A 144,179-nucleotide genomic window follows, 5' to 3' on the forward strand; every position below is an offset into this window, starting at 1 on the left:
CCCGTGTCACTAGGCAAGTAAAAATGACACCCCATCTCTTGACGGTACTCCGTGCTCTCTTTATTTCTATGGGGCCGAAATAATCAATACCCACATGAGTAAAAGGTGGGAGGTCCGGTGTTATCCGATCCTCGGGTAGGTCTGACATTTTCTGTACTCCAGGTTTGGCTAGTACACGTCTACAGACCACACACTCCCTAATGACCTTCCAGGTCATGGAATTAGCGCAGGGTAGCCAGTACCGCTCCCTTAGCCTGGAAAGGGTGTGTCCTCTCCCAGAGTGTCACAGTTGTTCATGGATCTGCCTCACAATCAAGCTTGATATGCGAGTGTGTTTGGGCAGGATCAGTGGGTGTTTCTCTTCCACTGGCATGGCCATTTTGTTCAGCCAACCTCCCACTCTCAGCAATCCATTATCCAGGAGTGGATCCAGTTTTAAAATGGAGCTGGAGGGGAGCTCCAGTAGCTCACCGCGTATCTCTGCGCTATTTCGGCGTCGGGGACAACCGTGCGCGTCACGGATCTGGGGTACACGAGTTCGACTCCCGGACTCGCCGTATTTTCTCAGAGTGTCTTCCCCCGATCTATACCCCATTCAACCTGTTTCTGTCGGTCATGCTTGACCAGAAAAAGCGATAAACGCTAAAAGAACCAGCTGTCTGGTCAAAGTTTTAAAATGGAGCTGGATAGTTTCACCGATTTTCCCATCCTGAGAGATGTTATCTCATCCTTGAAGTGCTGCTCTTGAGAGTAGCGTATGAGTGCATGCCTGGCCTCAGTCAATTCCTCTACTGACAGGCTAGGTTGCACTATGGAGTCGGTGGAGGCTTGATCCATGCTAGGACCTGGCTCCTTCTTTTGGAGCCTGGCTCGAAGTAGTCGTTTTAGTTTTAGGAACCACGCAGCTGCTCTTGTCAACCGATTCCAGGTGCCCAATCAGCTGACTTGTCGGGTTCGTTTCTTCTACCGTAACACTACTTACAAAGACCTCTTTCTTGACTTCTTGGTGCACCGAACCATATAACTCCTCTGGTCTCTTCGGCCAGTGCTCTTCTCCCTTCCGTAGGAATCCTGGGCCACTGAACCATTGCTTTGACTTGAGCATCCTGTCAGCATCCAAACCTCTTGATGCCTCATCTGCAGGGTTCTCCTTCTAGCTCACGTACCTCCATTGAGATGTCGTGGTGAGGTCCTGAATAATGGCGAGGCGATTGGCCACAAATGTCAGAAATCGTCTTTTCTCATTGTAGACATATTTTAGGACTGTCTGGCTGTCTGTCCATAGTACCGACTCTTTCAGTGTCAGGTATAGCTCTTTTCTGAGCATTCTGTCCATACGGGAAGCCAGAGTAGCAGCGGCAAGTTCCATCCGAGGGATTGTTACTTGTTTCAAAGGGGCTACCCTTGCTTTTCCCATCACAAATGCAGTGTAGATCTCGCCCTGGTCATTTGTGTACCTTGCGTAACTCACTGTGCCGTATCCTGATTCGCTTGCATCACAGAAGTGGTGTAGTTGAACAGCTTCCAATTTCCCAAAACCGGCGGGTTTCATGCACCTGTTTATCCTGAGCGCTGAAAGCTTGTCCAGGTCTGAAAACCACTCTTGCCACCGTTTTGCCAGTGGCTCCGGGATGTCTGTATCCCATCCGCACTTGTTCCTGCAGAGCTCTTGAAGAATCATTTTTGCCGTGAGCACATAAGGAGCTAGGAAACCAAGTGGGTCATACATGGAACATACGATGGAAAGAATGCCTCTCCTGGTTAGAGGTCGATTCCTGATGGTAACTCGGAAATTGAATGTGTCACTTTCAAGGTTCCATTGGATGCCTAGAGCTCGTTCAGTGAGTGGTTTCTCCCACTCAACGTTCTGCTTGGCCTTGTCCTCTTCAGGGAGATTAGCCAGCACCTCTTTACTGTTGCTCACCCATTTGGTGAGTCTGAATCCACCTCTTGCACATGCTTCTCTGAGTCCTTCTGTCAACTTGACGGCTTGGCTTACTGTCTCCACCGACTTCAGGCAGTCATCAACGTAAAAGTTAGACCTGATGGTATCGGTGACTTCTTGGCCGTAATGATCACTGTTATCCTCCGCTGTCTGTCTCAGAGCAAAGTTGGAACAACTAGGTGAAGATATGGCACTGGAGAATTATCCGACGTTTTTCCCAATATATTTATCATTATTATCCTTCATTATTATCATGAGTAACATTTATTGTATACATTTATTGCATGAGTTAGTTATTATCTGGTGCCGCCTAGTGGACGCACTTTGGAGCACGTATTGCGACTCTGAGCAGGTAAGCTGTCTCTGCGCCGGCGCGTCGCGCTATTTAAGTGACACTCTGAGCCTAGACTGTAAGGTGAAAAGCCCTGTGGGCGAACTCTTGACTGGCCAACGGTACGTTGCATTGTATGCGCCGTTAATATCCGCATTTATCTTTAATTCATATATCTAGTTACTAACATTATCCACTAATGCTTGGATGTAAGCTGCTACTAACTATCAGCTACAAGCTAACCACTTGTTTAATTGACCACCTGGTGATTATTACAACAAGGAGGAATTGGATGCTGGACATCAAAGTCCAAATAAACGAACATTCTTATAAAGTCCGAATTGTTTCAATGGTTTGAGTATAAGTAATTTCGCCCACACCCTTCCAAGGGGGACATCTAGTTGACTCATTGACTGAGACTGCTAGATAATTGGACAGGCACCGAACAGATGTACCTTCATCCTGTACTCCTCCAGCGGCCGGGTGATATCGCCATCTGGCCACCATAAGAATCGCAGAAAGTCAATGTGATCTGGATGGACTCTGACCTGATGGAACATTCCTTGTATGTCTGCCATGAAGGCTACTTGGTCTTGACAGAATCTTAACAACACTCCTATTAGTGTCAGGTCTGGACCCTGAAGCAGTTCATCATTGAGTGATGTGCCTTGGAATGATGATGTGCAATCAAACACCACTCGTAATTTGTTCTTTCTTTTGTGATACACCCCGTGATGGGGTATGTACCAGACATGGCCATCTTTTTTGCTTAGCTCTTGAAGAGGTACCTTCTCTGCGTAGTCCATTTTGATGACCTCTCCCATGAAGCCTTTGTACTCTGCATGGTACTCTTCATTCTTCCTGAGCTTCTTTTGCAGGCCCATGGCTCGTTGTGTCGCCACCTATCTGTTGTTGGGCATCATCACATCTCCTTTTCGAAAGGGGAGTGGCAAGTGATAATGACCATCTTTTAAAGTTATCGAACTGGTGGCGATCTTCATGAACTTTCTGTCTTCTACCGATAGTTCACTCTGCTCATCATGGTGCTTTTCAGAAAAGTCATGATTGTATTGTTCCACAAGCAGGTCCTCCAGTTTTGCTATTGATATTCTGTTTGCTGTGGCTTTGGGTCTTCCCATCTCATCCACCGCGTTGATGTTAAGTGGACCACAAACCGCCCATCCCAAGAGTGTCCTCACAGCATATGGCCCGTCATCCTGACTGTTTATGACCTACCAAGGTTCCATGGCTCTTGGAGTATTGACTCCAATCAGAAGTTCCACCTCTGCATCAATCTGAGTGGTGTGAACATCCTTCAGGTAGGGCCATCTTTTCAATTCCTCTTGAGTAAGGATGTTTTCTTTTGACACTGGGATTGCTGGTTGAGTGTAAATTGTAGGCAGTGCAAGAAATGTGTCGTCATCGATGTTGCCTACCTCCAGGCCTGATATCTCATATGCCGGGACTGGTTTCTCGTGTGCCATTGTTGTAAGGAGAATTGAGGTTTTCCGGCCCTTAGCATTCAGCTTCCTCATGAGGCTCTCTGTGCAAAAGGATGCCGAGCTGCCATGGTCCAAGAAGGCATATGTAGTTACATACCTACTTCCGTCAGCCTGCTTCACCTTAACTGGCACGATGGCTAAGGCACAGTCCTTACCGGCCCCATTATCTTCACCAAGCCTCACCAGAGCACTACCCACAGTCTTCTTGGTCAGGGGTGGTGTCCTCACCTGTTGAAGTGTTTTCACCTTCCATGTTGTAGACCTGACTGTTCCTTTTTGCTTGTCTGGTCCTTCTTGGTCATTTGTTCCTATGTGTAGCAGAGTCAGGTGTTCCTTCTGGCAATGCTGACACCTCATCCGCTGGCTACAGTTCCTACTGAGATGTCCCTTGGTGAGACAACCAAAACAAAGTCCTTTCACCTTTAAGAACTCTATTTTGTTCAGATGTTTCTGAGCTCTTATCCCCCTGCAGGCTTCAAGTGAATGATCGCCTGCACAGTACAAGCAAGGAGTTCTAAAAGCTACAGAGCCATCTGCCTTGGATCCTACATTACTGACGGTTGACGGTATGTTTGTGGCCGGTGTCACTGTCGTGACAAAGCTGCTTCTCTCCTTTCTCTCTTTAACCGGTGCGGCTGATGCTCCTGCTCGTGTTTGCCATCCAGAGGCTGCCGTCTTGAGGTACCTTGGGGCAGCTCTGTCAGTACCATAGTCCTGAATACTACCGAACAATGGGTCGGAGGCGATTTTGACTATCCTCCGGTTTGATGCTGGACCAGTCCAAGGCCTTCTTTATATAAGCATTTGTTATTCTTATTTCATCACCGAAATTCTCTTTGAGCAGTCTTTTGGCTTCCACATATCCATCCTGTGGATGCATGTGTAGGCAGCTCCGCACAAGATCTTTAGGTTGATCTGTGGTGTATTGTTCCAAAAAGTAGAGTCTATCTTGATCGCTGGTGGTTCTATTTTCTATGCCGTACTCGAAGGCTCGCATGAATGATCTAAAGTTCATAGGATCTCCGTCAAACATGGGAATCTCCCTGGTTGGGAGTAGCGCCAGATTCTGCTGTGTGACAAGTATATCTGTAATGTCATTCTGTCTTGCCATGACATTTGATAGAACCTGGCCTGTTTGAGTTTGACCCTGTTGTCCTGCTGTAGCTCCAGATGGTTGTAGCTAAAGCTGCACAGGGTGCTGATGCTGATATGGTGCATGTGGTTGTTGCCAAGGTTGTGGCTGAGGTAGCACATATGGTGGTGGTCGATACTGTACAGGTGGTTGTGGCTGTATATATGGCTGTTTGGGTCTCACTGCTTGTGGAGGCCTCTGTTGTTGTTGTTGTTGTTGTTGTTGTTGCTGTTGTTGTTGCTGTTGTCGTTGCTGTTGCGGTTGTTGCTGTTGTTGCTGTTGTTGTTGTTGTTGTTGTTGTGGTTGTTGCTGTTGTAGTTGTGGTTGTGGTTGTTGCTGTTGTTGCTGTTGTTGTTGTTGTTGTTGTTGTTGTTGCTGTTGCTGTTGTGGTTGTTGTTGCTGTTGCTGTTGCTGTTGTTGTTGTTGAGGTGTGTGCGCCCATGCATACTGGTCCAAGAGCTGTCACAGGGGTTTTTGGAACAGTATTTATGGATGCATACTCTACCGGTGATTGCAATATCGGTAGTCCTTCTGAGGTATCTAGAGCATGTGCTCAGTCAACATATTCATTCATACCATCCCCTCTAGGTTGCATCTTGTACACATACCCGTCCTCTTGGGAGGGTGGCTGGTAAGTTTGAGATGGATACCTCATAGTTCTAGATACTGAGTTGGTTTGCGATGATGTTTCATAATCATCCAGTACCTTGAGTTTGGCCGTTGATACAGCCATGTCTGTGTCAAAGTCAAGTTTATCCTTCCCAGCCTTTAATTCAGCCCTGGCTTTAGCCTCCTACAGACTTAATTCAGCTTGTAATTTAGCCTCTGTTAGCTTGGCTTTAGCCTTGTTTAGATTAAATTCAGCCTCTAATTCAGCTTCCTTTAGGCTTAGAGATTGTCTGGCTGAAAGTGCAGTGGCACATGCCTGAATGATGGCCCGCTCAGTTTCAGCCCTTCGACGGGAGGCAGATAACCTGGATGAATGGCTTCCACATGATCTTGATGATTTTGATGATTTTGATGATGATTTTGATGGGGCCCTGGAAATGCTTTCCTCTGGGCCTACTGTAGCCTGAAGGTCTGTTTCCAGCTTATCTTGAGTCTCAACTGGAGACTTTTGGACCACAGACTCAATTAGACTTGGGGCTGGAGTTTGCTTTTTCTTATACTCCTCCATCAACCAATCTTCAATCTCGTTAACCCATGTATTGAATCCATCTATTTTTGGTTTATACCATTGTGTTTCATCATCTCCACCATCATCATCCTGTAAATACAACTGTACAGACTCATTTGCGATCTTAAAATCACTGAGTGCCTTATTGAACAATGCCATGTACGTTTTTACTCCTTCTTCATCCTTTGATATCACCATCTGTTTAATCTCATTTTGTTTGCGGGTGCATGCTGCAAGCCTCCCTTTACGTGATGCTCTTAATTGTCTCAGTTCAATTTCCATGACCGTCAAATCCATGTTATCCGTTTCAGAAACTGACATCTTGCTTATATTTATCCGCCAATTCCTAAGACAACTTTATAATTATTTTATATTCCACAGCGATGTGTGTACGTAGTAGTCTGTATTTCATTCATAAATTCTACTCACGAACGTTCCATTGATGTCCTCGGGAATCAGGATGATTCACTGGCTGTGATGCCGTGGTTGATTGATTCCTTCCTTCCTTCCTGGTATCCTTTTGTCATTTGTTGAAGCGCGCCTCTAGCCTGGGTGGCTTCCACAACCTGACGAGTCCTCTTGTCACTTTATTGAAGCGCGCCTCTCCATGGGTGGCTTCAATAACAGCAAATTTTCTGACTTAATGTAGCGGCCTCTGCCTGGGTCCGCTTCTAGTGGTAGTCGGGGACGTGATTCCGTACGCGCTCCATCCAAATAATAATCTCCACACCTTGAGTTCCATTATCAGATACCACAGATATCCGATTTATTTAGAATATGTATGGGTTACATGGGAGAGGTGATCAAAGCGATCCTATTTTCCTATAATGGTTCAAAGACTATCAAACATTTTCTAAAGCGATCAGAAGCGTCCTAAAGCGGTCAGAAAATTATATGCTTTCCCCGTGGCTACACCCCTCAGCTGATTCCTATCACCCATTTATGATCTCCGCGCGCTGTGGCTGATCCGCCTGACAGGTGATCCACCCACAGTACAACAGAGTCCATTCAATTGGTTACACAGATAATCATAACATTCCCATAAATCATATCCTTCTATTGGAAATAATAATAATAATAATGATAATAATAATACTAATAATAATCATAATAATAATCTATAACAAAAACACTCATCTGGCCTTTACATATACTGTACTTCTACTGTAAACAGATACTATACTGTACTTCTACTGTAAACATATACTATACTGTACTTCTACTGTAAACAGATACTATACTGTAAAAAGATACTATACTGTACTTCTACTGTAAACAGATACCATACTGTACTTCTACTGTAAAAAGATACTATACTGTACTTTTACTGTAAACAGATACTATACTGTACTTCTACTGTAAACAGATACTATACTGCACTTCTACTGTAAAAAGATACTATACTTCTACTGTGAAAATATATGACTACAGAGGACAGAATGTTGCTTACTGTTTACTCATCAGATATCTCTATACTCTGCATCCCACAGAGCCCTCTTCACTCGCTGGAGCGACTCAGAGAAAGCAGTCTACACTATCCCTGGGGTGTCCCCGGGTATGATGCAGCTCATCATAGAGTACGCCTACACCCGCTTTGTGCTGGTGACAGCAGAGAACGTGGAAGAGCTTCTGGTGGCTGCAGACCAGCTTCGCGTCACTGGCATAGTAGGAGCGTGCTCTGACTTCCTAGAAGGCCAGCTGTCTCTGGAAAACTGTGTCGGCATCTGGAGGTTCACGGACATCTACTGCTGCCCTGACCTGAGGCGCAAGGCCCATCTCTTCATTGTGTGCCACTTTGAGGAGATGTTGCACGTCTCACAGGAGTTTGTGGAGCTGTCCGTGCAGCAACTGGTGGACATCATCGAGAGGGATGATCTGAACGTGAAGAGCGAGGAGACAGTGTTTGAGGCCGTCCTCCGTTGGATCGACCACTCCCGTGAGGAGCGTAAAACACACATCCCTTTGCTGCTGCCCAAGGTAACTAATTGTATTAGTGTGCATTACATTAAAACAACACTAGGTTCCCTAGTACGGTGGTTCTCAAACATTTGGGTCCAAACTGTTCCCTAGCAACACAAACCGTCTACAACCGATGTCTAAGTTGTACCCGCTGTCTCTTCCCAGGTTCGCATGGGCTTGATGAGGCCTGACTACTTGCTGAACAACGTCCAGAACAACCCTGTGGTGAGGGACAGCCACGACTGCAGGGCCCTCATCCTCAGCGTCCTGAACCCCCCTGGCTCCGACAGGCTCCCAAACCCCCTGATGCGTCCACGCCTGCCCCAGGAGGTCCTATTGGCCATCGGAGGCCTGGGTGGCAGCATCCTGACCATGAAGGCTTACGATATCCGAGCCGGTGCATGGATGGACGTGAGCGTTGAGGGGGAGAATCCCCGGGCCTGCCACGGCACCGCTTATCTCCACGGTCTGGTCTACTGCGTCGGCGGCTGGAACGGCAGAAAGGCTATCAGCAGTGTGTGCAGGTTCAACCCCGTCACTCATAGCTGGCTGCAGGCGGCTCCCATGCACTCACGCCGCAGTGACGTCAGCGTGGTGGTGTTGGATGGCTGTATCTATGCCATGGGAGGGTGGGAAGACGGATACATGCGACTGAACACCGCCGAGCGCTACGAGCCTGAAACCAACCAGTGGACAGTGATCTCACCCATGCTGGAGCAAAGGAGCGAAGCCAGCGCAGCAGCCCTCCAGGGCAAGGTGGGTGGAACTGAGGGACACAGGGTGTTAGATGAACACAAGGAACGTTAGATCAGAAATCATAAATGTCTTTATTGCCAAGTAAGCTTGCACATACAAAAGATGTGTCTGGGTCCTTTGGTGCATCAACATTAACAGACAATTAAAGTAGAATGAAATCAAATGGAATATATAAACTAAATTAGAATATTCTTTCTTATTACAGGTTTACATCTGTGGTGGCGTCAACTGGACGGAGTGTCTGTCCACAGCTGAGTGCTACAGCCCAGACACCGACCAGTGGACTCTGATCGCCCCCATGAGCAGCAGGCGTGCCGGAGTGGGAGTCGCTGCGTACGGAGGACAAGTCTATGCGGTAGGTGCACACGGAGACAAATGCTTTATACTAGATATTTGTAGATATGTATCATTTGACTTTCAATGCCTCTGTGATGCCCTAATTTCCCTAAATGGATTAATACAGTGTCTGCCTGCCTTAACCACACACTAAAACATTCCTCTCATGTGTCCTGTCCTCAGGTGGGAGGGTGTGACCATGGAAACTACCTGCATAGCGTGGAGGCCTACAGCCCCTTGACTGACTCCTGGAGCGCCCTGCCCGCCATGCTCACCCCCCGCAGCCACTTTGGCATCGGGGTGCTGGATGACCTGCTCTTCGTGGTCGGAGGCTTTAATGGCTTCACCTCCATCTCCAACAAGGTGGAGCGCTACGACCAGAGCAGCGACAAGTGGACTGTAGCCGAGGACATAAGGGCCAGGTGCTCGGGCCTAAGCTGCTGCATAATGCATGGCCTGCCTAACATGAGCCAGTACGCTGCTCCCCGTGGAGGAGGAGGAGAGGAGGAAGAGGAGGAAGATGAGGAAGAGGAGGAGGAGAATTAGGAGAAGGAGGAGGAAGAGGAGGAGGAGGAAGAGGAGGAGGCAGCAGGGGATCCATCTAAGAACCTTAAACATTTATTAGACCAAAAGAAATCCTAGGAAATTAATTAATTACTATCAGCCAAAGGTGGTGCATTTCTTTCTTCTAGTAATTCAGACAATATCGGTTTTTAGTTTGTGTAATGTAATGTAATATCTGTTTTTAGTTTGTGTAATTGTTGAGAGTCACAGCCATCGTGACCCCGCAATTGCCATCTCGTCCCCCCGTACAGACGCTATTAAGACAGTGGAAAGTGACCGACCAGGATGACAGAGGCGGTGTTGAAGTGCCACAAACAACTAGTGACACTTTGTATTATGACATCCTGTTCTCCCTGTCAATTGTAGGATATAAAGGATTAAGCATATGTTTATTGTATATATCTGTTTTAAATCTAAGCATATGTTAAGAGATGACTTAAGCGTCAGTGATTATGAAGAATGTCTGTGTATTCTTCCTCCCACTTAAAACTGTAAGAACTATAAACTATAGACACTTGTGCAAACTACAATATCTTGTGTAGTCCTGGAGAATGGAATGGGCCTCTTCTCTTACTGCTAGTAAAGCCAGGAATGTGGTCACAGAGCGCTGACCTTGACAGAAGCAGAGGGAGAAGCAGAGGGAGAATGATGTAAAACATATCCACCAATGTATATGAGTACTGTATTGTACATGTATATATATATATATATATATCCGTATATATCTGTATATATATATATAAGCGTATTAGGCTATTCATGCTAGAAGGACTATGTACTGTATATTACAGCAGGGCAATTGTTTCATTCAATAATGCTGGATGCTTTAGGAATGTGTCTATGACCTTGTGGGCCCCTGCTAGCTTACTAGATAACAGATGAAGACATAGGGTTTTTCCCAGCATGAAGAAATCTATTACTCTCTCAGTTACAGTAACGGCTGGAAAGGGGAAGAGTGTGTTATGTGTTGATTGGCTGGTAGAATGACATCACTATGACATCACTGTAGATGACCAATAGTAAGAGGTCTTGATATGATGCCGGACCTGTATATAAGTTACTGCTCCAGTCTTGACGAGTCAGATTTTTAGATCTCTCCACGATTTTCAGCTTTTATAGCGCCAGGCAATGTCGAGCGTTGTATTGGGGCATGGCCTGGCAATTTTTCAGAGTGGCGTCCCTATGACAAAAGTGGGTCGCGGGGCCATTTTGTGTGGGTCGCGGATGTGTGTAAAAAAAAAGTTAAAAAGTTAAAAAGTTAAAAAGAAAAAAAAAATTATATAAAATGTTTTTGTTGCACTAGCTATCTTTGTGAAAGTGGCTTCTCAGCTCTGGTCTAGCTGAAGACAAAGCAGAGGAACAGATTGGACATTGAGCACAACCTCAGAGTTGCTTTGTCTACCATCACCCCAAACTTTGAGACTCTTGTCAGGAGCAAACAACATCCCCAGTTATCCCATTAGTTCCTTGGGATGTTAAGCTAAAAAGTCTGCTAAGAAGGGTATATTATTTATTATTATTATTATTATTATTATTATTATTATTATTATTATTATTATTATTATTATTATTATTATTATTATTATTATTATTATTATTATTATTATTATTATTATTATTATTATTATTATTATTATTGTATTTCATTGTGTTTTTAGCCCTAGTTGCACTTTTGTTGCAACCCCAGTTATCCAATTAGTTCTCCCAAACTTAGGTCTGTTATGTTAAGCTAAGAAATCTGCTAAGAAGCATAATTATTTATTATTATTATTTTATTTCATTGGGTTTTTAGCTCTAGTTGCACTTTTGTTGCAACCCCAGTTATCCCATTAGTTCCCCCAAACTTAGGTCTGTTATGTTAAGCTAAGAAATCTGCTAAGAAGCATAATTATTTATTATTATTATTTTATTTCATTGGGTTTTTAGCCCTAGTTGCACTTTTGTTGCAACCCCAGTTATCCCATTAGTTCCCCCAAACTTAGGTCTGTTATGTTAAGCTAAGAAATCTGCTAAGAAGCATATATTATTTATTATTATTTTATTTCATTGGGTTTTTAGCCCTAGTTGCACTTTTGTTGAATTTTGTGTTTATGTCATGTTTTTAACTGCATGAAAGATTGTGTATTACTGCAAAAACAAAATTTGAAATAAATCATAGTCGTTAAAAAATTTGGGTCGCGACTTAATGACTAAGGAAAATGTTGGGTCCCGAGGCTAGACCAGTTGAGAACCACTGCTCTAAACCTTTTAAATGACAAAGAGAGTTTTTGCTATGCTAAGAGAGAGATGCTTTGTTTTATACTTACTTTTACTGAATTGGACATTTCCAATGCAGTCTCTTTGTAACTTGCTTTTTCTAATTAAAACAACTTTGTTATAATACCTATTGAATTCGTGGACTGCTTCCTATCGCAATGTGTCACGACGCTGGCCTCGCCCTGCTCTCATCTGAGGTAAAACGGTATAGCTATATTCTGGAAGCCATGCAGATTGAATCAATTGCTGGTTACTGCTTTTCAGCTAAAGTTATATAAAGGATATTATATATATGTATACTATTGACAGTAGTAATGCTTAGTTTCACTGTTTGTTGTTTGCAAGCGCCGGTAGCCACTGTGTTCGACGGGCTCCATTGGTTTTGTGGGAAACTGAGAGTCTCGCCACTGCAGGGCCGGACGATCGGTGGCCACGGATTGATGGACCTGTCAAACTGATAAGGGGTTATGGGGCTTGCAAATGATTGTTAGTGTTAGTACGCTAATATTACACTATTAGCAGTAATAATACTTATTAAAAGAGTAGTAATATCATCAGGCTTACAAATTATTAGCATTACCGGCCTTTCGTAAAATGATGATAATAATGATGATAATGATAATGATAATAATATTATTATTATTATTATAGGCAAAAGAGTTCTCCCAGACATACATTCGGTTTATTACAAACAAAGAAGAGGTTAACAACTCTTCTATGCTTATATTTCATATCAACTGGATATAACTAACTAGTGACTATGAAGTAAGCGTGATAGAAATAGTAATTGACCCGAGAACTTAGCGAGTTTAGCACCTCGCTGGGGGATATCGGGCGGCCACAGGGTTATATCTCGAGTAAGTGACCTGAGATAGATAGAGACAACCCATCGGCATTCAACATGGCGTCCCTGAGTTCGGGCTGAGATCGGTATGAGATAACAGCCAAATAAAATAAACTAGAGTATTGATAACGGAGAACCCTGAAATGAACAGACTACAAAAGTGAGTTTAAACCTTACTTGAATGTGCTCTTATCAGCACATAGGGAGCTAAAACCTTCCGCTTTAGAATACGCCAGACAAAGGATATTGATCTGTATGGCCCTGAGTGGAAAGCAGTGGCAAATTAAAAGGCATCTGCGTAGTGTGGGCATTGCTGGTGGAGCGGTTGAGGCCGCAAAATTGGATTAAAGAAAAAGAAAGTAAAGAAAACCCCCCCTCTAAATGTCTGGCAGTTTAGAGAGACATCAGCGCAGCCATACAGGCTGGCATTGTCGGCTAACGAGCCAGTGCTAACTGGAAGCTAACTAGCCGGAGTCCACAGGAGGCTACATAGCCCAAGTCTACAGGAGGCTACCTAGCCGGAGTATACAGGAGGCTACATAGCCCAAGACTACAGGAGGCTACCTAGCCGGAGACTACAGGAGGCTACATAGCCGGAGTCTACAGGAGGCTACCTAGCCGGAGTCTACAGGAGGCTACATAGCCTGAGACTACAGGAGGCTACCTAGCCGGAGACTACAGGAGGCTACATAGCCGGAGACTACAGGAGGCTACATAGCCCGAGACTACAGGAGGCTACCAAGCCAGAGCTAACAAAAGCTCACAACCGGCTAACAAGCCAGAGCTAACAGGATGTGAACTGGCCCTAGCCAGACACGAGCTAACAGCTGGCTACCAAGCCAGAGCTAACAGAAGCTAACAGCTGGCTACCAAGCCAGAGCTAACAGAAGCTAACAGCTGGCTACCAAGCCAGAGCTAACAGAAGCTAACAGCTGGCTACCAAGCCAGAGCTAACAGAAGCTAACAGCTGGCTACCAAGCCAGAGCTAACAAAAGCTCACAACCAGTGAACAAGCCAGAGCTAACAGGATGTGAACTGGCCCTAGCCAGACACGAGCTAACAGCTGGCTACCAAGCCAGAGCTAACAGAAGCTAACAGCTGGCTACCAAGCCAGAGCTAACAGAAGCTAACAGCTGGCTACCAAGCCAGAGCTAACAGAAGCTAACAGCTGGCTACCAAGCCAGAGCTAACAAAAGCTCACAACCGGCTAACAAGCCAGTGCTAACGGATGATAACGGCAGGCTAACTAGCCAGTGCTAACAGATGATAACAGCAGGCTAATGCGCCAGTGCTAACAGATCTGCTAACAGTGTCTGCAGTCTGCCCAGCGCTATTCCCAAAACAGGAGGTAATGTTACCAGCAGGGACGTCCACAGGACTTTAGAGGGGCAGGTGCTCCAAGGCTGAAAAGGGCACTATAGGCCCTACCTGTGTGTTTTAACCGAGCACGCATAGTGTGAAAGCCCGATTTTTAAGGGCCCTTTTCGGGCGGGGGGGCCCCTTTTTATGTTTTTTGGGGGGTTTTGGTGATCAAATATTGAATATTGAACTATAATAATCAGTGCAGGAGCTCACTTATCCTTGAAAGACACTTTTATCACTGACTTAAAAGGCCCATACATCTCCATAAATGTTCAGGGGGGAGGAAATAAGTTCTTACCCTACAGACTCCAAGAAGTACCCTATATTCTGTATTGTTTAATATAAATGCATTTTTTATTCCAATCCCGATTTGTATTTGAGATTCCCAAATCCCATCGGACTTGACTTCTTCGTGTCCCTCAATGAGTGTAATACCAGCATTCAACTGTATGCGCCACAGCGGTTTCTATTAGGGATGTCCCGATCACGTTTTTTTGCTCCCGATCCGATCCCGATCATGTGATTTTGAGTATCTACCGATACCGATATTTCCCGATCCGATCAAATATATATATATATATATATATATATATATATATTTTTTTTTTTATTCAACAAACATGACCATGTTCACGTCTTAAACTCATACTGAGGCCTTTGTTTTGGTTTTAAATTGCATATCATCATTCATTTATTTATTGTCACACAGAGCAGAAGAATTTTGCCAAAACAAACCAATAGTATCCAGCTGCAGAACGGCAGACCAGCCACACTCTCAGACCCAAACGCATTTCCTTTGAATTAATTATACATCAAATGATTTATGTCAAGGATTGCAATGCCTCGCTTGAATGAAGTTAACTTTTCACCTGGATAACGTCAACATTCAGGGAGAATGTAATGTGAGAAATTGGGATTAAAAAAAAATTTAAATAAAAATTATTTGGGTCTGAGAGTGTGGCTGGTCTGCCGTTCTGCAGCTGGGTACTATTGGTTTGTTTTGGCAAAATTCTTCTGCTCTGTGTGACAATAAATAAATGAATGATGATATGCAATTTAAAACCAAAACTAAGGCCTCAGGAGTTTAAGACGTGATCATGGTCATGTTTGTTGAATAAAAAAAAGAAAGTAAAAAAAAAAAGAAGAAAAATCCAGATTTTTTTATTAATTTTTTGCCGATCCTGATCTTCGGAAAAACACGTGATCAGCCCCGATCCCGATCACGTGATCGGATCAGGACATCCCTAGTTTCTATCATCATCATCATCATCACCACCCACGCTATGCATAAAATATATAGGTGGGGGGACCCTGATGTAAACAAGACGAAAGTCTTTCTCTGGTCTGCATCCCCTTAACAATTGTATGTATTGAGCTGTACTGTACTGTACCCATTCTGCAATCTGTTAATAAAGTTTTCATTCATTCATTCATTCATTCATAGGTCCGCGGAGAGGCATGCTGAGGAGGCCGTGCAAACTGCAATGGAATATGGGGCATCTCTCTCTCTTTACCTAATATTTTTATTCTATCCTGAAATTTTTCAGTTGGAAGGGCAGTCTATATGCGTAACGGTAAAAATTTAAATAAAAAATAATATATAAAAAATATATTTATTTTTCAAAAAGGGCACTTTTTTTATGAGGCTCAAAAAGGCAGGTGCTCAAGCACCCCTTGAGCTCTATGTGTGCACGTGCCTGCCCTCGTCCAATCTGGCTCTCACCACCGATGATAAAACAAAAACATGATCAATACAAGCTCTCTTAGTCGCGGCACGGCCGACCCGGGTTCGATTCCCGGACCCGTCGTTATTTGCCGAATGTCTTCCCCCCACTCTGTCTCCCGTTCCTCCTCTCTCTCTCTCTCTCTACTGGACTGCCCAGTAGTAAAAAGCGCTAAACGCTAAAAAATTTAATCTTTAAAAAAAAGAACACTTGAGTATAATTTATAAACTGTACTGATCAAACTAATACCTCTGTAATTTAGTGGAACTCTAGGGTCAGCTTTTGCAGATTTGGGGATGGGCTTAATAATGGACTTGTTCCATATCGAGGGGATGGTGCCTGTGTGAAAACAAGTTTGATATAAACAGTGTAATACATTCAGCAGATAGGGAGTTTTAAGGACCTTGTTAGACAACTCCTCAATACCCATGGCTTTCTTCAGTTTCGCTCTGTCCACTACACTCTGTACCTCGTCTAACGTAATGTCACTATTTAATAATTCACAACCTGTAGGGCTATTGCTCATCCCAAGTTCGGCCTCACATTTTAACTTACATATTTCTAGCAGGAAACCATCATCAAATAAAGGGTGACTACTACAAGCATATAGGCTACTATAATCGGTTTCCCACTTTTTCAGAATCTGCTCAGTTTCAAAACCTGATTCACCGTTGTCCAATACAATCTCCATTGGGACTGTCTGGTTCTTTTTGGGGCCTAGTTTATTTATTTATTTCCAAAATTGCTGGGGATTACTGACCTGTAGTTGTTCTATATGGAGAGCTTGTCCTCTCTTGAAACGTCGTTTGAAAAATCTGAGTTTCTTATCAAATTTGGTTTGACAAGCTTTAAATTCATTCAGTAAGTCTCTTCTCAGTTCTCACACTCTGTTCCTTGCTTTTTAGAAAATATTTTTCGGCTGCGCTTAAATTACTACTACTAATTGCTACATTAAATTAATCAGATACCTGGTTGAAAGTGAAATGCTGTGTACATCCCTGCATTAAATGAATGGAAGTGTCAGTGTTTCTGTAGAGGAGATGGAACGCCTGCTCTTGTCGGCACTGCGCAGCCGTGGAATCACAAGGCCATAGATTTAGAATAGATAGAAAGGGCACATTGTGGTTTATCATAATTAATTTGTTGATGAATACAATAGGATTTTTATAACGTTGACACAAATTAAGGAATATTTACACTAAGTTCTCTTTTACCTCTTATTTAATTCATTCATTAATTTAATTGTAGGTACTGTTTATATTGTACATAGTCGTGTGTTGTATATTGTGTCCTGTTACTTTTGTGTTTATTGTCTCTTTCTATATACACCGTGGGAAGGGGGGCACGTAATTGAATTTTTCTGTGTCTTGCACAAATTGGAAAATGACAAAGTTGACTTTGACTTTTAACATGTGTCTATGGGCGGCTAAGTGGCGCAGTGGGCAAGGCGCTCGCCCCTAACGCAGGAGATGCTGGGTTCGAGCCCAGCTCTCTGCGTTGCTTCCGGCTTGGCTGGTCGTTCATACTAATACAATTGGCAGACTGTATTAGAGGGTGGGAAAGCCGGTGGGTGGGGATCGGGCGTTGTGGACAGCGACTCCTACAGGTCGGTTGGTGCGCCTGTACAGCAGAATCAGGAAGCATCGGGGGCAGCGTGAGCCTCCCACGCGTTACTCCTCGCCACTGAGAGATCGCGCTGTGCAGGTGAAAAGATGCGACGGCTGCCTCCTCGTGTACCGGAGGGGACGCGTGATGCAAGGCTTCGTCCACATTGCAGCCGACCAGTCTAACATGGTCTAACAACGTTCGAGACAGGGGAGGGTAGAATTGGATAATATGAAATTGGGATGGGAGAAAAATAGAAAATGGGGAGAAAAAGTAGACCCAAAAAAAAACATGTGTCTATAGTGTCAGACACTAATTGTAATGTTAAAAACGGATACTGCTGTAATATAAAGTATAAAGCATGAAATACTACCATGCCTCAATGTATCAACTTTAAACATACACTAAATGTTAATGTTAGAAATGTTAATTTCCATTATTTCCACCATGTGCAACATTTCCTAAGAACAGCAATGTCCATTCTATCAACTCCAAATCTGTGCTATGAGCTCAATTCTCCCGGTGCATGCAGAAGTAGAATTGCTGTCTTGTTTTGGATGAATGAGTAGAAATGAAAAACGGAAATCTTGTTTTATTAAAGTAGTTTTAATAAAGTACATTTTAGTAAATGCAACGTTAAAGCAGTGCCAATGTAAGACTGACTTTACATTAAATGAATGACAATAATATAGTATAAAGTAGGGTATTATTTGGACTAAAGAATGGTGTTGTCTCACCCTACTCACATGTTCGGGCGGCTTTGGCTCAGGGGTAGAGCGGGTCGTCCAATGATCGAAGGGTTGGTGGTTCGAATCCCACTCAAGCTCATGTCCATCCCATCGCCGTTGTGTCCTTGGGCAAGACACTTAACCTACTTGCCTCGTATGAATGTGTATGCATGTGAATGAATGTTGGTGGTGGTCGGAGGGGCCGTAGGCGATGATTATTCGCCACGCTTCCGTGAGTCTGCCTCAGGGCAGCTCTGGCTGCAATTGTAGCTTACCACCACAGGTATGACTGTGTATGAACGAATAATGGACTCTGTAAGCGCTCTGGGGTCACTGGGGTGTCATGAAAGCGCTATATAAATCCAATCCATTATTATTATTATTATTATTTAATAATAATAATAATAATTATTATTATTATTATTATTATTATTATTATTATTATTATTATTATTATTATTATTATTATTATTATTATTATTATTATTATTATTATTATTATTATTATTATTATTATTATTATTATTATTATTATTATTATTATTATTATTATTATTATTATTATTATTATTATTATTATTATTATTATTATTATTATTATTATTATTATTATTATTATTATTATTATTATTATTATTATTATGTTGAGGGAGAGCACCATACATTATACACTGAGAAACCACGGCCGAGAGTGAGCTCTCCGGGAACAACCCCACTTTGCCCGACAGTTTTTCGGCAACTGTCTTCCGGTCTGACTTCCTGTGCTAATGTTCTAATCTACACTGCTGCCACCTGTCGTAATACAAGAAAAGTTGGACAAAGACAACAGACTTAAACCACTGCGAGTCCTCTAGTTTAGTGAGGGTAAGTGTGGAGTTAGTGGGTGCCTTCCTCTTCTCTTCTCTTCTTCCACACCGAGGAGGGAGGCGACATGGTGTCCTGGATCATCTCCAGATCCGTGGTGTGAGTTAACATGACACTTTATAAAGCGTTTACATTCAGTTAAAGTGATGTTTGTTTTGATGTTAAAGGACAAGTTGACGCGTATCTGTGTTGTGTTAGCAGCTCGTTAGCTCCCTCGGGCTAATAACAGTAAAGGTTAGCAGTTAGCAGTTAGCTAACGTTACCTGTTGGAGTGTTTATTAAAACTACCTTGCTGTGTGAATCAACTAACCCAAGCTATCCAGATACCATTGAAGTATAATTACTGTAGTTTGATAGTCACCTTGTTGTGATTATCTTGGCTGCTGGCTGTGTTATTGTTGGTTTAGCAGGATAACTAATAGCGGGTAACTAACTAACTAACTAACTAACTAATGTTAGCTTATTGTTGTGTTATAGTTGGTTTAGCTGCTAACTAACTAAAGTTAGCTTATTTTTCTACTGTTGTTTGTTTAGCAGGATAAAAAAAACGGGAAAAATACAGGAAAATATTTTAACGGGAGGGCGGCGGGAGATAAGGTTGAAATACGGGAGAATCCCGGAAAAACGGGAGGGTTGACAGGTATAGGCTTTTACACAGTGAGCTGTGGTGTTCCACAAGGAATCATACTAGGACCGCTACTGTTCCTAATTTATGCAAATGACATGTTGTCAGCTTGTGACTGCAACTTGTTCTTGTTCGCGGACGACTCAGCCCTGCTGGTCTCTGACAAGAACAAGTTACAGGGTGAAAAAACCCTCAGCTCAGAACTCTGCAGAATCTGCACATGGCTCGCTGATAACAAACTATCATTACACCTAGGTAAAACAGAGTCCATTCACTTCGGATCAAATAACAAACTCAGCAAGACCGACGGCTTCTCAGTTACAGTGGGTGAATATTGTCACAAGGAAAGATGAAATTACATACCTAGGTTCCATCCTAGAGGTAAATCTTTCCTGTGACAAAATGGCATCCATGGTTATAAAAAAAGTCAACCAACGAACTAGATTCTTGTACCGGATCTCCTCTCTGGTAAACAAGAATACTCTGAAGACTCTGGCAGGAGCACTCATTCAAGGGTACTACGACTATGCTTGCACCTCATGGTACCAAAGCATCTCAAAGGCGCTAAAAACAAGATTACAAACATCACAAAACAAACTGGTCAGACTACTACTTGACCTTACTCCTAGAACCCACCTCACCCCTGCCCACTTTGACTACCTAGGATGGCTTAGAGTAGACGACAGAGTACAGCAATGGGCCTGGTCTACAATATACACTACACGACTAAGGTACCCATGTACATGTCAAAATACTTCCCAAAGGTCAGTGACTACCACGACCACAACACCAGAGGAAGCTCAACAAATCATGTTAAACCCAGATTTGCCTCAAACAAGAGACTAAACACGTTTCGCAATTATACAATGTGGAACGCCCTACCCAAAGCTGTAAAGGAATGTGAATCCCTACCCACATTCAAAACCGCTCTTAACACATTCAGGGCCATTGGGATGCGTCTAATAAATCTCTAGAGGACCGGCAAATGTAAACAGACGTGGGCCTGTTTGTAGAGCTAAATCTATACTTTATAGTATTGCTATCTGTCCATTCTCATTGTCAATTTAGACCATAAACCGTCCCTTCAAAATGGCTTAAAGAAAAAAGAATTCATCAATACGTTCTCATTTTATAGCGCCGTGAATATAAGCGTTGTACGGGATTTCGGCTAGGATATTTCCTGGAAGGAGAGATAAAGGGCTAATAGCTACTACCGTTATATCCAATGGCATTTCCGTTATACATATGCTACAGAAATAACTCAAACTGCATATGATCAGCACGATCCTCAAGCATGTATGCATGAAAGGGGGGGGGGGGGGGGGGGGCGGGGGACGTCGTTTCTGATTATTGATTACCAATAACCGCGTTAGCCTCATTAGCCTCATTCATTGATCGGATGGATGGCTATCAAAACAAGGCCCGGTCGGGATGTACTTTATGTGAAAAAGATGAAAAAAGAGTCCACCGTTCAGCCACAGGGCACACTCCATTATCGCGACAACGCCCCTAAGAGGATCTGGCCGGTAATGCACGTTGGCAAATTCAAAGAGTAGGGTAAATCTGCAGTGCCGCTCGGCGACCTTGAATAGGTTATTAAAATGGAAAGCCAAAACAACCTTGACATGTCCGTGCTTCTGTCCACAACGGGTGGAATCGAATCACGGAGATATCCGCGCTCGGGCGGGATTGTGTTAAAGAACACCTACGGGAGGCTGCAATTCTAAACTGGCCACCGTAAAGGTCCAAACCCCCCCACCCCCACCAAATAGACAGTCCCCTCCCCACCGGATCATATATTCTCTCCCCACCGTATGTATATTTCTCTCCCACCCACCCACCCCCTCCTAATGTACAGTCTCCTCCCCACCGTATGTATATATTCTCTCCCCACCGTGTGTATATTTCTCTCCCAACCACCCACCCCCTCCTAATGTACAGTCTCATCCCCATCATATGTATATACTCTCTGTCAGGATCTATGGGTAACAGTACCATTTGCATATCATATATGTCACAAATGTAACAGTACAATATACCAGTATGTCATGTATGTCCCTATGCCATAAATGTCATGATGTCATATATGTTGTGTATGTCATAAATGTCACTATGAATTGAAAATGGGGGACCCTGATGTAAACAAGACAAACGTCTTTCTCAGGTCTGCATGCCCTTAACAATGTGTGTATTGAGCCGTACTGTATTGTACCCATTCTGCAATCTGTTAAATAAAGTTTTCATTCATTCATTCATTCATTCATTCATTCATTCATTCATTCATTCATTCATTCATTCATTCATTCATTCATTCATTCATTTGTATGATTCCTATGTATCTTGGTGTGTAGAATACATTATATAACATAGTGTAGGAGCGACCTGGGGATTTGGGTCGGTTGGTCAGTTGAGCTGTCACTCAACACTCCGCCATCCCGGCGCTGGCGGCGTCCCTATTGGACGCGCCAGCCGCGGGTTGACAGAGTCGAGAGTGCACGGGCTGACCTGGGGGGGTATAAGTGGGTGGGGCACCCAGCGTGCACTCTCTCGGGGCATGGGAAATGGTAGCAATGAGTCTGATACTGCAACCCGTAATGGAGAACTGTGAATAAAGACTTGCACTGAGAACTACCAACCTGCCTCGAGAGTCGTCGATAACGTTGGAAACCACGAACGTTACATTGGTGTCTGAAGTGGGATTTGAGGCGAAGTATAGACATTAAAAGTGTCGGTGGAGAATGAGCTAACGTGGGCTAGTGAGGGCTAACGGGAGCTAACGGGAGCTAACGTGGCTAGCGCTAGCTAGTGGGAAGCAAGACTGTTTGTTGGGGGAGAGCATCTCTGTCGGTCTGGGAACAGGAGGACGCGAGCAATCTGGAACCAAAGGATTTGTATAAGTATTTGGTGGCTGTCGTCTCCTGGGGCCTGACAGAGAGGGTTGCAGCCGGTAACCAACAGAGCACGTCGGCAGCTAATGAGCCTAGCTTAGCTTACAGTTAGCATCAGGTTTTTTTTTTTAAACTTTGACCAGTCAGCTGGTTCTTTTAGCGTTTATCGCTTTTTCATCGCATTCATACTTGGTCAAGTTCGACCGACAGAAGCAGGCTGAAAGGGTTCAGATGGGGGGGAAGACACACTGGGAAAGGCACGGCTGCCGTCCGGGATTCGAACGCGCTCAGCCCCAGATCCGTGACGAGCACGGTTGTCCACGGCGCTGAAATAGCACTCGCGGTACGTGGTGAGCTACTGGAGCTCCCCAGTTAGCATCAGGTTTAGCGTGGCAGAAATGGAAGCCGGCGCCGTTAGCATTAAGAAGAGAAAAGAGGAAGACTGTGAGGAGTGGTCGGGTGACACGGACATGTAGTGTAAAAAAGCAAGTTTGCAGAATTATACGCCGGCCGAGGCGGGCCATTGCCGGTTCACGGGGGTCCGGTTCCCGCCGGATGGAGGTCAGAGGTGACCCAGGATGTCAACAAACATGGCGGCGCCCATGGCACGAGGGCAGGCCCGGCAGAGAAGACGCGACGCCGAAGGACCCCGGCGAGCCACCACGGTGGGGTTGGCCAATGACCTGGAAGGCCGGACCCGGGAGACATTGCCGCATGGTGCAGAACCATGGGGACATGGAACTCTCTGCCGGATGCAGAGCCACGGTTACTTGGAACTCTCTGGCGCGTACAGCAGAGTGCTTTCCCCGGAACAAGACCCAGCGGTGAGGCAGGGAGTGCTCCCTCTTCACCAGGACACAGCGGCGTGTCCTCACCCTTCGCTGGGGTGCGGCAGAGACTATGACGGATGAATGGGTTATACTGAATGAAAAAAAAAAGAAAAGAGAAAAATCTTGTAATGGTGATTTCATTGAGGTGTGGGGTATTGTGTTGGGTACTGCGGGGATTTGAGTACTGGTTTAGCGGGTATTGGAGTGGAGCTAGCAGTTAGCGTAGCGTCGCGCGCCGTGTAGCTAGCTGCGCCTAGCATCGTAACCGGTGGATAGGCGACTGTCTCTGTTGTGGGAGGGCGTCTCTCTGCCGGCCTGGAACAGGAGGACGCGGACAACCTGGAACCAAAGTATTTGTATAAGTAATTGGTGGTTGTCGTCTCCTGTGGCCTGACTGAGAGGGTTGCAGCCCGTAACCAATAAGAGCACGTCCGGGCTAGCAGGAGCGTGGCGTCGTAACCGGTGGTTAGGCTATAGCCACCGGAAGCGTCGCATGGCTAGCTGCTGCCCTAGCTTTGCTGGGGGGGGGGTAAATCTTGTTGACTGTGGGTGAATTTGGTTCGTCTCTCGGGGCGAGAGACTTAGTAGGGAGGGGGTAGTGTAGCGACCTGGGGATTTGGGTCGGTTGGTCAGTTGAGCTGTCACTCAACACTCCGCCATCCCGGCGCTGGCGGCGTCGAGAGTGCACGGGCTGACCTGGGGGCTTGAAGCCTTTTTACAACACATCCACGTTTCCGGGTTCCCGTTTTGCGCTCCGATTGGCCAGGTCATGTGACATGAGCGCCAATCGTGGGACGGCAAATTTCTACACTGGTTAAGGTTAGAGTTTGTCTTAGAGCATGGCGATAGAACGCCAGGTAGTTTGCAGGCTGTTCGACGCGAAAATGGGCAAACACGCTATTGGGCGCACATGTCACATGACCTGGCCAATCAGAGCGCCGGAAACGTGGATGCGTTGTAAAAAGGCTACACGCGACCTGGGGAGGTATAAGTGGGTGGGGCACCCAGCGTGCACTCTCTTGGGGCATGGGAAATGGTAGCAATGAGTCTGATACCATAGATATATATAGAACACTAGATAGCTTAAGGCGGAGTCACCAGCGTCGCTGAACCGCCGCCATCTTGCCCCAGTCAGCCTTGAGTGAGGGTGAGTGATCTGCACAGACAAAAATACTCATAACTCGCTGAAATATTGACGGATTTACAAACGGTTTGGTTTATTACAAGCATTATTAACGTGGCTATGATTCAAGCGGTTTGTAAAAAAAACATCTTTAAGAAAAAACATTTTTATAAGTATGCAGTATCATAACTACATATTTGATGTTTATAGCAAACCAACCCGTTTGAAAATCGGTAAAGAATTGAGCAATCTATGCTTATTTAAATAGTACATGCACCATAGACGTCAATGTTATCAGTAGCTGAGCTGCCTGGGGCAAGATGGCCGCCCTACGACGACGTCGCTCTCCATTGGCCGGCAGCGTGGGTAAGCTATCTAGTGGAATACGTTGGAAACCACGAACGTTACAATTGTTAACAGAATTCGGCTATAGGGCGACAATAATGTGGTCAAGAGGCATGGTTTCTATCTTGAGCCTGAACTGGCGTGGTTTCTTTTTATTCACATGGAAAGAGCAGCAGTAACATACATGTTCTTCTCTCACTGAGAGACATTGGGGGAGAGAACGAAATGGGAGTATACCTTTTCTTTTATACTCGCCACAAGGTGGAGTACCTGGGTGGCTCCGCCTAGAGCGCCCTCTAGTGGGAACAGATATATATGCAACTAGACAGTCACTGGTGGAGACAATTATATATGCAGGTAAACAGTTACTAGTGTAAACAGCCATATGTACAGTTAGACCGTTACTAACAATCCTACACAGAGCTTCTGATCGCAACAACAATACATTTGTTTTTAAAGGGGCAAATGTAATTCTGCTTAGCAGCAAGCTGGGACGCTTTCTCTCTGTTGTGCTCTTCAAAGAACCCGTTATAATTAGTTTATTTTTAAACTCATTCCGGTCAACCAATAAGGGGACTTTCATTTTTACTGTACTTCCTTTCTGAAGCAACAGCGTTTAGTAAAACAACAGCACCTTCTCATCGTCGTAGGCATCGATTGGCCTCAAGTTGCCACGAATCTGGAAAACCCCCAATAGGGGCCCAGTGCGCTGAGTGTGACGTCACGCCGCGGCTGTCAGACTGAAAACTCACATGGATCATATCTCGCTTGACCAATGAGTGTCCGTGTTTATTGTAAACAGTCTACATCGGCCAATCAGAGCGCTTGGGAGGCTGTCCCTTCCTTTGACGTCGATCTCGGTTGGAGCGTGCCAGGAGGAGCAGAGTGAAGGAGAAGCATGCAGCTGCAGAGCCGCAGAGCCAGCGGCGCTCTCAGGGCCGCGCTCTGACGGCCGCTCAGCAGCGCCACCCACCCAATGGCTGAATTGGAGTATTGCACTGTGCGGGCACAGCTGTGAGATCCGCCGAGGCGGATCCGCCGACAGTTGTATGAGTAAATTAACTATACTTTTGCTCACACAATATCTTGAATGAATGCGTTTATTTATTTCGAACAAGTAATAAACATTAAAAAACAAACAAGCAGGAGTAGGAGAATGAAACCCCCTTGATTTTTTTTATCTACTTTTTCTCCCCATTTTCAATTTTTCTCCCATCCCAATTTTGTATTATCCAATTCTACCCTCCCCTGTCTCGAACGTTGTTAGACCATGCCTCCCACTGGTCGGCTGCAATGTGGATGAAGCCTCGCATCACGTGTCCCCTCCGGTACATCTTTTCCTCTCAGTGGCGAGGAGTAACGCGTGGGAGGCTCACGCTGCCCCCGATACTTCCTGATTCTGCTGTACAGGCGCAACAACCGACCTGTGGGAGTCGCTGTCCACAACGTCCAATCCCCACCCACCGGCTTTCCCACCCCCTAATACTGCCAATTGTATTAGTACGAACGATCAGCCAAGCTGGAAGCAACGCAGAGGGCTGGGCTCGAACCCAGCATCTCCTGCGTTGGTGGCGAGCGCCTTGCCCACTGTGCCACTTAGCCGCCCCTACCTCCTTGATTGATTGATTGATTGATTGATTGAAAACTATTAACAGATTGCAGAATTGGTACAATACAGTACGGCTCAATGCACAATTGTTAAGGGGATGCAGACCAGAGAAAGACTTTCGTCTTGTTTACATCAGGGTCCCCCATTTTCAATTCATCATAACATATAATGACATACATGACATACAGATTCACTCCACAAACTGAAATATACATACATTGTTGAATGAACAGCCTGTTTCTTGAAGTTAGACTCCTCTAAATTGAACCGTTTGTCGTAGAGACTTGCGGGTTGTACCATTGTACTCAGTAGGGATATCCTCTTTCATTGGTCTATATTGACCACATCCTTAGGCCGTGCCCCCTTTTTGTATCTTTTGAACCGTTTGTCAAAGAGACAATACAGACCCTCTCCCGTTGGCCGGTGGTGCACAGGCATCACCCACACTTTCACAATTTCCCCGCACGGAATTGTCTATTTTTTTAATTACATTTTTTTAATTAAAAACGAAGGTTCGAACGTCCGAAGTTTGAATCCCAAAAACAGGCTTCGGGGACAGCCTTACCAGAAATTATTTATATTGGTGTTTAAATTTCTTTGAATATTGTTTTTATTATGTACTGTACAATCGTCGTTTCTGTAAATGAGGGAAACCTCAGATGCTTACTATTTTAAATAAAGGTTGAAATTAAATGAAAAATATTATTCAAATGGCACTCAATCATGTTCCGTTGTGATGTCACAGTATGATGTCATAATAGGACATTCTAGAACATTTGTGATGTCACAGTATGATGTCATAATAGGACATTCTAGAACATTTGTGTTCTATATATATTCAACAATTCTCGCCGGAAATTCTAAAGAAGAAGAAGAAGATCTCATTGTGCATCTTGAAACAGTACTGAACAGATAGACTAAACAACATAGATTGAAGCCTGCATTTCTCAACCAAGGTGCCTTGCCTACCGTTTTGCTGTGGAAAGAGACAATACAGAGACAATACAGACCCTCCCGTTGGCCGGTGGTGCACAGGCATCACCCACACTTTCACAATTTCCCCGCGCGGAATTGTCTAGATTTCTATTATTATTTATTTTCAATTTATGTTCGAAATAAATAAACGCATTCATTCAAGATATCTGGCGGCCATAGCTGTCAACCATCCCGTTTTTCCCAGGATTGTATGGTATTTCAACCTTCCTTCCCGCCGCCATCCCGTTCCCGTATTTTTCCCGTTTAAATTATTATTATTTTTTTTTACAAAATGGCTGCAATTCCCCTCCGTGACGACAGGTGGCAGCAGTGTAGATTAGAACGTTAGCACAGGAAGTCAGACCGGAAGACGGTTGCGACCCGAAGAAGAAGAAGAACAGCGACCGGATCGAAATTTATTACATTCTACAATGGACTTAAGAGAGGATTGTGCGGTTCCGCCAGCTAAGAAAGCCAAGAAGAGCTGCAAATATCTTGCCAATTGGGAGGAGACGTTCCCGTACCTCACGAAAAGCAACGTTTCAACACTCTATGCTTTTTGTAAATTATGCCATTCTGATTTCAATGTCGCACACGGAGGAAAAAGCGACGTCAGTCATCATGACCAATCGGCGAGGCATAGAGGCTATGAAAATTTTTCACAAATACACTCCTTCTCAGAAGGTGTTGAGAAATGCGAGGTCTGCAACCTATACCTACAACAGGTCCCTGGCCGATGCAAGAGACCCCCACAGTGGTATCTCCCATCCATTCCAGAGTGATAAAAGAGTCTAATTAGATTAGATTACAATTTATTGTCATTATACAGTACAACGAAGACATTTGGCATCCAACCAGAGTGCAAATTTAACAGTAAAGTGCAATAGTAATATACAATACTAATCAGATGTATGTACAGTACAGATCACTTTAAACAAAATGTCACATTAAAGGAAGGAGGTATTGTATAGTTTAGATACATTAAGAGTTACAATTGTATTGGTAGTGTATATAGGAACCAGTTTTCAGGAACTTGGCATGTCTTTTTTTATCATGCATATCTTGTGTATACCTATTCTTTTTTCTATGCCTATTTTTATTGTATTTTGCACAATCAATTCGCATTTCACTGTATGTATGTGACAAATAAACCTCTTGATTCTTCTTGAGTTGTAGTATTAATATGTACAGTGATGAAGGTATAAAGACACTATGGTAATACATTGATTGATTGCTAACTTTAACAGATTGCAGAATGGGTACAATACAGTATGGCGCAATACACAATTGTTAAGGGAATGCAGACCAGAGAAGGACTTCTTCCCCCATTTTCAATTCATCATAACATTTATGTACGCATTGTAAGATTTCAATAAATATGAACATGTTAATGCTATACTACTACATAAAGTGAATTTATACTGAATTTGTCTTACACTTCCATTCATTTAATGCAGGGATGTTCACAGCATTTCACTTTCAACCAGGTATCTGATTAATTTAATTTAACGAGGGGGAGGAGACTACATTGGGAGGGGCCGGGGGGGGGGGGGCCTCGCGCGGATCTCACAGCTGTGCCCTCAGCTGTGCCCACAGCTGTGCCCTCCCGCTGTGCAATACTCCAAATCAGCCATTGGGTGGTCTGGCTCTGCGGCTCTGCAGCTGCATACTATTGGGAGGAGCAGAGTGAAGAGAGGAGACAGGAGAGAAGGAGAGGGGGAGAGAGAGAGAGAAGGAGAGAGAGACAGACATATACAGTGCTGTGAGGAAGGACCGATGAAAAAGGAACATAATACAAGAAAAGTTGGACAAAGACAACAGACTTAAACCACTGCAAGTTCTCTAGTTTAGTAAGGTTAAGTGTGGAGTTAGTGGGTGCCTTCCTCTTCTCTTCTCTGCTTCCACACCGAGGAGGGAGGCGACATGGTGTCCTGGATCATCTCCAGATCCGTGGTGTGAGTTAACATGACACTTTATAAAGCGTTTACATCATTCAGTTAAAGTGATGTTTGTTTGGATGTTCAAGGACAAGTTGACGCGTATCTGTGTTGTTGTGTTAGCAGCTCGTTAGCTCCCTCGGGCTAATAACTGTAAAGGTTAGCAGTTAGCAGTTAGCTAACGTTACCTGTTGGAGTGTTTATTAAAACTACCTTGCTGTGTGAATCAACTAACCCAAGCTATCCAGATACAATTGAAGTATAATTACTGTTGTTTGATAGTCGCCTTGTTGTGATTATCTTGGCTGCTGGCTGTGTTATTGTTGGTTTAGCAGGGTAACTAACTAACTAACTAATGTTAGCTTATTGTTGTGTTATAGTTGGTTTAGCTGCTAATTAACTAAAATTAGCTTATTTTTCTATTGTTGTTGGTTTAGCAGGATAATGAATGTCAGCTAACTAACTAAATTGTTAGCTTATTGTTGTGTTATTGTTGCTTTAGCAGCATACCTAATAGTAACTAACTAACTAATGTTATCTTATTGTTGTGTTATTGTTGCTTTAGCAGCATACCTAATAGTAGCTAACTAACTAATGTTAGCTTATTGTTGTGTTATTGTTGCTTTAGCAGCATACCTAATAGTAGCTAACTAACTAATGTTAGCTTATTGTTGTGTTATTGTTGCTTTAGCAGCATACCTAATAGTAGCTAACTAACTAATGTTAGCTTATTGTTTGTGTTATTGTTGTCTTAGCAGCATACCTAATAGTAGCTAACTAACTAATGTTAGCTTATTGTTTGTGTTATTGTTGCTTTAGCAGCTAACTAACTAAAGTTAGCTTATTGACTTGGTGACTCAACACTAACCAATGACACACAAGGTGGATTGATCAGGTCCCAACACGTCCTCTGATCAAGGTGTGTTCAGTCAAGAAGGTATTTTATTTATTTGGTAGGCAGGGACTACATATGAAAACGAGCTCATTAGCTAATTCTGGCACATTTACATTGATGTGGAAACTCAAGATGTTGATTAATGTGCACTGTCCCTGGGTACAAAATAAATAACTTAACCGGCAACCTGATAGCCACACAATTAGAGAGAGAGAGAGGGAGGTGGTCAAATAAGAGAGAGAGAGAGGGGGGGGGGGGTTGTCCAGTAACAGTAATGTTACAACGTTGTCAGTAAAGCTGAATGAGAGGAACATATTGAGGCAGAGTTGTTCTTTCTTCTTTGAAAACCCTCTTATCTAGTTCTCTCTTTCGGATTCTTCTTTCTCTACCCTTCCCTCTGTTTCCTTTCTTCATCTCTCTACTTTCCTCTGCATTATTTCTCTATCTCTCTCACAGCCTTTTTGTCCCTCTGTGACTCGTTCTCTCTTCGTCTCAGTCTCGTGTTCTTTCTCTCTCCTGTAGTCCGAGTTACATAACCCTCCTCCCCAAGAGGTTGGTAATGTGTTTGACTGTTTGTGGACCGTCGTCCAGGTGGGAGGAGCAGCAGTACAGTACAGACATATCTATCATCTACCCCTCCTTTCCTCTCTTATCCAGCAAGGCTTTCCTGCCTAGCAGACTGTTAGAACACAGTCCGGTGTTTCTTTCTGAGTGGCTGACTGGAAAACATTAACGTACTTCTTGCATATTGAGGAGGAGACAAAGCATGTTGTTTGTGATCCAGAGGTGTCACTGTACGTGGTGTTTTATAAGCCTGTGTGTGTATAAGCCTCTGAGGTTTGAGTACATGACACCAAAATACAAAATAAATAAGTAAAATCAAAGAAATCAAAGTGTATTAGGAAACATATTTTAGGAATTTAAATAACTAGTCACATAAGAAATAATAACTGGGGGGTGGCGTAGCGGAGATTGCGCTCGTCACCAATGCAAGAGACTCCGGTCTCGACTCCCCGAGTCAGCGTTGCCTCCGGCTTGGGCCAGTCGTCACACTATCTCAATTGGCAGAGGTAGCGGGTGGAAAGTCGATGGGTGAAAAAAATCTAAGGAAATTAATAAAGGGAAGATGATTAAACAGAAGGTTCTGTAGATACAGTACTGAATTCTCCCATCCGGACCAATGCAATTTGAAATATTATTATACAATATAGAATAGGTAGGGCGGCTAAGTGGCGCAGTGGGCAAGGCGCTCGCCACTAACGCAGGATATGCTGGGTTCGAGCCGTTGCTTCCGGCTTGGCTGGTCGTTCATACTAACACAATTGGCAGTATTAGGGGGTGGGAAAGCCGGTGGGTGGGCATCAGACGTTGTGGACAGCGACTCCTACAGGTCGGTTGGGTGACGCCTGTGTACAGCAGAGACAGGAAGTATCGGGGGCAGCGTGAGCCTCCCACGCGTTACTCCTCGCCACTGAGAGTCCTCGCTGTCTGGTGAAAAGATGCGACAGGCTGCCTCCTCGTGTACCGGACGGGACACGTGATGCAAGGCTTCTATCCTGCATTTCATTGTATCCCGCATTTCATTGTATACTTGTATGCCGTGATAAATAAAACTATTGACTCTTGACTTGACTATCCTCACTACGAGCGACCAGTGGGAGGCATAGTCTAGCAACGTTAAAAAAACAGGGGAGGGGAGAATTGGCTATATGAAATTGGGACGGGAGAAAAATAAGGAGAAAGTGGATACAAAAAAAAATAATAATAACAATGGACCTCATTCTTGAACATTTCCGTAAGTGTCTTCTTAAATATCTTCTTACAAACTTCGTAAGAACAAAAAGAAAGATCCCCACTGGATTCATGAACCTGAGAAAATGTCTCAGCTGCCCTCCCCAGAATGAAGAATGCCACTGATTCTTAAATGGTTCTTAAATGTCCCACCAGCTCCTTATAAGAGCATGCAACCTCAGGACTGTGTGCACACAGAATCCACAGGCAACGTGAAAGCAATTTGCGACTGATCAAAATTAGATTAACATTTTACATTTAGTCATCCAGCTGACACTTTTATCCAAAGTGACTTACACATGTACAACGGGTCAGCAGGAAGGGTACAAATGGTCCAGAATTCAGCCACAAGGCTGCTGACTAGGTCCAGAAAGTACTGCCACATCACTCCCATCTTAGTTTCCCTTCACTGGCTCCCCATCAAATTTAGAATTCACTTTAAGGTTCTGGTCATCATCACCCACAGAGCACCTACATCAGCGACCTACTGCGTCCTTACTCCACGAGTAGATGGCTCAGGTCGTCTGACCAGGGCTTGCTGGCTGGCCCCCGGTCTAGATTAAAGCCTTGGAAACCGTGGCCCCCAGGCTATGGAATGCTCTGCCTCTGGACCTAAGATCGGTGGTCTCGGTAAACGCCTTTAAAAAGCAGCTAAAGACGTTTGGCTAACTGTCTTTTATGTCTTTTTATCTGTTTTGTTTTTCCTGTTCTTTCAAGTTTTTAATTACTTTTCTTTACCATGCTGCTATCTTTGCACTTTACTGATGTAGTGAAGCACTTTGTGACCCTGGTCTGTGAAAGGTGCTATATAAATAAACATTACTTACTTACATTACTTAACTCTTTCAGCTAAGTAACAATGTTCGCCAAACGGTGTTGAACGTTGGTGCTACTGTCTTGAGTGCATAGTACATATAGACATAATTACATTTAGTCATTTAGCTGACACTTTTATCCAAAGTGACTTACAAGTTCTGTACGACAAGTCATCAGGAAGGATACAACTCTATCAGCTGAGTAACAATGTTCATCAAAGTGTTGAGTGCTACAGTGTAGGTTAGTTTATTAGGACAAGTGCATGACAGTAAGGTTAGTTAGGGTTAGATATTTAAAAAAAATATTAATTTCAGATAATGGTTGAATAAGTGCGTCTTTAGTCGACAGCAAAAGATTGGATGGCTTTCGGCTGTCCTAACTGGGGTGGGTAGTTCATTCCACCATTGTGGGGCAAGGACTGAGAATAGGCGGCTTCTCCTTGATGACCCTCCCGGAGCTCGGATAGGAGTAGGTCTCTCTTTTTTTGTAGAAGGCTCTGGCCCTTCCCAAGACGGAGCAGGAGGTGGCCAACAACGAGAGCCACACGTGCACTCACTCCACCGCCGAGCGCAGCGTCAGACTGCTGAACAAACACCGACACACCTCAGACAACCCTGAGCTGACTGTTCTTCCTCCAGTGACAACTGACTAGTATCTCAGCCATATGAAATCCGCGATCACGGAATCGCGGACGGAATCGCGGAATTGAGCAATAAAAATGGAATTACCTGTAAAACGTGGAATATTGCAGAATTTGCCATAATTTGGACTGTAATTCCGTTTTCGGGATAACGGTGGAACGTTTGGTGCAAAGCAAACATGACCGGGACGCTAAAGCGTGTTACACCGCGCGCGTCACTTCCACACTGCTTCACAACAACACAGCAATGTCCAAGCGTGTAGCTGCTCCGGTATTAACAGCATCCAAAAAGCTACGAAATACCACACTAAACCCTAAATTCAGAGCAGAGCAGTATCCTAATGACTTTTATGCCTCCGGTGATAAGGTGTTTTGCTAATTCTGTCAACGTTCCGTGGACTGGACCCGCAAAAAAATAAATAGCTATAACGTTAGGTCATGATAGCTTCTAGCTAAATCTAGTGCACCCATCCATTTGTTTAATGCAAACGATTGTCATTATACACTGCCCTTTATAAACTAAATACACTTAAATAGCTATGTAACGTTATAGGACTATAGATGGAAATGATAGCTTCTAGAAGTTCTAGCTAAATCTGGTGCACCCATCAATTTGTTTAATGCAAACGATTGTCATTATACACTGCCCTTTATAATCTAAATAAACTTAAATAGCTATGAAACGTTACAGTACATAGGACTATAGATGGAAATGATAGCTTCTTGCTAAATCTAGTGCACCCATCCATTTGTTTAATGCAAACGATTGTCATTATACACTGTCCTTTATAAACGAAATAAACTAAACTAAAGGTGCCTAAATTATGCATTACTATATTTCATCACAATATAATAGATATAGCTAGGTTACTGACATTGTCATTGTGATAATGTCAGTAGTAGCTAGCTGTATCTATTGTTTACACTTGAAATATGTATTTTTATTTTGTCACAATATTAATTGAAAAATATTGTGTAAAATTGAACTGTATTTCTGAGTTGCAGCACTTAAAAACATTAAATGGACTGTTATATCTTATTCAATTGTGGACATTTATTCATTCCCACTTATTAGACACTATTTCTGATGGTAAAATGAGCATAAAAAGCAAAATACAGAATTCTGAAATATTAAAACGGAAAAAATGGAATTTGGGAAAAAATTAAATGGAATTTGGAAAATAATAAAACGGATTTCATATGGCTCTAACTCTCTCCCATTTTTGCGATTGTTTTATTTTTTATAGAATAGAATAGAAGTACTTTATTGACCCAGAGGGATCAATAAACTCTCTCTTAGACTGATTTCTTTTTCACTTCAGCCGCCGTGCACTCCTCTCCTGACACCACGTTAAACTCACCTGTTATCTTGTCCCACGTTGCTTTTTTGGGACGGCCCTTGTACCGTATTGACACTTTCCTAAGGGACATCTGTTTCACCGTTGCCTCTACGGCAACAAAGGGCTTTGTGTGATTATTGCGCGTGTGTTGCAAGAGAGGGGGTTGTAGTATTCAGCGAGTCTGCCACTCACTGACGCATGTTCGACTGACATTCACCAACATTTTCTAATTCAATGTAATAATACAAAAAAAGAATCACCTCCCAAGATGGCCGTCAAGATTTATATTTACCGGCCAATTGAAATTCAAGTGGGCCAACGGATCTCCATCATCTTTCTTTAAACATAGATCTATGCCAGTACCGCTTATTTACATAGATGGGCTGCTAGTGCTAACATGAAATCAGAGAGCACTCAATGTTGGATCTATTCCCGAGCTATGCCTCTAGATTTAGGCCTATGTGTTCCTGTATGCCAGCCAGACCCAGACTGTAAATTATAAAATAGTTTAGCTTGTCTAGATTGACCCCCTATATATTATAAGTACATTTAACTAACATTAACTTAAAACACCATGACACAAGAAAACATCCATGTAATAATTAACGTAGAAGTACATCAGACAGAACGAGGGCAGACGAGCTGCTGTGCTTCCTCTACAGAGACACCTTCACACTGACGCTGTTTTAATGTCTCAGGACAAACTCACAGAATACCTGACTATCCTGACGCACCCTAGACAGACCCTCCACAGACTGACACAGTAACATCTTAACAACATCTAGACAGACCCTCCACAGACTGACACAGTAACATCTTAACAACATCTAGACAGACCCTCCACAGACTGACACAGTAACATCTTAACAACATCTAGACAGACCCTCCACAGACTGACACAGTAACATCTTAACATCTAGACCAGGGGTCCCCAAACTTTTTCCTGTGAGGGCCACATAACTTGTCCCTTCTCTGGTGGGGGCCGGGGTCAGTTTGTAACAGAAAAAGTGTGACGATCGCAGGGGTGCCTAAACATAAACATTTATTGTTTTTCAGGAAGCCACACATAACCAAATATTAATAACCCTTTCCGGGATCTTCACAGAAAAAAAGTCAGGAAATAAATAATAACACTATTAATGAAATAAATAACACTTTATGAAATAAATAATAACCAAATAGATTCAGATTCTAGATAGAATAGATTCTAGATTCTAAATAGATTCTAGACAGACCCTCACAGACTGACACAGTAACATCTTAACAACATCTAGACCAGGGGTTCTCAAACTTTTTTATACCGCGACCCCATTTTATTTTGGATTTTTTTTATATTTAAATAAGGAATATCAAAATAAAAGTACACGTTGTTTAGAAAATGAAATTACAGCACTATGTTATCAATAAAATGAATGAATATTATCAACAAAAGCAATGGAATTTTTTCTGTATACACATTTATAAAACGAGGCATATTTAGCCAAAATATGTTGCCAGAACATGAAAAGAAAATGCGCTCACGTGCGCTTTGGCAGAGATCCGCTCCTACTCTGAAAATCCGCCCTCACAGAGGTTGATGCAAAGGGGACAAGCTTTATCAGCGCAGCATTACACAACACTGGGTACTCGTTCCGGACTGATGTCCAGAACTTTGCGAGGAGCTGTCCAGTGAACTTGACTTTCAGTAGCTCGTCACACGAAAGATCATTGAGCGCCTCCTGCATTCTGGTAGATACAAAAAGCCATCAAGCTGAGTAAATACCCCCAAATCTCTGCTGATTATCCTGGAGTGCCACTAACGGAGTTTCCAGCTCATTATCAGCACATTTCTCTGCTAATGGAAAATCCATGTTTCTTCTCAGAGTTAACAAAGGCGAATACTCCTCGAGATAGCCACCTCACTTCAGTGTGGTATAGCAGCTGGTTATGCGCAGAGGCAGAGCCCATTTCATCGCGGCCAACCAGCAAAGCTTCTGACAACAAACCTATCCATTGCGACTCCAGGTTACACACAAAAGACCAGACCCCCCTCCCGCGATTATAAATGCGCAGGGTGTAGTGAGATGTGTATTGGAATACGGTGTCAGCCTCCATTGAAGAAGGGGCGAGACATGGCAAATACACACAGCTGCTGGGTGGAAAACTATCTATAGTTTTCTTTTTGCCACGCGACCACACTCACTGTCATAATAATAACCTACGACCCCACTTTGGGTCGCGACCCGTAGTTTGAGAACCGCTGATCTAGACAGACTACCACAGACTGACTCAGTAACATCTTAACATCTAGACAGACCCTCCACAGACTGACACAGTAACATCTTAACAACATCTAGAGTAGACAAGCTAGTCAGACTACTACTTGACCTGACTCCCAGAACCCACCTCACCCCTGCCCACTTTGACAACCTAGGATGGCTTAGAGTAGACGACAGAGTACAGCAACTTGCAATGGGCCTGGTCTACAAGATACACTACGCGACCAAGGTACCCATGTACATGTCAAAATACTTCCCAAAGGTCAGTGAATACCACGATCACAACACCAGAGGGAGCTCCACAAATCATGTAAAACCCAGATTCGGCTCAAACAAGGGACTAAACACGTTTCGCAATTATGCCACATCAATGTGGAACGCCCTACCTAAAGCTGTAAAGGAATGTGAATCACTACCCACTTTCAAAAACACTCTCAAAAAACACCTACGTGAGACTGCAATTCGAAACTGGCCCCTACAAATGTCCTAACCTAGTTGTACAGTAAATGACCAAGTAAGGCTTTGTCAGTATTCCAATGTACAGTGTAAAATGTGTGTGTGTCCCCTACCCAACCCCCCCCCCCCCCCCCCCACCTCCAATGTACAGCCCTCACCCAACCCACCCAACCCCACCCCACCCATCCAACCTCCTCCAATGTACAGTTTCTACGCCAAATGTATATACACTCCTTTTCTGGACACTTTTGTATCACAAACAGTACTGTATTTGCAAATCTGATATGTCATAAATGTATAGATGTAGCTACTGTCTATCTGTATGTCATGTATGTCATATATGTTATGATGAATTGAAAATGGGGGACCCTGATGTAAACAAGACGAAAGTCTTTCTCTGGTCTGCATCCCCTTAACAATTGTATGTATTGAGCTGTACTGTACTGTACCCATTCTGCAATCTGTTAATAAACTTTTCAATCAATCAATCAAAACAGACCCTCCACAGACTGACACAGTAACATCTTAACATGTCATGTAACATGTGGTGGGTCTGTCCGTCTGATATTGTGGTGGGTCTGTCTGTCTGATATTGTGGTGGGTCTGTCTGTCTGATATTGTGGTGGGTCTGTCTGTCTGATATTGTGGTGGGTCTGTCTGTCTGTCTGATATTGTGGTGGGTCTGTCTGATATTGTGGTGGGTCTGTCTGATATTGTGGTGGGTCTGTGATATTGTGGTGAGTCTGTCTGTCTGATATTGTGGTGGGTCTGTCTGTCTGATATTGTGGTGGGCACTGGGCAGGCACTGTGTGTGTATTGGAAACAGGAATGTTCTGCAGCCTAATCCTTATGGCAGAGTAGCTTGTCTGCCTGGTCGTCACAAGACATGCGAGAAGAATCCGTGGAGGACACTAGCGTTCTCTGTTTCCCAGCAGAACTCATTAGAGCCCGACCAATACTGGATTATTGTGGCCAATGCACATATTAGGGAGTAAAATATATATGAGAGTATTGTAAACAGTGACGGAGTATCATAACTAAATACTAATTATGATTAAATCAGCTGACTGATTAATCGGTCATGCTCTAGATCAGGGCTGGCTTCATTCTTCCAGTTTTCACTCAGTTTATCTGAGAACCTGGAATTCATTAACAATGAACTCGACTGAGAGTGAGTGAAGAACACCTATCAGGACATATAAATCATATTTAACCCTTTATTTAACTATAGTCTATTAAGACCATAACTCTTTCACAGCCATACCCGAGTAGTCGGGCCAATGGTTGAGCGCCAGAAACCTGTGTATACTCGGGTTTTGATCCTTTGATAGTTTCCTTTGATCCGCGTTCTATACGGTCACCCGGAGCCCTCTGTTTGATTGATTGATTGATTGAAAAGTTTATTAACAGATTGCAGAATGGGTACAGTACAGTACAGCTCAATACATACAATTGTTAAGGGGATGCAGACCAGAGAAAGACTTTCGTCTTGTTTACATCAGGGTCCCCCATGTCTATGATTCATCTACCTACGTTGGAATTGCAATGACGATCGAATATCACCAGGTGGCAGTTCACTTCTGTTGTTGTTCTGGGTGTTTCTTTTACCTATATGTGAAAATATATATAGTTCATATTTGGACCAATATCTCCCTGCAATATACACACACACACACACACCACACCACCACACACAAAAGGCCCCTCCATCATATAGGCCCCCCTTTTCTGTTGTGGGCTCCTATCAATGTCCCTCTCTGGCTGCATCTTATGCATAATAGCATTAGTTACACACAATCATGAATCATCAACGGCGATACAACAGTAGCAGTAGGCTACTTCAAACCATAGTTCCAAACATCAAACATGGGGGGGGGGGGGGGGGGGTTGGGTAGGAGTGGGGGGGGGGTTGGGTTGGAGGGGTGGGTGGGGGACACTGTACAACTGTACAAACAACACTGTACATTGGATTATTGACAAGACCATACTTGGTAATTTACTGTACATTGGAGGGGGTTGTGTTCGGACATTTACAGGGGCCAGTTTCGAGTTGCAGTCTCCCGTAGGTGTTTTTTGAGAGTGTTTTTGAAAGTGGGTAGAGATTCACATTCCTTTACAGCTTTGGGTAGGGCGTTCCACATTGATGTGGCATAATTGCTAAACGTGTTTAGTCCCTTGTTTGAGCCGAATCTGGGTTTAACATGATTTGTGGAGCTCCCTCTGGTGTTGTGATCGTGGTATTCACTGACCTTTGGGAAGTATTTAGTCATGTACATGGGTACCTTGGTCGTGTAGTGTATCTTGTAGACCAGGCCCATTGCAAGTTGCTGTACTCTGTCGTCTACTCTAAGCCATCCTAGGTTGTCAAAGTGGGCAGGGGTGAGGTGGGTTCTAGGAGTAAGGTCAAGCAGTAGTCTGACCAGTTTGTTTTGAGATGTTTGTAATTTTGTTTTTAGCGCCTTTGAGGTGCTTTGGTACCATGAGGTGCAAGCATAGTCGTAGTACCCTTGAATGAGTGCTCCTGCTAGAGTCTTCAGGGTATTCTTGTTTACCAGTGAGGAGATCCGGTACAAGAAACGAGTTCGTTGGTTGACTTTTTTTATTACATTGGATGCCATTTTGTCACAGGAAAGATTTGCCTCTAGGATGGAACCCAGGTAGGTATATATATATATATAGATATAGTTAGATACAGATAGATATAGATATATAGATATTTCAATATTGTAGGTAGTACTTTTGTGCACTTCTGAGCGAGTCTTTCTTTATCATAAACGGTTCCAAAGATATGTAATGTTTTGCAAAACATGTCTATTTGGCTTTAGAGGGTTAAACTATAGTCCACCAAGGCCTGCTGGATACAAGATGCCATTCCTCATCAGTGAATAAAGAACAAGTCTGTCAGGATGGTTAGGGTGACCCTTTAACGTCTATACATTCCAATCTGAAGACATCACCATAAAGCCTTTCACCCTGCCCAAGAAAGGAGGGAGGGAGGGAGGGAGAGATGTGCATTTCACTCGCATTTGATGATAACTTCTGTGTTTCACACCAGCTAGAAGGGAGGGGCTGAGCCCGTTGCCCCCCCACCTTCAATTTTAGAAGCTATGACATCTAGCTCTTCAGCCCTGTGTTCTACAGCCTGTGACAACTCCTCTGGTGAGTCACGCTGTTTCTATGAAAACTCCACGAGCAACAGGTCCAATAAATGCGTCTAACATCCTCGCCATTCCTGTATGCCCACGTTGCGGTAAAAAGCACCTTAACTAACGTTAGCTGCTAACTAAGCTACGCTAAATAGCACAGACTCAGGACAAATCGGTTTTGTGGAGTTTCAATAGTGAGGAACGGGGGGTCTGCATTTTATCCATTGATCTGCCAATGTTGTGCTCATTTTATGCCTGTCTTTTTCTGCTGCTGTGAAGCACTTTGAGCTTGCAATTCTTGTATGAAAGGTGCTATACAAATAAAGTTATTTTTATATGGTCTGGTAAGAAACACCAAGAGGAAACTTTTATAGCTGCAACTGTGATCAAAATGTTTACTTCGCGTTCTTCTGGTTGTTCTAATTTTATTTGATAAGGCCATGCAAAATAAATGGTTTGGTTCCGGTTGCCGACCGACCCTGCCGATTTAGGTGCAACCCAAATGTATTTTATGAGTAAAAAAAAAAAATATATATATATATATTTCTTTTATTAAATTTTTTTTAACAAAGTTTAGTTAAATCTTAGTCAAAGTGCAGTCCATGTCAATAATGAGAATATATAAAAAGCAAGTATTTCACAATATTTACACAACTCTCTGACGTCAGGATATTTAGTGAGTAGTTTTAGGGGTGGCATTTTTAACTCTGGCTGTCCCGGAGTGATGACCGGAGTGTCGGATGTCCCGTGATGAAGACTGGGAGGATGCGACCCTCTCTGCGTGCCCCCCTGTCTCCCTGTCTCCGGCAGTCTCGTAGTGATGACCGGAGTGTTGGACGTCCCGTGATTAACACTTTCAGTGCCGGCCTCCGTTTCCTATTTACCCCCTTGAATGCCACCACCCACTTCAATGATAGAACTCTCATATTTGCGAACGCATAAACTATATCTTAAATTATGGCTATGTGTCTAATGTGGCCGTCGCTTTTCAATGACTTGATTGCAGTCAACATTGTCGAAACGGATTGTTTTTTAATCAGTTAATTTCTGTTTTATACCATTTTGAAAAACGCTTGTTTTTTGAAGATTTCAGAAGATTCTGTGATAAACACCCTTTACTGGAATACACTGGAATACACAAAACACGTTGTAATTTTTCGGCCTATTTATGAATCGTTTTCAAATAAACGCTAGATTATCGATAGTATATGTGTACTTATGCACGCTATAGAAGTGGGCTGAAAAATCAATTCTCTTTCCTGATCGCACACACACACACAGACACACACATACACACATATGGCACACACTGATATATAGGTGAAAATAGCTCTGATTATCCCAATACTGGTAAAATAGATTCCTTACCTCAGATCAAATGTTCTCCAAAAAGATTATTCCATTTCCTGATCGCCATTCCAAATATCGATCGCGTTTATTGATCCAACGCTGGGTACTGGAAATATATATTCCATGCTGTTCTGACTGTCCACAATGAGTCCAATCGGCTCGGGTTACTTGCCTGAGAAGTAAAATGTGGATTCCGGATTTTTCTTTTCTCAACCATTTTCATTTAGTCCATTCCAATGCAAGCATTACCATCCGGGAGACGATAGGGGGCGGTATTTTCCCTATTCGAGTTCAGACAGATCCCCACTGGTAACGTGAGGCTAGATTGATGAAATATGAATGGAAATCGCTAATAAAAAATATAACTATTAAAAACGAGATATCTCGTCGGCTGGCACTCAAAGTGTTAAGACGGGGAGGACGCAACCCTCTTTGCGCCGCCCCTGTGCCTCAAATAGATCCGCTATCAGCTCTATCTTTAATCTTTCAAAATGTTCAGTTGCTATCCTATCGCTATCAGCTCTTATCATAAATTTTTCTAAATGTTCAGTTGCTATTGCATGCACTCATCTGTGTTCCACTACATACATGAGTGCATGCTTACCAACTGTCCGTCTGCAACACTACTATCACCGACATCTAAGAAGGGAGATCCCCCCTTGAATGGCCCTTCTAAGGTTTCTCTCCTCCACATTGCCTGTGGTGCATTTTTTCCTATTGCTAGGTTTTAGTGAGTTTTGCATGGGGTATGTCTGGGAGTGTTGCATTTATTTATTTTGCCTTTATTTTAAATTTGTTGGACCTTATGGTGTTCTTGTTTTGTTCTTGACTTATTGTGATGTTTCTTCTTGACTTGTTTAAAGAAGACGTGTCCGGCCCATGGGGACATTAACGTGTGTTGTCGGGCCTTACAAATACATTTGATTTGATTTGATTAATACTACTACCTTTGTACATTGTACTGTTGTAGTACAGTGTCTTTGTATTTTAACCTTTAGTATTATGGATATTAAACAGAGTACAGAGTACATTAGGGGTGTAAAGGTACGTGTATCCGTACCGTACCGAACAAGTTTCAGTGTGTACCGTACCGTACCGAACGGCTGTGTAGTGTACCAAATGAATACAACGGTATGTTATTGTTAACCACTAACTACCGTCCACCGGGGGCTGTTTTTTTCACAATCTAATATTATTATTATTATTATTTTTTTTTTTAACAAGTCGATTATTAATTTCAATATAGAATATTCGTTGACAGCCCTACAAGTACAATTAGTTACTGCACACTACATCACCCCTGAGTGGAACATGGAAAGCCAAACTTTCCCCCGCTGTACCGAAAACCGTACCGAACCTTGACTTCAAAACCGAGGTACGTACCGTGGTTTTTGTGTACCGTTAGAGTACATGCATCCATGTTGTCGTGCAAATTTTAATTAAATAAAGAAATTCCCTATCCATAGTCGCTGTAAAAAAAATAAAAAAATTCCCTACCTACCCATGGCCTTAACTGACAACCAACAGGAACCAAACAATTTATTTTGTTGGGCCTAAAGCTGCCACAGAGAAGTAGACAGGCATTTGATAGAAATTGATAGAAATTCATCAGAAGAAGTTGATCGTGGGAGTAATTACAGAGATGGTGCTATGAAAGTGGATTTTTGTTGGGTTGGGTTGGGCTTTCGTACTAGAAACACTGAAGTAGCTGTCCTTGGTGTGTGAGTGCATGCTGTGAGATTTGAGTAAATATGAGCTTGTAATTGTGTAGGGAAATCTGTGGCCCAGATATGTGCTGCAAGCTGGGACACTGTTGTGGCCTAGAGCACAGATTAGGGATGGGTACCTTTCACATTTGAACCGATACCGGTACCGGTACCTGTGAATCGATACCGGTACCCAACGGTACCTTTTTTCGGTACTTTAATCTCAAGAAATTTAATTTACCTACCTCAGTTGTAAAAAAATAAATCCAAACTTCAAATAACTACAATTTCGACAGTTTTCGGCTTGTCATTGCTCCGACTGCTTTGTTGTTGAATCAAGTCAAATCCTAGGTAAGCATATATTGTGCGTGTAAACGTTGACATGAAAAGAAAAAAGTAAAAAAAAAAAGTAAAAAAAATAAAAAAAAAAACAATAAAAAATATTTTTTTTAATTTTTTTTTAATTTTCTTTTCGGTTTCTCACTTGATTCGATACTCGGTAGTACCGACGTGTTTCGGTTCGGTACCTCAAAAGTACCTAATTCGGTACCCATTAGGGATGTCCCGATCCGATCACGTGATCGGAATCGGCGTCGATCACGTGCTTTTCAGAGTATCGGGGATCGGGAAAAAATTATAATAAAAATCGGCAGTCAAAAAAAGAAAATTTTTATTCAACAAACATGACCATGTCCACGTCTTAAACTCATACGGAGGCCTTAGTTTTGGTTTTAAATTACATATAATATATCATCATTAATGTATTTATTGTCACACAGAGCAGAATAATTATCCACAACAAACACATTCCCCTTTAATTTTCACCGTTGCAACAAACATTCCCTTTAATTTAGACGCTACACGCTACACGCGACCACAACAACAACACGTCGCTCCCGAAACACAGTTAATATCCACTGACTTGAGCAGCTAGACTTAATGTCAGAGGTTTGGAACTAAGCATTTTAAAATATAAAGTCAAGCCAGTTGCAATGTTTGCAAGGAGGAGATTCCGCGTGGAGGAAAAATTCATGAAGCAGCAGGCTGGAGGCGAAGTTTTCAGACTAAATTTTCACCTGGAGGATAACGTTACGTGACTGAGGTTTATCGTCGCCGTTTCAGACCAGAATGGACCATTACGTAAGTCGAACACTGAATGTATCCTAATGTGCAAACATATATTGAAACTTTTAATATTTCTCATATGAAGCAGAAGCACATTTCTCAGGGTGAATGTAATAATAAAAGCCTCCGCTCTCGCGCCCCGGACTATTATAGGCAACAGATGGGCTTGTCTCGCTCTAGTTTCTGACAAAAATGCGTCAAAATTGATTACTAATGTGAAAGATCGGATCGGAAACGATCGGATCGATAGATATTTAAAATCACATGCTCGGGATCGGATCGGAAGCAAAAAAAGGCGATCGGGACATCCCTAGTACCCATCCCTAGCACAGATGCCCTGATTCTGATAGTACTAGATTTGTCTGATATTGTGACGGTCTCCTCTCTTCTCTGCTCCGCTCTCCTCCTCTCCTCTCCTTTGCTCTATGATCTATGATATGAAATATGATCATGCCTTCTGCAATCTTTCTGTCACATTCACTTCTCAACTCACTGAGAGAGAGAGAGAGAGGGTGTGTGTGTTCGCCACACTATGAGGCTATGCTAAATTACAGGTAATCTCAGTGTTGTGTGTGTGGGTTGAGCGAACGAACGACATCTTATTGAGTTGGTTTTCTGAGGCAGAGAAGTGGTAAAACTGGTAAAGTGTACCGTACGCAAGATAACCCCTCTCTCCGGAGCTCAAGTTGCGCTGATCTGTTGTTGCGCTGATCTGTTCTTGGTCTGTAGTTGTGTGAGAAGTGGGTGAGAAGGGGTGGTGTATGTGACGAGAGAGCGGAGGGGGAGAGGGGACTGAGGTAGTGTTTGTTGACTCCTCTCACTAATTCACTAAGAAAAACGGCTAAACATACCATTACATAAAGATGTGTAAAACACAAACATTTTTGTGATATTGTTATCGAGTTTAGACATGTTCTAGGTAAGACTTCAGGCTATGGCCCCAGCAGTGTTTTCAGCTAATAACTATACAGTAGATAGATCTGCAGGCATCTGTTTGCAAAATAATTCAGACGAAAATGAATACTTTTTTTCCCCAGTGTGTTCAAACCTCTCTAACTCCATGACAATAGTACTTAAAGTCTGCTATCTTTAAAGCCAGAGTGCAGAAAGATTTTCCTTTCAAAAGAGGCCAGACTTGTGCATCTGCTACAAATGGTTCCAGAATAGTGTCCAATTTAAATTAAAATTTTGGTATGCAATCGACAGGCGTTTTATGTTCACCATTATGAACAGAATGGCCACTATTTAACACAGCTGGATAAAACCAACACAACCATAGATCCAGGTCTTAGAAGTAATGCTTCTAAATAGTAAATACTAGGGGTATGGAAATCTCTCGATTCTAAGATGCATTGCGATGCGATCATGCGGACATGGACGATTCTGCATCGATGTAGTGACGGAACATAATCGATTATTATAGCCTACTAACGTTGATGTGTGACTTTAGGCAGAGCTCTACTAAATACTATCGAAATACGAGTTTATATACTATGTGTGTATAGGCCTGCCGCGATAAGCAATAAATCGATTAATTGCCGCGATAATTAAAATTAATGCAATGATTTTGACGGGCGCGATTAATTGCTATTTGCGCGTTTGTTTTAATGAGGCGGAACCAGTGCCCCTTGTCAGTCACTGTCCGTGTTGGGAGGCGGGCCGCTGGCTTTACTACAGAGCAGAGAGCACAGCACAGGAGCTCCGTGGGGCAACACCACATAGCTTAACTACATTTCTCAATAGTGTTGCTCCTTTTAACCAAGTAGCGTTATTTGTAGTGTAACGTTAGCGTTTTAACGTTAGTAGCTAACGTTAAAACTAACTTAAAGTTAGTTGTTCACCAACAATCTCAACATTTGTTTTATCATTAGCTCATGTCGATCTACTAGTAGCATCAGCAAGCTAACTTTAGCTGGCCCCAGCCCATTAGCAGCATGTCGAAGTAGTAGTAGCATCAGCAAGCTAACGTTAGCTGGCCCCAGTCCACTAGCAGCATGTCGATCTACCAGCAGCATCAGCAAGCTAACGTTAGCTGGCCCCAGCCCATTAGCAGCATGTCGAAGTAGTAGTAGCATCAGCAAGCTAACGTTAGCTGGCCCCAGTCCACCAGCAGCATCAGCAAGCTAGGATAATAACAACAATACTTCCGGTCCGGTCGGTGGGCTTCAAAATAAAAGTCTAAAACACCGGAAAAGACGGAGCGGTGGGCTTCAAAATAAAAGTTTTGGGAAATAAATTTCTCAAAAAAAAATTCTCTAACCGGTCGCAATAATATCGCTTATCGCGATATTTTCGGGGGCAATTAATCGCCCAGCAAAATTTGTTATCGTGGCAGGCCTATGTGTGTATATATATATTTATAATATATATACACACACGCAGTTTATAACATGACCCCTTGTCATCACCACTGCTACTGAACTATCATATATAATCTAAACTATTATATAATATATATAATCTAAGCTATTATATCGTATATCTAAGCATTACGGCCCCCGCTGCACGATATGAGGGACATATTGAATGCGATATGCTCAATGTCAATGTTTGGGACAAATTAACAAGGTATGCAAGCTTTTTATTGCCATTCTGAGTAGTGTTGATGATCAATAAGAAGGATGATTGATGACACATCACTGTAAGCCCCACAGCTGGTGTGTGTTTGTGCCTTGTGTTGAAATTGTATGTTGGGCATACCGCATACAGCATGTTTACTTATCGTCAGACGATGCAACAGTAATGTAGGTGCACTGCACATGACAGTGTTTAATTTATTATGTCATTCTTGTTTACTGTCGGCACAGCAGCAGCTAGGTGTTGTCTTACATACACTGTGGTTCAGTAGCAGCAGCTAGGTGTTGTCTCTATACACTGTGGTTCAGTAGCAGCAGCTAGGTGTTGTCTTAGATACACTGTGGTTCAGTAGCAGCAGCTGGGTGTTGTCTTAGATACACTGTGGTTCAGTAGCAGCAGCTAGGTGTTGTCTTAGATACTCTGTGGTTCAGTAGCAGCAGCTGGGTGTTGTCTTAGATACTCTGTGGTTCAGTAGCAGCAGCTAGGTGTTGTCTTAGATATACTGTGGTTCAGTAGCAGCAGCTGGGTGTTGTCTTAGATACACTGTGGTTCAGTAGCAGCAGCTAGGTGTTGTCTTAGATACACTGTGGTTCAGTAGCAGCAGCTAGGTGTTGTCTTAGATACTCTGTGGTTCAGTAGCAGCAGCTGGGTGTTGTCTTAGATACACTGTGGTTCAGTAGCAGCAGCTAGGTGTTGTCTTAGATACACTGTGGTTCAGTAGCAGCAGCTAGGTGTTGTCTTAGATACTCTGTGGTTCAGTAGCAGCAGCTGGGTGTTGTCTTAGATACACTGTGGTTCAGTAGCAGCAGCTAGGTGTTGTCTTAGATACACTGTGGTTCAGTAGCAGCAGCTAGGTGTTGTCTTAGATACACTGTGGTTCAGTAGCAGCAGCAGCTAGGTGTTGTCTTAGATACACTGTGGTTCAGTAGCAGCAGCTGGGTGTTGTCTTAGATACACTGTGGTTCAGTAGCAGCAGCTGGGTGTTGTCTTAGATACACTGTGGTTCAGTAGCAGCAGCTAGGTGTTGTCTTAGATACTCTGTGGTTCAGTAGCAGCAGCTGGGTGTTGTCTTAGATACACTGTGGTTCAGTAGCAGCAGCTAGGTGTTGTCTTAGATACACTGTGGTTCAGTAGCAGCAGCTAGGTGTTGTCTTAGATACTCTGTGGTTCAGTAGCAGCAGCTGGGTGTTGTCTTAGATACACTGTGGTTCAGTAGCAGCAGCTAGGTGTTGTCTTAGATACACTGTGGTTCAGTAGCAGCAGCTAGGTGTTGTCTATATATACTGTGGTTCAGTAGCAGCAGCTGGGTGTTGTCTTAGATACACTGTGGTTCAGTAGCAGCAGCTGGGTGTTGTCTTAGATACTCTGTGGTTCAGTAGCAGCAGCTGGGTGTTGTCTTAGATACACTGTGGTTCAGTAGCAGCAGCTAGGTGTTGTCTTAGATACACTGTGGTTCAGTAGCAGCAGCTAGGTGTTGTCTTAGATACACTGTGGTTCAGTAGCAGCAGCTAGGTGTTGTCTTAGATACACTGTGGTTCAGTAGCAGCAGCTGGGTGTTGTCTTAGATACACTGTGGTTCAGTAGCAGCAGCTGGGTGTTGTCTTAGATACACTGTGGTTCAGTAGCAGCAGCTAGGTGTTGTCTTAGATATACTGTAGCAGCAGCTAGGTGTTGTCTATATATACTGTGGTTCAGTAGCAGCAGCTAGGTGTTGTCTTAGATATACTGTAGCAGCAGCTAGGTGTTGTCTATATATACTGTGGTTCAGTAGCAGCAGCTAGGTGTTGTCTATATATACTGTGGTTCAGTAGCAGCAGCTAGGTGTTGTCTTAGATATACTGTGGACACAGTATTCCAATACACATCTCACTACATCCTGCGCATGTATAATCGTGGAGACCACGTCTCGTCGTTTGTGTACTGTGTAACCTTGACACTCGCAATGGATAATGTTTGTTGTCAGAAGTAGGGATGCACCGATCCGACTTTTTCAGTCCCGATACCGATACCTGGGTTTGGGTATCGGACAATACCGATACCGATCCGATACCCATTGTCCAATTCCCCCCCCCAAAAAAGTACAAAAAATAAAAATGTTATCCACGTATTAAAATATCTTTTGTTTTTAAGAATTGTAAAGGATCACAAGTGTGTTTTTGATTTGTTGTAAACAAAGACAGAAAATAAACTTCATTCATTCAATTAATAAACTGTATGCCTCACTGTCACTGTGTGGAAGAGACTGGGATCATTCTTTTGTGCAAGGCAACATCAGGCTTGACTTAAAACATTACTTTCCTAACTTAGTGAAACTAAATGTAACAAATGAACACATAGATATAAATGTACTGAATGGTTATTTCTTATTTTATTTATTATAAAAAATTAAATAAAATGTATAAAAAAATATATATATTTTTTTACCGATACCCGATCCCAGCTATTTTACTGATATCGGCGGCCGATACCGATATCGGATCCCTAGTCAGAAGCACGAAGAGAGAGAAGAAGCGTGGATTTTCCTCGCAGACGAGAACAACCCATTGGCAGAGAAATGCGCTGATAATGAATGGCTGGCACAGCTGGCATATCTAGCCGACATCTTTGACCGCCTCAATGCGTTGAACAAGGTCGGGACACACAGACCTGTTTGGACTCGCGGCTAAAGTGGCGAGCTGGATTAAGGAACTCCGTTTGTGGCACTCCAGGATAATCAGCTGAGATGTTGGGGTATTTACTCAGCTTGATGGCTTTTTGGAGGAACAGAATGTTGCAAAAATTATTTGAAGGCAGCCCATCATCTGTAGCCACATAGAAGGGCTCATTGAACAATCATTGAGCGCGGACAATTTGGACAACTGGATCCTAGATCTGTTCATGACGCAACAGGCCTCCCACTGTCTGAGCAGTAGGGTTGGGCACCGAAAACCGGTTCTAATTAGGAACCGGTTCCTAACTTCCGGTTCTGGAACCGGAAGTAACATACCTGCATTTCGATTCTTTAAAATTTTTTTTTTTTTTTTTTTACTTTGTTAATTAATACCCTAGTTACAGTACAGCAACCAAATTAAACTGTATCAAGTCAACTGAAAATGTGAATAGTATGAAAAAAATGTAAAATTTTCAAAAAGATAAAAATTCTCCTGCGAAATAAGCTGTGACCTGCACCTCAAAGAATCGGAATCGAGAATCGTTCAGAACAGGAATCGATATGGAGAATCGGAATCGGAACCGGAATCATTCAAATCCAAACGATGCCCAACCCTACTGAGCAGGAGGCGCAAATTGATTTAGTGTGACGAGAAAGTAAAGTTCACTGTGGACAGGCCCTTGCAAAGTTCTCGGTATCAGTCCGGAACGAGTACCCAGTGCTGTGTAATCCTGCGCAGAGAAAGCTTGTCCCCTTTGCATCAACATACCTCTGTGATGCTGGATTTTTGGCACTGACATTAATAAAAAAGAAATACAGATCTCGCCTCAGAGTAGAAGCGCATCTCCGCCTCTTTCTCAGCATAACGCAGCCACGTATCATGGAACTGTTCAAATGTACAAGCACACCCTTGAAAAGTGCATGTGAACGCACTTTTCTTCTTTTTTTTATGTTCTGGCAACATATTTGGGCTAAATATGCCTTGTTTTATGAAATGCATATACAGAAACAATTCCGTTGCTTTTGTTGATAATATTCATTCATTTCATTGATAACATAGTGCTGTAATTTCATTTTCTAATAAATATGCATGATCAAGTTCCACAACGTGTGCTTTTATTTTGATATTCCTTATTTCCACGTTTGCAATTATGTGATACATTAAGTGTGGGGTCGCCAAAAAAATCCCTAAATAAAATGGGGTCGGTGTATAAAACAGTTTGAGAACCCCTGCTCTAGACACTGTGGTTTTCTGGTGTATCATGACTTTTCTCCCGCCAACTTCTCTTTCTCCCTTCATCTATAAGCGGGCAGAAAAGTGGCAATTTTTTAACTTGAACTTGAGGGCTGCATACTTTTTTTGCAAACCAAAACAACATACTTTATACTTATAGCACATCCATGAGCCTGGTCTCTTTTGAAAGATTACATTCTGAAAAAAATTCACTTTTAGTACTAAAGTAATAGAGTTACCTAGGTCTGAACTTGAGTTGTAAAAAAAACTTGTTACTCCAGTTTTTCTGTAGTAGTTAGTAGTCCAGAGGTAGTATTTCCCCAGAAGGTGTTATGGCTTACAATTACAAATCCAGACCGAGCCATAGCCTGAAGCCTTATGTAGTACATATCCAAATTTCATAAAGATCCATTCAGAAATGAGTGATTATGAGTGATTTTGGTAAACTGTGTACAAAGAAAAACGTAGTTTTCTCATAGACTTCAATTAATTCGGCTGTTTTGCTCTTCCTGTTTTCGTGTTTCTTTGTGTTTTTTATTTTTTTAATTTAGATTACCATGTGGGGTATCATTGCAAAACCACACTCATTGGCTACAACGATCCACAATAATTTTCGAGATCGGATCTAGATTGACGGAACTACTGCAGCCTGAGTCGGGAGTGGTATTTTGCGCAATACCGTGTACTTTGCACAAGCCTCAAAATACTGGCATGTAACTCGAGAACCGCTGAACGGATTTTGACAGATTTTGTCGCTATCGACAGGCAACAAATAAGCCTTCAATTCGATATATATATTGTATTACAAAATATGCACACCCGAGCCACTAGGGGTCGCCAAAGTGCCAGTTGCAAAAAATCCGAAAAACATCCCATATGAGGGACGTTGCAGCTTAAGAGGTTTGTGTTGTGTTGTTGAATACCTGCCTGACTACCTGACTACCTGACACACACACACACACACACACACACACACACACACACACACACACACACACACACACACACACACACACACACACACACACAGTTTTGAGTTGTCTTGCTGACCTGTTGTCTTGTGTGTGTAGGCTGGTGTTTGGGACCCTCTACCCTGCATACTACTCTTACAAGGCTGTCAAGACCAAAAACGTCAAGGAATATGTAAGTATACGGTTGTGGATTTTTTTCAGCCAAACAGTGAAGCTGTAGAAATTCAGAATGAGTCAATTTGTATAAAAAAGAACATAGTTTATTATCTGTTTCCATGGCCATAGAAATAATATGATTAGTTTATAATCAGACACACAAGCGTCTGACCAGAAAGAGCTTTGGTCAGACTTACCAAGTACAAAGTTGACATGACGTCAAAAGATGACAAAATTAATAACAGATCTGACCAGAAAGGTAAACAAAAATGCCCTAGTGAGAAAATGAAAACAAAAGATGGGTCTAGGGCTTTGTTATGTCTCACACAAGAACTGGAGTCGAAAAGAACCTTGGACATGTCACATCTCCTGGCCCTTTGGCTGTTGTTTTAAGAAACACTGTCAGACTGTCGCCCTAGTGTCTGAGCTGTAGCTAGTTAACCTATATTAACTAGTCAAGACTGTACAGAGAATATGTATTTAACACAGATCCATGGACATGATAATATTTTCCAAGACAATACTTTATTTTAGAGTAAGGCTGCACGATATGAGGAAAATATGCAATGAATATTGAGATGATTGACGATGTGACTTAATTAACCCATATTGAAGAATAGAGTTTTTATTCGTTCTGCTTTAGGTTTGCTAAACAAAGACCCCAGACCATAAATAAAACAAATTAAATACATTATTTCCAACATGCTTTTAATTAAACTTGCCCCTAAACAGCTGCTGAATTAAAGTTTAATGTTACAACTAACATTATTTTCAGAGACTGTATGTGGAAGCCACCAATCATATAGAACAATATAAGAAGGATCTAAAGGTTCAAGTTACATACATTTCCATGTAATAAAGGCTGAGTTTCTCAAGTTTCTTTATTTGTTATTATAATTATTATTAGAGAGAGAGAGAGAGAGAGAGAGAGAGAGAGAGAGAGGCTGCTCTCTATTGAAGACACACATTCCACACACACAAGTGCTCCCTCTTTCTCTCTCGACAATTAAGTCTTGACCAATCAGCACAGGCAGGGGAACTATGTGAGAATGCTGTTCATCGACTACAGCTCAGCATTCAATACCATAGTCCCCTCCAAGCTCAGGGACCTGGGCTTGAACTATGACCTCTGCCAGTGGGTCTTGGACTTCCTGACGGGTAGATCCCAGGTGATAAGAGCAGGCAACTGCACCTCCTCATCCATCACGCTCAACATAGGGGCCCCCCAGGGCTGTGTTCTGAGTCCCCTCCTCTACTCCCTGTACACACATGACTGTGTGGCACAGCGGAACAACAACACAATCATCAAATTTGCTGATGACACAGTAGTGGTGGGCCTGATCTCTGCCAACGACGAGAGGGCCTACCTGGAAGATGTAAAGAATCTGCCGCAGTGGTGTCAGGAGAACTGCCTCTCCCTGAACGTCAGCAAAACAAAAGAGATGATTGTGGACTTCAGGAGGTCGGGGGTCAAGGACTACAGCCCCCTCAGCATCGACGGGGCACCAGTTGAGAGAGTGAACAGTTTCAAGTACCTAGGAGTCTACATATCCGAGGACTTGACATGGACCACACACATTGACAGTGTTGTGAAGAAGGCACGGCAACGCCTCTACTTCCTCAGGCGCCTAAGGAAGTTCCAAGTCAGTCAGAAGATCCTTAAGAACTTCTACTCATGCACAATAGAGAGCATCCTGACTGGCAATATCACCTCCTGGTTTGGGAATAGCACCGCACAAGACCGCAGCAGACTACAGAGAGTGGCCCGTTCAGCCGAACGCACAATTGGAGGGGGGCTTCCCACTCTCCAGGGCATTTACAACAAGCGGTGCATGGGTAAGGCTAAGAGAATTATCAAAGACTCCAGCCACCCAAACAACTGCCTCTTTGAACTGCTGCGGTCAGGCAAGCGATACCGGAGTCTCATGGCAAGCACAGAAAGACTCAGAAGAAGCTTCTATCCCCAGGCCATCGGGTTGCTCAACGAACAATAACACTATGCAACAACCATCAACAGCACTCACAGCACACACATCCACATGCACACACTCACTTTAAACAAACAACTCACTGCAGCACCCACTCTACACACTTTAGAACATCTAAACACACTTTATATTGATTGGCAAAGAATTTGCACTACAACCCATACCTCAGTACACCTTACTGTAAATTGTACCTAAATTGTACCTCATCCCATTTCTGCTTTGCACTATATAGTATATTGTAATTAGTATATTGTATAGTATATTGTATGGTAACTCAGTTACTTCTACTCTGCATTGAACATTGTACATATGTACATACTGAACACTTGTGTCTACGTACGTGACTTCTATTTTATACTTGCTATACTTATTTTATTTTATACTTATCCTTTTATCTAGCACAGTCTCTGGAGCGTAACAGAAAGAAGCATTTTGTATAAAAGTATTCTGTACTTCTGTATGACAACTAATAAAGAAACTTGAACTTGAACATAGGACCCCCTCACCTATTCTTTATTCCCAGCGGAAGAGTGCTGCCGAGTGCTTCCGCGTTTTCCCTGATTGGCTGCGACAGAGCGGAGCGGCAGAGCTTGCGGCATTATGTAGCCGTAATCCCCGATGTTTTTCATTCGCCGCTTAGCTCAACTGGTATGCCGCCGTGCTGTGGATCCTGGTGACAAGTTCGATTCCCTTCAATTTTTTTTTAACATGCATTCTTTCGCCGGTTAAGTTTAGGCATGTTAACTTTAAGCATTGTTTCGGAGTTGGTTAAGGTTAGGCATTGTTTCGGAGTTGGTTAAGGTTAGAAGGGTTAAGTTTAGGCGCTGTTAAGGAGCTGGTTAAGGTTAGAGTTTGTCTTAGAGAATGGCAATATTCTTTCGGAGTTGGTTATGGTTAACACTTTGATTGCCTAAGGCTAAATTCATGATATACCATCCGTTGCCAGCTCTATTTAACATGGAGAAGTTCCCCTTTGCAGGGCTATAACTTTTTAAATTCTATTGCTAGATTGCCATTATTAGGGCCCATTCAAGGTCCTATATGTATTGTTCATGGTGTAGCAACGTTAAACTTTTTCATTCACATATTCATACTAAAATATGATCTAAAGTATAAGTATGTTTTCATCTCTTTCTGCAGCTTTCTCCAGAACGTGATTTATAGCCCCAAATGCATTATATTGATGATGAAATACAGTTTGATAGCAATCAGCGCGATATAAAAAATTCCAACTGGAAGTACTTCTGGAAGTTACTACACGTCATCTGATGTTGACCAGATGGGCGAGGGGGCGTTTATAATTCCGTGGGCAGCGTTATACCATTCATCTAATGTGGGACATATGTTCATCAGATCAGTTAGTATCGAACACGGAAATATTACACGCTAAAACTCACCCCAGTCTCCGCGGGCCGTTGGGCGATCAGCGTGGGGTAGACAGTTTTCCATTATGGGATGTAAAAATACCCGGTCTATTTCCAGGTTGTATAATGGTATAAACGTCCAAATCATGTTGTTTATCGAGTTATTGGCAACGGATCGCTATGTATTGTCAAGATGGAGTCGCGGGAGCTATAGAGAGTGGCCGGAAGTAATATGGGTGAACAGCACTTCAGCCACATCACTTCCTGTTTGGCGCTTCTGCCGATCGGCCACCAGATGGCGCTCTTGAACCGCTAGAGGATTGAGAGGAGCTCTGAACTGTGTGTGAAGGCTGCGGATGGAAAATATGATTCCGATCACAGATTTTTTAAATATTGATATCAAAGACGAGTTACGGCGTCTTCGGCAACTTGAGCATGGCGGGGAAGGACGCCTAAACTCGTCCTCTGGCAACTAAAGTGTTAAGGTTAAGGTTAGGCATTGTTTCGGAGTTGGTTAAGGTTAGAAGGGTTAAGTTTAGGCGCTGTTAAGGAGCTGGTTAAGGTTAGAGTTTGTCTTAGAGAATGGCAATAGACAGCCTATTTCCGCACTGCCTCTCTCTCGCGCTGCCGCGGTCACATGGGCGTCGCAGCCAATCAGGGAAAACGCACTCTTCCGCTGGGAATAAGCTACACGCGACCCCCTCGCTCACCAGCCTCTCTCTCTCTCTCTCTCTCTCTCTCTCTCTCTCTCTCTCTCTCTGTCAAATATTTTGACAGTACACTATAACAGTAATATGAACATTATCACAAGATTGAGATCATCTTGATATATTATCTTAATTATGAGATTCTCGCTCTCTATTAAAGACAGTGGAAGGTTCGTCCATCTATTAAGCTTTTCATCCGTTTTTTCAATAGCAGGGAGAAAGCTATTTAATTAAGGATTTTAAGGAGATTACTTTGGCATGTATGTTAGGAATTTGAAGACCTAAGTATGTTAATTTCTTAAGAGGTCCATTGAAGGGTATATTGTGTCTCTGTATATTTCCCCCTGGCTTGGTTCAGTGGCATGGTATCTTTTAGAGAGCTCTCTTTAAAGCCAGATTCTATACAACACGGTACATCTCTCGTCAGTACAAGATGTGTAAAGGCATGTTTTGGTATCTCTCTCTAGGTGCGATGGATGATGTACTGGATTGTGTTTGCCTTGTACACCTTCGTGGAGACCATCACTGACCTAACGCTAGCATGGTGAGACGCACGCACGCACGCACACACACACACACACACACACACACACACACACACACACACACACACACACGCGCACACAACCTAATGGCTTGGACCAACTGAAACAGAACATTTCTTTAGCCACCTGTTGATTATGCCAACCTTTGGGGAAATGAGCTTACCGGTATTTGCTTAAAGCCAGATTCTACCTCCGTACACAAGACATCTCTCTTAGTCTCTTCATCTAGAGGTCTCTTTAAAGCCAGATTCTACCTCCGTACACAAGACATCTCTCTTAGTCTCTTCATCCAGAGGTCTCTTTAAAGCCAGATTCTACCTCCGTACACAAGACATCTCTCTTAGTCTCTTCATCTAGAGGTCTCTTTAAAGCCAGATTCTACCTCCGTACACAAGACATCTCTCTTAGTCTCTTCATCTAGAGGTCTCTTTAAAGCCAGATTCTACCTCCGTACACAAAACATCTCTCTTAGTCTCTTCATCTAGAGGTCTCTTTAAAGCCAGATTCTACCTCCGTACACAAGACATCTCTCTTAGTCTCTTCATCTAGAGGTCTCTTTAAAGCCAGATTCTACCTCCGTACACAAGACATCTCTCTTAGTCTCTTCATCTAGAGGTCTCTTTAAAGCCAGATTCTACCTCCGTACACAAGACATCTCTCTTAGTCTCTTCATCTAGAGGTCTCTTTAAAGCCAGATTCTACCTCCGTACACAAGACATCTCTCTTAGTCTCTTCATCTAGAGGTTTCTTTAAAGCCAGATTCTACCTCCGTACACAAGACATCTCTCTTAGTCTCTTCATCTAGAGGTCTCTTTAAAGCCAGATTCTACCTCCGTACACAAGACATCTCTCTTAGTCTCTTCATCTAGAGGTCTATTTAAAGCCAGATTCTACCTCCGTACACAAGACATCTCTCTTAGTCTCTTCATCTAGAGGTTTCTTTAAAGCCAGATTCTACCTCCGTACACGGGTCTCTCTCTCTACTGCACGCACAGAGATGATACCCATCTTCATCTGCAAATGTCCCAAAAAGTTGATGTGTTTCTTTATGTTGGAGCCTCTCTGGCCATTAATGTTCAGTATTATTACTATATTAATATTTCACAATAGTTATGTCTAGGGATGCACCGAATGGGAAATTCTTGGCCGAAACCGATACGGAAAATAGGAAACAGTTGGCCAAAAACCGAATGCCGAAAGGCCGAAAATGATTAATATAAATATATATATAATGTATTTTTTTTTCTTCAGCTACCTGATTATGGCAAAATACATGATTATGGCTAAACTTAACTTAAATAATATTAATAATCACTATTATGGGCCCATAAAACATTTATTCAGCACTTTTGAATGCATACATTAATTCCAGACTGACTGCTGAAAGATTGTACAATTTAAACATTTTCTCGATGTAAAAAGTATGTACTGACAGGTTTATTATGTGGTTGTTCTGTATTAACATGTTTATTATGTGGTTGTTCTGTACTAACAGGTTTCCTCTCTACTATGAGCTGAAGATAGCCTTCGTCATCTGGCTGCTGTCTCCCTACACCAGAGGAGCTAGTCTCATATACAGGAAGTGTCTCCATCCACTGCTGTCCTCCAGAGAAAGAGTAAGATATCTGTCCATCTATCTTCATACCCTGCATTCCACCTCTCATACTATCTTTCCATCCATCCATCCATCCATCCATCCATCCATCCATCCATCCATCCATCCATCCATCCATCCATCCATCCATCCATCCATCCATCCAACCAACCAACCAACCATCATCTGAATGTCTACACTCTTATGTTGCTGGCATCTATCTGTCTGGATAGGATGTTTATATGATGTATATGTATATTAATATTCCAGATACTAGCTAATATCCTGGTCAAGATCGTATTCAGGATAAGGGGTTTATATGCTCATTAATATTGCCGCTCCCCCCCCTCCTCCCACCCAACGGAAAACAGCCAGACATACACACACAGATACAATGTCGATCGGGTAGAAATACATAACAGATCAACGATCAAATGTATATATAATGTTCTTACTTTGTAACTGATGTAATGCAAAAGAAATAATCCAATTATCTGATCGCCATTTGAAGTACTGGGCGCGGAGGTCCATGCCACGTTCAACAGCATTGCATATGAGGGGGGGGGGGGGGGGGGGGGGCAGCGTCGCAGATGTATGGTTGAATTGAAATCGGGTTACCTCGCCTGATTATTTAAACCACGGCTTGGATCGTCCCAGAAAAAAAACTATACCATTCCCAGTGGAGTGCAATACCAGCCGGAAGGCGTAGGGGGCGGTATTTGCCCTTTTGCGAGCTCAGACCCATTCCCAACGATAACACCCAAGATCATATTCAGGATAAGGGGTTCATATGTATATTAATATTCCAGATACTAGCTAGTATCCTGGTTAAGATCATATTCAGGATGAGGGGTTTATATGTACATTAATATTCCAGATACTAGCTAATATCCTGGTTAAGATATTATTTGATTGCCATCTGCTAGATCGTATGTCCATTTGGCCGACACCATAAACTCCAAAATTTTGGGTTTCGTGACCTCGTTTACTGCCTGTTTAAAGCTTCCCGGTTCACTCAGAACTGAGCCAGAACTCTGACCACGGGACTCTGCTTTACATCCATTACACTCCTGGACAATATTTCATACAACTTAATGTTCAAATCCTAACTATCCCTTTAATATTACAGATACTAACTAATATAAGGTCTCATTCAGGATTCAGAAATGATTTCTCTCTCTCTCTCTCTCTCTCTCCCTCTCCCCCTCTCTCTCTCTCCTTCTCTGTCTCTCTCCCTCCCTCCCTCCCTCCCTCCCTCCCTCCCTCCCCCCCCCCCCCAGGAGATAGATGACTATATAGTCCAAGCCAAGGAGAGAAGTTATGAGACGATGGTGAACTTCGGGAAGCAGGGGCTCAGTATCGCCGCTACTGCTGCAGTATCAGCTGCTGTTAAGGCAAGTGTGTGTGTGTGTTCTCTACAGGGTTTGTGAGGACTCCCAGTGCTCTCTACCATTCTGTGTGTGTTCTCTACAGGGTTTGTGAGGACTCCCAGTGTGCACTCTACCATTCTGTGTGTGTGACAATAAACACTCTTCTTTGTGTGTAGGTGTGATATATGATTTAGCAATTTTCTGGGATCCAAATGTCCCCACAAAAATACAAAACCAGACCAGCATTAGCATGCATGTGTGTGTGTATATGTGTCTCTATGTGTGTGTGTGTGTGTGTGGCCATTAGATCAGTCTTGCTTGACAAGTTGGCAATATTTAGTGTCGTCAGCGTTATCGGCTGATCTCTGTATTAAAGCTCTCAGCTGATCTCTGTATTAAAGCTCTCAGCTGATCTCTGTATTAAAGCTCTCAGCTGATCTCTGTATTAAAGCTCTCAGCTGATCTCTGTATTAACCGCCGTCGGGCCGTCCGGTGTTTAACACTTTCCGTGCCAGCCTCCGTGTCCTATTTACCCCGTTGAATGCCACCGCTCTATTCAATGACAGAGCTCTCATATTTGCGAACGCATAACTATCTTAAATGATGGCTATGTGTCTAATACGACCGTCGCTTATCGTGAGACTCCGGTATCGCTTGCCTGACCGCTAGGTGAAAACAGCTCTGATTATCCCAATACTGGTAAAATAGATTCCTTACCTCAGATCAGATGTTCTCCAAAAAGATTATTCCAATTCCTGATCGCCATTCCAAATATCGATCGTGTTTATTGATCCAACGCTGGGTGGTCAAAAGACATTCCACGCTGTTCTGATGGTGGGCAATGACTTGGATCGTCTCCGGTTACTTGCCTGACAAGTAAAATGTGGAATCCGGACTCTTTTTTTCCCCCATGCGTTTCATTCAATCCAATCCAATGGAGTGCAGTACCATCCGGAGAGACGATAGGGGGCTGTATTTTCCCTGTTTAAGTTCAGACAGATCCCCACTGGTAACGTGAGGCTATATTGATGAAATATGAATGGAAATCGCAAATAAAAAAATAACGATTAAACGACGAGATTTCTCGTCGTTGCCACTCAACGGTTGGCATGAACTAACGAGATTTCCCGTCGTTGGCACTGAAAGTGTTAAGAGCTTAAGAAAATAAACTCTCCTGCTCCAGTAGCAAGAAAACAACTGCCCTAAGGAGCGATCTACTACTACTTTACTGTCATTTGTAATCTACCCGTCTCGTTACCTAGGCAACGGCAGCAGCATGTCACCCCTGACCCCAAAAAGACCTACCTCTCTCTGTCTCTCTGTCTGTCCGGCCGGCCTCGCCCCTCCCCCTTCCTGGGCGCTGTCTGTCGCGTAGTAGAGCGTGGTGTTGTTATCTCTAAAAGAATGTAGCCCAACTAACTCTCTTGTCTGTCTCTCTTCCCCCCAGCACAGGCTAGAGCTATCCTGTTATAATCATAACGAAAACCCGTCATATCTTTCACACAAAGTACGAGATTAAACCGTCTCAGTTTGAAGAGACAGCTGTGATTATTACCAAGATATATAGAAGATAAGAGTCTCATGCAATTATAGATGCACCCTCAGTGGCAGCCATCTTGAATTTTTTTTATTGATGTGATCTCTTTCTCTCTTCTCTATCTCTCTCTCTCTCTACTGACCCACTCGTTTCTCTAGATGTTCTTTACTGCACCGAGCTACACTGTTGGGAGGTAAACACTAGTAGCATGGAGAGGTCCCATCATTCCATATAACTGTTCAGTCACATACACAACCATGACCTCTCCCCTCTACTTATTTCCTGGGTTTATAAAAGTTTTCATAACCTTCCTTCCTTTCCCTCCATGATTCTGTTGTTTTTAATGTTCATTTCTGTTACCATTGTGAATCTTTTTTTTTTCTCTCCTTTTTTTTTTTAATACATTATCTGTCAACAATGATCACTAATGTTCACGTCATACAGGCACACCAGGACTGAACAAACCTCTGGGAAAGCAAGATATGACTTGTTTTATAAGATCAAGTAATGATCTCGTTCCCACCCTACTTCCAGGTTATATGACGTTCATATTTTCATTTAAGAATTATAACGTCAATCTGTTGTTGTTGTACAGTCGACAGTTCATGACATAACAAGATTAATTTCCTACCGCTTAGCGTTGGAGTTTGTCCGCTTGATATGAAGTTAACTTAGCGGTGTACATGTCTAGTTATAGATGGGAGGCGCTTGCAGCAGATACACTTCCTGTAAGGTCACATGATCTACACAAGGTGCGGCATTGGTGGGCTTTACCCCCCCCCCCCCCCCCACCTTAGGAGACTAGACTGAGAGGTGTCAGTCGAATGCATCTATTATTTTCTTTTAGCTTCTCTATCAAGACGGTCCGTTTATATTTCTAAATACAGTGGTGATTGACTGTATATACAGAGATTGACATTATTGTTTTGCAAATATGATCTTTATATGTTGTTAATCGTGTTAGTTGTTCAACCCAGAAGTAGGATCAGAACAGATTGCAACGGAACAAGATTTACCCCACAATACTGGCGATTATAGAAACATTTATTATGATCAAATCAGAAACACCATTGACTAACTCCAATGACTGTCCAGGAATTAGTCCGACCATAACCCCTTTGTTCTCCAAATACAATGCATATCCAGGAATATCATTGTTGCCAATGATGCAGAGTATGATAACACATACTCTAATGTTCCACAGTACGACAGACACACGTGGTACGATGACAACATGACCTCATCACACACAGAACACAGTACAACAGACACACATGGTACGATGACCTCACACACAGAACACAGTACAACAGACACACATGGTACGATGACCTCACACACAGAACACAGTACAACAGACACACATGGTACGATGACCTCACACACAGAACACAGTACAACAGACACACATGGTACAATGACAACATGACCTCATCACACACAGAACACAGTACAACAGACACACATGGTACGATGACAACATGACTCACACACAGAACACAGGACAACAGACACACGTGGTACGATGACAACATGACTCACACACAGAACACAGGACAACAGACACACGTGGTACAATGATGACAACATGACTCACATACAGAACACAGGACAACAGACACACGTGGTACAATGATGACAACATGACTCACATACAGAACACAGAACAACAGACACACGTGGTACAATGACAACATGACTCGCACACAGAACACAGTACAACAGACACACATGGTACGATGACAACATGACCTCACACACACAACACAGTACGACAGACACACATGGTACGATGACAACATGACCTCACACACAGAACACAGTACAACAGACACACATGGTGCAATGACAACAGGACTCACACACAGAACACAGTACGACAGACACACATTTTGCACCTTTACTTTAATTATTACACGTCATGTGATTTGTTTTGGGGGGAAGCGTGGTCTTTATTTGCATCACGTCAGACTCCGTTTTCCTCCGAGTGAATGAGCTGGAATGGGTTTAGTTTCCTCATGTATTAAAAGTCCATCCACCTGCATGTTGCTGTATGATGCTGGGAACTGTGTTCATACCTGATTATAATAACTATTATAAACTCCTCCACTCAACCACAACGTGTCTCTCTCCCTCCCCAGGGCCAGGGGGCGATCACTGAGAAGCTGCGTAGCTTCAGTATGCACGACTTGACTCAGATCAGTCAGATCGATGATGGTGCCGTGAACCAGATGTACCCCTACAACCCCCGCGCCTCCAACCCAGGTGCGATGAGGCGTTCTCAGAGCGCGGACGTCCCTGACGGCACAGGTAATGACACTCATGAGTACACTAGGGGGGGGGGGGTGGATGGACGGATGGATGGGGGGCTAAGAGAAGGCAGTGGAGAAGAGGTTGTTTTTTTTAAACTCTTGGGGGAGTGAGTCCCAGAGCCTGTCCCAGGGAGAAGGATCTGTCCCTAAAGCTGTGAGGGTTTGGTGGGGAAGGACCGTTGGATCTGAGGGACTGAGAGGGTTGGTAGGAAATACTAAGTATCACTCCAATCAATCTTTTTGAGAATGTAGCGGTCAGCCAGGCTACAGAGAATCTGACAGGACCCTTCTCATTATTCTATATCCTGAGAATACGAAGTTCTTCCCTCAGGGAGACGGTTCAGAGCAAATAGATACAAGAGCAACCGCTACAAGCTCTCCTTCCTTCCTACATCCATCGCTCTCCTGAATAAATCGTCTAGAACACGGTAGCACTTGCGGTTTTGTTCTATTCCTTCGAGGTGCTTGGGTGGGTTCACTGGGTTGTAGGGCTGTCCCCGACTAAGGATTTGGATGGTCGACTGATGATTGGCCAAAATTTGCCACAAAAAAAAAAATACAAAAAAACAAGTATAATATTTTTTATATTTTATTTTTACATTTGATTTATTTTTTTATATTTTTATCATTCCATTTGGGCTGTGGGGGTGCTTAATGTCTGAAGGAGTCGACTGAAGGCTTCTTGTCCTCTGCAAAAGCATGCAATTGGTCCACTGATGGATACATCTTGATATTTGTCTGTGTTCATTAGATGGGTGAAATCCTCTTTCAGTGCCTCTGTGCCTGTTTTCGTAGGCAGTTAGCCTCTGGTATGTGTGCCATTAGAGTTAGCCACGCTTCTAGGCCTCTTTTCTTTTGGAAAGAATGATAAAAAAAGAAAAAAAAGAAAAGAGAAATTATATTTTTTAATTTTTTTTGTATTCGACTAAGAGGTTGGCTAGTCGACTACGGCTCCTTTCGACCGATTAGTCGACTAATCTACTAATAGGGGTCAGCCCTACTGGTTAGTGGGTTGTCACCTCTTTCTTGTCCAAATCTTGTTGCAATAGGTCCAGGATTAGGGCGTGGTGCAACACTGAGGGCAAGCTGCAATCTAGAGGGAAAGGTGCAATATGAAGCTTTTGAAATGAGTTGACCTACTTATGAATTAGGGGTGGGGCGATATATATCGAGTATACTCAATGTATCGTGGCTTGTTCTACAATGTAGTAAATTACTATATCGTGAACATCGAGTATATCGTGTCACGTCAGTTTTTAAGCCGCCGCAGCGGCTGAGATGAGACTTGCTTTATACGCAGCACTTTCCTCTCATTTCATTTTGGACACAGACCAGCCCAGACCTTCAATGACATGCAATTGTCATTTCATTATAGACACAGACCAGCGCGACCTCTCTCTCTCTCTCACTCTGTCTGTGTGTCTGTGTGTGTGTGTGTGTGTGTGTGTGTGTGTGTGTGTGTGTGTGTGTGTGTGTGTGTGTGTGTGTGTGTGTGTGTGTGTGTGTGTGTGTGTGTGTGTGTGTGTGTGTGTGTGTGTGTGTGTGTGTGTGTGTGTGTGTGTGTGTGTGTGTGTGTGTGTGTGTGTGTGTGTGTGTGTGTGTGTGTGTGTGATAACCTGTGTGTGTAATAACCTTTGGGTCATTGAGGTTTGTTATTCTGTGTGAGTTGTGAGGTCAGATGAGGGAATGTATTCTTTTGTTCAGCTTATAGACTAGGGAGTGGTCTCTCTCTCTCTCTCTCTCTCTCTCTCTCTCTCTCTCTCTCTCTCTCTCTCTCTCTCTCTCTCTCACATGAACTCTCAGAGATGTTGTGCACGTGTGTCAGACGGCATGTGATCCTCCGTGGCAGATGTGTTCTCGCATATAGAAATCCTGCGCTTGGTTTAGGTGAGGGGTGGCGTCTAGGTAGAGCGAGGGCATGACGCAGAAAGCTTGTGTACATAAGATCATACTTTTAAATATGTATTTAACTGGCATGTTACAGTAACTTGACACCGTTGCTAATGAGGGCAACCTCAACTTATTTCAAGTTAAAATATAGGTTTGAAATTAAATTAAATAAGGGTCAACGGTATTCTGTATTGCGTGAAATAAGCGTGTTTACGCAGTGAAACTGTATATAACTTGTTTACAATCAATCCAAAGGGTTGTATTACCCATAAACTGTTAATTTACAGAACGCAAACGGCGTTCTGTATCTCTCATCCTCAGTCAGACACCGGAGCAAACTGATCATGATATTTAAAAGATCTCCTGTTTCAAAGCATTATTGAACAAAAGCTGACATATTACAAACACATTATGTCCACTTAATAATAGTTTCATACAGGTTCAAATACTGTGAGAAACACACATTTAATATAAATAACTTGCTGCAGTCTCTCTCTCTCTCTCTCTCTCTCTCTCTCTCTCTCTCTCTCTCTCTCTCTCTCTCTCTCTCTCTCTCCGACCTCCACACTGTCACTTTGTTGCTCTCTCTCTCTCTCTCTCTCTCTCTCTCTCTCTCTCTCTCTGTGACCTCCACACTCACTTTGCTGCAGTCTCTCTCTCTGTCTGTCTCTCTCTCTCTCTCTCTCTCTCTCTCTCTGTGACCTCCACACTCACTTTGCTGCAGTCTCTCTCTCTGTCTCTCTCTCTCTCTCTCTCTCTCTCTCTGTGCGACCTCCACCCCGTAATTTCATGGAACATATTGGGTGCACCTTGCAAAGGTGCTCAAATATTGTGAGACAAACGCCTTGTGTGTCTGGTCCTTGGTCAGGAATGAAATTGAAGAGATATAAATGTTAACCCATATGTTTTTCATTTAACTATCAGCGGGAAAAAGCCAACTGATATATTGATCTAGATATATAACTGGTTAATATTGATCTGTGTAACCGCTTCGTGGCCAACCACGTATTGGGATCCGACCGTTGGAGGCCAACCACGTATATATACGTGTTACCACTCGGTTTTGCTTTTATTCCATTTTAATATCCTACTCAATGTCACAGGGCTGTATGTTGGCTGGAAACGGCATATCCGGACTCCGAAAGTGCAGTACCGGCCAGATCCTGGTATTTGCGCTGTCTCGATAATGCCGTTTCCCCTGTTGCAGACCGGGTGTCACTTTTTTTTCGGTCCGGGTTAGCTTTTCTGTTAGCCTGAAGCGAGGGCTTTAACCGATCGCCTGAAATACTTTTTGCGACGCCGAATTCAGTATGCAGTAATGGAATATAGCATCAGCCAATGGACATATCGATCTACCAGATCGATCTACCAGATGGCGATCAATAACTGGGAAATCCTTTTTGGAATCCAACCGGCCACAGGTAAGAGCGATTTGACGTCAATTTCAGCTTGATCGGGCCTTGTTCTCGTAGCCATCCACCCGGTCAACGTATGATGTTGCTATAACTAATGCCGTTATTGGTAATCAATAATCAGAAACGCCTTCCCCCGCCTCCCCCCTTTCATGCATTCATGGTGGACCATGATACCGATACCGACTTCACTCAGGTGTATTATTGATGCTCTCATTGATACTATGTTTGTTTCTGATGTGTGTGTGTGTGTGATATATATAGAGAGAGAGGGGGGTGAGAGAGATGAGGAAGGGGCAAGAGAGAAAGAGAGCTGGGAGAGTGTGTGTGAGAGAGAGGGGGGGGGGTGTGATTACTCAGCCCTTGTGTGTGTGAATGTAACAAGTTCCTAACGTTTTCTTTCCCCTATTATTTCATGCACACTTTATTCATTGTTTAAAATTATTATTTTCTTTTAAGTTATTTTGTGCATCACTCTGTTTTTAATTTGATGCAAATTTGCAATGCATGAGGGTCATCCTTTTGTGTTAAATGGCTGCATAAAGCAAGCATTTGTTGACTCATGTTGATAAGAGTATTAAAACTTGGAACTTGAAAAAGATCCGTTTTAAGGTAGATAAAATAAATAAATAAAATAATGTGATTAATTTGCGATTAATCGCGAGTTAACTATGGACAATCATGCGATTAATCAGATTAAATATTTTAATCGATTGACAGCACTAATATATATATTATATATATAACTGGTTAATATTGAGTGGTATTCCTCTTTAACACATTCCCGGCCAGCCATTAGACGGCCACCTTTCCATTACAAACGTTCACTGTGCATCACGTTGTTTGTAGAGCTAGATCCAATGTCATTGTCAATTGACAGTATGAACCTTCCGTTCAATATGCCATAAAGAAATAATTTTGTCATCAATACGTTCCTGTTTTATACCGTGGTGAATATGAGTGTTATTTCGGAATGATCTGGGATAATTCCATAACGTTAAATCGATTGGCGTTTCATCCCTACACAAGCTAGAGTTAAAAATCCAAATGCATATGATCGGTATTATGTTCCATCATGAATGCATGAAAGGGGGGGTGGGGGGGGGAGTTGTTTCTGATTATTGATTACCAGTAACGGCATTAGTATTGAATGCTAAAAACGCTGATCAGCTGGATCGGTATGAAGACATTGCACAATCAAGCCAGAATTTACGTCAGATAGTCCTTACCTGTGGCCGGGAGTATTTCAAAAATAATATTCCAATTGTTTGATCGCCATCTGGTACATCCAATGTCGATTAGGGCCACGGCATAATCAATCACAGCATATGCATTGGATGTCCCGTAGACGTTTGGATGCGACCGATTGAACCTATAGCCTTGCCGTCTAGTGAAAATCTGCGCCCGGAGACCTTACAGTGTAACACAAGGATCTGGAACAGGGTTTACTGCAGCTCGATACCGCCACCTGGGAGAATCTGGCCGGTACTGCACCTTCGGACTCCCAATATGCCTTTTCCAGCCAAAATACAGCTCTGTGACAGTGAATAGGATATTAAAATCGAATAAAAGAAAAAACGAGTTAAAAACGTATATATACGTGATTGGCCGTCAAGTATGTCTATATATATGATACGTGATTGGCCGGGAATGTGTTCAGTGTTCCAGACAGAACATGCTACCTAATCAATAAAAGCGTCTGTTCTAAACATGACAGGAAATTATAGATTTGGAGCGCAGAGTGGAATGAATGGAATCCTGTTTTAGTATCTTCTCACTTTCACCTCCTGCCATCTGGTTTTACGAGCTCACTAACATATACTTAAGTGTATTATGAGACTTAAGTGTATTATGAGACTTCACAAGGACATTATGAGTATAGTAGGCACTATTTGTTGTGACTTGTTTGATTTAAGTACTTAAATAAGGAAAGTAATGTTTTTGTTCAGATGCAGACATAGTTGGTGAACGACCAACTTTTTTTATTGTCTGTACTTGTCTATTGTGTGAGCTATGAGATACCCTGAATTTCCCTTAGGGGATGAATCTGTCTGTCTGTCTGTCTGTCTGTCTGTCTGTCTGTCTGTCTGTCTGTCTGTCTGTCTGTCTGTCTGTCTGTCTGTCTGTCTGTCTGTCTGTCTGTCTGTCTGTCTGTCTGTCTGTCTGTCTGTCCCTCCCCCTCCTACTAATACTTCACATCTCTCTGTCTGTGTGTCTCTCTCTCTCTCTCTCTCTCTCTCTCTCTCTCCTACTAATACTGCACATCTCTCTGTCTCTCTTTCTCTCTCTCTCCTACTAATACTTCACATCTCTCTCTCTGTCTGCCCCTCCTACTAATACTGCACATGTGTCTCTCTCTCTCTCTCTCTCTCTCTCTCTCTCTCTCTCTCTCTCTCTCTCTCTCTCTCTCTCTCTCTCTCTCTCTCTCTCTCTCTCTCTCTCTCCCTCCTACTAATACTGCACATGTCTCTCTCTCTCTCTCTCTCTCTTCTCTCTCTCTCTCTCTCTCTCTCTCTCTCTCTCTCTCTCTCTCTCTCTCTCTCTCTCTCTCTCTCTCTCTCTCTCTCTCTCTCTCTCTCTCTCTCTCTCTCTCTCTCTCTCTCTCTCTCTCTCTCTCTCTCTCTCTCTCTCTCTCTCTCCCTCTCCTACTAATACTTCACACGCCTCTCTGTCTCTCCAGTGTAAAGGTAGCTAGTGTCCCAGTCGTTCCCAGGAAACAGGTTTTTCTATAATAGACTCCAGATGTGGAAACGGCAGCAGCCAGGGCGTAGAACCAGACTAGATAGAACAGACACGTTCCAGTTCCCCCCCCCCCTGGCTTGTGCTGTTATTGTGATTGAAAAGCCTGCGTCAGGATGATGAACTGATGGAACTGAGCAATGCTTCACATGGGGACAAGAGACGTAATATATTCAGGTTGAAATAATTGATCTGGTGTGCTTAAGATGGATGACATAGAATGTATGGTATTAAAGGTTGTCGTGGATAGGGGCGTGTACATAGGAGTTTGTGACGTGGGAAGCTTGTTGTGTTAGTGTCCAAGTCCATATTGAGGTTTGTTTTAACACTAGTTTACGTCTAAAATATTATGTATCCTTAATAACAATAAATTGTGTTGAGTAGTGAATACTACATTTTACTGCACATATGAAACAATGTTTTCTTCCAATATTATCAAACCTAGATGGAGGCCGTCTACCATTGGAGATTACCATGGTACACCAGGGAGTGTCCTCTCTACGCATTCTAGCTCTATATAGCAGTGAGCCAAACAAAGGGAGACAGGAAGCCAGCAAGGCTTCTGCCCTGTCTCTACTGCCACCTGCAGGACACACACAGACACACACGCACGCATGCACGCACACACACACACACACACACACACACACACACACACACACACACACACACACAGACAAAACAGTGTTTGGGTTGTTCCATGACATCATCAGACGGCCATGTTGGGAGCTACACACAGAGGATTCTAATCCACTGACAAACACAGGCTGTGGTCAGCGCTCCATGATGTGACACAGCACACGCAGACAACATGGGAATGGCCGCTCCAACATTCTCCAAAGAGCTAGGCTACAGCTCTTTTTACAAGAGCTCTATTATTATTATTATCTCTATCTATCAAGGCTAGAGCTCTATTACAAGAGCTCTATGTCGTCAAGGCTCTATTACAAGAGCTCTACATCATCAAGGCTCTATTACAAGAGCTCTATGTCGTCAAGGCTCTATTACAAGAGCTCTACATCATCAAGGCTCTATTACAAGAGCTCTACATCAAGGCTCTATTACAAGAGCTCTACATCAAGGCTCTATTACAAGAGCTCTACATCAAGGCTCTATTACAAGAGCTCTATATCGTCAAGGCTCTATTACAAGAGCTCTGTCATCAAGGCTCTATTACAAGAGCTCTACGTTAAGGCTCTATTACAAGAGCTCTATATCGTCAAGGCTCTATTACAAGAGCTCTACATCAAGGCTCTATTACAAGAGCTCTATATCGTCAAGGCTCTATTACAAGAGCTCTACATCAAGGCTCTATTACAAGAGCTCTATATCGTCAAGGCTCTATTACAAGAGCTCTACATCAAGGCTCTATTACAAGAGCTCTACGTTAAGGCTCTATTACAAGAGCTCTACATCAAGGCTCTATTACAAGAGCTCTATATCGTCAAGGCTCTATTACAAGAGCTCTATATCAAGGCTCTATTACAAGAGCTCTACATCAAGGCTCTATTACAAGAGCTCTATATCGTCAAGGCTCTATTACAAGAGCTCTACATCAAGGCTCTATTACAGGGGTGTCCAACCTTTTTTGAACCAAGATCTACTTTTTTATTTACCACCTAGCCCGAGAGCTACCAGCCAAAATTGTATATTGTAAGCCGTCATTTGAGGCTTTATAAAAGCAGCATAATGAACACAAATGTCAGTGCCGAGTCCGACCTCATCTTAAATAACAAACAGCATTGCTTGTTGTAGTTAACAAGGAGAGGAAGAGTTGATTTAGCAAAAAAAAAAAAAAAAAAATTTTTTTTTTCTTTTTTATAATCACATTTTATTAATCAAGATCTACTTGAAATCAGCCCGCGATCTACCTGTCGATCGCGATCGACTGGTTGGGCACCACTGCTCTATTACAAGAGCTCTATGTCGTCAAGGCTCTATTACAAGAGCTCTACGTCGTCAAGGCTCTATTACAAGAGCTCTACGTCATCAAGGCTCTATTACAAGAGCTCTACGTCATCAAGGCTCTATTACAAGAGCTCTATATCGTCAAGGCTCTATTACAAGAGCTCTACATCAAGGCTCTATTACAAGAGCTCTATGTCGTCAAGGCTCTATTACAAGAGCTCTACGTCGTCAAGGCTCTATTACAAGAGCTCTACGTCGTCAAGGCTCTATTACAAGAGCTCTACGTCATCAAGGCTCTATTACAAGAGCTCTACGTCATCAAGGCTCTATTACAAGAGCTCTACGTCATCAAGGCTCTATTACAAGAGCTCTATATCATCAAGGCTCTATTACAAGAGCTCTACGTCGTCAAGGCTCTATTACAAGAGCTCTACGTCATCAAGGCTCTATTACAAGAGCTCTACGTCATCAAGGCTCTATTACAAGAGCTCTATATCGTCAAGGCTCTATTACAAGAGCTCTACATCATCAAGGCTCTATTACAAGAGCTCTACGTCATCAAGGCTCTATTACAAGAGCTCTACGTCATCAAGGCTCTATTACAAGAGCTCTACGTCGTCAAGGCTCTATTACAAGAGCTCTATATCAAGGCTCTATTACAAGAGCTCTACATCATCAAGGCTCTATTACAAGAGCTCTATATCGTCAAGGCTCTATTACAAGAGCTCTATATCAAGGCTCTATTACAAGAGCTCTACATCATCAAGGCTCTATTACAAGAGCTCTACATCATCAAGGCTCTATTACAAGAGCTCTACGTCATCAAGGCTCTATTACAAGAGCTCTACGTCATCAAGGCTCTATTACAAGAGCTCTATATCATCAAGTTTCAAGTTTCTTTAATAGTTGTCATACAGAAGTACAGAATACTTTTATACAAAATGCTTCTTACTGTTACGCTCCAGAGACTGTGCTAGACAAAAATAAGTATGAAATAAAATAACATAGTAAAATTAGAAGTAAAAAAAACGAGGTCACAGTGTTCAGTTTAGACATATGTACAATGTTCGATGCAGAATAGACGTAACTGAGTTACCATACAATATACAATACTGTGCAGTGTACTAATATACAATACTATATAGTGCAAGGCAGAAATGGGATGAGGTGCAATTTAGGTACAATTCACAGTAGGTGTACGAGTTGTAGTGCAAATCCTTTATCAATAAATATAAAGTGTAAAGTGTGTTTGTGTGTCAAGGCTCTATTACAAGAGCTCTACGTCATCAAGGCTCTATTACAAGAGCTCTACATCAAGGCTCTATTACAAGAGCTCTACATCATCAAGGCTCTATTACAAGAGCTCTACATCAAGGCTCTATTACAAGAGCTCTATATCGTCAAGGCTCTATTACAAGAGCTCTATATCGTCAAGGGTCTATTACAAGAGCTCTATATCATCAAGGCTCTATTACAAGAGCTCTATATCGTCAAGGGTCTATTACAAGAGCTCTATATTGTCAAGGGTCTATTACAAGAGCTCTATATCGTCAAGGGTCTATTACAAGAGCTCTATATCGTCAAGGCTCTATTACAAGAGCTCTATATCGTCAAGGCTCTATTACAAGAGCTCTATATCGTCAAGGGTCTATTACAAGAGCTCTATATCGTCAAGGCTCTATTACAAGAGCTCTATATCGTCAAGGCTCTATTACAAGAGCTCTATATCGTCAAGGCTCTATTACAAGAGCTCTACGTTAAGGCTCTATTACAAGAGCTCTATATCGTCAAGGCTCTATTACAAGAGCTCTACGTCAAGGCTCTATTACAAGAGCTCTATATCGTCAAGGATCTATTACAAGAGCTCTATATCGTCAAGGCTCTATTACAAGAGCTCTACGTCAAGGCTAGAGCGCTATAAGATGGTGCTCCATTTTGGCAAAATTGTCCAATGCGTTCTAACGAATGAAAGCCAAAAAGCGATGAGATATGACGTTATGTGTGGGGTCCACCATTGTTTCAATATTGGTTAGGATTTGGAATATCTTCTAGTACGTACCACCAGGCATTACCCCTACCCTCATTAACTGTTATTTCACAAACCCTACATTACATTCTTCTCACGTTGCATATTATTTTAATTAGACATAAAGCATGTAGATTGTTGTTGTTGTTATGATTATTATATCATGTGGTCAGCCTTTGTTCTATCCCACCTTTCATGCAACAACTGATCGCTGGACAGAGCAAGGTTCCTGTGGGTTGCTGGTGCGGGGACAGTGGCATGGAGCAGCACTGCACTTATGAAAACAGTTGTGGTTATGATATCGCCTACAAGCTAACCCTCACAGAATTAACCACATCGTTAACAACATCACGCCCCATCCCGCGACGGCATAATTCTGCATCAACTTTGACCCCCCCCCCCCCCCCCCCCCCGGGCCGGCATGATGGGGTACGATTCCTGGCTTGAACGGGCCCGTGTGAAAAGGGGCTCTTTTGTCTCTTGACCAATGCGTGTGTGTGTTCTCCAGATGTAGATATTAGCGTGTATCCATTACAGTAATGTGGACTCTGTCTGTCTGTCTGTCTGTCCAGAGTACTCTTCCGACCAGGAGGAGGATGAGGACACGGAGCCCACCCTCTCAGAGGATGAGGCAGTGTCCCAGAGAGGTCTGAGGCGGTCGCAGAGCGTCAAGATCACTCGCTCCAGAGTCCGCAAAGACGTAAGAACCCCGACCCTCACCGTCTACAGTCATGAAGAACTAAGAACTCTGTCTACAGACATTAGAACCGTCATGAAGAACTCTCTCACTGTCTACAGACATTAGAACCGTCATGAAGAACTCTCTCTCTGTCTACAGACATTATTAACAGTGCAGGAGAAGATGGTGAACAGTGGAACCTCGCTTGATATACGCCATCAGTATTTATCCATCAGTATTTTTATATCTAGAGCTCACTGGCGATGTACTGATCTGTATAGATCTAGAGCTCACTGGTGATGGACTGATCTTTATAGATCTAGAGCTCACTAGAGATGGACTGATCTTTATAGATCTAGAGCTCACTGGAGATGGACTGATCTTTATAGATCTAGAGCTCACTAGAGATGGACTGATCTTTATAGATCTAGAGCTCACTGGTGATGGACTGATCTTTATAGATCTAGAGCTCACTAGAGATGGACTGATCTTTATAGATCTAGAGCTCACTGGAGATGGACTGATCTTTATAGATCTAGAGCTCACTAGAGATGGACTGATCTTTATAGATCTAGAGCTCACTAGAGATGGACTGATCTTTATAGATCTAGAGCTCACTAGAGATGGACTGATCTTTATAGATCTAGAGCTCACTAGAGATGGACTGATCTTTATAGATCTAGAGCTCACTGGAGATGGACTGATCTTTATAGATCTAGAGCTCACTAGAGATGGACTGATCTTTATAGATCTAGAGCTCACTAGAGATGGACTGATCTTTATAGATCTAGAGCTCACTGGAGATGGACTGATCTTTATAGATCTAGAGCTCACTAGAGATGGACTGATCTTTATAGATCTAGAGCTCACTGGAGATGGACTGATCTTTATAGATCTAGAGCTCACTAGAGATGGACTGAAGGACTGATCTCTTGTTTCCTCCTCCAGGCTCGGTACGGATCTCTGAAGATCAAAGGGAAGAAGAGACCTGCTCTGAGCGCCGTCAACTATGCTCCGTGAACCATCTACTGCCACACACACACACACACACACACACACACACACACACACACACACACACACACACACACACGCACACACACACACAGAATTCTTGGACTATGTTACACAAACACACACACAAAATAATGCTGTCTTCCAAAAACACATAAACATACACGCACACACACTCACTCACTTTTACTATGCTGAATACTTCTATAACCATCTATCTATCTACATATTTATGACTTTGTTTTGTACTGTTGCTCTTTGAAAAACGCTGTTCTGTTGTTGGGAGTGTTTGTGTTACTTTGTGGTTGTGATTCCATTGAGATTTCTAGCATCTGCTTCCACCTGGACGGGTTAACCAGTAGGTCTGGTCTAGTCTGACTATCTTATCTGTCTGACCAGCCTATCTCTAACTAGCCTATCTCTTAAGTAGCCTGCCTCTTAACTAGTCCGTCTTTAACTAGTCTGTCTGTCAAGTAGCTAGAGCCTACAGCTCAGCTGGATGGAATGAGAGATGGAGAGCAAGGCTAGAAGAGCTGGACGCTCCCAGTTGGTAATTCTGGACACAGACTGATGTAAATCCAGACACAGACTGATGTAAATCCAGACACAGACTGATGTAAATCCAGACACAGACTGATGTAAATCCAGACACAGACTGATGTAAATCCAGACACCGACTGATGTAAATCCAGACACGGGAGACGTAGAACAGACATGTTCAGCAACGTGATCTCATAATAGCACGTCTTTGTGATCAGATGTCAAGAGATCTCAGTGTAATAATAAGTGGAGACACTATGATCATTAATGTTTCTAGATTGTGTTTCACATTGTTGTTTTAGCGTGTTTTATTTAATATTTTTGCTCATGTCCACTAATGCCTTGTCAAGTCTAGTTTTAAGAGGCTTTTGCTGCTCCTTTTGATATCCAAGGTTGGGGGTCAATTCCATTGCAGTTCAATTATAAACGTATCTGAATTCAGCAAATGGAGACATAATGAACTGTGTCTCTCAGATGTAGCTCCCCTTAAACCCTGTCAGACCTTCAGATACACTGGCTGCTTTCCCACGGTGGACCATGTGACACGTATAAGAATAAGAATAAACGTTATTGTCCCCGAGGGGGGAAATTTACTTGGAACATCAGTGCTGCATCATTCTGCGATAATTCATTCATTCAGTTAGAAAAAAGGACTTTAGACAAATATGACAATACATAGAGACATGCAACCATAATACATAAGTAGGTAAACTCATTTCAAAAGCTTCAAAAAGCTTCATATTGCATCCTGCCCTAATTAAATTAATACAACAGATTAAGACTTGGACAAGAAAGAGGTGACATCCCCCTGTTAGGTGGCACCTCAAAGGAACCGACCTCCAGTATTATTTAGAAGAGCGATGGATGTAGGAAGGAAGGAAGGAGAGCTTGTAGCGGTTGCTCTTATTATCTACTTGCTCTGAACCGTCTCCCTGAGGGAAGAACTTCAGTATTGAATAGCTCCATGGTCTCTGTGTAGAGAGACCCCAGTCTGTAGCTCGAGACACGTATGATCAGACCAGTCAGATCATTATGAAGTTAGTTTAATATCGGTATCGGCAGTAAACAAGTGGTCTCAGTACTTCTGTGAGAAGAGAGAGAGAAAGACAGAGAGAGAGAGAGAGAAAGACAGATATTGGAATATGTACCAATCATGAGAAACAATGGGAAGAGTATAGAAGACTGAGAATGGTGGAATGAAAGAGAGTACAAGGATGTGATTTCTCTATTAGTGAACGTTTTTTTCTTCTCCCGTTCATTATTTGTGATGTGACTTCCTCCTGGTCTCGTCATGACGTCTTGACTGTGATGTCATAATGAACGATGACTTACTATGGATGGTCTCATCATCACACTGCTGTCACACGTGGACACTGCTTTGTAGGAATGTAGAGAAAAAGTCAACTGATTTCTACTTCTGTGTCCATGTTTTTAAAGGTCCCGTTTATATATATATATTTCTTTGTTTTTAATTAAAGTTTTTTTTTTTTTTTTTTTTTTTTTTTTTTTTTAAACAACAATTGTACATTAATTCCAGGACGCAGCATAACAGGTTAAGTTGTAGAAACATGTCTAAAATGAATAGTCTTAGGCCCCGTTTAGACGGAAACGCTAGCAGGTGAATCCGCAAAAATATTTTTGCTGATGTGCCTTTCGTTTATACGGAAACGGCGTTTTTACGGGGTGAAACCGCAAAAAAGTGAGACTACCTTCCAGGGTGGAATTCCTAGAAACGCAAAAGCTTTGCGATCTCGTCTAAACTATCAAAACGTATAAATCTGTTAAAACGATGACGAAAGGGTTGTCACGGCTCTGGTCGCGCGTACTGCTTACGTCACAGGTAGCAGGTATGCGCCAGTAGCCGAGACGTAAACAAAGCAAGTATGTCTGACTTATATCAACGGAGATCACCTGAAGGCTACATTGGCAGTACTTTTAACCCTTTCACTGCCACACGACAGAAGGTTACCCCTTTACTATCACACAACCGGCTGTCGTGTGGCAGTGAAAGGGTTAAATACACAAGAATCTGTCCCGCGGCGTGAGACCTGTGAGTGGACCCACTGTCTGTGAGTGACTCTGCTTTGGTGCAATCACATTCCCCATCCACAGTCTGCGAATCAGAGGCAGAGTAGGGCGGGTCTTCACACCACGTCATGTGGCATATGCGCCAATCGTGTGACAGCGGGTCTCCGTCGTTACAGCGTCGTCTGCACGGAGAATTCCACTCCAAAACGCTAGTCTAAACGTAAAATTAAAAGTGAAACCGCAAGATGACTTTTGCGGTTTCTGTTCACAAAACGCTCGTCTAAACGGGGCCTTAGAAGGATTAGAAAAATTAGAAGGATCTCTTTCTTTCTTTGAGTTCAACAGGCCATCTTTGCAGGGTGTGGCACACATTTTAAATGCAGTGTCCCCTGCCCTGATTGGCTGCTCAACACCCAAAGTAAAGACACCTACAGACTGGGCAGTGGAGTCGGTTGGCAGGTGTTTCTGACTCTAAATGTTAGGTTGAATATGATTGGTTGTTTCCAAGTATGACATCATATTCGGGGCCAATTCTGAATGGCTTGTTTGATGTGAATATATTTCTAAAATAATATCCCTGTCCAAAGTAAACAGCAGACAGATAACCATAATATATAGGTAATATGAACTATATATAACATTTATAATAATAATAATATACATCCACATAGATTTTTAGAAAGATGCAGAATAAAAAATATTGCTCCCCCCCCCAAAAACACATTGATTAATGAATTTATCATTTAAAAAATGTTGTTTACATGTTGCAGGCATGTATCCCCTTCCTACTTCCCCAGGTGGAACACACCTGATTGGATAAATGACATGCTGGTGCTCTAGTGCGACATCGAGTGGCTGAATGTTATCTATAGCACCCTCTAGTGGCTGAATGTTATCTATAGCACCATCTAGTGGCTGAATGTTATCTATAGCACCATCTAGTGACTGAATGTTATCTATAGCACCATCTAGTGGCTGAATGTTATCTATAGCACCATCTAGTGACTGAATGTTATCTATAGCACCATCTAGTGGCTGAATGTTATCTATAGCGCCTTTAAGCTATAACATTTTCCCGTAATATGGGACCTTTAAATGAGTGTTTTTGTACCTGTTTGCTCATAAAAACCATGTAAACTTTCAATCCAAGTCAAAAGTCAAGTGGCTCCTTTCTAGAATGAACCCATCTGAATCACAGAACTAGACTTCATAGAACAGACTCACCTGTTCAAGTCAATGGGGATATGATGAACACTTAATATCAATGAGACATTGTGATGCTAGGTGCTTACTGCCGCACATGTAATTCAGGGTAGTTTGAAAACAGCTGTCATACTAACAGGTCCAGGGCTGGAGAGACTCCAGTCTGTCTGTCGTCCTGCTTTTAACTGACTAATACAACCAATGAAATAATACCAAAGCTACATCATGCTAACCAGACCTGTCTGGCTGTGATTGGTTCATCTCTGTGGGATAAATGTATGATATGTAAATGAGATATAAAAGAATGGCTGAATAAAGTAATGTTATGGGTGAGAACTTCAAATGGAATTGTGTCTTTTCTTCTCTTATAGTAGGCTATAGCAATTAGCAAGTGGCATTTGTGAATAAAACTCATAGCAAATTAAAACATTAATTAAAATGGTCAATTTACCAGTGTTGTTTACAGATGGAGTATTAATTCCCCTGAATCACCACATGGTGGTGCTGTTGTAGCTTGGAGCAATTGATAAGGCACAGCCACTAATAAACCTGATGTAATTTAATAATAAATGTCTCTTTCAGCCTATTATCTTCAGCTCCATGAAGTACACACCCATTCTACCAATGACAGCCATACAGGCTGTGGTGTGAACAGAACATGGACTGAGATCTCATCAGAGCTAGGGACCTGAGCTCTTGCAAAACAGGACAAGTGGACATTTCTTCTTGGTTCGCTTAAAAAGGACTGAGTCTGTGTCGTTTAAAAGGGACTATATTTGATAGAAGACCCTGAATGGAAGGCGTGTCCACACTGAGATCTAACACCACGTCATTCACCAAACTGTCATACTGTATGTGCATCAATCTGCTACTTAAATAGCAGTGATGGCAATTTCAATATTGTAAATAAATTGTCTTCTACTTCCGATGTCAAAACTAGCCAAATAGCTAGCCCAGCTTACCCCTGTTGTCTATAAGTCATCAAAAAGGTTAAATACAGGGCGGCTGATTGGCGCAGTGGGCAAGGCGCTCGCCTCTAACGCAGGAGACGCTGGGCTCGAGCCCAGCTCTCGGCGTTGCTACCGGCTGGCCGGTCGTTCATACTAACACAATTGGCAAGTGTTAGAGGGTGGGAAAGCCGGTGGGTGGGGATTTGACGTTGTGGACAGCGACTCCTACAGGTCGGTTTGGTGACGCCGGTCCGCCTATATTCGAATACCAACGGTGTTGTGCGTTTTGCGAATCTGACGTTTCTGGTCATGTGACATGTGCACCAATCGTGTGACGGCAAGTTATTTCACGGTTAAGCTTAGGCACTCTTTCGAAGTTGGTTAAGGTTAGAGTTTGTCTTAGAGCAGGGCGATAGAACGCCAGCCCTGATTCCAAACTCTAACCTTAACCAACTTCGAAAGAGTCGCCTAAGCTTAACCAGTGATAAACTAGGCATTAGGTCGTTTGCAGGCTGTTCGACGCGGAAATGGGCAAAGACACAGCTCGTCACGCAATTGGGAGCACATATGTCACATGACCAGAAACGTCAGTGGCCAATCAGATTCGCAAAACGCACAACACCGTTGGTATTCGAATAGACGCCGCCGGTCCACCCAACGCGAATGAACACGGACGGACGGACGGGCGGCTTAATCATTTTAGGCAACCAGCTTGCGCCTAGCCACGCCCCCGCGGCAGCGGCAGAGCGCGGAGCTCTGCCGCGGCATTATGTAGCCGTAATCCCCCCTTATTTAATATCGATGGTTAGCTCAACTGGTTTGCCGCCTTGCTGTGGATCCTGCGGTGTGTTGGTGACAAGTTCGAATCCCTTCAATTTATTTTTTATTTTTTAACGTGCATTCTTTCGCCGGTTAAGTTTAGGCATTGTTTCGGAGTTGGTTAAGGTTAGGGTTAAGTTTAGGCATTGTTTCGGAGTTGGTTAAGGTTAGGGTTAAGTTTAGGCATTGTTTCGGAGTTGGTTAAGGTTAGAGTTTGTCGCAGAGCATGGCAATAGAATGCAGCCTATTTCCGCACTGCCGCTGTCTCGCGCTGCCGCGGTCACGTGGCCAATCAGAGAAACGCTGAACACAAGTTGGTTGCCTAAAATGTTGACGCGGACGGGCGACTGCCACCTCACTTCCGCTCCCATGTTAACGGGCGGAGCTGTGCACACTGGCCGCAAGCGGGCGGGCGGCAAGCTAACTTTTCCGCTTTGGTTGGATTTCTTTCTCTCTTTTTCTCTCTATCTTTCAACATATAGACGTTGTTCAACCAGCTAATGTGTCTGTATCTTTCCCAATGCAAATAAACCATTACTATACTTAGTACCCCGCCAAACCCCCCCTGTCTGTTTGTTTGTCTATCTGTCTATATATCTGGTTGCCTGTCTGTCTGTTTGTTTGTCTATCTGTCTATATATCTGGTTGCCTGTCTGTCTGTTTGTTTGTCTATCTGTCTATATATCTGGTTGCCTGTCTGTCTGTTTGTTTGTCTATCTGTCTATATATCTGGTTGCCTGTCTGTCTGTTTGTTTGTCTATCTGTCTATATATCTGGTTGCCTGTCTGTCTGTTTGTTTGTCTATCTGTCTATATATCTGGTTGCCTGTCTGTCTGTTTGTTTGTTTGGCTATCTGTCTATATATCTGGTTGCCTGTTTGTCTGTGTTTGTTTGTTTGGCTATCTGTCTATATATCTGGTTGCCTGTCTGTCTGTCTGTTTGTCTATCTGTCTATATATCTGGTTGCCTGTCTGTCTGTCTGTTTGTCTATCTGTCTATATATCTGGTTGCCTGTCTGTTTGTTTGTTTGTTTGGCTATCTGTCTATATATCTGGTTGCCTGTCTGTCTATCTGTCTATATATCTGGTTGCCTGTCTGTCTGTTTGTTTAGCCAAACCATTGATAATGTAGTTTTATAGTGGCGTAGGAATCCGTCTGAAGAACAGTGGGCCTAGAATCTAGTCTCTGAAGGAACACTATCATGTAGCCAACTGGCCCCTGTAAATGTCCTAACCCAACCCCCTCCAATGTACAGTAAATGACCAAGTATGGTTTTGTCAATATTCCAATGTACAGTTTTGCTTGTACAGTTGTACAGTGTCCCCCCCCCCCCCATGCCTGGCCTGACACGTGAAAGTCCAATAGTTGTGAGAACTGAGAAGTAAACATAGAAATACCCGAAAGAGAGAGAGAGACAGAGAGAGAGAGAGGGGGGGGGTGGAAGAGGGGGGGGGGAGATAGAGAGAGAGAGAGAGGGGGGGGGGAAGAGGGGGGGATAGACTGAGAGAGAGAGAGCGAGAGAGAGGGAGAGAGAGAGCGAGAGAGAGAGAGGGAGAAAGAGAGAGAGAGGGGGGGAGAAAGAGGGGGGGAGATAGACAGAGAGAGAGCGAGAGAGAGGGGGGGGAGAAAGAGGGGGGGGAGATAGGGAGAGAGAGGGAGAGAGAGAGAGAGCGAGAGAGGGAGAGAGAGAGAGCGAGAGAGGGAGAGAGAGAGAGCTCGTGCTGCTGCTGCTGGGAATTCCTTTGGTTCTATAGACCAGGGGTTCCCAAACTTTTCAGGCCGCGACCCAAAAATAACGGGGTCAGAGAGCCGCGACCCCCACTATTATAGGAGGTAAACAAATAATTTTTTTTTTTTTTTTATAAATGGAAATGTATGGTTGAAACATGCACACGTTCAAACGCACACACACTAATAAGCATTGGAGGCTTTTAACCAGGGCCGGACTGGGGAGAGAGAGAGAGAGAGAGAGAGATAGTTCTCCAACTTGTGTGAGTTGCAGTGATCTCCTGGTTGTTCCCCACCTAGGTTATCTAACTATTGCGCTGCTGCAACTAGAAACACTGTCCTGGCCTGCTTCTAAGTTCAGTGGCCTGACTGCAAAAATAAAATAAAAAATTGGATTTTTTTTTTTTTAATCATCTGGAGTTTAACTCGCAGCCCGCTTACTGCCACAGTCACTTCTCAACACACACGTTTATCATGACTGTGGATATACTCACGGACCTCCGTTATGCACGCACGCACGCACGCACGCACGCACGCACGCACGCACGCACACACACACACACACACACACACACACACACACACACACACACACACACACACACACACACACACACTAATTAGTGGAACAGGTAAACTGACAATAAACAGAATACTTAAATACAAACACTAATTACACACAGAGGGTAATTACTAACAGGACACAGGTGTGGTAGACAGAACTAACAGAATACAGAGCACACAGGGGGAACAATAATAATTGTACAAACTGAGACAAACGAGACTAAAACATATTTACAAAACACAGACAGGGGAACACAAAACTAACACAATGGAAACAACAATGACAACATAGACAAAGAACCTAACAAATATAAATGGCAGATGAGAATGTTAAGTAGGTGTGTGAGCTGATGCCAGATCTGCCACATCTGGCTCAGCCCACCGGTTGCCAATGTTATGTTGTGAAGGGTATTGATGGGGGGTTGTGAGTGTCTGAGTCCTGGACCAACCGAACCGGGCAGAGGGTTGCCGGTTGGTCCCACAGGACCGGGGGAAGTGTTACAATACTGTAGGCCTATGTGTCTTGTGTTTGCATTTTACCTATCACCTTGTCTTTACATTTTCACAAAAAAACATTGTCATTGTTTTACAAACCACTTCATACCATGTTCTTTATTCACATACCTCTGCTAAACTAAATAAATACTTTTTTAACATTTACATTTTGGCATACTAGTATTGTTTTTTTTGCACGATGGTGTGACGTTTTTCAAGTAAATATCAAACACACTCTAAAAACGATGGTTCTTCAGAGGTTCTTTGTTAACTTAAAGGGGCACTTCACCAAAACCGATACGGATTTATTTTGCACATAATCTCACACACATCCAAAAACTCAACAGTTTTGCACACATTCATTTAGTTTGACATTGTTATTGAGAGTAAGTGAGTTTTAATATGGCCACCATGATGTCATCAGCGACATTGAATCCTTGAGTTGTGTACAAGTACAGCCCAAATAATAATTATATAATTAAATTATAAGGTAGCAGTACCTATAAGACAAGGTATTGCTATTATTTCCTCTACATACAGTACATCATTTCATGGTGTTATATAATTAACACAACACAATCTCCCTGGTGACATCACTGGTGGCCATATTCAAACAAATGTACAGTACTCTCAATAACTGTCAAACTAAATTAACGTGTACAAAAGTGTTCATGTTTTTGGGATATGTGTGAGATTATGTGCAAAATACATCAGCATTGCTTTTTGGAACTGTATTATTGTATGCTTTTTCTGAAGTGCCCCTTTAATAATGTGTGTGGAAACCTTTACTATTTGAAGAACCGTTTGAAACCTTAAAATGGTTTTCACTGCTATTAGTAGAACCATCATCAGTGGTACTGTAATGATTCCAGAAAGTACCATTGATGGTTCTTGTTCTTGGTACTGTCCAGTTTAGAACTATTACTGATTCTAGACTTTGGAAGCAAGTTGGACGGTGATAACCGAGGATCAGAACCGGCTCAAACTTACATTGTTGAGTTCCATTTGGTCCTGAAGTTCTGATGTTCTGATGTTCTGATGTTCTGATGGTCCCGGAGTTGTATAATAATAATAATTATTATATATATATACAGTATATATAACTATACTTGATTGATTGATTGATTGATTGAATACAACTCCATCTCAGGACCAGGACCTTATATATATGATGTTTTTATATAAGATTAAAGATCATTAGCCAAATAAAGAAAATTTTGTAGTCTTGAGCATCTTTCCTTCTTAGAGTGTACGATTGATGTTACTCAAACTGCAATTTCATAACCATATCTCTGCATGCCAGATCACATTACAAACATGCAATTAGAGATTCATTTTTTTATTTTTATTTTTTTACTTCTTCTTTTCATTTAACAGTTTTTGTTTTATTTTGTTGGCAGAGCATATTTTGTGCATATCACACCCACCCACCCCTTTGTGTTTTCATTTTGTGTGTGTGTATGCATGCAACCTACCATACTATTCCCATACATCCCACCATACATTTTAAGAAAGCCCACTTCTTCCATTGAAAGTGAATTATCCTATCTCAAACCCTGCCCTCTTTTCTTGATCCTCCAATCACAACTTTGTTTGTCCTTTGTCCGAGGAAAGTAACAGTTGTGATTGGAGGATCAAGAAAAGAGGGCGGGTTTGAGATAGGTCAATTCACTTTCAATGCAAGAAGTATGGGCTTTCTTAAAATATAAAATATTGAAAAAGGTTTGTTGTGAGAAAGTTGTCCAGTTGTCAAATAACTGAGAATGAAGCTTCTATCACAATCCAATTCATTGCAGTTTCTATTAATATTTTGAATTCATCATCATCATAATTTATTTATTCGTACATGGAATTACCACAGTCCAACAGTACATGATCCACCAAATTCCATGGCCGAAAGGAACATGAAAAGGAAGAAGAAAAATTCTTATTTGTACCTACCTCTACACACATACAGCCAGTGTTGGGCAAGTTACTTTTAAAAAGTAACTAGTTACAGTTACTAGTTACTTCTTCCAAAAAGTAACTAAATTACGTACTCAGTTACAAATTATAAAAGTAACTAGTTACTTCAGAAAGTAACTATTGCGTTACTTTCAAGTAAATCTTTTACATAAACAACATACACAAATCTAAACTATTTTAATGTTGCTGTGGGACAACGTGAGACTAGCCTCCAATCAAATGCCATGTATGTAGATATTATAATTACTATGTTTATATAGTGGATCATACTAATACAAACACAATAGATGTTTTTGAACTTTTGATATGTATTGCCCCTCAACAGGCCACAACTGGGCAACATTAAATTATGCTTGTTAAGCACTATACCAAAAATAAATAACGAATATATGCTGATTGATTGAACATTTTAATTAACAGATTGCAGAATGGGTACAGACTAGTACAGTACAGCTCAATACACACAATTTTTAAGGGGATGCAGATCAGAGACTTTCGTCTTGTTTACATCAGGGTCCCCCATTTTCAATTCATGACATTTATGACATACACAACATACAGATATAAGAATCTAATCTAATCATCTAAACAAATCTAATCATGACATTTAAGACATGCATGACATACAGATATATATCTCTGACTCTGAGCACCTGAAGACTGTGTTATTAAACCAGGAAGTGCAGCACTATGTCAGCAGAGTAGAGCTCCACTATAGTGTCCTGCGCTGCAACACAACTAACACAAGAGTGAACAAAAAACGCTCATGGACCCGCGGTCTGTCGTTGACTGCTCGCTTGTGTTGTTTGTTGGATTAGTTTTAATAACGGTAACAGCGTTATTAAGATTACTGAAAAAACTAACGCCGTTATTTATAACACCGTTATTCCCATCACTGGATGTCACAGTATGATGTCATAATCAAACATTCTGTTTTTAGTTTGTGTAATGTAATGTAATATCTGTTTTTAGTTTGTGTAATGCACATAATATGGGAACTTTTATCCATATGGTTGAGCCTGTTAGGAATTACACCCCCAACCCAAGCAGATTGCAGATCACTCGCTCTATATGGAGGTAAAAAAGAAAATATGGTCAAAATAATTGGCATAAAAAGTGCACTTTTTTATGAGGCACAAAAGGGCAGGTGCTTGTGCACCCGTTGGGCTCTATGTGTGCACGTGCCTGCTAGCTGTGCCCTTGAGCAAGGCACCTCAGCTTTAACCGCTCCAGTGTTAGCTGCTCAGGGGCCAGTAGTAGAGTGCCTGACCATAGTGTCTTTATACCTGTATCACTGGGACATATAAATGCATATTAAATCAAATCAAATTGATTTGTAAAGCCCGAAATCACAAGTTAATGTCCCCATGGGCCGGACAAGTCTTCTTTAAACTATTAAAGAAGAAACATCCCAATAAATCAAGAACAAAAAACCCACCATGAAATCCAAAATAAATGTAAAATAAATAAATGCAACACTCCCAGACATACCCTAGCAAAGGTAAGGAAAAACCTAGCAATAGGAAAAAAGCACCACAGGCGATGTGGAGGAGAGAAAGCTTAGAAGGGTCGTTCAAGGGGGGATCTCCCTTCTTAGATGTCGGTGATAATAGTGTTGCTATGGATGGGTGGAGAATAAAAAAGGCGAATAGTTGGTATGTATGTACATATTAGGGCTGTCCCCGACTAAGGATTTGGATGGTCGACTATGATTGACCAAAATTTGCCGTTAGTCGACTATTGGTCGACAACATTTTTTTTTTCTTTAAATTTTTTATCACAACAAGAGTGAACAAAAAACGCTCATGGACCCGCGGTCTCACGCTGACTGCTCGCTTGTGTTCCGTTGGATTAGTTTTGGCTTATTTGGGCTCAAAACGTACACTACAGGGCGGCTAGGTGGTGTAGTGGGCAAGGCGCTCGCCACCAATGAGGGAGACGCTGGGTTCAAGCCCAGCTCTCCGCATTGCTATCAGCTTGGCTGGTCGTTCATAATAATACAATTGGCAGTATTAGGGGGTGGGAAGCTGATGGGTGGGGATCGGACGTTGTGGACAGCGACTCCTACAGGTCGGTTGGTGCGCCTGCGCAGTAGAATCAGTGTCCCTCCCACGCAGACCCTCACCGCTGAGAGATCGCGCTGTGCAGGTGAAAAGATGCGACGGCTGCTTCCTTGAGTACCGGAGGGGACACGTGATGCAAGGCTTCGTCCACATTGCAGCCGGCTTGTGGGAGGCATGGCCTAACAACGTTTGAGACAGGGGAGGGTAGAATTGGACAATACAAAATTGGGGACGGGAGAAAAAATAGAAAAATTGGGACAAAAAGTTGATAAAAAAAAAAAAAAAAAACGTACACTACACGGACCCGCGGTCTCACGCTGACTGAGTCGCTCGTGTTGTGGCTGTGTGTCAGACTCTGGAGGCACCCGCCCACCTCTACCTCTGATTGGCTTACCATGACATTTTACTCAACCTCAGCCAATCGTCAGCATGTTTGTGCTTGTCTCGCGCACTGCCCACTAAACAAGGAAGGACAGAATGCCTCTCAGCGCAGATATCTGTCTGATGAAAGAAACAGGTTCATTCATAGTAACGCGCGGCATTTTTTGCAGTAACGGCGTTATTAAGATTGGAAGAGTAATCCATTACTGAAAAAACTAACGCCGTTACTTATAGCGCCGTTATTCCCATCACTGCATACAGCACACTGATTTTATTGCAATGTCCACCAAACCAAACAATGTATATACCCATTTTGCAAAAATGGAAACATCAACACAACTAAATTAAATCAACATAAATAAACACATTAATTAATTCAAGTTTCAAGTTCAAGTTTCTTTAATAGTTGTCATACAGAAGTACAGAATACCTTTATACAAAATGCTTCTTTCTGTTACGCTCCAGAGACTGTGCTAGACAAAAGATAAGTATGAAATTAATCAGAAATTAATCAGTTAATTGATTTAACTAAAAGTAAACACCACACCCGTGTAAGAGATATCTTCATGTATTATTGTTTAGTGTCGAGGTCTACACGAGAGACCCACAGAGACTCAATTTGCAGAGTTAAATTCTTGGCATCGGTACCCCCAGCTTGTCGTCCTTTACAAGCCCAATTGGTGGTGCTTGTGGGTGGGAAGCCGGTGGGGTATGAGTCCTGGTCATTCCAACAGCAACTCCTACTGGTCTGTCGGGGCGCCTGTTGGAGAGGGGATCTAGGGGAAATAGTGTGAACCTTCGTGCATGTTGTGCACACTCTCCCAGTGAAACTCCTCGCTGTCAGGTGAAAATAGGATTTGAGGTATCAGAGGAGAGGTAGTCTATACCCTCCCCAGACCGACAGAGGAGACATGTGGTAGTCTATACCCTCCCCAGACCGACAGAGGAGACATGTGGTAGTCTATACCCTCCCCAGACCGACAGAGGAGACATGTGGTAGTCTACACCCTCCCCAGACCAACAGAGGAGACATGTGGTAGTCTACACCCTCCCCAGACCCACAGAGGACACGTGTGGTAGTCTACACCCTCCCCAGACCGACAGAGGAGACATGTGGTGGTCTACACCCTCCCCAGACCGACAGAGGAGACATGTGGTAGTCTACACCCTCCACAGACTGACAGAGGAGACATGTGGTAGTCTACACCCTCCCCAGACCGACAGAGGAGACATGTGGTAGTCTACACCGTCCCCAGACCGACAGAGGAGACATGTGGTAGTCTACACCCTCCCCAGACCATCAGAGGAGGCGTGTGGTAGTCTACACCCTCCCCAGACCATCAGAGGAGGCATGTGGTAGTCTACACCCTCCCCAGGCCGACAGAGGAGACATGTGGTAGTCTACACCCTCCCCAGACCGACAGAGGACACGTGTGGTAGTGTTTCTCAACTGGTGGGTCGCGACCCAAAAGTGGGTCGCGGGGCCATTGTGAGTGGGTCGCGGATGTGTGTGTAAAAAAAAAAAGTAAATTTTTTTTTTTTTTTGAATTTTTTTTTCCACTACCTATCTTTGTGAAAGTGGCTTCTCAGCTCTGGTCCAGCTGAAGACAAAGCGGGGGAACAGATTGGACATTGAGCATGACCTCAGAGTTGCTTTGTCTACCATCACCCCAGACTTTGAGACTCTTGTCAGGAGCAAACATCATCCCCAGTTATCCCATTAGTTCCCTGCATGTTAAGCTAAGAAGGATATATTATTTATTATTATTATTTTATTTCATTGTGTTTTTAGCCCTTAGTTGCACTTTTGTTGCAACCCCATCCCATTAGTTCCCCCAAACGTAGGTCTGTTATGTTAAGCTAAGAAATCTGCTAAGAAGCATATTATTTATTATTATTTCATTGGGTTTTTAGCCCTAGTTGCACTTTTATTGCAATCCCAGTTATCCCATTAGTTCCCCCAAACTTAGGTCTGTTATGTTAAGCTAAGAAGTCTGCTAAGAAGCATAATTATTTATTATTATTATTTAATTTCATTGGGTTTTTAGCCCTAGTTGCACTTTTGTTGCAACCCCAGTTATCCCATTAGGGGCGACAGTGGCTCAGGAGGTAGAGCAGTCGTCTGGCAATCCGGAGGTTCCCGGTTCGATTCCTGCTCCTCCCAGGCAGCGTGTCGATGTGTCCTTGAGCAAGACACTTAACCCCTAATTGCTCCCGATGAGCAGGTTGGCACCTTGCATGGTTGCCTCCGCCATCGGTGTGTGAATGGGTAAAATGCGAGTAACAAATTGTAAAGCGCTTTGGATAAAAGCGCTATATAAAAAAGCAGCCATTTACCATTAGTTCCCCCAAACTTAGGTCTGTTATGATAAGCTAAGAAATCTGCTAAGAAGCATATTATTTATTATTATTTTATTTCATTGGGTTTTAGCCCTAGTTGCACTTTTGTTGCAAACTCAGTTATCCCATTAGTTCCCCCAAATTTAGGTCTGTTATGTTAAGCTAAGAAATCTGCTAAGAAGCATATATTATTTATTATTCTTTTATTTCATTGGGTTTTTAGCAATAGTTGCACTTTTGTTGCACTTTTTTGTGTTTATTTCATGTTTTGAAAGATTGCGTATTACTGCAAATATTTTTTTTTACATAAATCATAGTGGTTCAAAATATTGGGTCGCGACTTAATGACTAAGGAAAATGTTGGGTCCCGAGGCTAGACCAGTTGAGAACCACTGGTCTACACCCTCCCCAGGCCGAATGTGGTAGTCTACACCCTCCCCAGACCGACAGTACAACGACCAGGAGGGAATTGGCTAAACTAAAAGGCAAAAAAGGCACACTAAAAAGAGATATCTTCATTCATGACTTTCATTTTATCCATGTATGTTATGCTGATCAATGGTCAAATCAAGAAACAAACGATATTTCTTGAACATCATTTGTAGTTTTGTGACAGTAAAATAATTTTTTTTTTTTATTTTAATCATGTTATGTCGCACACACACATATGGACTCTTCTGCGTTGTGTATCAAATGCTGATGCCCCGAGGGAGAGTTGAACCCGGGTCTATGACATAGACTGCTGCACTAAGAGGTGAATTCACTCCTGGGTACCGTATCTATGTGTCTTTTAACCCCGTTATGGGGAATTGAGTTTAACTTGCAGCCCGCTTACTGCCACAGTCACTTCTCAACACACACGTTTATCATGACTGTGGATATACTCACGGACCTCCGTTATGCACGCACACACACACTAATTAGTGGAACAGGTCAACAGAACCCACCTCACCCCTGCCCACTTTGACTACCTAGGATGGCTTAGAGTAGATGACAGAGTACAGCAACTTGCAATGGGCCTGGTCTACAAGATACATTACACCACCCAGGTACCCATGTACATGTCAAAATACTTCCCAAAGGTCAGTGAATACCACGACCACAACACCAGAGCTCCACAAATCATGTCAAACCCAGATTTGACTCAAACAAGGGACTAAACACATTTCACAATTATGCCACATCAATGTGGAACGCCCTACCCACAGCTGTAAAGGAATGCGAATCACTACCCACTTTCAAAACCACTCTGAAAGAGCACCTACGGGAGACTGCAATTCGAAACTGGCCCCTGTAAATGTCCAAACCCAACCCCCTCCAATGTACAGTCCACCCCCCCCCCCCCGGACTGGCCATTGAGAGCACCGGGAGTTTTCGCAGATAAAAAGAAAATATATATATATAATTATACAAAAAATGTTTGCCCGCAGTCAGGCCACTGAATTTAGAAGCAGTGTTTCTGGTTGCGGCGGCTCGATAGTTAGATAACCAATGGGGAACAACCAGGAGATCACTGTGACAGAGTGTAATGCAGTCTAAACAGTCATACATATTTTATTCAACTTCAGCTGATCATACCATTTTTATTATTTTGTAATGTCAGATAAAAAATTAAATACTCCCACTTTTTTGAAAAGAGTTGTTAAATCTGAAACAAAAAAAAATCCATCAAAATCAGTGTTGTTAACCATCTAGTCAGCTGTAGACAATTAACAGACAGTTAACCAGCTGTACAGACAGACAGCAGCCAGTAATGCCTAAGAAACGGATGATTGCAGGAACAAAATATATTTAACTTTTCTTCTAAATAAAACCTGAGGATGGATGAGAGGAGTGAGGGTGAGGAAATGAGAATGGATGAGAGGAAGATAAGAAGTTCAAACCCGCTAGGCAGTTTGCACACAGAAATATTGCAACTCACATTTCAGTCTTTCACGTGACATTAAAATATTATATCAACATTACACATCCTTCCAAACGATTCCTCCAAACCACAGGTAATCATACCAGTTACCAACCACACACAGAATCATCATAAAATGTATCTTTATCCGATAGAACAGAGGACTGAGAGAGATATCCTTTGTTCCGTCATTCAGTCGTCACTGATGAGCTCAGACAGACGGCCCCTTTTGAAGTGAAGATCTCAGAACATGACTGGCGGCCACTGCCGTTGATGAGGCTGTCCAAGGCACGGAGTTGTTGGCAGACTGAATGGTTCTCAGAATAGTTGACACAAGTTTCACCTTCTTTTAGTGATGTAAGTAAGCCAGCCAGCAAGCAGAGGCTGTGGTCTGGTCAGGAGCAGAGAGGGTTTTAGTTGTACTGCATGTTTGGAGTTTTGATGTGTGTTTTACAGAACTGGACAGTTAAATGTGATATTATTTTGTGCAAGTGTGTGTTAGGGGCTGTTCTTGAATAAAGGAACCCTTAGTCCATCTTTTCATCCACTAATCTAGTAGTAATGTAATCGTCCTATAAATCAACTAATTCGTAACGATGCCAGAAAAGTGCAAATTAATTGACCAAATAAATACCTAAGAGCATCAGTTTGGTGTGAGCGTAGCGGAGGCCTCATCAGTCCAGGTCTTTATTCTGTAGAGCAGCGGTTCCCAAACTTTTTTGGCCGTGCACCCCCTGTCACCTCCCGACCTAGCTGACGCACCCCCCAATGGGTTTCTGTTAGAACAAATTTGTTGCTGGTCTCCGTGCACAGATTAAATTTTTAATTTCATCTCTTCCCACGGCGACTATGGATAGGGAATTTCTTTATTTAATTAAAATGTTCACGACAACATGGATGCATGTACTCTGCCAGCATGTTTAATATCCATAATACTAAAGGTTTGACTAAGATTTTTATGAAATTGAAATTTTATTGTAATTTATTTTTATTATTATTATTTTTTTATTTTTTATTTACCACCATTAGCCTTTTCATGTCGCGCACCACAGTTTGGGAACCACTGCTGTAGAGAGTAGCGTTAGGCTCAGGATGTGGCTCTTCAGAACCAACACACATCTCTTACTACATATCCTCACAACGGTTGGCAGCAGGGACGCACCGATCCGACCGTTTCAGTCCCGATACCGAGCACCGATCCGATACCCATTGTTCAATTAATAAAAACTGTATGCCTCACTGTGTGGAAGAGACTGGGATAATTTTGTGCTGCAAGGCAACATCAGGCTTGACTTTCCTAACTTAGTGAAACAAAATGTAACAAATTAACACATAAGATATAAATGTACTGAATTGTTATTTATTATTCAAATGAAATAACTAAAGAAATTGCCGATCTAGCTATTTTAGTCATATCGGGGCCGATGTCGATATGGGATCGGTGCGTCCCTGGTTGTAGTCGGTGAGCGTCGTTTTAAAACAACATACTAGCTGCGACATCAGGAGGCAGACTGAGAGGATCAGAGACGGTGTGTAGAGCTGCTGTAGAGATGTATAGATGTCCGTCACTCCCTGTGCAGTAAAGGTACAGGTGAGTCTGTATGTTGGTATTGTATTGTCATAGAGGAAGTATTACATATATTCATAAATTATAAGTATTGCATATTAAGAGACTACTTATTATGAGACTACTTATAATGTCATGGCATCTCTGTATAGTGATTCAGCTTAGTATGACACCACTTGCTAAGAGATCACAACCACTTGACCTCATCTCAGCACTAAAAGATGTCAAAATGCCCTGCTGGAAATAAAATAATTAAACTAACCTAATAATTAACCTACGAGGACATAGTCCACCAGTAGTGGACACGGCCAATGACAGAGAGACAGGTAGCAAACATTGAATGGATAAGAGTTGCGTCTCATAGCAGGTGTATTCAGAAGATCCATGTATAGATAAAATGATGATTCATGTTATTCAGTTGTCTGCAGATTAACTCCGGTTTTGTCATCTTAATAAAACTGTATTCCTCTGTAAGTAATTTGCCTCCGACTGCATAAATTCTACTACTATCCGAGCAGATCTCCGTGTATCCGTGCGTCACCGTTTGTCCCGGTCCAGCAGCTCGTGCAGCTGGTGCTCAATGTCGTCCGGAAGGTCCAGAGGAGGCAGGTCGTCCAGACAGAGGTCCTCCACGGCCGGCATCTCCAGAGGAGGCAGCTGGGGGATGGCGATCTCCTTCCCCTTCGCCGTCATCCTCTTCTCCTGTGCTCCTCCTCCTCCTCCAGCGCCCCCTGCCTGTGGGAGGACCCAGAGCTCCGAGCGCTCCACGAAGTCAGCCGCGTCCGCCGCCTGGGAGCGCAGCCTGGTGTTCTCCGACCGCAGCTGTTGGTTCTGGGCCGACAGCCGCTGGTTCTCGTCCATGAGCTGGTCCACGAGCTTCCGCAGCCCGTCGACGGTGGTCTGCTGCTCCTCCAGCCGAGTCTTATCGTCCTTGGTGGTCTTGGAGCCGGGGCAGGGGGCGGGCCCCCCCGGGGAGTGGCGGATCTGGAACTGATAGAGCAGGGTGTCGTACTCCCTCTCGGAGGCCTGGGGGTGGAGTTGGGAGGCCAGCTGGGTTTGGACGAGTGGCGCGGGGTTAGGAGAGGGCCGGGCCGGACTGGGCCGGGGTTTAATGGCCTCGCGGCGGACCTCTCTCTTCCAGCGCTCCTGGATCACACGCTGCTGCTTCACGTGGCTGTCCATCTGAAGCTCCATAGAGAGGCGTGCCTGGACACACAAACACACACAATAGGCTTGTTTGAGATTGGCGAGGCAGGTGCAGATCTGCAGTTTTTACTACCCTTATGGTTAGAATGTTGTCCGACTTGCACTGGAAATCTGACTAGGCGAGCCGCATAAATCTCACAGGGACAAAAAAGGTATGTATCTTCTTGTCTAACAGCATTGCTTGTTGTAGTTAACAAAGAGAGGCAGAGCTGATTTTGCAAAAAAATAAATATATATATATATATATAATCTTTTTCTTTTACATAATCGATTTTTCCCCCCATATTCGAATCCCATGCTCATCGAACGAAACTTCGAAGCTTCGAAGACAGCCCTAGTACAATGACAACATGACCTCACCTCACATACTGAACACGACAGACACACATGGTACAATGACACCATGACTAGGGATGCCCCCCGGACCCCGGTTTTAAACGGGAACCGGTACTATATTAGAAAATACCGGAGTATTTATAAGCTCTGACGTCCTCGGTACTGCTATCGATACTCTAGAGAAATTATTATTATTATTATTATTATTATTTAAAAGTTGCGAACGATCCTCTCTGTCTCTGCACGAGAAGCGAGCCGCAGCCAGCGAGTCTCCTCGCGAGTCGCTCGCTAGTGCTACACATAGACATCCGGGTACTACATACGGGTACTCCTTAATGAAAGTCCCCGACGCCCCGTGCTATAGCGCTCTGCACACAGACAGCAGCTCTGCATGCACTGAGTCGTGATCATGGCGGATAGAGCGAAGCGTTCTAAAGTATGGATATACTTTACAAGGGTCAATGCCGACAATGCACGTTGCCACAAGTGCAACAAAACATTTGCCAGTAAGGGTGGCAATACGAGCAAATCAATTTATCAAAACATCTGTTGGCAAAACATGATATTAGTGTGCAGAAATGCGCGTATTCGACTGCCTTGCGCGCAGTGTTCCATCTGCATCCACTGCAGCCGTAACCGTAAGCCAAGATACGGAGTTTACTAGGCTAATAACGAATTATTACAAATAGGCTAATAAACAAAACAATTGTTTAGCTACAAATACTACAATCTAAACTTTTTATAGATCGTCAAGCTGAGGCGTCAGCCACTATGTCCCAGGCCAGTGAGCCCAGGGCCACCACACATCCTCCTCTACCTCCCTCCACCACCCAAAGTCCTTTCTCCCTAGCAGCTAGAGGAAGGATGACAGAGGATAGGGTGAACGAGTGTCACAGTTCTGTTAGTCTTTTGCATTTGTTGTTTATTATAAAAAGTCTATAATTCAGAGTCAGACACATTTAAAACATTGTTGCTGCTGTTGCTGAAGAAATTATATTAATTTATTATATTTATTTATAAAGTTATATAAAAGAACATTGCTGCTGCTGTTGCTGAAGAAATTATATTTATTTATAATACTTATTTATAAAGTTGTATTTATAAATAATAAAGCAATGTTGATTCTGTTCTTAATTAATTGTCTTTTTTTCTTGCAAAAAAAGAACCAAAAAGAACCGATAAGAGTATCGATAAAGTACCGAACCGTTAAGCAGTATCGATAAGAGTAGTAGTATCGATAAAATCCTAACGATACCCATCCCTAACCATGACAGATAGTGTATAGATAGAAAGTAGACTATACATTATCATTCTCACCTGTTCACACTCTGTTAACTTCATGGCATCTCTTAATTGATCTGAGAGAGAGAGAGAGATGTTTACCAGTACTATGGCTAATAAAGGGTTAACACATTGAGTGGCAGCCACGAGAAATCTCGTTATTTCATGCCATGCATTGAGTGCCAATGACGAGAAATCTCGTTATTTAAATCGTATATATTTTTTTTTTGCGGTTTCCATAAATGTTTCATCAATCAAGCCTCACGTTACCATTGGGGATCTATCTGAGCTCGAACAGGGAAAATACCGCCCCCTATCGTCTCTCCGGATGGTATTGCACCCATTGGATTGGACTGAATGAAATGGATGGGAAAAAAGAGTCCGGAATCCACATTTTACTTGTCAGGCATGTAACCGGAGACGATCCCATTCATTGCCGAGCCGCAGAACAGCGTGGAATATGTGTTTCCAGTACCCAGCATTGGATCAATAAACGCGATCGATATTTGGAATGGCGATCAGGAATTGGAATAATCTTTTTGGAGAACATCTGATCTGAGGTAAGGAATCTATTTTACCAGTCTTGGGATAATCAGAGTTTTTTTTCACCGATATCTCAGCGTGTCCCATATGTGCGTGTGTGTGCTGATCAGGAAATAAGATAATCGATTTTTCAGCCCGCTTCTCTAGCGTGCATAAGTACACATCGATAATCTAGCGTTTATTTGAAAACTATTCATAAATAGGCCGAAAAATTGTGTATTCCACTAAAACTCGATTCCTGCAGAATCACCTTTTTTTCTGGAAGTTTCCAAAAACGAAAGTTTTTCAAAATGGTATAAAACGGAAATGTACAGATTAAAAAAACAATCCGTTTCGACAATGTTGACTGCAAACAAGTCATTGATAAGCGACGGGCGTATTAGACACATAGCCATAATTTAAGATATAGTTTATGCGTTCGCAAATGTGCTTGTCCTCCCATTGACTACAGCGCCGGCACTCAAGCGCTAAATCGTGCGCCCCCTGCTGGCACTCAAAGTGTTAAGATGATATACAGTAGGACCTCTATGATATGACTAATAAAGGGTTAAGAGGATATACTAGGGCTGAGCCCAAACGTTCGGACCTTCGTTCGTTACGTTGGCGTTCGAATCTCTGCTTTTTTTTTTATTTCTTTCTATTTTTCAATTTTAATTTTTTTTATTGATCAGAATGTGATATATCAGAATATCACAGTACTATGTCGTGTTTACAATACGGGTCACAACAACACAGTCTAGTGAGATGAGGAGGGGTCACCGACTCCCCGTCATATCAGGAAATGAATCAAACATGCAAAAAAGAGAGTTTAGTGACTCACACTCACCCGTCTTATTTCATAAGACAACGTTTCCGAATGGACGTTTGGATTAAACAAAGTGTATGCAGTGATGCTGATGCTTTCCCAGTGGAACACAAATTACTTAACGTTACACAGGTAAGTTATGTTATGCACGTTAATTAAGCTATGCAGAGGCAGCCCTTGGCTTTAGTTTGCTAACGTTAAGATAGCAGCAGCCGTCGGCCAACAAAGATGTTGTTTCAACAAATGTATTCACAAATTGGATTATCATCCAAACGTTATTTAAGCCTCCCGTGACCAGTACGTAGTCAGTACTGTTAATAACCGCAGCAATGTGCGCATATGCGCTACGTTATATGTGTAAATGTGTGCTAATAGTAATACTCGACAGTACTGAATCAGAAAAAGTATTTAGGAGCACATTTTTTGCATGATTAAAAACGATGGTTCGAACGTCCGTTCGGAAAAACCCTGGCAAATGTTTGAATCCCAAAAACAGGCTTGGGGACCGCTCTAAGGACCTCTATGACTAATAAAGGGTTAAGATGATATACAGTAGGACCTCTATGAATAATAAAGGGTTAAGTAGGACCTTGATTGTCTCAACTGCTTTATGTATTTAGAGGCCAAATACAGGTCACTGGATGTTACCTGCTAGGGCTGAACGATTAAAGAAAATCGAATTACAATTATCTTTGATTGATATTACAATTGAAATATGACTTGTGATTGAAAAACACATTAGTATGATCATGGTGTGATTTTTGATGACCTTGTACCAAACAAATATGTTTTCTTAAGTCTGTAGAATATGATTTGTAGGTCAGCACCACAATATACTTCATTCAGAATGGAATTTTGACAGATTTCGCCTTTAACAAATATTGCACCTCCTATGAAACATGAAGACAGTCTTACCTGCAGCTGACCCATGGCAGGAGATGGCCTCCTCGTATTTACCTGCTGCCACCAGACGATCTGCCTTCCTACACTGTTGGTGAGCCTAGAGAGAGAGAGAGAGAGAGAGAGTTAGTGCCTTGCTCTACCCACCGAGCTACACAGGGAAATACTTCCCAAAGGTCAGTAAATACCACGACCACAACACCAGAGCGAGCTCCACAAATCATGTTAAACCCAGATTCGGCTCAAACAAGGGACTAAACACGTTTAGCAATTATGCCACATCAATGTGGAACGCCCTACCCAAAGCTGTAAAGGAATGTGAATCATTCACTACCCACTTTCAAGACCACTCTCAAAGAGCACCTAGGCCTAAAAAAAATAATAGTTTGTTTCCGGTTGCCGACCGACCCTGCCGATTTAGGTGCGACCCAATATATTTTATGAGTTAAAAAAAAATATATATATATATATATATTTTTTTTTGGAATAAAGTTTCATAGAAATCTTAGTCAAACCTTTAGTATTATGGATATTAAACATGCTGGCAGAGTACATGCATCCATGTTGTGAACATTTTAATTAAATAAAGAAATTCCCTATCCATAGTCGCCGTGGGAAAGAATAAAATAAAAAAATTAAATTAAATAAATTCCCTACTTACCCATGGCCTTAACTGACAACCAACAGGAAACAAACAATATTTGTTGTTATGCCCTAAGAGACTGCGATTCGAAACTGGCCCCTGTAAATGTCCTAACCCAACCCCCTCCAATGTACAGTAAATGTCCTAACCCAATAATACACGAGACCCTCTTCTTGGGACCAAGTAAGGTTTCGTCGATATTCCAATGTACAGTTTTGCTTGTACAGTTGTACAGTTTCCCCCACCCCGCCTACCCCACCTCCTCCAATGTACAGTTTCTACGTCAAATGTATATATTTTTTGACTCTTTTTGTATCACAAACAGTACTGTATTTGTAAATCTGGTATGTCATAAATGTATAGATGTCTATGCCGTGTATGACATGTCATATGTTATGATGAATTGAAAATGGGGGACCCTGATGTAAACAAGACGAAAGTCTTTCTCTGGTCTGCATCCCCGTAACAATTGTGAGTATTGAGCTGTACTGTATTGTACCCATTCTGCAATCTGTTAATAAAGTTTTCAATCAATCAATCAATGGCAATACATAATCAATTGTTACTAGCAAGGCCTTCACATTCAGCCCACCTGGTTTGAACCAACAACCTTCTTCTCAGGTTAAATACACACTCAAACACTCTCCCACCTCGCCTCCCATATGGAAGGATACAAGTGCCAACGTGGGGGGATTTTACTTTAGTTTGATTCTGTTTGTCTACTTTCTCTACTCACTGGGCTACACAGGGAACCCCTAAACCTGGCAGTGTTGGTGCCTTGCTCCACCCACTGAACTACACAGTAGAGGCTTGGAGACAGTTGACATTTGACAGAGCAGTCAAGATATGACAGAGAGCTTACTACAGTATGTAGTAACAGAGGTGGAAAGCTATCTGCCAGCTGCCTGATATTACTTAATATATTAGCTGTTCTTAGAACTAATAAAGGCTCATGTATGACTAGTTTGGGGTGCTAAGCTGCTACAGTTACTGTCTGTACCTTTGCTTCAATATAGCTTGAACGTGGCTGGCAGACCGCAACATCAAACCAACGTCTCAGTTAGCTGAGGGTAGCTAAGCTAATGCTAGCTGTCTGACGTTAGCATCCTAGCTGATCGTAGCTAAGCTAATGCTGTCTGACGTTAGCCTCCTAGCTGATGGTAGCTAAGCTAATGCTAGCTGACGTTAGCCTCCTAGCTGATGGTAGCTAAGCTAATGCTAGCTGACGTTAGCCTCCTAGCTGATGGTAGCTAAGCTAATGCTAGCTGACGTTAGCCTCTCCTAGCTGATGGTAGCTAAGCTAATGCTAGCTGACGTTAGCCTCTCCTAGCTGATGGTAGCTAAGCTAATGCTAGCTGACGTTAGCCTCCTAGCTGATGGTAGCTAAGCTAATGCTAGCTGACGTTAGCCTCTCCTAGCTGATGGTAGCTAAGCTAATGCTAGCTGACGTTAGCCTCTCCTAGCTGATGGTAGCTAAGCTAATGCTAGCTGACGTTAGCCTCTCCTAGCTGATGGTAGCTAAGCTAATGCTAGCTGACGTTAGCCTCTCCTAGCTGATGGTAGCTAAGCTAATTAGCTGACGTTAGCCTCCTAGCTGATAGTAGCTAAGCTAATGCTAGCTGACGTTAGCCTCCTAGCTGATAGTAGCTAAGCTAATGCTAGCTGACGTTAGCCTCTTCGCAAGCTGGCTTGTTTATTGCAACATCACCAGCAACTGACCAGGTTGAGGGGGCTGTCCACCACCTCCATCGTTCCTCCACAGATGTCCACTACATGGACAGGTTCCTCTCTCCCTTCCCGGCCCGGACCGACCGGCAGTAGAACCCGGTAGAGCCCGTTAAACCAGATGGACAACAGAAATATGTCCAAATAAATCGCTCCTCTGCTGACGTGACGACGGATAGCGCTGCCTGTGACGACACGACGTGGTGATGTGATGACGTCGGTCTCTCTTCTTCTTCGTCTGCTGCAGCTGCTGCTGCTGCTTCTTCTCTCGGTTTACCGGCGGGTCGCAAACACACCACGTGATCAGTCTCTCTCTCAAAGGCGTTTCCAGTGTTTGTCATCACGTCCTCCTCTGTTTCAGCCGAAGAAGAGTTGAAATCCTCTGGTTTGTTCTTCTGACCAACAACAATAAGACATTATTCTCCAGATATATATATATACCGCACAGCGTCACGGGATCAGATGCAACTCGGTTCACATTTCAGTGAGTAAACATTAGCCTGTTCCGGGGATAAATAATACGACTGTTTTAAGGATGTAAGTTAAGGATGTAAGTTAAGTGTCTTGATAAGGTAACCGAGACACCATAATCACATATAATGTTAGAGAATCACCCAAAATAACCTTACATTGAAGTGACCAAAAGGTGTTCCCATCATTTGAGTTGCAGACATCATTATATGAATTGAAAATGGGGGACCCTGATGTAAACAAGACAAACGTCTTTCTCTGGTCTGCATCCCCTTTGATTGATTGATTGAAAAGTTAGTTAGTTAGTTCAGGGGTACTACGACTATGCTTGCACCTCATGGTACCAAAGCACCTCAAAGGCGCTAAAAACAAAATTACAAACATCTCAAAACAAACTGGTCAGACTACTGCTTGACCTTACTCCTAGAACCCACCTCACCCCTGCCCACTTTGACAACCTAGGATGGCTTAGAGTAGACGACAGAGTACAGCAACTTGCAATGGGCCTGGTCTACAAGATACACTACACGACCAAGGTACCCATGTACATGTCAAAATACTTCCCAAAGGTCAGTGAATACCACGATCACACCAGAGGGAGCTCCACAAATCATGTTAAACCCAGATTCGGCTCAAATAAGGGACTAAACACGTTTCGCAATTATGCCACATCAATGTGGAACGCCCTACCCAAAGCTGTAAAGGAATGTGGATCACTACCCACTTTCAAAACCTCTCTCAAGGGACACCTACGGGAGACTGCAATTCAAAACTGGCCCCTGTAAATATCCTAACCCAACCCCCTCCCACCTAGTATGGTTTTGTCAATAGTCCAATGTACAATTTTGTTTGTTTGTACAGTGTCTCCCCCCCCCCCCTCTCAATGTACAGTTTTGCTTGTTTTGCTTGTTTATACAGTGTGTCTCCCCCCCCCCCCCCCCCCCAACCACCTCCAATGTAAATTACCCAGTATGGTTGTCAATATCCCAATGTACCCAACCCCCCCCACCCAACCTCCTCCAATGTACAGTTTCTACGTTAAATGTATATACTCTCTTTTCTTGACTCCTTCTGTATCACAAACAGTACTGTATTTGCAAATCTGGTATGTCATAAATGTATAGATGTAGCAGTACTGACTATCTGTATGTCATGTATGTCATATATGTCCTGATGAATTGAAAATGGGGGACCCTGATGTAAACAAGACGAAAGTCTTTCTCTGGTCTGCATCCCCTTAACACTTTGGTTGCCATGGGTTAAATTCATGATATACCATAGGTTGCCGGCTCTATTTGTCTATGGAGAAGTACCCCTTCTTTGCATGGCTATAACTTTTTAAATTCTATTGCTACATTGCCATTATTAGGGCCCATTCAAAGTCCTATATGTATTGTTCATTGTGTAGCAACGTTAAACTTTTTCATTCACATATTCATAGTAAAGTATGGTCTAATGTATAAGTATGTTTTCATCTCTTTCTGCAGCTTTCTCCAGAACGTGATCTATAGCCCCAAATGCATTATATTGATGATGCAATACAGTTTTATGGCAATCAGCGCGATATAAAAAATTCCAACTAGACGTACTTCTAGAAGTTAATACACATCATCTGATGTTGACCGGATGGGCTAGGGGGCGTTTATAATTCCGTGGGCAGCGTTATACCAATCATCTAATGTGGGTCAAATGTTGATCATAGCAGTTAGTATCGAAGACGGTAATTTTACACGCTAAAACTCACCCCAGTCTCCGCGCGCCGTTGGGTGATCATCGTAGAGTAGAAATTGTATCATTATGGGATGTAGATTTACCCGGTCCATTTCCAGCTTGTATAATGGTATATACGTCCAAATCATGTTGTTTATCGAGTTATTGGCAATCGATCGCTATGTAGTGTGTCGAGATCGAGTCCCGGAACCTATAGCGAGTGCCCGGAAGTAATACGGCCGATCAGCACAACCTCCATAGCACTTCCTGTTAAGCGATTGCGCCGATCGGCCACCAGATGGCGCTCCTGAACCGCCAGAGAGCTCAGTGGGTCCTCCTGGTGGATCTCAGGCCAGCGGAGGGGAAATATGAATCCGATCGCAGATTTTTGAAATATTGATATAAGGACGCTGTAAAGCGTCCTCCGGCAACTTGAGCATGGCCGGGAATGACGCTTTTAAGCGTTTTCCGGCAGTCAAAGTGTTAACAATTGTGTGTATTGAGCTGTACTGTATTGTACCCATTCTGCAATCTGTTAATAAAGTTTTCAATCAATCAATCAATAGAAACAGGGCGGTAGTTGCCTGGGTCTAATTTGCTGCCCTTTTTGTGCAGGGGTGTTACTCTCGCAATTTTGAAGTCCTTGGGGACGTGTCCCTGTTTTATGGAGAGGTTTATTATGTGTGTGATGACTGGGGCGATGGCGGCTGCTGAGTCTCTGAGGAATTTGGAGGGGATGTTGTCATGGCCAGTGGCCTTGTTCGGTTGGAGGGCGCTCAGTTTTTTGAGTACCTCATCTGTAGTTACCATTTCCAGTTTGAAGTCGTCCTTGCGGACCCCTAGGTTCTTGTAGTATGCTACTATGTGTTCTACCCCATACTGCCCTGAGTGGGAGGGTAGTTTGTTTACCAGTGTTGTGGCTATTAACAATTGTGTGTATTGAGCTGTACTGTATTGTACCCATTCTGCAATCTGTTAATAAAGTTTTCATTCATTCATTCATCATCTCTAGGATGAAAAAGAGAAGTCATACGTGTTTGGTCACGATGACCATGGGCAGTGTGTTGCTGCTGATGATGGTGTTGTATGGAAGCATCTCCATGCAGCAGCGGCCGGAGACGGGTCTCGGGCTGGATTACCAGCTGCTGGGGAGACCCCTCTACAAGCTGGACCTCTCCTGGCCCAGAGAACCCGAGCTGTTCGAGGGACAGGTGTTCGCCGTGGCCGTCAACCAGTACACAGGAGTGGTGTATGTCGCTCAGAGAGGTAACGGAATATTGGATATAGTTCATATTTGGACACTAATCATAACTACTTGTACCTCCTACCTCAAACTATAGTCTACCCATGTAACTCTGTATCAATCAATCAATTAAATGTATTTATATATCACATTTAGACATGACGCTTGTCAACCAAAGTGCTTCACATAGCTAAGAACAAAGAAAAGTATAGAATAAACAGAAGAAAAAAAGAAGAGAAAATTTCAAATGTTAAATGTTCTATGTTCTATGTGTTCTATGTTCGATGCAGAATAGAAGTAACTGAGTTACCATACAATATACAATATACTATGCAATGTAATAATATACAATACGGCTCACTTTTCCCACTTCAATGACAGAGCTGCTGTTTGATAATATTGTCGCGTTGTGGAAAGCAGGATGAGAGAGCGTAGATTTCAGTGTGTATCATTTAATCATTTATCATTTAACATTTGAAAGGCATACATTGTTGTCATACAGAAGTACAGAATACTTTTATCCAAAATGCTTCTTACTGTTACTGTTAGAGACGCCGCCGCGAGCGTCACCACAGCAGGGCGCAGCGGCAAGCCTGGCCGCGGGGGCATGCCACGGCGTGTCATGTGGCCGTCGCGGCCAATCAGGCGAACCCGGAAACCGAAATCCGACTAAATCCGTTGCGGAAGTGATACACGCATCCCCCCTAGACTTGAAATTAGACCTACGGGTGGTTAAGAGTCCCTTGTCAGCCGATCTGAGGGCCCTGACGTTGGTATAGGGGGTGAGGAGGTCTGCTAGGTTAGCAGAGGCTTTACCATTAAGGGCTTTGTAGACCAATAGGAGGACCTTGAAGTCTATTCTATAGCGCACCGGGAGCCAGTGGAGGGAGGCAATGTAGTCATGTACAATAATATTGTATATGCCGTATATATATATATATATATTGATCTACACCAGTCAACAGTTTATTATTCACCCCGTTATAAAGTGACTGTTGTTACATCCAAACGGCGCTTGTTCTCAGGCGAGGCGATACCGAAGGTGCTGGTGTTCACCACGGAGGGAGACTTCCTGATGTCCTGGAACACCTCCACCCTGGAGATGCCTCACGGGATGTTTCTGGCCGACGCCGCCTCGTCCAACCCCACCGTCTGGGTGACCGATGTGGGCGACGGCCCGTATGGACACTGTGTCAAACAGTACTCCTCCTCTGGAGTCCTGCTGCAGGTGATGGCTTATTCACATGATGGACAGTGAAGGAATTTATGAGAAGACAATTGTGATCATAGGTTTCCCTCTCTCCTCTGCTCTCTCCTCTGCTCTCTCCTCTGTTATCTCCTCTGCTAGAACGTTGTGGCTGTGAGTGTGACCCATCCTCTTGTTATTATTCTAGTTCAGAACATCGGGGCTGTGACCCATCCTCTTCTTATTATTATTCTAGGTGTTCTCGCCCCAGCCATTATTTTCCAGATATTGGATGGAATCTGGGAGAGTAAAGTAGATCTAAAAGAGCACCTATGCGAGGCTGCAATTCGAAATTGGCCACCGTAAATGTCCAAACCCCCCACCCCCTCCTAATAGACAGTCTCCTCCCCACCGTATGTATATATTCTCTCCCCACCCACCCACCCCCTCCTAATGTACAGTCTCCTCCCCGGGCCTAAAAGAAAAAATGGTTTGGTTCCGGTTGCCGACCGACCCTGCCGATTTAGGTGCGACCCAATTTATTCCATGATATAAAAAAAGAATAATTTTTTTTTTTTAGTTTCATACATTACATTTAGTCATTTAGCTGACGCTTTTATCCAAAGCGACTTACAAGTTCTGTACGACAAGTCATCAGGAAGGGCACAACTCTTATCAGCTGAGCAACAATATTCATCAAAGTGTTGAGTGCTACAGTGTAGGTTAGTTTATTAGGACAAGTGCATGACAGTAAGGTTAGTTAGGGTTAGATATATTTTTTTCATTTTTTTTTCATAGAAATCTTAGTCAAGCCTTTAGTATTATGGATATTAAACATGCTGGCAGAGTATATGCATCCATGTTGTCGTGAACATTTTAATTAAATAAAGAAATTCCCTATAGTCGCCGTGGGAAAAAATAAAATAAAAAATTAAATTAAATAAATTCCCTACCTACCCATGGCCTTAACTGACAACCAACAGGAACCAAACAATATTTTTTTTATGCCCCACCGTATGTATATATTCTCTCCCCACCGTATGTATATTTCTCTCCCACCCACGACCCACCCCCTCCTAATGTACAGTCTCCTCCCCACTGTATGTATATATTCTCTCCCCACCGTATGTATATTTCTCTCCCACCCACGACCCACCCCCTCCTAATGTACAGTCTCCTCCCCACCGTATGTATATATTCTCTCCCCACCGTATGTATATTTCTCTCCCACCCACCCACCCCCTCCTAATGTACAGTCTCCTCCCCACCGTATGTATATATTCTCTCCCCACCGTATGTATATTTCTCTCCCACCCACGACCCACCCCCTCCTAATGTACAGTCTCCTCCCCACCGTATGTATATATTCTCTCCCCACCGTATGTATATTTCTCTCCCACCCACCCACCCCCTCCTAATGTACAGTCTCCTCCCCACCGTATGTATATATTCGCTGTCAGGATCTATTGGTAACAGTACTGTATATTTGCATATCATATATGTCACAAATGTAACAGTACTATATACCTGTATGTCATGTATGTCCCTATGCCATAAATGTCATGATGTCATGTATGTTGTGTATGTCATAAATGTCACTATGAATTGAAAATGGGGGACCCTGATGGAAACAAGACAAAAGTTTTTCTCTGGTCTGCATCCCCTTAACAATTGTGTGTATTGAGCCGTACTGTACTGTACCCCATTCTGCAATCTGTTAAATAAAGTTTTCATTCATTCATTCATTCATCTTCCCTTTCCTCCAGGTCCTGGGAACACCAGGGAAGGCCGGTTCCGGCGTCAACCCCCTGCAGTTCGACCAGCCGGCCGAGGTATTCGTCCACAGCTCTGGGGACATCTACATCGTGGACGGGGACGGAGGCGCGAACAACCGTCTCCTCAAGCTGTCCCCGGAGCTGGAGCTGCTCTGGATGCACGGGGAGCGGGGCGCGGGCCCGGCCCAGTTCTACATCCCACACAGCGTCACGGTGGACGGCTTTCAGAGGGTCTGGGTGGCCGACAGGGGCAACAAACGCATCCAGGTGCACACTCTCCTCAAGGACCACTAGAAATACCTCTGTTAAAGTAGAAATACCTCTGTTAAAGTAGAAATACCTCAGATAGAATGATAAAGTAGAAATACCTTAGATGGAACGTTAAAGTAGAAATACCTCTGTTAAAGTAGAAATACCTCCGATGGAATGATAAAGTAGAAATACCTCCGATGGAACGTTAAAGTAGAAATACCTCAGATGGAACGTTAAAGTAGAAATACCTCAGATGGAACGTTAAAGTAGAAATACCTCAGATGGAACGTTAAAGTAGAAATATCTCTGTTAAAGTAGAAATACCTCCGATGGAACGTTAAAGTAGAAATACCTCCGATGGAATGATAAAGTAGAAATACCTCAGATGGAACGTTAAAGTAGAAATACCTCTGTTAAAGTAGAAATACCTCCGATAGAATGATAAAGTAGAAATACCTCAGATGGAACGTTAAAGTAGAAATACCTCGGATGGAATGATAAAGTAGAAATACCTCCGATGGAATGATAAAGTAGAAATACCTCCGATGGAACGTTAAAGTAGAAATACCTCTGATGGAATGATAAAGTAGAAATACCTCTGATGGAACGTTAAAGTAGAATTACCTCCGATGGAACGTTAAAGTAGAAATACCTCTGATAGAACGCTAAAGTAGAAATACCTCTGATGGAATGATAAAGTAGAAATACCTCTGATGAAATGATAAAGTAGAAATACCTCTGATAGAACAGCACTCTGATAGAATGATAAAGTAGAAATACCTCTGATAGAATGATAAAGTAGAAATACCTCTGATAGAACAGCACTCTGATGAATATTAAAGTAGAAATACCTCTGATAGAACGTTAAAGTAGAAATACCTCTGATAGAACGTTAAAGTAGAAATACCTCTGATAGAACGTTGATAGAACGTTAAAGTAGAAATACCTCTGATAGAACGTTGAAGTAGAAATACCTCTGATAGAACGTTAAAGTAGAAATACCTCTGATAGAATGATAAAGTAGAAATACCTCTGATAGAATGATAAAGTAGAAATACCTCTGGTTGGATTGACTCTGGGAGCTGCGTCGCGGTTTGGGTTGAAAACCGAGTCTGGGTTTAAAAATAACTAGGATTCCAGTACATGAGTAAAATTACTTAGTTCCTCTCTCTCAGTAAGTGACTAAGATAAGATGAGATAAGATATTCCTTTATTGATCCCCTTGGGGGAAATTCAGGCATCATGGCAGCACGAGGGGGGGGGGGGGGGGGGGGGGTACAGGTAGTAAAAAAAGCAGTGTAAACAATATAACAAATTCAATATAATTAACTCTGGACATGTGCATATGGGCAACAAGGTGTTTATTGTAGGGATGCTCGATATTGGCTTTTTTACCTATACCGATATTGTCCAACTCTTAATTTCCGATACCGATATCAACCGATATCAACCGATACCGATATATGCAGGGTTCCCCCCCCCCAAAAACTGAATAATTTCAGGTAATTAACATTACATATCTCTTGTTGTGGAATTAACACAACATTATGCATACTTTTGACAATAAATAAAATCAGAATTTGTTCTTACTTGCTTGCCTGGGTAAATAAAGGTTATAGAAATGTAAAAAGAAAATTACCGATACCGATATTTTCCGATATCACATTTTAATGCCGATATCGGCCGATAATATCGGTAGGCCGATAATATCGGACATCCCTAGTTTATTGCCCTACAATAAATAGTTACAATATATAATCTAGTAATAATCCAATCATCTAAATCTAATCTAATAATAAAAAAATAAAGAAATGCTAAATATATGCAATGTATAATCTAATGTATAATCTAAAGATGCTAAAGTGACTACCGTCCCGTCCTCCAGGTGTTTAACTCCGTCACGGGCGACTGGCTGGGCGCGTGGGGCAGCTGCTTCACGGAGGACGCCCCCTACTCCGTGAGACTCACCCCGGACCACAGCCACTTCGTGGTGGTGCAGCTCAACACCAACCAGATCTCCCTGCTGGACGCGCCCCCGGTGGGCGTGATCGGCCAGTGCCGCGTGGTCAGTGTCATCCAGCTGGCGGAGGAGGTGAAGCCCCACCTGGTGGACCTGGACCTGAAGACCGGCGCGCTCTACGTCGCCGAGATCGGGGCACAGCAGGCCCAGAGGTTCACCCCCTTCAGCCTCGGGGGCAGCGTCCTGTAGGGAGGGAGAGGGGGGGGGGGGGGGGGGGGGGAGAGGGGGGAGAGAGGGGAGGAGAGAGAGGGAGGGAGGGAGGAGAGGGAGAGAGAGGAGCACAGCAGGCTCAGAGGTTCACCCCTTCAGCCTCGGGGGCAGCGTCCTGTAGGGAGGGAGAGGGGGGGGAGGGGGGGAGAGAGGGAGGAGAGGGAGGAGAGGGAGGAGAGAGAGAGAGGGAGGAGGGAGAGAGAGCGGGAGGAGAGAGAGAGAGAGGGAGGAGCACAGCAGGCCCAGAGGTTCACCCCCTTCAGCCTCGGGGGCAGCGTCCTGTAGGGAGGGAGAGAGAGGGGGGAGGGGGGGAGAGAGAGGGAGAGGGGGAGGGAGGAGGGAGAGGGAGGGAGAGAGGAGAGGGAGAGAGGAGAGAGAGGGAGAGAGAGGGAGGGAGAGAGGGGGAGGGAGAGAGAGAGAAGAGAGAGAGGGAGGAGAGGGGGGGAGCACAGCAGGCCCAGAGGTTCACCCCCTTCAGCCTCGGGGGCAGCGTCCTGTAGGGAGGGGGGGGGGGGGGGGGGGGGAGAGAGGGAGGAGAGGGAGAGAGAGGGAGGGAGAGAGGGAGAGAGAGAGGGAGAGGGAGGAGCACAGCAGGCCCAGAGGTTCACCCCCTTCAGCCTCGGGGGCAGCGTCCTGTAGGGGGGGAGAGAGGGGGGAGGGGGGGGAGAGAGGAGGGGGGAGGGGGGGGGAGAGAGGGGGGGAGGGGGGGGAGGGGGAGAGACACAGCAGGCTCAGAGGTTCACCCCTTTCAGCCTCGGGGGCAGCGTCCTGTAGGGGGGGAGGGGGGGGAGAGAGGGAGAGAGAGGGAGGGAGAGAGGGGGAGGGAGAGAGAGAGAAGAGAGAGAGGGAGGAGCACAGCAGGCCCAGAGGTTCATCCCTTCAGCCTCGGAGGCAGCGTCCTGTAGGGAGGGAGAGGGGGGGGGGGGGGGGAGAGAGGGAGAGGGAGGGGGGAGAAGAGAGAGGGAGGAGAGGGAGAGAGAGGGAGGAGAGAGGGGGGGGAGAGAGAGGGAGGAGAGGGGGAGAGAGAGAGGGAGGAGAGAGAGGAGGGAGAGAGGGGGTAGAGGGAGGAGAGAGGGAGAGGAGAGAGAGAGGGAGGAGAGAGGAGAGAGAGGAGGGAGAGAGGGGGGAGGGGGGAGAGAGGGGAGTAGAGGGAGGGAGAGAGGGGGGAGGAGAGGGAGAGGAGAGACAGACAGAGACAGAGAGAGAGGGAGAGAGAGAGAGGGAGAGAGAGAGAGAGAAGAGAGAGAGAGAGAGCGAGGGAGAGATGAGAGAGAGACAGACAGACAGAGAGAGAGGGGGAGAGAAGAGAGAGGGAGGAGAGAGAAGAGAGAGGGAGAAGAGAAGAGAGAGGGAGGAGAGAAGAGAGAGAGAGAGGGAGAGAGAGAGATATCTCTAGTGAGACGTCTCCTCCTGTCTGAAGTCTGTCCTAGTTCTACCAAGGAGCTTGACGTCACTTACCTCAGGATTCATGAAGCCTTTTAGGAGGAAATGTCACTTTATTGTCAACTTACACCAGTCCTAGTCCTGTACACACTACTTCAGAGAGGTCAGAGTTCAGCGTCACTGGTTGGCTTCTCTGGTAGTGGGCGACTAACCAAGTCCTCCTGACTTCCTGTAAGGTCACATGAGCTCTACCAGGGCCCCCCCCCCCCCCCTGCAGCGGCCCCGGCTCCGTTCAACCCAATGAGACATGTAGAGGTTTTGGCAGAATGTGGCTATTTTTTCATCTTTACCATAGAAATAAAGGTAACTATATTGGACCTTAACACTTCCAGTGCCGTTCACGGATAAACACGTTTCTGTCCTGAATCAATGGGTCTGAGATCGCAAACGTCCAATACCGCCGCCTAACGCCTTGCGGCCGCTATTGCACTCCATTTGAAACGATGTGGCTTGGTGTCTGGGCCTAGCTGCGGCGGGCTAACTACTCGGGCAAGGCAAGGCGCTTATAACGGATGCATCGACGAGGGTCGGGCCCCCCCCCCCCCCCCTCGTTCATGTTCAATGCTGGATTACGTTGGAAACACGATCAGTGTTTGGAATGGCGATCAGATAATTGGAATATTCTTTTTGCAGTACATCATAGACAAGGTAAGGGCTATATGGTATCAATCTTGCATTGATCAGATAATTCCTTCCCCGCCATCGGAGCGTGTGTCTGTAATGTACCGTGTAACGTATTCTGTTGGTGACGATCGAAGCATAGAAACCCCCCCCCCCCCCACCCTTTCATGCATGCATGATGAAACATAATACAGATAATCTAGCGCTGATTTCACATTGATTGTCGATCCAAGCGAGGAATGGCACGCTTCCTAATGAAATGCAATAAAACGCTGTTTAGCGGCGTTTCCTGGGATTACACAGAATTACTCTAAAACTATACTCATATTCACCACGGTATAAAACGGGAATGTATTGATGAAAAAATTAACGTTTTTTTGCATCTTGATCAGAAACTCAATGACAATCGACTATATTATTAGATCCATAGCTATAATATTTAATATAGTTTTAGCACTGCAAACACCGGCATGTATCCACATTCATTAAGTGCTGGCACACACGGCCCAGAGCGACCTCTTGTGACTGGCACTGGATGTGTTAAGAAGGTGTTCTTAACATTCTGACAGTTCTTTTGACCTGTAGATCCAGCTCAAAAAGTTTGTTTGATAGATGTCACAGTGTTAACTTGTGTAAAGGTCCCGCCCACTTAGGAGACAGGAACTGTACCATTTTCAACCTGTTGTCATCAGTGTGTTGTCTTTCTTTACAGAGTATCTCTGCTACTGTCCTGTTGTCATCAGTGTGCTATCTTTCTTCACAGAGTATCTCTGGGCTACTGTCCTGTTGTCCTGATTTGATCAGTTCTTGTTCCAATGTCAGCCTTTTTCTCTCTTAACACATTCCCTGCCACGGTTATATCCATCAATGTAGCCTCACTGCCACCACTCTAAGCCTATGGAGATGTTCACCTTCTTTGCAGGGCTATAACTTTTTAAATTGTATTGCTAAATTGACATTACTATGGCCCATTCAACATCGATTATCTATCGTTCAGGATGTAGGAACGTTATACTTTTTCATTCATAGATTCTTCCAAAAATACCTTCTAGAATATAAGTGTTTTTATCGTTTTCTGCAGTAATTCATAGAATGTGAGTTATAGGCATAAACGCATATATAGATTATCAACTGCCGTTTATTCCCGATACACGCTATATAAAAAAATTCAACTGTATATGATCCTATACGTTATGCGTCATGCACGGATGAAAGGGGGGGAGGGGTTGTTTATAATTCCGTGATCGTCAGTAAATGCTTTATGTAGTATGGGTGATATATTGATCAGATCGGTTTGCAGTGAAAAGAAGAAATGATTGGGCTGAAAATAGCGTCAGTGTCCTCTTACCGTGCGTCAATGAGACTGGCGGTGAAAGATCCCAGGTATAGGACGTCGATCGCCTAGGTCCATTTCCGGTTTGTATGTCGCAATAAACGCCGAAATCATATAGATTATTAAGTTTATAAAGCGATCGATATGTACATTGTGTCTGTCGGGAGTTATGCAACAATATCTGACGGCCGGATGAATTTAATTGACGCACAGCCCCCATATCCTGTTTACCAGTGTAACTCGCCCGACCATTCACCAGGCGGCGGTATTGAGCCGTCGTTTTTTTGAGCCGTAGGGTCCAGCTGCAGCGCCGGAGGTGTATATATGAATTATGAATGCCATGGCGAAAAAATGAAATATTGATCTCAATATCGCTGTACAGCGTGGTCTGGCGGTCAAAGCATGGCGGGCAATAACGTTTTAAAGCGTTTCCGGCGGTGGATGTGTTAATATGATTTATTATTTATTTTCTTTTTCTATTTTTTCTCCCATCCCAATTTTGTATCTCCAATTCCTCCCTCCCCTGTCTTGAATGTTGCTCGACTATGCCTCCCACTGGTCGGCTGTAGTGAGGATAGAAGCCTTGCATCACGTGTCCCCTCCGGTACACGAGGAGGCAGCCTGTCGCATCTTTTCACCAGATAGCTCGAACTCTCAGTGGCGAGGAGTAACGCGTGGGAGGCTCACGCTGCCCCCGATACTTCCTGTTTCCGCCGTACAGGCGTCACCCAACCGACTTGTAGGAGTCGCTGTCCACAACGTCCAATCCCCACCCACCGGCTTTCCCACCCTCTAACACTGCCAATTGTGTTAGTATGACGGCCGGCCAAGCCGGTAGCAACGCAGAGAGCTGGGCTCGATACCAGCCTATCCTGCGTTAGTGGCGAGCGCCTTGCCCACTGTGCCACTCAACCGCACTCTTAATATGATTTATTTATTGATTCTCTTATTGATTACTTTGTTGTGAGAAAATAATTCTGGGGTGGGGTTTGTTTTCTAGAAAACATATTCGTATTACTCTTTATAAGAGTATTCTTTTGTTTAATTTATTTGTTTTGTCTGTACATTATGTAATCACAGTGAGAGTACAGCAGCTGGACCTCAGTGTTCTGTACATCCTCGCTGCAATCTCTGTTCTCATATTGTAATCATACTGTTCTCATTATTCTCATTGTAATCTTTTTGCTTTGTGTATCCTTAGTGTCTCTTTCCTCAGTGTCTCTTTTCTTAGTGTCTCCATGGTGTTTCCAATTTCTGTCTGATATTATTGTGGTGGTCTGTCTGATATTGTGGTGGTCTGTCTGATATTGTGGTGGGTCTGTCTGATATTGTGGTTGTCTGATTCATATCTGTTTATCTGGCTTCATGTATACATTCATATTTTATGTCTGTACATAATGTGTATATGAAGATGACAATGTCCACTATACTGTATGCTTTTATTTTTAAATATGGATTTTTGAAAGAAAAACATATTTCTTTCAATGACTGAGCATGGCATTGCTGCAAATATACATCTTCAATATTATATACCATTTGAGAAGATAAATATGTTAAATGTGTGTCTTGTCATTAACTACCAGGGTTGTGGGGTTAACTTGAGATCAGACCACTTTAACTACCAGGTAGAGTTAGGATCGGCAGATTAGATCTATTTAATTACCAGGATGTAGGGTTGGGATCAGATTAGATCACTTTAATTACCAGGTTGTAGGGTTGGGATCAGATTAGATCACTTTAATTACCAGGTTGTAGGGTTGGGATCAGATTAGATCACTTTAATTACCAGGTTGTAGGGTTGGGATCAGATTAGATCACTTTAATTACCAGGATGTAGGGTTGGGATCAGATTAGATCACTTTAATTACCAGGATGTAGGGTTGGGATCAGATTAGATCACTTTAATTACCAGGATGTAGGGACATTTTTACTTGAAGGAAAATCCACATCCTTAATTAATTAAATTGAGAGTGCATTGATCCTGCTGTTGCCAGCCCAGGATCAATGCATCAACTGAAATGTAAATAGACACTGGAATAAAAAATATTGCTAATGAGAGAGAATTCATTGTTGATTTTTATATGATTACATTAGGTTACTTTCAAATTCTCCAGACCTGCCAACTACCAGCTCCCTACTCTCTACGTCTCCTGCTGCCTGAGACCCTATAAGGGAGGTGTAGTGGTGACGTCATTGGTGTTTCCCGCGCGGTCCACCCCTCTTGAAATCGCCATGTATTCTCAATGGACCCATTTCTAAATCGACTCGTTTAAAACAAATAAGACATGAACATTGGCACGGTGTACCTTTCTGTGTGTATTCATCCACAATCTATAGCTCAACGTGAAAAAAGTCACAATTAATTGTAAAGGTAGCAAAATAACAACGTTTATGTTTTCGTTCACTGAGGAACTACACTTCTCTCTGGCGCTGCTGACGGCGACAGCACTGAGCGACAGGCGTTCTACTGGTAAGTGTAGTTCTTTTTTAATGACTAATTAAAAACCTTATTTATTTCAACCAAAAAATGCTTAAACAATCATGTTAGTGATAGAAGGGAACTCATTTTGTGCAAAAATGGAAAGCTTGCCAATGTTCATGAGACAGAATTGTTACAATAGCCGATAATCCATTTTCCCGATGATAAATCCCTGTACGGGTGGACCGCGCGGGGAACTAAAGTGACGTCGGACTACGCCTCCCTAAAGCAGAGCCGGTTGTTCTCTGTCCGCCCTCCATGACAGTGAGACGACCGTCTCACTACAGGCAGGACAGCCGAAACCTGCCCAGTCCTCCACCGTAGACTAAAAACACACTTCTTCAATAAAGAAAATAATAAACTAACCTTCGTACTGTCTTTTACTATTTTTTTTTTTATCCACTTTTTCTCCCATTTCCTATATTTTCTCCCATCCCAATTTCGTATCATCCAATTCAACCCTCCCCTGTCACGAACGCTGTTTCTTGCCTCCCACAAGCCGGCTGCAATGTGGACTAAGTCATACATAGCACAAGTCCCCTCCGGTACTTGAGGTAACAGCAGTCGCATCTTTTCACCTGCGCAGCTCGATCTCTCAGTGGCGAGGAGTAACGCGTGGGAGGCTCACGCTGCCCCCGACACTTCCTGATTCTACTGCGCAGGCGCACCAACCGACCTGTAGGAGTCGCTGTCCACAACGCCCACTCCCCACCCATCAGTTTCCCACCCCCTAATACGGCCAATGTGTATTAGTACGGACGACCAGCTAAACTGAAAGCAAATGTGGAGCGCTGGGCTCGAACTGACGAGCCGAGCGTCTCCAGCATTTCGTGGCGAGTGCCTTGCCCACTACGCCACGTAGCCGCCCTGTACTGTCTTTTACTATTATGTACTTTTCTATTATATCTATACTACTGTATAGTACCATGCTACTATACTGTACCTATACTACTACCTACTATGTCTATACTACTATGCACTCGGAGCGAAGCACTCAAGTTCAGGACTGCTAGTGCCAGATAAATGTGCCCTTAGCTACCCGAGGTGTACCCCTCCCTCCTGCTGACCTGTTCAACACAATGTGTAAGTCGCTCTGGATAAAGTGTCGGCACAATCTAAAGTGTAAATGTGCTGTAAATACCTTTTGAGATGAGAAGCACGTTCAGTCACAGACTCATACCCCCCCCCCCGACACTCAAACTAACCGCCTTGGCCAGTCCATACCAGCGGGCAGCGGCCATCAGGCTCCACAACAGTGGGCAGGGACTGCTGCCATCCAACTACTAGGAACGTAATAGGACGATATACTACCAGGGACGTGCACACATAGAGCCCAAGGGGTGCTCGAGCACCTGCCTTTTTGAGACTCATAAAAATAGTGCCCTTTTTTTTTTTTACCGTTACGCATATAGACCGGCCCAACTGAAAAATGTCAGGATAGAATAAAAATATTAGGTAAAGAGAGAGAGATGCCCCGTATTCCATTGCCCTTTGCACGGCCTCCTCAGCGTGCCTCTCCGCGGACCTATATATTTTATGCATTGCGTGGGTGGTGATGATGATGATGATAGAAACCGCTGTGGCGCATACAGTTGAATGCTGGTATTACACTCACTGAGGGACACGAAGAAGTCAAGTCCGATGGGATTTGGGAATCTCAAATACAAATCGGGATTGGAATAAAAAATGCATTTATATTAAACACTACAGAATATACAGCACTTCTTGGGGTCTGTAGGGTAAGCACTTATTCCCTCCCCCCTGAACATTTATGGAGATGTATGGGCCTTTTAAGTCAGTGTCAGAAAGTGTCTTTCAAGGATAAGTGAGCTCCTGCACTGATTATTATAGTTCAATATTCAATATTTGATCACCAAAATCCCCCAAAAAGCTTAAAAATCGAGTTTGCGCGCTACGCGTGCTTGGTTAAAACACACAGGTATAGTGCCCTTTTCAGCCTTTGAGCACCTGCCCCTCTAAAGTCCTGTGCACGTCCCTGTATACTACCTCATGCATACCGCACCTTATGTGAATACTGTATACTTCATCAGATCATATATATTATTTAGCATTTTTGCATTTAGCATTTTTAGATTATATATTTGATTAGATTTAGATTATTGGAGTATTAGATTATATATTGCATATATTTAGCATTTCGTTTTTTCTTTCTTCAGATTATATATTAAATTAGATTTCGATTATATATTGTAACTATTTATTGTAGGTCAACTATAACTGAGAGGGCATACATACCCTCATCTCGCACCTTGTTGCCCATATGCACATGTCCAGAGTTAATTATTTTAATTATATTGATTTGTTATATTGTTTACACTGCTTTTTACTACCTGTACCCCCCCTCCCCCATGCTGCTATGATGCCTGAATTTCCCCAAGGGGATCAATAAAGGAATATCTTATCTTATCTTAAAATATAAGACTCACTTGCCGTGAAGAGTCTCTTGTAAGTAAATAGGAGTTAGGAACTGAAGAAGCTCAGAACATTGCATTTATAATTACAGACATCATTGAAGATGTGTAGACAGTGTCTGTGTTCCTGACTCCTCAAAGGAGGAGGAATGAAATACCAGATGTCATCTCAGATACTGTATAAACATCGAATCAACAGCCAAATGTAATTTGTGATCAGTACCTCATCGTGCCACTAGATGGGGCTCAAGTCATTGACAGTAAAGACTATTGGATCTGAGGGCCACTCACACAAGCAGCATGTTGAAATGCAGAGATGGATGGTTCAATGTGGAGATCCAGTAGCAGCAAGGCTGTACAGTAGTTGTTAGAGGGTAAAGCCACCTTTCTATTGGTGAAATAGAGTTCAGGATGTTGTATGCCTGGCTCAGGTTAGTTAGACATACAACTAATGTTGGAGTCAATCATACTGCCAAACAAACCTTGTTGATCTGGGTGCACTATGGAGTAGGGCTGCTCCATTATGGCAAAAATCATAATCACTATTTTTGATTGATATAGAAATCATGATTATTAAACACGATTACTCATTGATTTGAGAATGTCATATGACAACGACTCATATCATAATGACCTTTCTTCTGGACCGAAGGCTTCCTTTCTGTCATCTTCTAAGTTACAAAAGACTGCCTTTCTGTCATCTTCTACAAGTTACCAAAGGCTGCCTTTCTGTCATCTTCTACAAGTTACCAAAGTCTGCCTTTCTGTCATCTTCTACAAGTTACCAAAGACTGCCTTTCTGTCATCTTCTACAAGTTACCAAAGACTGCCTTTCTGTCATCTTCTACAAGTTACCAACGGCTGCCTTTCTGTCATCTTCTACAAGTTACCAAAGTCTGCCTTTCTGTCATCTTCTACAAGTTACCAAAGACTGCCTTTCTGTCCTATTCTACAAGTTACCAAAGACTGCCTTTCTGTCATCTTCTACAAGTTACCAAAGACTGCCTTTCTGTCATATTCTACAAGTTACCAACAGCTGCCTTTCTGTCATCTTCTACAAGTTACCAAAGTCTGCCTTTCTGTCATCTTCTACAAGTTACCAAAGACTGCCTTTCTGTCCTATTCTACAAGTTACCAAAGTCTGCCTTTCTGTCATCTTCTACAAGTTACCAAAGACTGCCTTTCTGTCCTATTCTACAAGTTACCAAAGTCTGCCTTTCTGTCATCTTCTACAAGTTACCAAAGACTGCCTTTCTGTCATCTTCTACAAGTTACCAAAGACTGCCTTTCTGTCATCTTCTACAAGTTACCAAAGGCTGCCTTTCTGTCATCTTCTACAAGTTACCAAAGTCTGCCTTTCTGTCATATTCTACAAGTTACCAAAGTCTGCCTTTCTGTCATCTTCTACAAGTCACCGAAGACTGCCTTTCTGTCATCTTCTACAAGTTACTAAAGACTGCCTTTCTGTCATCTTCTACAAGTTTCCAAAGGCTGCCTTTCTGTCATCTACAAGTTACCAAAGACTGCCTTTCTGTCATCTTCTACAAGTTACCAAAGACTGCCTTTCTGTCATCTTCTACAAGTTACCAAAGACTGCCTTTCTGTCATCTTCTACAAGTTACCAAAGGCTGCCTTTCTGTCATCTTCTACAAGTTACCAAAGGCTGCCTTTCTGTCATCTTCTACAAGTTACCAAAGACCTTTCAAACTAACTGGAGAAACACGCCATGGCTCTCTCCTCCCTCTCAACACGAGCTGAGAATACTGTACCGCACCGCTGTGAAGGAAGGGTGCGCTGCACTTACAACACAAGACAAAATGAGAGCAACACGGCATGCTGCACAATAATAGTTGTATCTCGATGATTGATCTTGTTTGGTGATCGTGGGAAGACAACATCCTGATTGAAATGGAAACTGGATGAATCGCCCTGCGGAGTAGGTTTCAGTGTTTGTTTCAGGGCCTGTAGAGACAGAACCTGCTCCCCATGACGCTACTAACCTGCTGCAGAACAGCTGCTGTTCTCTCTCTCTCTCCTCTCTCCCCCCTTCTCTCTCGCCCCTCTTCTCTCTCTCGCCCCTCTTCTCTCCTCTCCCCCCTTCTCTCTGCTCTCTCCCATCATCTCTCTCTCCTCTATTCTCTCTCTCTCTCCTCAGAACAGCATGGTGCTGTTCTCTCTCTCTCTCTCTCCCCTCTTCTCTCTCTTCTCTACCCCCGTCTCTCTCTCTCTCCCCCCTTCTCTCCCTCTCCTCTCTCTCTCTCCTCGGAACAGCATGGTGCTGTTCTCTCTCTCTCTCTCTCTCTCTCTCTCTCTCTCTCTCTCTCTCTTCTCTCTCTCCTCTCTCCCCCTTCTCTCTCTGCTCTCCCTTCTTCGCGCTCTCTCTCTCTCTCTCTCTCTCTCTCTCTCTCTCTCTCTCTCTCTCTCTCTCTCTCTCTCTCTCTCTCTCTCTCTCTCTCTCTCTCTCTCTCTCTCTCTCCTCAGAACAGCAGGAAGGACTGATCCACACCTGCTCAGTAAGTAGGGAACAGGGATCCACAGCGATCTGGAGACAGAGTCACCACCAGCAACACAAAGTGGGCGACACCAACCGACAACTGAGTCATAACTCACTGAATGAACGGTAGAGATGGATGGAAAGAGAGAGAGGGGGGGGGGGGGGTCAGAGAGAGGAAGAGAGGTAGAAAGAGAAAAGGGAGGGGAGGGTATGAGAGAGAGAGAGAGAGAGAGAGAGAGAGAGAGAGAGAGAGAGAGAGAGATTGTCTTCTATGAATCCAGTAAAGAACGGTTGAATAAAGGAGTGTAATATAGTAGAGACATTGTTCCTCTGATCTGTGAGCTGGTGCTGGCCTGACCCAGAGAACCCCCCCCTCTCTCCCCCTTCTCTCTCTCCCTTCTTCTCTCCCCCCCCTCTTATCTCCCTTCTTCTCTCCCCTCTCTTCCCCTTCTCTCTCCCCCTTCTCTCTCTCCCTTCTTCTCTCCCCCCCCCTCTTATCTCCCTTCTTCTCTCTCCTCTCTTCCCCTTCTCTCTCCTCTCCCCATTCTCTCTCTCTTTCTCCTCTCTCCCCCCTTCTCTCTATCTCCTATCTCCCCCTCATCTCTCTTTCTCCTCTCTCCCCTCTCTCTCCTCTCCCCCTTCTCTCTTTCTCCTCTCTCCCCTCTTTCTTCTCTCTCTCTTTCTCCTCTCTCCCCCCTGCTCTCTTTCCTCTCCTCCCTTCTCTTTCTCCTCTCTCCCCTCTTTCTTCTCTCTCTCTTTCTCCTCTCTCCCCCCTGCTCTCTTTCCTCTCCTCCCTTCTCTCTCTCCTCTCCCCCCTCTCTCTCCTCTCCCCCTCTCTCTTTCTACTCTCTCCCTTCTCCCTCTCTCTCCTCTCTCCCCACCTCTCTCTTTCATCCCTCTCCCTTCTCTCAGCACACATCACATCAAACCCTTGGAAGCAGAGAGAGAGGCTAATGTCTTACTGTATTAAAGGGATAATCCACACAGAAACAACTTGATTAATACCTACTATAACTAGTTCAGACGTCTTCCTCCCTGAATCTCCACAAAGCAGCTCTGAATGTGTTTCATTCCAGAGAGTAAGCCAGACCCCAACCACTGATCTATAGAGGAATACCTCCTACACTATATATATATCCACAGATCTATAGAGGAATACCTCCTACACTGTCTATATATCCACTGATCTATAGATGAATACCTCCTACACTGTCTATATTTACATTTACATTTACATTTAGTCATTTAGCTGACGCTTTTATCCAAAGCGACTTACAAGTTCTGTACGACAAGCCATCAGGAAGAGCACAACTCTATCAGCTGAGTAACAATGTTCATCAAAGTGTTGAGTGCTACAGTGTAGGTTAGTTTATTAGGACAAGTGCATGACAGTATGGTTAGTTAGGGTTAGATTTTTTTTTTTTTTTTTTTTTTTTTTTTTTTTTTTAATTCAGATAATGGTTGAAGAAGTGAGTCTTTAGTCGACGGCGAAAGATTGGACGTGTTTCGGCTGTCCTAACTGGGGTGGGTAGTTCATTCCACCATTGTGGGGCAAGGACTGAGAATAGGCGACTTCTCTTTGATGACCCTCCCGGAGCTTGGATAGGAGTAGGTCTGAGGCGGCCAGAAGATGCAGAGCGTAGGGGTCTTGAGGGTGTGTAGTTAGAGACCATTGACCGGAGGTAGGCGGGAGCAGTTCCCTTTGCCGCACGGTATGCTAGGTCAAGGGCCTTGAAGCGGATTCGTGCAGCAATGGGGAGCCAGTGCAGGTCCCTAAGAAGTGGGGTGACATGGGCCGACTTCGGTAGGTTTGAGATCAGGCGGGCCGCTGCGTTCTGAATGAGTTGAAGAGGCTTAGTGGCAGTGGCCGGGAGGCCAGCGAGCAGTGCGTTGCAGTAGTCGAGGCGGGAGATGACTGTTGATTGGACGAGGAGTTGGGTGGCTTCTTTTGTCAGGAAGGGGCGTATCCTTCTGACGTTGCTCAGGATCCACTGATCTATAGATGAATACCTACACTGTCTATCTATCAACTGATCTATAGAGGAATACCTCCTACACTGTCTATATACCCACTGATATATATACCTACAGTATATACCTCTTGCTACACTATATTATAACCCAATACTCTCCCAACCCCCCCCCCCCCTTCCACACACACACACACACACACACACACACACACACACACACACACACACACACACACACACACACGCACACACACACCTGAATGAACTGTCAGGCCTGTCAAACTTCCGCATGACACTCTGGAATGTGTGTGTAGGTGTCAGCCTATTCTGTACACACACACACACACACTAACACACACACACACACACACACACTGTATCCTATCCCTTTACCTGCTGCCTGAAAACATTGTCTTCCTCTCATCTCTTGTCCCATACAGAGTGTGCGTGTGTGTGTGTGTGTGTGTGGGCGCAGTAGGCCCTACCTCACACCACTACACACACACACACACACACACACACACACACACACACACACACACACACACACACACACACACACACACACAGAGAGAGAGAGACACATACCAGGCTATTGTTACAAAGCAGTTTCCTTGTTGTCGTCATCCTGCAGTGTTGTGCCTAGCTGGCGCTTTGAGACATCCTGAGTGTGTAGGCTGCTCTTTAGTGTTGAGCTGTATGGGGAAAGCCCACACTACACTCCCACGCACACACACACACACACACACACACACACACACACACACACACACACACACACACACACACACACACACACACACACACGCTGCACACACACACACACACAGGTCACGTGAACGCCTTAGAAATAGAGTGTAACTGAATAGAGAGGAAGCTTCCTGCTGTAGGAGGCTGATATCATGTAGCCACGCAATCTGTGATGCATCGCTACTGATACTGGTAGGAAATATCAGTGTGATACCAGGCTAATTATGATACTGATATGAGATATCAGTGTGATATCAGGCTAATAATGATACTGATATAAGAGATATCAGTGTGATATCAGGCTAATAATGATACTGATATGAGATATCAGTGTGATACCAGGCTAATAATGATACTGATATGAGATATCAGTGTGATATCAGGCTAATAATGATACTGGTAGGAAATATCAGTGTGATATCAGGTTAATAATGATACTGGTGATTGCAGCTATGATTCTAATTCCTTTTCACATGGCGTAATCAGTAAATCATGGTGTAATCATAATCAGTGTCATTACGCTCTGAAGAACAAAAAGTCAGCCTTGTTAACCCTTTCACTGCCACACGACAGAAGGTTAGCCCTTTACTATCACACAACCGACGGCGATGCTCCATCATTAGCATCATTAGCTCCGCGGATGCTAATGAATGAATGAATGACTTTTATTTATATAGCACCCTTCACAGCACGAATGCACATGGTGCTTTACACTACAGCTTAGTATATAAAAAACACAACAAAACAAAAGAAATAAATGACAACAACAACAACAACAGACAGCAGTTAAAAAACTGTGAAACCAGATAAAAAAGTAGAATAAAAGAATTTGGATAAAATCATGAGTCACTAATTAAAAAACAAAACTATAGGAACAGTGAGGACAAGAAAAAGTGCCTATGTATGACCAAAGTCCTGTCTAAACAAATGTGTTTTTAGTCACCTCGAAGGCTCGATCACCCCTTGTTTTTAGCCTGGACCTGGGGATCACCAGGAGGTGCTGATTGGCAGATCTGAGTGAGCGGGTGTTGGTGTAGGGATGGATGAGTTCAGTGATGTAGATAGGGGCCTGACCGTGGAGTGCTCTGAAAGTAAAAGTGAGGACTTTGAAGTGAATTCTATAGTGTACCGGGAGCCAGTGCAGGGATACCAGAATGGGAGTGATGTGACATGATTTTTTTGACCTTGTGAGTAGCCTGGTTGCAGCATTTTGGACCATTTGTGGTTTGTCTGTGGATGATTTGGTGAGACAGGTTTAATTAATGATGCTAATGATGGAGCATCGCCGTCGGTTGTGTGATAGTAAAGGGCTAACTTTCTGTATTGTCACAGTGAAAGGGTTAACCGGCTGTCGTGTGGCAGTGAAAGGGTTAAATGAGACGGTCTTGTGGAGGAGGAGATGGGACTCATGCAGATTGTGTCACGGCACGCACATATGCCCATACATGACTGTGTGGTCAGGTTCAGCTCCAACTCCATAGTGAAGTTTACAGACGACACGGTGGTGGTGGTGGGTCTGATCTCTAACAACGACGAGAAGGCCTACCGGGAGGAGGTTAATGAACTGGCACGCTGGTGCCGGGATAACGGCCTACTCCTGAACATTGGTAAGACCAAGGAGCTGATCGTGGATTTTAGGAGAATACAGCAGGGGACTCACACGCCATTGTGGATAAATGGAATATCGTGGACAGGGTGAGTAGTTTTAAGTACCTGGGAGTCCACATCACAGAGGACCTGACATGGACAACTCACATAGACACTGTGGTAAAAAAGGCGAAACAGCGCCTCTATCACCTGAGACAGTTAAGGAAGTACAGAGTATTGGGGAAGATACTCCACTCCTTCTATTCCAGGGCTGTAGAGAGCATTCTGACTGGGAACATCACTGCCTGGTTTAGAAACTGCACTGCCCAGGACAGGAATGCCATACGGAGAGTGGTGCGCTCAGCAGAGCGTACTACGGGTATTGCACTACCACCCCTGCAGGACTTATATAACAGGAGGTGCAAATCCAGAGCCTGCAGAATAATGAAGGACCCCCACCACCCCAACAACAGCCTGTTCAAGCTGCTGCGGTCAGGCAAGCGCCTCCGCATACATGCTGCAAGAACAGAGAGACTCAGACTCAGCTTCTTCCCCCAGGCCATCAGAACATTGAACACTTATCTCTCCACACACAAGCACACATGAACACACACACACACACACACCACACATTCTGCACTCTCTCACACACAAACACACCACAGGTCACTTTAATCACATGAGAAGAGGTCACCTGGAACTCGACGACATCAACATCACATCTAATAAAAACGGACTACACATTTTTCATTTGAACGTAAACAGCCTAAAACATAAGCTGGATGAAATAAGAAATCTGTTCATTAGCGGTAAGGTAAACATACTATGCTTTACTGAAACTAAACTTGACTCATCTGTAACAGACCCTGAAATAGAGTTGGAGAATTATTCAATAGTCCGTAATGATATAAGCAAGTATGGAGGTGGGGTCTGCATGTATATTCATAAGGACACCAAATTCATTAACCGTACTGACCTTCATCATGAGGCAATTGAAACCGTATGGGTGGAAATTCTATTTGAAAGGGGCGAAATCTGTTCTAGTCGGCACAATCTACAGACCGCCAGATCAAACTGGCTTTTATGATACTCTGGATGTGTGCTTAGCTGGAGCTGAAGATGCTGAAAAGATTCTTATTGGGGATTGGAACACGGATATGTGTAACAGGTACAACATAGTACCTGCCATGAAACTTCGACCGCGCCTTGAGTGGGAGTCGAACCCCGGGCGTCCGCACGGGGGGAAGCAACACAAACCGCTGCGCCAAGAGAGGAATTGCTCTCTAAGCGCTGAGCTTGAATGCCTCTGGGGAGTGAGTTTTACTTCCATGCACCGTAGTCACACTATCGCGGTGCATATCCGTTACATATGCAACAAAAAGATGCACGCATCTTCAAATCCTTCAATAGGTTTTGTGATCTGCACGGCCTCAGCCAGCTGATCACCCAACCCACACGTATATGTGAATCAACTCAGACTACCATTGACCTCATTCTGACCTCTGACAAGTCCAATATCTCCAATAAAGGGGTTATAGTATGCGGGTTAAGTGATCATTATATGATATTCTGTACCCGCAAAAAGCTAAAACAAAAGGCCGGCTGTCACAAAACAGTCACATCTAGAGACCTCAAAACCTACTCTAGCGAGGCCTTTAACCTTGAACTGGAGAGTCTGGACTGGTCAGATGAGCTCAATGGTACACTGGTTGAAGAAACATGGCTTGGTTTCAAAACCAAATTTTCAACAACACTAAACGACATGGCCCCCCTAAGAACCACCAGGGTAAAAAACCACGCTGAGCCGTGGATGCACACTGAAATACTGACCGCTATTCTCCACCTGCACAACCTGAAAGTAGGCACTTCCGGCTGACTTCCGGTTGCGAATGGTACTTCCTGTCCCATCCAAATACATTGGTTTTAGCTACTTTTCTCCCGTTATTTAAACAACTTTGTCGTCACAGAGAGGCAATGAAACGTTTGTATTATTATAGTATAGAATGTATTTAATAAGCAAACGTTTGTCAGCAGGGTTTTTGGGCTGTATTTCATGTAAAAACGTTCACTGTTAGTTTACTTGCTCACACTAATTAAGGCTAATGCTGGCTAACAGAAGCTAGCGCAAGAAACGACGCCGCAAAGTATTGTTTATAGTGCATTTCTTGCCACCTTATAGCATTTGTACATTTGTATGACAGTCTATAATGCTCCCGTGAGGTTTTTCCGGACGTTTTGGTAATGATTTTCACTATAAAATCATATTTCTAAATGACAGGAAGTTGATGAAAACTGGCCGGGATAGCTTTGAGCTAACAATCTTTTCCATTCTAAACGTAACGTTAGTTGTTCAAAACATTACCTGTCTATATAATTTGTTCTTCAACGTTATATAGACAGGTAATGTTTTGTAAACTAACTGCAGCCTGCTACAGTTAGAAGCTAACGTTAGCCAGCAAGCTGCAGCCTGCTACAGTTAGAAGCTAACGTTAGCCAGCAAGCTGCAGCCTGCTATAGTTAGAAGCTAACGTTAGCCAGCAAGCTGCAGCCTGCTACAGTTAGAAGCTAATGTTGAGGAACAAATTATATAGACGGTAATGTTTTGAACAACTAACATTACGTTTAGAAGCTTGCTGGCTAACGTTAGCTTCGAACTGTAGCAGATACTGCGGCATGGTCATGCTGGACCTACAAAAGGCCTTCGACACTGTCAATCACTCCGTTCTGATTGACAAACTAAAAGCAATTGGTTTTGATAGCCTATCAGTGAGCTGGATGCAATCCTACCTTGAGGGGAGGGAACAGATGGTGGAGGTAAACGGTACCCCCCCCCCCCCCCCCCTCACAGTGAGCTGTGGTGTTCCACAAGGAAGCATACTAGGACCGCTACTGTTCCTAATTTATGCAAATGACACGTCGTCAGCTTGTGACTGCAACTTGTTCTTGTTCGCGGACGACTCAGCCCTGCTGGTCTCGGACAAGAACAAGTTACAGGTGGAAAAAACCCTCAGCTCAGAACTCAGCAGAATCTGCACCTGGCTCGCTGATAACAAACTATCATTACACCTGGGTAAAACAGAGTCCATTCTCTTCTGATCAAATAACAAACTCAGGGGGGGGGCAGGTGGCGCACGGAGATTACGTTCGTCACCAACACCGGGAGACACTAGGATTCGCCTGTTCGAATCCAGCTCCCGGCGTTGCTATCAGCTTGGCTGTCCTCTCACGCTGATACAATTGGCTGTATCAGGGGGTGGGAAGCTGAAGGGTGGGTCCTGGGCGTTGTGGACAGCGACCCCTACAGTTCGGTCGGGGCGCCTGCTCAGCAAGGGTTGGATCTGAGGAGAGATAGTGTGGCCTCCCACACGCTACACTCTCCCTGGTGAGAACCTGCGCGGCCAGGTTGGCCTGCCCCAGGCTGCACATGCGTAGGAGGAAAGCATGTGACAGTCTCCGGTCTCCCGGACCAACAGTAGGGGAAAGTACGCAACAACCAGGAAGGGTGGGATGGGAGAAAAATCGGGAAAAAGGAGGGGAAGAAAGATAATAAAAAAAAAAAAAAATAACAAACTCAGCAAGACCGACGGCTTCTCAGTTACAGTGGGTGACAATATTGTCACAAGGAAAGATGAAATTACATACCTAGGTTCCATCCTAGAGGCAAATCTTTCCTGTGACAAAATGGCATCCAAGGTAATAAAAAAAGTCAACCAACAAACTCGATTCTTGTACCGGATCTCCTCTCTGGTAAACAAGAATACCCTGAAGACTCTGGCAAGAGCACTCATTCAAGTTTCAAGTTTCAAGTTTCTTTAATACACTCCGGTATCGCTTGCCTGACCGCAGCAGTTCAAAGAGGCAGTTGTTCGGGTGACTGGAGTCCTTAATGATTCTCTTAGCCTTGCCCCTGCACCGCTTGTTGTAAATGTTCTGGAGGGTGGGGAGCCCCCCTCCAATTGTGCGTTCGGCTGAACGTGTCACTCTTTGTAGTCTGCTTCGGTCTTGTGCAGTGCTATTCCCAAACCAGGAGGTGATGTTGCCAGTCAGGATGCTCTCTATTGTACATGAGTAGAAGTTCTTAAGGATCTTCTGACTGACTTGGAACTTCCTTAGGCGCCTGAGGAAGTAGAGGCGTTGTCGTGCCTTTTTCACAACACTGTCAATGTGCGTGGTCCATGTCAAGTCCTCGGATATGTAGGCTCCGAGGTACTTAAAGCTGTTCACTCTCTCAACCGGTGCCCCGTCGATGCTGAGGGGGCTGTAGTCCTTGACCCCCGACCTCCTGAAGTCCACAATCATCTCCTTTGTTTTGCTGACGTTCAGGGAGAGGCTGTTTTCCTGGCACCATCCCGCCAGGACCTTGACCTCTTCCAGGTAGGCCCTCTCGTCGTTTGCAGAGATCAGGCCCACCACCACTGTGTCGTCAGCAAATTTGATGATTGTGTTGCTACTCCGCTGAGCCACACAGTCGTGTGTGTACAGGGAGTAGAGGAGGGGACTCAGAACACAGCCCTGGGGGGCCCCTATGTTGAGGGTGATGGATGAGGAGGTGCAGTTGCCTGCTCTCACCACCAGGGGTACTACAACTATGCTTGCACCTCATGGTCAGTGAATACCACGATCACAACACCAGAGGGAGCTCCACAAATCATGTTAAACCCAGATTCGGCTCAAACAAGGGACTAAACACTTTTCGCAATTATGCCACATCAATGTGGAACGCCCTACCCAAAGCTGTAAAGGAATGTGAATCACTACCCACTTTCAAAACCACTCTCAAAAAACACCTACGGGAGACTGCAATTCGAAACTGGCCCCTGTAAATGTCCTAACCCAACCCCCTCCAATGTACAGTAAATAACCAAGTATAGTTTTGTCAATATTCCAATGTACAGTTTTGCTTGTACAGTTGTACAGTGTCCCCCACTGTTTATCCATGAGAATGTGCTTCATACAGTAAAAAAAAAAGTAAGTAAAAGAGGAATAAATCCCAACACTATACAATAAAGTACAACCTAAGTACAATGAATAAAAAATGCAGACAATGAGGTACAAAATGCAGACAATGAGGTACAAAAACCTTTTTTAAAGGCAAGATGCAAAATGCTAAATGAGGTACGGATGTAGTGAGATCTCTCAACAGTTTTTGTCCAATGACCCCAAACTGATGTCAGAGAGAGAGAGAGAGAGACAGAGAGACAGAGAGAGAGAGAGAGAGAGAAGAGGAGAGAGAGGAGAGAAAGAAGAGGGGAGAGAGGAGAGAGGAGAGACACCTTATAACTACTACTATTGTCGTGTCCAAAGTATTCTGCCAGGGAACTTATGGACACGACAATAGTAGTAGTTATAAGGTGTTTGAGCAGGACGGACGCTGATGGCGATACGATAGCCCCTTTAGCTGCACTACCGCTGTTGTTAGCTTACATGCTAACGTGAATGGGATCGACCATAGCATTGCGGCTAGGCTAGCTACCTAGTACCGCTAGTTGAATGGATAAACGTTATTTAACATTGCAGAATGTTATTACTTATTACTATTGTCGTGTCCATAAGTTCCCTGGCAGAATACTTGTGAGGACAAAGGTATACAAAGAGGAGAGAACCAGTTTAGATCGGGCATTGTTAGGTTTAGAGAACGGCGGCTATGGCGCTAACAGCTGTTCGATTTCAGCGTCCGTCCTCCTGCTACGCTCATAGCGAGGGGGGCGTACTAGCGTAGGTCAGCGGCCAATCAGAGCGCAAAACGGGAGTGTGTGTGTGTGTGTGTGTGTGTGTGTGTGTGTGTGGAGAGATGTGGTTCAGTGTCAAACGCGTCAAATCACAGAAGAGAAACATTTCACAAACCATGCACCAGCTAAATGGCCACTGAAAGAACGCTGAGGTGAATGGAAATCCCGTTTCTATGCATTTCTTATTCCACGTGAGAGACAGAAGGAGAGGGGAGGAGAGAGTGTGGGCTGGGCTTTAGTGTTGGTTTGTATTGGGAAGCCCACACCAAACGCCCACGCACACACAGAGACACATATAGACACATTCCTGATCCCAGACCCAGGTTGATCTGATTCTGTACCAGTTCAATCTGTGGTTCATATTATCATGATGTGCATGTCATGAATAATACAGTATTCTTATATCCGGATAATATATTAATTTGGAGCACAATATATATATACTATAATATCATATATATATATATATACAACACTATTCTGATCCAAGTTGTGGAATTCTGAACGTAATCATATCTAACAGCAAATTATCTTCTCAAATGAATGTCCCTGAGACAATATGTGCTACAGTGCTACAGTGCTATGTGCTACAGTGCTACAGTGCTATGTGCTACAGTGCTATGTGCTACAGTGCTACAGTGCTACATGCTACAGTGCTATGTGCTACAGTGCTACAGTGCTACATGCTACAGTGCTATGTGCTACAGTGCTACAGTGCTACATGCTACAGTGCTATGTGCTACAGTGCTACAGTGCTATGTGCTACAGTGCTACAGTGCTATGTGCTACAGTGCTACAGTGCTACATGCTACAGTGCTATGTGCTACAGTGCTACAGTGCTACATGCTACAGTGCTATGTGCTACAGTGCTACAGTGCTATGTGCTACAGTGCTACAGTGCTATGTGCTACAGTGCTACAGTGCTACATGCTACAGTGCTATGTGCTACAGTGCTACAGTGCTACATGCTACAGTGCTATGTGCTACAGTGCTACAGTGCTATGTGCTACAGTGCTACAGTGCTATGTGCTACAGTGCTACAGTGCTACATGCTACAGTGCTATGTGCTACAGTGCTACAGTGCTACGGTGCTATGGCGCTACAGTGCTACAGTGCTACTGTTGTCTGAACACTATTTATTTATTTATTTATTTATTTATTTATTTATTTATTTATTTATTTATTTATTTATGTTTAAGTATTTATTTAAGTATTTTTGCATTTATGTATTTATGAATTCTATTATTTATGTATTTATTAACTGTTAATCCATTATGAATAATTCCGTTTTCCAGACGAGCATAACAACATAAGAGTTTAAATGGGCACACTATTTAATTATATTGATTAATATAAATACATGTTTATTTATTAGACTTTAAAAACTCAACATTAATGAACAATCAACCATATTAGTAAACTGAAATAGCCTAGACTATGCCCACATCAGCAGCCAATTTGTAGGCCAGGGCCCTGTTTCTTGTACGTGGTTCAACTAAGTCGATCAAGATGTCATTATCCAGCTTCAGTTAACCCGATGTTTGAAGCCGGGATTTTCCTGTTTCACAAAGGTGGATTCAGTCTCGTTAACTCAAGCCAGACTTGCGACTCAGGCTAAATGCGCGCGGCCGTTTTAGGTGAAAAGCCAGCACGTATCGATGGCAGAGATCCTGATTCTCAACGGCATTGATTGATTAATTGATTTAAGACTTTATTGACAGATTGCAATACGGCTCAATCGCCTCGCCGACAAGTTAAATGCGTTATCTATAGGCTAATTCTAAGTCCCTCATTACCTCAATCAATCAGATTATATTTCTTTAAACTTGCCTGCTGGATTGAATAATCAAATGAGATCTTGCTAGCGAAAATAATTAGTTAACTGTTATACAGAATTACGATACGGCTCTCTTACCCATTGATTGATGTATAGTCAATCTTTAACTTATCTCCAATGTGGTCTAACGGGTTGTTCTTTTGACTTTCACACGGACGACCGGGGTTCGAGACCCTAGTCGTCTCCTACTTTTTGCAATATAGGAATAATTCAATTTGGTGCACGTTGAGAGCTATATAAAGAATGCCATCCTCAATGCATGTAGATTTATAATATTTTAACTTAAAACCAGGCTACTTTGGCGTATAATCATTAATATTATATTCAAAAAAATCATATTGGAAACACCGGGATTTGAACCCCGGTCGCTGGGTTGGCAGGCTTGAGCACTACCGCTGGGCCACTGGGCCAGACGGGATAAATTCATTGTTTATACATTAATGAACGAGAGACCCGTGTTTAGAATATCCTTTGTTTTGAATGAAGTTTATCTCTTTATCCTCATTCATTAATGTGACGTCAACGGCTCATTCAATTTCTCAAATCCGTCAAACAGCGCATCTCATCAGACATCTTAATCCCAGTTACAATTAAAATAACCACATAATGTGTACATCGCACGAGCGAGCGCCACCGTCGCCACGGTATATATAACGTGCATTATTTAGGACAAAGTGAATTTAGTATCAGCATTTTGGGTCTATTTTACACTTCAAAAGCCCCCTCTGGAAGAATGGAGCACAAAAACGTAATTCAGAATGGTATAATGCAGATCGTAGACTGTGGGAATAGTTTCAGGAAACGGGCTGTCACTTTCTTTGCGGGGGCGTGGCTCTGCGTGATCCGGCTAACTTGAACTTGAACTCTGCTTTCGACCAGGCTCAAACTTTTGGATATGTTGTCATGGTGATTTGGAAAATCCACGTACATGAAACCGGAAAGTCCGGCTAACCCAGTTATCCAGTTAAAGTTATCCGGCTAACTCAGTTATCCAGGTACAAGAAACAGGGCCCAGGGCAGGTAAATAGAAATACTACTGACATCTAGTTAAAAACACAACCAGATAAATAAGATGTAATATCCCATACCGAATCAATCTCAGGAGATGTTTCAGTCATGAAGAACTGTGAAACATTTTTTTTAATATATATATATATATATTTATTATTATTATTATTATTATTATTATTATTATTATTATTATTATTATTATTATTATTATTATTATTATTATTATTATTATTATTATTATTATTATTATTATTATTATTATTATTATTATTATTATTATTATTATTATTATTATTATTATTATTATTATTATTATTATTATTATTATTATTATTATTATTATTATTATTATTATTATTATTATTATTATTATTATTATTATTATTATTATTATTATTATTATTATTATTATTATTTTAACATACACATAAACATAAACATAACAACATAAAATTAGATATACAAGCATTAATTAACAGTAACAAAAAAAGAGCTATGAGTGAGCTATGGCGCTACAGTGCTACAGTGCTACAGTGCTATGGTGCTACGTGCTACATATCAGAAGCTCCTACTAGAACCTTATATCAGAACCGTATATCAGAAGCTCCTACTAGAACCTTATATCAGAACCTTATATCAGAAGCTCCTACTAGAACCTTATATCAGAACCTTATATCAGAACTTCCTATTATAACCTCCTACTAGAATAAAATGAAATAAAATAAAATCAAATTCATTTATAAAGCCCGCAATCACACGTTAATGTCCCCATGGGCTAGACATGTCTTCTTTAAACAATTAAGTCAAGAAGAAACATCTCAATAAATCAAGAAAAAAAAAACACATCATGAAATCCAACACAACACTCTCAGACATACCCCAGCGAAGGTAAGGGAAAAACTCACTAAAAATAAATGGAAATAAAATAAAAGGCGAAATACTGTAGATGGTTACGAAGATATAGTAATAAAACACAAATATGTACATGAGAAAGCATAGGCAGACGAGGGCTAGTGTGAGAATAGGATAAAGGCTAAATGTCAAGGCTCGGAGCTCAAAATATCAGAGTCATATTCCGTTTGCACATGAGTATGTATTCCGTTCGGATCCATTTGACGTATTGGGGGGCGACGTAGAGAGGATCACATCATCTTGGCCATCACCGCGGGGCATCCACCACCTTGGTCATCACCACAAGACACCCACTCCCAGAGAGACAGTGTGGTGGAATATATTATCATGTCATTATGAATCTGTGTTGAGATATCGTTTTATCATTTTGCAGACTGATACATTGAGATCAGCGTAATGTGTGTGTGTGTCTCACACACGATAGCCAGCCAAAGCAATATTGTTATGAACTCTTGTAGCTGGGAACCGCTGTTTCCTTGTAAGACAGCCATAACAGTCATTTTAACCAACCCTCCTGGTGATTTTCCAGCTTCTTACGTCATATGCATGTATCAACTGTGTATTCAACGAGACTTCGGTCTCACTTCGTGGTCAGCCATTTGTTACACTGGTCTGATTTTGAACTGAGCAATTCCTTGTATGATCAAATAAGGGAATAAATCTATCTAATTTTTTATTCAACTTTGGACTCGGACAATTGTTATTTTGCTCACATTATTGAAAAGGGTCACAGCCAGCAAGACCCAAGATTGATGACCTATCGACCAGGGACTTCACGACCAGAGGGCCCATGTTCTTCCCCCCCCACGACGAGAGGATGGTCGGAGTATGAGAGGCCAAAGAAGGCTAGAAAGACAGCCAAGTATACAAACAACAAGCCGTATCAATAAAAGAAATGTTGTTAAAAATATAATAAAAAAAAGCAACGCCCTGTATTCTAAACTCTGGATTGGAAGACAGTGAATATATTGTTGTGTGAATCTAACCTTTTGCGTATGTAATAATTATGGAAACATATATATACTGCTAGTATATATTAATTATATGCTTTATAATTCTACATATAAAAGTAATCTATACCGATGTGTCTGTCTCCCTCCCTCCTCCCTCCACATGAACATACAGAAAGGGAGTAAACCATCGGAATGTGGAGCGGGGCCCGCTCTCAGTATTGAGGCTTAGGATAAGGATTATAATATATATATTATATTATATGTATTATAATTCTATGCTTAAAAAGGGAGTGTGTAATACTATATATTACTATACTATAATAATATGTACTGTACTGTACTGTAATAATGCTGTGTTCCCAATGGCTGAAAGCAACCCTTTGCTTTGGGTTTTGAGTTTTCCCAGATGGTCTAGCTGCTCGGAACCCTTCCCTCAGCTCTCCGGCCGGCAGACGCCTGGTTACCAGGTTAACCCTTGCAGGTTTTGTTAAGATAGTATGTGGAGGGACTTTCTCATACTCGAATGATATGTAACTGCAAAGTAATAAATAACGGAGGGAATGATAAGACACGTACTGTACACGTACAGTAAAATGATTGGATAAATATGTACTGACGTGCTAAACGTTGACTGGCTAGTGAAATTTCATCACTGTATCTGAACCAATGACAAAGAGATCTTGAATTCCTTTATAAAGGCTAACTCACTTCATCTCAAGAGAGATTTTTTTGGATTCTGCATTCTGATATATTGTAAGAGAAACCTTTTTGTACTTATAACCATGAATTGTGCATTTATTGTAATTTTGTATTTTTAAAAATAAAACCTTTTTGAACCCACTTCGTATACATCCTTCTGACCATTCGGGTAAGCATTGAAATGTGTTGCATTGTAACTTTACCCATTTTTGAGCATGATGAAGGAGATTGGGAAGAAACACTGCCTCGTGATGTTTAGGATTTATGATGTAAAACTCTAGTAGTAATGATCACATTATGTCTTTATCCACACAGACCCCTAAAGAAAGAAATATATCATATGTATGCCATGTGTGTATGTAGCATAGCGAACTGGCGCTGCTGTGATGGCTGCCTTTCTGATCGCTCCGACGAGACTGTGCTTTATTTTGTTAATTTTTATAGTATTAGGAGTTTTATTTGCACCAACTGTTGGTGCATTATATGTGTATGACCGTCAGTCAATCATTGACATTGGATTAAGAAAAACTTACCGTTTGGATTGCTCTCTGGATCGGATCGCTGAACAGCAGAAATGGCCCGCCGAGATCCTTTGTTATGCCGGCCACGGACAAGACCAAAAGCCGCCGCGAAGACGAGGAAAGAGAGCCGGGGTCCGGAACAGACTGAGGTCCAAACGACACAGAACCACATTGCCCAGCATATTGTTGGCCAATGTGCAATCGATAGGAAACAAATTGGACGACATCAGAGCAAGGATCCAATTCCAGAGGGACATTCGGGATTGTAACGTCCTCTGTTTCACAGAAACTTGGCTGAGTCCAGATGTCCCGAATCATGCAATAGAACCGGCAGACCACTTCTTCGTTCTACGAAAAGACCGGACGGCATTAGAGTCACTAAAGAAGAAAGGAGGCGGCATTGCCTTCATGATAAACAAGGAGTGGTGCGATTTAGGCAACACAAAGGAAATGTCTAACCACTGCTCCCCAGACCTGGAGTTTATCACGATAAAATGTCGACCCTTCTTCCTCCCAAGAGAGTTAACGTCCATCATCCTCATCGGAGTGTACATTCCACCACACGCGAACACTGAGGTCGCACTTTCAAAACTTCACGACGAGGTAAACAAACTCCAGGCAGCTAACGTTGACGCGGCCATTTTGGTCTTGGGGGATTTCAACAGCGCGCGTCTTAAAAAGGTGCTGCCGAATTTCTATCAGCATGTGACCTGTCCCACCAGAGGCGAGAACATATTAGACCATGTATACTCGCAATTTAAGAATGGGTACAAGTCACAGGCTCTTAGTCCATTCGGTAAAAGCGATCACGCCGCAATTTTTCTTTTGCCTAAGTACAAACAGAGTCTCAAGCGAACGCCGGTGGTCTCGCGAGAGGTTAAGCGTTGGGCCGTGACGTCAGTGGAGTCACTCCAAGCAGTGCTGGGAAGCACAGAATGGAGTGTATTCCGTGATAACACAGCCAATATTAACGAATACACCGAAACGGTGATTGACTATGTCTGTACTCAGGTAGAAGTAATAATCCCCACCACCAAAATTAATATCTACCCAAATCAAAAGCCCTGGGTAGACAAATCCGTCCGTGAGGCTCTGAAAGTGCGCACATCAGCATACAACACCGGGCTGGTGACAGGCAACATGGAAGAACACAAGATGGCAAGATACAACGTCAGGAGAGCAGTAATAGAGGCAAAACGGCGTTACAGGGATAAAGTTGAACTTCAGTTTGAACAGGCTGACTCTAGAGGCATGTGGCAGGGCCTCAGAACAATGACAGACTACAAAGGAACCCCCCTCAAACTGAACAGTGACATCTCCTTAGCAAATGATCTCAACTCCTTCTATGCGAGGTTTGAGGCTGTGAATAACAACACCAGCCTACAAACCACGGCAATGGGGGGGGGGGGGGTCTGCTGATGGAGACTCAGTGTTCAGGGTAACAGAGCATGAGGTGAGACGGATCTTTAAAAAAGTGGATATCAGGAAGGCAGCAGGACCGGACGGCATCCCCGGCCGCGTCCTAAAAGTCTGTGCCGACCAACTGGCCCCGGTATTCACTGACATCTTCAACCTGTCCTTGGAACAGGCCGTCATCCCCACCTGTCTGAAGAAGTCCACCATCATCCCTGTACCCAAAAAATCTACGCCCGCTTGCCTCAACGACTACCGCCCTGTAGCCCTCACCTCCATAGCCATGAAGTGCTTTGAGAAGCTAGTGAAGGGCTACATCTGTTCCTCCCTCCCCATCAACCTGGACCCTCTGCAATTTGCATATCGCCCCAACAGGTCCACGGAGGACGCCATAGCCCATGTGCTGCACACAGCAGCATCACATCTGGACAAGAGGAAGGGGAACTATGTGAGAATGCTGTTCATCGACTACAGCTCAGCATTCAATACCATAGTCCCCTCCAAACTCATAGCCAAGCTCAGGGACCTGGGCTTGAACTATGACCTGTGCCAGTGGGTCCTGGACTTCCTGACGGGCAGACCCCAGGTGGTAAGAGCCGGCAACTGCACCTCCTCATCCATCACGCTCAACATAGGGGCCCCCCAGGGCTGTGTTCTGAGCCCCCTCCTCTACTCCCTGTACACACATGACTGCGTAGCACAGCGGAACAACAACACCATCATCAAATTTGCTGATGACACAGTAGTGGTGGGCCTGATCTCTGCCAACGACGAAAGGGCCTACCTGGAAGAGGTAGAGAACCTGTCACAGTGGTGTCAGGAGAACTGCCTCTCCCTGAACGTCAGCAAAACAAAAGAGATGATTGTGGACTTCAGGAGGTCGGGGGTCAAGGACTACAGCCCCCTCAGCATCGACGGGGCACCAGTTGAGAGAGTGAACAGTTTCAAGTACCTCGGAGCCCACATATCCGAGGACTTGACATGGACCACACACATTGACAGTGTTGTGAAGAAGGCACGACAACGCCTCTACTTCCTCAGGCGCCTAAGGAAGTTCCAAGTCAGTCAGAAGATCCTTAGGAACTTCTACTCATGTACAATAGAGAGCATCCTGACCGGCAACATCACCTCCTGGTTTGGGAATAGCACTGCACAAGACCGTAGCAGACTACAAAGAGTGACACGTTCAGCCGAACGCACAATTAGAGGGGGGCTTCCCACCCTCCAGAACATTTACAACAAGCGGTGCAAGGGGAAGGCTAAGAGAATTATTAAGGACTCGAGCCACCCGAACAACTGCCTCTTTGAACTGCTGCCGTCAGGCAAGCGATACCGGAGTCTTATGGCGAGCACAGAAAGACTCAGAAGGAGCTTCTATCCCCAGGCCATCAGGCTGCTAAACGAACAATAATCGCTAAACGAACAATAATCACTATGCAACAACCATCAAATGCACACAGCACACACACCCACACGCACACACACACTCACTCAAACAAACAACACACTGCAGCACCCACTCTCCACACTTTAGATCACACAAACACACTTACACTTTATATTTATTGATAAAGGATTTGCACTACAACTCGTACACCTACTGTGAATTGTACCTAAACTGCACCTCGTCCATTTATGCCTTGCACTATATAGTATTGTATATTAGTACACTGCACAGTATTGTATATTGTATGGTAACTACGTCTACGAACATTGTACATATGTCTAAACTGAACACTGTGACCTCTTTTTTTTCTTCTAATTTTTACTATGTTTTTATTTCATACTTATCTTGTCATGCACAGTCTCTGGAGCGCAACAGTAAGAAGCATTTTGTACAAAAGTATTCTGTACTTCTGTATGACAACTATTAAAGAAACTTGAAACTTGAACTTGATATATATTCTATATATATATATAATGTAGATTCTATATAATGGGCTTATTAAGTAATGTTACAGTGGTAATACTTATTAAAAAAAGTAGTAATACAACCAAGCTTTCAAATGAGCAGTATTACACGTCCTTTCGTAAAATGATAATAATTTTTATTATAGGCATATAAGAGTTCTCCTAGACCTACATATTGTGACTTCGCAAGAGTAACTTCTAGTTGCCGTGTGACGGATAAGGGAAATGGATATCATCTGATTGAAAGACAGTGTCATACTGGTCAAATGAATCCTTCCCGGTGCAAATAAAATAAGAGACTCCGCAACTTCAATCACTTGACCTATGGTCGATGACTGGGGGGGACGGAGCGGTGCGTGTGTTATGTCTGTCGGTCGGGTTTAACCCCAGCAGTTTGTGGACGCATTGGGTTCTGGATATCACAGACATCGCAGGACGCTGCTTGATGTTGAGATGAGCGGACCAATGAGTTATAGGGTTATCAATCTGACCGAGGCTAGCATGAGCATTTAACAATTATATTATAAATTCCCATCACAATAGGGAGACGGGGACAGGCGTTAGACAGTTTGCGTGTTTGTGGTGGGCGGACATAGCAATAGATACATGTGGTAAGCATATATGTAGAACCTTATATCAGAATCTCCTATTATAACCTCCTACTAGAACCTTCTGTCAGAACCTCCTATTATAACCTCCTACTAGAACCTTCTGTCAGAACCTCCTACTACAACCTTCTGTCAGAACCTCCTATTATAACCTCCTACTAGAACCTTCTGTCAGAACCTCCTATTATAACCTCCTACTAGAACCTCCTATTATAACCTCCTACTAGAACCTTCTGTCAGAACCTCCTATTATAACCTCCTACTAGAACCTCCTATTATAACCTCCTACTAGAACCTTCTGTCAGAACCTCCTATTATAACCTCCTACTATAACCTTCTGTCAGAACCTCCTACTAGAACCTCCTACTAGAACCTTCTGTCAGAACCTCCTACTAGAACCTTCTATCAGAACATCCTACTAGAACCTCCTACTAGAACCTTCTATCAGAACCTCCTATTAGAGCCTCCTATCAGAACTTTATATCAGAACCGTATATCAAGGGGGGCGGCTGGGTGGCGTAGCGGAGATTGCGCTCGTCACCAATGCAAGAGACTCCGGTATCGAATCCAGTCTCAGCATTGCCTTCGACTTGGGCCGGCCGTCGTACTGGCTCATTTGGCAGAGTCAGCAGGTGGAAAGTCGATGGGTGGGGATTGGACATTGTGGACAGCGACTCCTACAGGTCGGTTGGGTGACACCTGCACAGCAGAGACAGGAAGTATCGGGGGCAGCGTGAGCCTCCCACGCGTTACTCCTCGCACTGTCTGGTGAAAAGATGCGACAGGCTGCCTCCTCGTGTACCGGAGGGGACACGTGATGCAAGGCTTCTATCCTCACTACAACCGACCAGTGGGGGGAATAGTCTAGCAACGTTCAAGACAGGGGAGGGGAGAATTGGCAATCCGAAATTGGAATGGGAGGAAAATCGAAAATGGGGAGAAAAAGTGGATAGAAAAAAAATAAACGTATATCATAATCTTTTATCAGAACCTTATATCAGAATATCATATCAGAAACTCCTATCAGGACTTATACCAGAACCTCCTATTATAACCTGCAATAGGAACATCCTATTGGAACCTTGTATCAGTACCTCCTATCAAAACCTGCTATCAGAACCTCCTATTAGAAGCTCCTATCTTCACAACATTTTGTTCCGTCTGTTGGTCTGGAACCTGCAGCTCTGTGTTGTCAGATAGATAGTTCTCAGTGAGATGCAAGGTCGTAATTTAGTTTTCAATGGTGGAGGGGACACATTTGGGGGCGTGGTCAGTAGTGCGTTGGTGATACCTAGTTGCACTGTGTTTTAATGGGTGTGGTCCGGCGAAAATTTTGAACATTTAGAATTTTAAATGCATCAATCTGGTGCACTTTGAGGGTCAAGTAGACAACATACTGTATGTATAAAACAACAGCCTAGAGCAGGGGTCAGCAACCTTTTTGACATGGAGTGCCTGTTTGAAATATAGTTGTAACTAGTGTGCCTCAACAATATTCCATGCATCGTAATTTTTTTCTTCTCATAATCAGGTATTTTTAATGATAATTTTTACATTATTACATCATTATTGTTATTGTTATTATTAACAATATTATTATGATGGTTGTATCAACCCTAAATCTGAGTTGGGGGGGGGGGAATGCAATGCAGACAAACAGCTGCATACAGTGCGACCATTTCACTCACATTTGCCTTCATTTTTGGACACATCACACACCATCGGTGTGTGTACTGTACGTGTGCTGTCATAGCTCCACCTACAGGCCTAATGAAGAACACCAGGAGAACACCAGGATGTGAATGGAGGGTGAATGTGAGGTATATCGTGTAAATAAGTTTTGATTGATCGCAAGACTACACTGTAAAAGAAAAATAATAATAAGTTACCAGAACTTAAAAATATTGAGTTCAGTTACTGTGCATTAAGGTTTTCAGTTTTCAATCCATTAGAAGTTAACAGAAAAATAAGTACACAACCACTGTGCGGGCCGGGGCTCCACTCCACTGGTCAAATTACTTACTCGTGAGTAGTACGTCCGTTGATAAAGAAAAGCAATGTCCACAGCCGCTCTGTGTATAGTAAAGATATTCAAATGGTTTATTTGCAAAGTCTTTCTTTACAGAAGTGGTCCTAAATCTACTTTCCTAAATATTCTTGTCACTCATGCACATACTACTACAAGTTAAGAAAACTGTATTTTCCCAGTCTCCAAATTCACCGCCGACTCCACACAGGAAAATTCCTTCATAGTGTTCCTTCCTTCGTTGTTGAGTCCATCCTTTCAGTCCCGTCCAGTCTGGTCGAAGATGCAACTGACCCAGAGAAAATCGTGGCTATATATAGAGACCCAACTGTTCTAGAAGGTTCGGTTATGCAGTGACATCACGAATGTTCCAGAACGTTCTATCATGATGTCATACTGTGGTTCTAGAATGTTCTATGTTCTAGAAAGTCTATTATGACATCACCACAACGCTCGAGAAGGTTCTAGGTTCCAGAATGCCCTATTATGACAAATACGACGGTTCAATGACTTTATCTAAATCCGATCAATATTAAACATTCATGTAATACAATAACCGAAATATATATAGCTTTGGCTCGTACACAGATAAATCCTAACATTCCCATAAATCATATCCTTCTATTTGAAATAATAATAATAATAATAATAATAATAATAATAATAATAATAATAATAATAATAACTAGACAATTCCGCGCGGGGGAAATTGTGAAAGTGTGGGTGACGCCTGTGCACCGCCGGCCAACGGGGGAGAGTGTCTCTCGCGAGTCTCTATGACAAACGGTTCAAAGGATACAAAAAGGGGGCGTGGCCTAAGGATCGGGGGAGTGGTCAACATAGACCAATCAAAGAGGATATCCCTACTGAGTGCAATGACACAACCCGCAACACTATTACACTATTACACAATATTACACACTATTACACTATTACACTATTACACACTATTACACTATTACACACTATTACACTATTACAC

General features: G+C 43.2%; 3 protein-coding genes across 3 annotated transcripts; 2 read left to right on the forward strand and 1 right to left on the reverse strand.

Moving 5' to 3' along the window:
* Positions 1-29,167: 29,167 nt before the first annotated feature.
* reep3b (receptor accessory protein 3b) lies at positions 29,168-76,746 on the forward strand. Its single transcript, XM_084330888.1, has 8 exons — positions 29,168-29,435; positions 52,472-52,544; positions 57,055-57,131; positions 58,628-58,748; positions 60,007-60,120; positions 63,775-63,943; positions 74,493-74,620; positions 75,548-76,746. Exons 1-8 carry the CDS (start codon positions 29,404-29,406, stop codon positions 75,617-75,619), a joined length of 786 nt encoding a protein of 261 aa, XP_084187014.1. The 5' UTR covers positions 29,168-29,403; the 3' UTR covers positions 75,620-76,746.
* A 16,867-nt stretch (positions 76,747-93,613) lies between these two features.
* Positions 93,614-101,771, reverse strand: nrbf2b (nuclear receptor binding factor 2b). The gene is made up of 4 exons (XM_084330887.1): positions 101,593-101,771; positions 99,246-99,330; positions 97,019-97,059; positions 93,614-95,365 (listed from the first exon to the last, which is right to left on the reverse strand). Exons 1-4 carry the CDS (start codon positions 101,620-101,622, stop codon positions 94,697-94,699), a joined length of 825 nt encoding a protein of 274 aa, XP_084187013.1. The 5' UTR covers positions 101,623-101,771; the 3' UTR covers positions 93,614-94,696.
* Positions 101,772-101,967: 196 nt separating this feature from the next.
* Positions 101,968-110,444, forward strand: LOC311241931 (NHL repeat-containing protein 3-like; the record flags this gene model as incomplete). The annotated part of the gene is made up of 5 exons (XM_084330885.1): positions 101,968-102,082; positions 104,792-105,045; positions 106,048-106,250; positions 107,975-108,250; positions 110,121-110,444. Exons 2-5 carry the CDS (start codon positions 104,793-104,795, stop codon positions 110,442-110,444), a joined length of 1,056 nt encoding a protein of 351 aa, XP_084187011.1. The 5' UTR covers positions 101,968-102,082; position 104,792.
* Positions 110,445-144,179: the final 33,735 nt, after the last annotated feature.

The sequence above is a fragment of the Notolepis coatsorum genome (assembly GCF_963971535.1).
Source record: "Notolepis coatsorum genome assembly, chromosome: 15".
Lineage (NCBI taxonomy): Eukaryota > Metazoa > Chordata > Actinopteri > Aulopiformes > Paralepididae > Notolepis > Notolepis coatsorum.

Bases quoted from the DNA above. Each gene is read 5' to 3' on its own strand.
- reep3b (XM_084330888.1), top strand. From the start codon at position 29,404: ATGGTGTCCTGGATCATCTCCAGATCCGTGGT. The intron at 57,132-58,627 runs GTGAGACGCACG...CTGTACTAACAG, and splicing joins ACTGACCTAACGCTAGCATG to GTTTCCTCTCTACTATGAGC. The intron at 63,944-74,492 runs GTAATGACACTC...CTGTCTGTCCAG, and splicing joins GGACGTCCCTGACGGCACAG to AGTACTCTTCCGACCAGGAG.
- nrbf2b (XM_084330887.1), bottom strand. From the start codon at position 101,622: ATGGAGGTGGTGGACAGCCCCCTCAACCTG. The intron at 97,060-99,245 runs GTAAGACTGTCT...TCTCTCTCTCAG, and splicing joins CTGCCATGGGTCAGCTGCAG to ATCAATTAAGAGATGCCATG. The intron at 95,366-97,018 runs GTGAGAATGATA...TTGTGTGTCCAG, and splicing joins AGTTAACAGAGTGTGAACAG to GCACGCCTCTCTATGGAGCT.